Below are 131,603 nucleotides of genomic sequence, written 5' to 3' on the forward strand. Positions count from 1 at the left end.
TGGTTCTCAAACTTCCCAGCCCATGAACCCCAAAATAAAGGTCACAGAGAGCAGGGACCCCCACTGTAGCTGAAGGTGTTTGAACACAGACATGAACATTGAAGAACAGTCATATAGAGACAGGGTCATCTATAAGGGGGAATAAAGGGGAGAGATTTTTGGGGTCCATCCATAAAGTCAGCAAAATTATGTTCCATTGTTCTATGAATCTGTGATAACCACATTTATTTATTCATCTGAATAATATCCACTGTTATCCAGGAAGTTTATTATTATTTGGGTCATAGTATATAGTCATCGTAAAGATGTAAATCCTTGTTTTAATCAGAAATAAAAATGGGTTAAAAGGGAACAAAAATGGTGTAAAAGGTGGTGAAATGGGTTTTTAAAAACCACAGAAATTGGTTAAAAAAAAAATGAACAGCAAAAGTGGTAAAAAGGCTCCAAAGTGTCAATGTTGGCTGAAAAAAGTAGGTACAATAATTTAAAACTGGCAAATAATGGAAATGACAAATTGTGAATGTGGCTAAATTGGCAAAAATAAGCATGAAATATGTTGAAAAGATGTTAAAAGTGACAATAATGGGTCAACATATGCAACATTAGGTGGTGGAAGGGGTTTATAACATGTCTTGAAAGTGGAAAAAATGTGCAGAAAATGCATTAATATTTGATGAAGTGGCAGTAATGTAACAAAAATGCATTAAAAGGAGCAAAAATATGGCAAGAAAAAGTGACAAAACAGGGTAAAAATAAACAAAAATGGGCTGAAATTGTTCAAAAAAAATTCTTAGTTTAGTGAAGGTTGAGAACCCCTGTGTTAGAGAATCTTTACTCAGGCTGTCCATGTGTGTGTTTTTATTGGTTCATTGATCTCTGTGTAAGAAAACATTGACATGAAAAATTCAAAAATGAAAATCCTGTTTTCTTTTTACTTCGGGACTTTTTCAAAATGTATTCCTCTTTTATTTTTATCAAAAATAAATATTGCACTCATGTCAAACTTACATCATTCATAGAGTAAAGGCAATTTAAAAAAGAAAGAAAGAAAAAAGAAAGAAAGAAAGAAAAAAGAAGAAGAACAACAACAACAATTGGTACCATTTCTTTCTTTTCCCTCTCTCGTTCCATTTCTACAAGAACATCAAGAACTTTTTCACCAACACATGACCAGCGATCACATCCTGTAATCTGAAACATTTATATTTATTTTCTGAATGATGCAATAAAATAAAACCCAAATAAAAACCATTTAGTTTGTGATGTTTGCTCATCTTTTACCTTCTTTATGGCTGCCCGTGCTTCACCTGAGCTAGAGGAAATATGAAAAACTTTCCTGTATAAGACGCTGACGTCCTCAGGAGAAAACTCTGCTCCTGATGACTTTCCTAGAGCTTGGGAAAGACCAGCCACAACTTCCTGGAAGAAGTAGGAGGAAATATCCTGTAGTTTCCTTTTTATTACACACACACACACACACACACACACACACACACACACACACACACACACACACACACGTAAACATGTAAACATCTTACCTGTTCCATGTTTTGGTCAGAATGAGCTGATGAATCATTCACAATGTTACTCTAGCACCAGCAGCTGGATCAGTTTACCAGGAAAGAACAGAGAGTGAAGGACAGTCATGTGATACGTTACCATGTGACGCTTTACACACAGAAACAAAATAAAGAGATAGTGAAGGTGAATTTGCCAATAGTTACAGCATCAAACCAACAATCGCTCATTGAACTATACCAGAGATAAGAGAAAAATGCATTGTAGCATCATAGTTAGCACAGTGAGCATACATGGACCTTACTGTGAGGAGTTTGCATGTTCTCCCTTGCCAGTGTGGGTTTTGTCCAGGTGAACGGAAAGCCTTGTGATATCAGTGATATCGATAGTTGAGTTCTACTAGTTACTCACATCTAGAGGACTGTACTCAACTTAGGTTTACTAGTGCACATACGTTGACTTTACTAGTCAAGGCAAAAGTGTCACTACTAAGCATCATATGCTTATAAAGGGGCGTAAAACATTTGTTTTATTAGTAAAGGTTTTTACTAGTAAGGTCTATATTTTTGGTTCACTAGTACTACTACTACTACACCAAGCTCTCACTAGTAGTACTATTAAACCAGTAAAAGCAGTTTACTAGTACTGCTAGTGAATCTATTGACTTTACCTAAAGTACTAGTAGACCTAATGCAAATGAAGTAAGAGGGATTAGAACCAAATCCAGCTCTCTGATTGGTTGGAATATAATTGAATTTCCAATAACAAGCCTCACTTTGCTTTTCCTTGCCCCCTTATTAGCATATAATTAGTTATATTTTTTGCGTCACTAAGACTAATAAGTCTTCCACTAATAAACCTAAGTTGAGGTCATCTATCTATAGCAACAAAGGTCTGTGTGTGTGTGTCTGTTGAGTGAATATTTCCCCCACGCAGTGTCTGATCGACCTGAAACATTGTCAACGGCTTGTGCATACCCCGAGTGTGTGCATCCGTTATTTTGGAGTCATTTGGACAGAACTGAGAGGGTATGGGGGTGGGCTCTCCAGTGATTGGATAACATTGGAACACAGGGATGACATCATTGGAACAAATGGATGACATCATCACTGAAGCGGTAGGACTGATGACATCATCACTGGAGAGGTAGGACCAATGTTCTAATGTTTTAATGTTCTAATATTCCAAAATGGGTGAGGTGTAGGGGTGGTCTCTCCAGTGATTGGCTCTGGCCCGCACGTGGCCATGGTGTGCAGAGAATGTTCTAATGTTCTAAATCAGTGGTTCTCAACTGGTCTCACCCTGCGACCCATTTTTGCCACCGTCATTAACAATTCAACCAACTGAATTTATTCTTATTAATTCATAGAATCTCTCTTTTTTTTTTAAACATAAATCTATATATTTGCCTGTGCAACAAGCATTTCACAACAGGCCTGTCAAAATAAAAGTTTATTTCAAAATAAAAGTCCAACCCAACCTGAGAGACTTTAAGTATTTATTTATGTTTGACCAGCTGTCCGTGACCCACTCAATACAGGTCCACGACCCACTTTTGGTACCCGACCCACCAGTTGAGAATCACTGTTCTAAATGATGATGTTGTCAGTGTCTGGTGATGGCGTGCCCTTCACCATGAAGAAGATTAACTTGTCTATTATTTTGTTTGTGGTGTTGGAACCTCTCCTGCCTCGTATATTGAGCAGTTGTACATTTTTGTACAAGAAAAGGAGCCATTCAGCACTCGTCAAATAACATTAGCTTTGAAATTACATTTTTTTTATCTCAACATGTCGGAAGTAGAAAAAAGCTAAGCGGAAGTAGCATAAATTCATTTTCTGGTAGAGCACATGCTCATAACGATCTCAGACCGATGTGAAAGACCGTGACACCGGTCTCCAGTCCATCTCTTCTGTGGGTTCTCTTACATACAGCATTCTTTAAACAAACATGTGATGTATATTTCATTTGAGTTCAAAATGTATTCCAATTGAGCCCATTTCAAACTAAAAATAATAATGGTTTGTGGTCTTACCTTTACTTGAAAGTCCAGATTTGCAAATGTTCTCAGCTTGGAAATGTAATTTTGTTCCATTTTGAGGAGTCGGATTGTAAAAAATACACAGAAATACAGGAATACACCTCATTCTTATTCCAGATTATGGAAAGACAGATTATATATAATCTGAGTGTTTGAAAGCTTTTTACTTGTGATATACAGAGGGACATTATTTGCATTGCATACCAGCAGTTTGTGAGGAATTACACAATCCAATGAGGTGCACAGCAAAGTTCTGCTCTCTCTATTTAAACAGGACATGCGGAAAGTCTGCTATTCTTAATTGAAAAAAAATTATTTTAATATTGGATTCAATTGAAAAGTGTTTATAATTACCAGCTGACAAATATTTGCATTTATTATATTTTATAATATACTGTATATATATATATATCTTTTTAAGATTGACAGGTGAGGCTCTGCCTGCATGAATCCCTGTCACTGATGTATTTCTGTGTTGGCCCTGCAACAAAAGGCTGACCTGAAGGCTTCAGCAAACTATGAAATGATGAACTAAATGATCAGAGGAATGTTAACTAACTACCACAGACACCAATACTGAAGTAATAACAGCTTTCTTTATTTTATTTCAGTTTCAAACTCAAACCAAGAGCACCTGAGAGTATGTAAATTACCGTGTCTACAGTCAGACATGGACCAGTGCAGAGATACAACAATGTGAAACGTATATAATACTGTGAACACTACTTTCAAAGTGGGTCAGTCAAAAAAACACATGAAAGGTCTTTAAGCACCAACTGACATTGACTAATCTGAATGAACATCAGACACATCAGTTAAAATAGGTTACATGTAAATATTAACAACAATTAATGTGATGCTGCAGACAGAAATCCTGAAATAATTCACAACAGGACAATATTTGGCAGCTGCTTTTAAAGTCACGACTGATTGATTATTAAACTCCTGTGTTGTGTAGCATAAATATTCAGTGCTATTGTTTAAACCAGGAACGGGCAGCAGTTATCACGGCGGGGCCACAAAAATGTAACTGTATCTGATCAATTTTCATGTTATTTAGAAAAACAACCATTCAGAGCATTAACACAGGAAACAATAAAGATGTAGTAGTCGTGGTAGTCTATTTTTGTTGTCATTGTGTTTGTTTGTGGAGTAATTTCATGTAATTTAATTGTAATTTTGTGCACTTTTAGTATGATAATGTTTGTTTTTGGAGTATATTTCTGTATTTTTGTTGTGATAATGTGTGTTGTGAAGTAATTTTGTGAATTTTTGTTGCCATTTTGTGTGTTTTTAGAATCATTTTTTATATTTTTGTTGTCAATTTTTTTTGTTTTTGGAGTAATTTTGTGTATTTTTGTTGTCAAAATGTGTCATTTTGAAGTAATTTTGTTGTCATTTAATTCATTTTGTATATTTTCCTTGTCATAATGTGTGTTGTTGGAATAATTTTGTGTATTTTTTTTGTCATAATGTGTTGTTGGAGTAATTTTGTGTTTTTTCATTCATTTTGTATATTTGCCTTGTCATAATGTGATTTATGAAGTAATTTTGTGTATTTTGATTGTCAATATTTGTTGTTGGAGTAATTTTGTGAATTTTTCATTCATTTTGTGTGTTGTGGAGTCTTTTTTTGCTTTACGTTGGGTGGACCACATGTGGCCCCAGGGCCGTCAGCTGTTCACATCTGGTTTAACCATACAAACAATAAAAACCCTAGATGTCCATTATTAGTGATGCAGTGAGAGCATGGACGTGTCCTGTTCAGTTAGGACTTGTCATGGATGATCTTGGGACATTTCTCAGGCTGAATGCAGTAGTTGTTGTGTAGCACCAGGCCGGCGGGGCACTGACAGCCTGGCACACATGGTTTAAAGCAGTGACTTTCTATCACACCCAGAGGAACGTCCATGTTGAAGCAGGTGACGGGACAAGGAGGACCACACTCGTCAAACACAAAGCCTCTCTCCACTGGGCAGCCAACAGCTGAGACACACAAGAGCAGAGGAGGAGCCATTAATGGATATATATATCTATATATATATATATATATAGATATAGATATGTGATCAGAATCAGAAGAGCTTTATTGACCAGGTACAGTTTAGAACAATACAAGGAATTTGACTTGGTAGTTGCAGTGAAAGAAGACACATCAACACACCGGAGCAGCCATTTGCGGTGCCCACATATTTAGGTGAAAAAGGGATCAACAACAGGAGGAGAGGAGGGGTGAGGGGAAAAAAAACCTGCCAGTTTGAAACTGATTTCCCTAAACAGAGAAAGCAGTGTGAAACCAGGAAAGAAACCGCCTCCGCAAACATAAATGAAAGCATGACACAGTCAAACAACTCGAGACAAGGCATGTGGGAAGGGTTGGGTGGGAGGTTGGCTGGGGGAGGGGGTCAGGTGGGAAGAACAGCAGGATTCCAGCCGTTTGGGGACATGGGCGTGCTGCCAATGGGCGCTGCAACCACGCCTCCATGCAGCTGCGGATGGGAGGTGGGGAAAGATGGCCAACGAGGCATTTGAAGTTGAAGACCTGTCGCTGCGTTACTGACAGCCAGATGACGTGTGGAAAAGTTCAGCATGAACAGTTCCAGGTGGGAATGTAGGGAAGGGGCGGGGGGAGGGAGTGGGGGTAAGAGCCGCCGTCTGCAGAAATGTCCTGGTGATAAGAGTTGAGACAACCTTGGCTTTAGCCTTGGCTGGCTGGGGAGCCGAAAGGGAGATAAGCAATGTGATTTGATACAGGCTATGTCAATTTCCAATAGCCTTCTGTCCTGGGTCTCTCTGATGTAATCCAATGAGTGGCCTAGTTTCCACTTCCAAGCCAGGTCTCCAACTTCTGCAAGTTGTTATCCATAACGCGTAGACGATCCAAAAGCAGGTCTTGCTTGTTTTTGATATCGATCAACACATGAGTCTGAGTGTTCAGAGCCATGCTACATCCTTCAGAAATCACTGGCAGCTTTTCCAAAACAGTCGCCAGCGTAGTGCAGACTTTTCGATAGATTAGGAAGCCACCAGCTACGATCAGCAGCATGCCTACTATCATTATTCCAATCATGTAGATGTCCTCCACGTCTTCCACGGAAAGGATGGACAGACACACAACTCGCCACTTGTTCCAAGGGTCAAGTGCGTATCCAGCCGCATACGTCCCGCTTGGACATGCGGGTTCACCACCCCCGGTTCTTTTCGTCGAAAAAATCTGATCGATAGCACGGAGAGACCAACTAATTAGTTCCATTATTTCGGTTTTGGATGAGTTACAGAGAGAGGCTCTTGTTAGGCTCACAAGACCAGACAAAGCAGCAGCTGGGAGAGAGATAAGAATGGAAGGGAGGGAGAAAGAGAGAGTGCGACTGTCCTTGAAGAGAGAAGCAATGCATGCAGAAGCCTTTTAGGATTGAATAAAACTTAAAGACGTAGATAACATAAATGTGATTTTTAACCAGTAAAGACACAAGATTCACTAGCACTAGCAGACCTAATGCACATGAAGTAGGAGGGATTAGAACCAAATCCAGCTCCCTGATTGGTTGGAATGTTTTCAAAAGCCAATGGCAAGCCCCACCCCTTTATCAGCTTATAATGCCAACTAGTAATGCTAACTAGTAGTACGATTGAAGTCTACTCACATACGAGTAAATCAAAGTTGCCTACATGTACTAGTAGAGCTGAACTAAGGTTATTAAGTTTATGCTCAAACAGTTTTCCACCACAGCATGGTTGCTCCTGATAGAACACTTTACACCAATTTTTTCTCAGGTATTTTGAAGTGAACGTTGACGTGAAGTTGTAGCGAGCGGCGTAATCTATAATCCGTGCTGTACTCACCGCACAGCGCAGCGCTCCTCCACTGCAGCCTGACGCCGGCCGCCCTGCACTGGCTGGCGTAGGCCTCCAACGTGTCACACAGACACTCATCACTGTTGGCGCCACACGCACACAAGTCGTACACGCACGCTGCGTACCAAGACTCAGGAGGGACCACGCGGTGACACGGCCTGAAGACGGACGACTTCAGCACTTTACAGCGAGCATTGGCGCCCTTCTTGGCCTGGTAACCGGCGTCTTTACACGGGTCCACATCTTCACCGGGACGACAGGAAGTCACTGAGTGGCTGCTGTTTGAGACCTCGATGATAAATGATTAGATTGTTCATAAGTATGAGGAGAGATTTGTCTCAAAAATATTCACAAATATATCCACAATTTTTGATATCTATTTTTCAGATTTCTGAAAAACACACATGAAAATCTGAAAAACACATGAAAATGTAAAAAAAAGTGAAAATCTGAAAAACATGAGTAAATCCCCCCAAAAAAGATGTGAAAATCTAAAATCTACATGTGAAAATTAAAAAAAAAAAGAAAAAAATGAGTGAAATTCTAAAAATCATGTGAAAATCTGAAAAATTTGATATGTCTAAAAAATTTAGATTTGTCTGAAAAATATTCACTAATATATACACAATTTTCATGTGTTTTTTTAGATTTTCACGTATTTCTTACATTTTGACGTGTTTTATAATGTGTTTTTTTAGATTTTCTTGTGTTTTTCAGATTTTCAAGTTTTTTAAGATTCATACATGTGGTTTTTTTCCCCACATTTTTTAGATTTTCATTTGTTTTTTCAGAAATGTCATCGGCACACAATTTACGCAAGTGAAAAATCTGAAAAATACATTGAAAATTGTGGATATATATTGTGAATATTTTTTAGATAAATCTCTCCCCATAAAAAAAACATGTAAAAATCTAAAAAAACACGTGAAAAAAAAAAGCACGTGAAAATCTGAAAAACACTAGAAAATCTATAAAAAAAACGCGTGAAAATCGGAAAAACATGGAAATTGACGATATATTTGTAAATATTTTTTAAACAAATCTCTCCCCATACATAAGCAGGGATTCACTTTGGTTTCACAGTATTTCATCTTCACCTTCCAGCTGTTGCCAAACTCTGCCTCTGAGATGCTGATTCTCCCATTGCGCGTCCGGAGGTCGTCCTGGTGGAAACCGTTGAAGTTCCCACACAGACCACAGGTGTTGCCTTTGTAAGAACCAGGTACGCTCACCTCCAGGTGTGAGCGAAGACTCCACAGCACCTGGTGTCAGTCGCAGGATGTTTAAAGGAACATTAAAACCTTAAAAAGAATCATCAGCTTACCTTCAAACCAATGTTGGTGTTGAGCAGGATGGTGTTGGTTTGTCGCTCTATGTAGATATACGGCTCTCTGAGGAATGGCAGAGTCACCACTTCATCGTTCACCTGAGGAGCGAAAAGCATCGTGAAGTGGTTCGAATAATGACACAAGTCTGAGTGTGAGAAAATAAATAAAAGCTGTCCAACCTTCACCACCCAGGCCTGGAGAAGCTGCACAGTGACGTCTCCTAAAAGCACCGTCACCTCTTTGGTCCACGACACTCCCTGACGTCCACGATCTTCGTTTGTCACATAAATACTACACACAAGGCAAGACATAAAGAGCAAATCGTTTACATGTCATTTCAACTAATTTTTAGGACATCCCATACACTTCAGTCTTTACCAATTATTCTGTGATTATTCAATTGTCACAATGTAATTTTTTGTTTTGAGATATGGACAATTTTGTGAGGGGGGTATGTGTCGATTTTTGCTCGTCCTTGATTTTGTTCCATATTCAGCTTCCAATATCTCAGGAACTACACCACATAGGAAACTGAAATTAGGTAATGTAATACGGCTAAATCTAAATGTTAAATATGAACTCTTGATCTAAATGTTAAATCTGAATATAAATCTTAAACGTTAAATCTAAACCCAAATGTGAAATCGAAATATAAATGTTAAATTGAAATTTTACATTTAAATATAAATGTTAAATATAAATGTTAAATCTGAATATAAATCTTAAATGTTAAATCTAAACCCAAATGTTAAATCTAAACCTGTAATGTCTGTAGACTCGGCTTACAGGCATAAAAATAACACACACCAACTCCGTGACTCGTAGCTGTGCCTTTTACTGAACCGTCATGTAACATGTCCAAAGCAGAATCAACAATGCCCTCCCCGCTTCCTGACTACGTAACTGTTACCCACAATACCCACTGGTATCAAAGATAGGCAAGCATCAAGATGCATCACTCTTAACATTCATTCATTACATCTCCCTTTTTTAGATAATTTGCTCAAAGTTTCCTCGAACTACTGCAGAAGGTAACAGAAGCTTTCAGCTTAAAACCAGACTGTACTCAACAATCTCTAATTATACAAAATACACCAATAACATTTCTTTGTATACACTATTATCAGGTGTGCAACATAAGCAAACATTTCTCTCGCAGTTAACATTATAACTGAACAATGCTATTTCTTCTGTTCACCTCACATATCCCCCATTCAGTTTTTTCTTTCATAATGAAACAAACACAAGATGGTGGAGGGAAAAAATCTCACATAGTCCACAGTCCTTACAAATCCAGTCTGACCACTGGTTTACTCAATCTGCCAGAACGAGTAACATGACCAGTCTCTGGTGTGGCAGTGACCTGTGTCTCTGTGGCCTGGGTCACAGCGGTGCTTTGACCCTGTGCTGTTATAGTCTCGTCATCACTTTGGTTGACAGATGTGGGCAATGGCTTAGGCATGGCCAACAGGTGGCGCCTGTTCCTCCTGTAGCGCTCACCCTGGGCTGTCTCCACTATGTAGGATCTGGGCGTGGAGTCAGGGCTATGGACAACAGCTGGCATTGTCCATTGTTTCTGTCCATCCAGTTTCGTGAGAACAGCGTCTCCCGGGTTCAGTGGAGGGAGAGTCCTCACGCCATTCCTGCGGTTGTAGAAGTACGCCTGCCTCTGTTTGGCGTTGGCATCAACCCGCTTGATGACATCCTGGTTGGCCCAGTTTGGGTTGAGGTTATCCTGCAATGTGGGTAGTGTGGTCCTAAGTTTCCTACCCATCAAAAGTTCTGCTGGGCTGACTCCCGTGGAAGCGGTAGGTGTGGCTCTGTACGACATCAGAGCGAGGAGGGGGTCTTCCTGTCGAAGTATCCCTTTTGCAACCTGAACAGCCCTCTCGGCGTGTCCGTTGCTCTGAGGGTGATGTGGGCTTGTTGTAATATGTTTAAAATCGTATGTTTTGCTAAACTCTCTCATCTCTGCTGAAACTAACTGTGGTCCGTTATCACTGACGAGCACGTCTGGAATGCCATGGCGTGCAAATGTAGTCTTAAGCCTGCTCACTACCTGACTGCTCGTGGTTGTTGGCAGATGTAGTATTTCTAAATATCTCGAGTAATAGTCAGACACTATCAAATAGTTTTGCTTTTTAAATTCACACAGATCTATGGCAACCTTTTGCCATGGCCTGGACGGGAGCTCACTTGGCATCAGCGGCTCTCTCCTCTGTGTGTGCCTGTTCTGTGTACAGAACATGCACTGTTGAACTTTCCTAGTGATATGATCTGACATTTTGGGCCACCAAACAGACTGATTAGCCCTTTCTCTACTCTTAACTAGGCCCTGGTGCCCATCGTGAATTCTCTCCAAAATCAGCTCTCTCATGGCTACTGGAATGACTATACGGCTCCCTCTAGTGACTAAGCCCTCTATCTCAGATAACTCACCTCTCACCTGATAGAAGTCTCTGACTGACTCAGGCACCGTCTCTGCATATTCAGGCCAGCCGTACCTGATGAAGCTCAAGATGGTCTGGAGCTGTGGATCCTCTCTTGTCTTCTGTCGAATCTCCTCCATTCTCCGAGGTGTGGCTGGAACGTGCCTCATGACAGCATCGATGTGTGCCACTACGTCCTCATGAGAAGCTCCACCCGCGAAGTGTTGCTCTGGACCTCTGGAGAGAGCATCTGCCACTGCTAGAGTTTTACCTGGAGCATACTCAGCAACAGCATTAAAACGCATAAGCCTCATCAGCAGTCTCTGACATCTGATAGGAACACTGTCTAGGTCTTTGCAGTTCATAAGGGGAACTAGAGGCTTATGATCAGTTATAAGCCTGAAGCTATCAAGTCCGTAAAGGTACTTCTCAAAACGTTCACACGCCCAAACACTGGCCAAACACTCTTTTTCAATTTGAGCGTACCTGGTCTCAGCGTCGCTCAGGCGTCTAGAACAGTATGCTATGGGCTTCCAGTGATCCCCGTGTTGCTGGAGTAAGACGCCTCCCAGCCCGTAACTGCTGGCGTCTGCTGATACCGCCGTTGACTTGGTGACATCATAGAAGGTGAGTACAGGAGCAGAGGCAAGCGCAGCTTTAAGTTTCTGGAACGCTTCCAGTTGTGCTGGCCCCCAGAACCACTCCATCTTTGTCTTTAGCAGATCATAAAGTGGCTTACCCACAGTCGAAAGCTCTGGCACATACCTCGCCAGATAGTTGACCATCCCCAGGAATCTTTTGAGTTCTGTCACATTCTGGGGCTGAGGAAAGTTCTGTATCCCTGTCACCTTGTCTGGATCGGGCCTGATTCCCGTCTCATCAATGAGATGACCAAGGAAGCGGACCTGTGTCTGACTGAACTTACATTTTGCCTTGTTCAGTTTCAGGCCTGCTGCTTTAATGACTCTCAAAGCTTCCTTCAGACGCTTGTCATGGATTTCTTGTGTTGGACCATGAACGAGTATATCATCCATGTAGACCTCTGTCCCTTCCAGTCCTGCTAGCATGTCTGCCATTTTCCGTTGGAAGATTTCAGGAGCGCTCGTTATTCCAAAAGGAAGACGACGGAAAGCGTATCTCCCAACTGGGGTTATGAACGTTGTGAGCCTCATGCTGTCCTCTTGTAGGGGGATTTGGTAAAACCCACTCGCAGCATCCAGCGTGGTAAACACCTTTGACCCTACTAGACGTGGCATTATCTCTTCCATAGTAGGCAGCACATATTTCTCACGTTTCACTGCTCGGTTGAGTCGTCTCAGGTCAGCGCAGCACCTGACCTCCTTCCTGTTGGGCTTGAGGACTGGCACCATAGCAGCGCACCACTCTGTAGGTTCAGTTACCTTTTCGATGATGCCTTCCTTTTCCATTCGCTGCAGCTCTTTCTTCACTAGGGGTACGAGCGGCAGGGGTATCCGTCTGGCTGTATGCACTGCATAAGGCTGAACACCCTCTTGTAGTGTTATCTTAACCGGCTCGGTTTTCAGCAAACCCCCTGAATCAAAGACACCCCCGACTTCGTCCACCCGCTTCACTAAGCCCATTTCAACGGCCTCAGGGCGGCTCAATAAGCAGTTGCATTTCCCTCGTATCACGTACACTGGGAAGGTGTACTGCTTCTCTTTGTAGCTGGTGGTAGCCCGAAACTGTCCCATGCAATTAAGCCTTCCCCCTGGGCTTGTGAACGGAGTGTCGGGTGGTTCTAGTTTGAATTCAGGCTTCATTTTGCTAAATGTCCACTGATCGATAACAGTAGCGTCGGCTCCTGTATCGATTTTAAAGGTTATAGGCTTGTCACATATAGTTAGCTTAACAGTCCACTCGTCCTGGTCGTCCCTACTGCCGACTTCGCCTAGGAAGTGGAACTTATTAATGTCTTCTGCAACCTCCCTTACAGCTTTAGAATGGCAGGCCCGTTCCCAATGTCCTTTTCTCTGACACTTGTTGCACTTACTTTTCAGTGCGGGGCATCTCCTCTCATCGGAATGTTTAGGCTTGCCGCATCTCCCGCATTCCTCCATTTTGTTGGTCGCTTGGTTGCTGTTGCCTTGCCGCGCCACATCCTTCCTCCTGAATCGGCCGACATGGCGTTGAACGGCGTTTACACAAGCCAGTTGTGCCTCGAGCTGGTTGGACTGGAGATTAACCTGCCGTGAAATCTCCTCTGCTTGGCGCACCTGTTCGACGACCTGTGCTAGCGTCAAGTCGGCCATTAGCTGGAACCGCCGGGAGAGCTCTTTGTCTTTAATGCCCACCACGAGGCGATCTCGGATGTGCTCGTCCCTCTTAGCGCCAAAGTCGCAGTGTTCTGCTAGTTCGTACAAAGTCCGTATGTATAACTCCGCCGATTCACCTGGCTGCTGGCTCCGCTGGTAGAAACATGCACGTTCATGAATTACATTGCGGCGAGGTACAAAATAGTCATTAAACTTCTGCATGACGGCTTCGTAGTCCTTTTTCTCATCCTCCGATGCAAACTCGAATGAACTGAATATTTTTTCAGCTTCTGCTCCCATTGCATATATTAGCGAACTCACTTGAATCTCCCCGTCGTCTTTGTTTAGCTTCGTAGCTAGCCTGAAACGCGAAAATCTCTGTTTCCACTCCGGCCATTCTGCGGGGCAGTCAAACTTGAATTCCGTCGGAGGATTAAACTTCGGCATTTTCTACAGGTAGTCCGGATACATAAGCACTCTGACACCATGTAATGTCTGTAGACTCGGCTTACAGGCATAAAAATAACACACACCAACTCCGTGACTCGTAGCTGTGCCTTTTACTGAACCGTCATGTAACATGTCCAAAGCAGAATCAACAATGCCCTCCCCGCTTCCTGACTACGTAACTGTTACCCACAATACCCACTGGTATCAAAGATAGGCAAGCATCAAGATGCATCACTCTTAACATTCATTCATTACAAAACCCAAATGTGAAATCGAAATATAAATGTTAAATTGAAATTTTACATTTAAATATAAATGTTAAATATAAATGTTAAATATGAATGTGAAATGCAAATCATAAATCTAAATTTAAAGGTTAACTGTTAAATCTAAATATCACGGGTGAAACTAAATATCTAGCTATTTGTTGAAATGACATGGAATGACTATTATATTTAGCAAAATGATCATTTACACACACACCCAAGCTTTTAAAAGTTGAGGGATTACATTTTAACACAATAAAAAGTTAAAACACTAAAAAATAAATGAAAATACTAATAAAGTAAGAAAGTGTTATTGCTCCTTCAGCCATGACTTCAGTTAAAGGAGTAAATCCCATTAACATACATTGGTTTGCAAATTGTTCCAAGCAGCACAAAAAATATGATGAAATCTTGTTGCCGCGCATGAAAAGTAACATCAAGTTATTTCCGTGACAGTTTCACGATCCCTGTGGGATTGGCTTCAAACCAATAGGCCAAAAGGTTGCCCTGCTGACCAATTACAATGCTGACTCTCACCTGAAGTCTCCGCCCCCACAATCCTGAGCCAGGACGTACGTGCACGTTCCCTGGAAGTGCAACATGCGGCCGTCGAAGGTGCGATAATGAGGGTCACCGAAGGCGATGCACGTCGCAGGACGAGGAAGACAGTGAGGACAACACAAGCCTGGGATGACGGCTGGCATTTCATCCTGACACACACACACACACACACACACACACAGGTTGAAGAAGCTTTAATCCCAACAGTGAAACCTGCTCTAGGAGCGTTTCCCACTGACTGTTGCACAGGTGAGGGCAGGACAGCGTTCACTATGACAGTGAACGTCTCCAGAAACACACGTGCAGCTCGTGCACTGATCCACCTCCCACTGCTCGTTGGAGTGATAAACAGCTCCTTGGTGTAAACACAATGATGCATTTGAGTCTGTAACACAGAGAGAACACACACGTCCTCAGAGCCACACAGACACAGCTGTGTGAAGGTAGATTTATGTCTTTATTATTTAATAAAAAAAACATTTTCAATAAAAGAAATCACTTCAATCACAAAAGAAAAGAAAGAAAAAAGTGTTCAAATGCAATTATTTGAGACCCAAATAATTGCATTTGAACACTTTTTTTCTTTGATTGAAATTTATTTATTTTTGTGCCGGATTATGTGTAGTACAGTAAAAAGATTGCAATAATAATAAAAAAAAACATTTTCAATCGAAAAAAGTTTACTTCAATAACAAAAAAAAACATTATCAATCAAAGAAGAAAGTCTTTAAATGCAAATATTTGGGTCTCAAATATTTTATTTTGCGTTTAAACACTTTTTTTTTTGATTGAAAAAATTAATTTTTTAATGTGTTTTCTTATTGAATAATAAAGATACAAATCTACCTCTGTAGTCTCACACTTACCTTCACATTCAAAGCAACATTTCCCAGGAATCTTCACCTGCTTTTGGCCCCGCAGACAAACCACAGGGGGGCACTCTTCAATGCTGCACTCAACAGAGCCCAGCTAAACACACAGGAAACAAAAACAACCTCTTTGACCATCACTATGCATTCATATTAATGTAAATCAATATCAAATGTATTTTCTAAGATATTTGGATTATTTCAAATGTTAAACTATATTCATTTTATGTATTTTTTTTATTTCCTTCATCGATCTTTGATCTAGAAGAGATGACTTTAATGCATTTTATCTGTGTAAAAAATACAGGCCTATATAGTTTGGTTCATTGTGCACTAAATTATTATTACACTAAACTATTGGACTTACGTTACAGGTACATTTGACACAGTCATCGTCACTGTCGGTCCAGCTGGTGCCGTTAATGACGTGTCTGTTCTGACCCTCAATCACACAATCTGTAAGAACAAGCACAGTTACAGGATTGTGTGTGTGTGTGTGTGTGTGTGTGTGTGTGTGTGTGTGTGTGTGTGTGTGTGTGTGTGTGTGTGTGTGTGTGTGTGTGTGTGTGTGTGTGTGTGTGTGTGTGTGTGTGTGTGTGTGTGTGTGTGGGAGAGAGCTCACCTTTACACACAGGACAGCATGAGTCTGCAGGGCTGACCTGCTGAGAGGGGGGGCAGGTGAGAGGAGGGCAGCTCTGGTGGAGACATGTCCACGTCAGGTCCTAAATGAGAGGCATGGATAGAGAACAGAAGGCCAGGAACAACACACAGTTACACACAAAGAAAGATGAACACACACATCTGTATTCCTACAGTCAGAGTCCAGTACATCTATACCAGACAATATCAACAACTGGCAGCCTTCAAAGTAAATGCTCGAAATGAGTCCAAAAATACACAAAAATACCCCCCAAACTGTGAAAACACACAAATTTACTAAAAAAAACACACAAGACCACGACAAAATATACAAAATGAGTCCAAAAACACACAATATGACAGAGAATTACACAAAAAATAGTCAAAATACACGTATGTACTAAAACACTCTCAAGGCAAGGACAAACGTACAAAAAAATGTGAAAATATACAAAATTACACAAAATAAGTTCAAAAACACACAATATGACAGAAAAACACCGCAAAACAGTAAAAATACACACATTTACTAAAAACAAAAAAAATGCAACACAATGACAAATATACAGAAATGTCTGAAAATATACAAAATTAGACAGATGCAGTAAAAATACACACATTTACTGAAAACACACAAGACAATGACAAATATACAGAACAGCAAAATTACACAAAATACCTAAAAACACACAAAACAGTAAAAATACACAAATGAACTCCAAAGACACACAAGATGATGAGAAATGTTCACATCACTGAAAAATATACAAAATTGCATCAAACATACACAGAATGACCCAAAAAATACACATAATACACAAAACAACAGTAACAATACACAAATTTACTCCAAAAACACACAAAATGGCAACAAATAAAAAATAACAACAAAACACCACCAAAACTACACAGAATCAAAATCAGAATTAGAATCAACTTTATTGGCCATGTAATGTTATACAACTCTCTAACAATGTAAACATTAAATAATAACAATCACCTAGAAAAAAATATAAAAAGTATAGTTAAAGACTAATATGTACAAAACTAAAATAAAATAATATAACAAGATAATAAAATGATAATAATTACTCTAAAAAATCATTACTCTTAATGAAAATTTTACAAAATGACTCCAAAAATACACACAATTAGAGAAAATGCTCTGATTGGTTATTATTCCAATGTGAACATGAATATTGATCATGTGACCCTCAGATCAGAAACTAATGTCGCTGAGATAAAAGTTATGTTTTTTTGGACACAGCTTTAAAATTAATTAATCATTCCATCCATCCATCCATCCATCCATCCATCCATCCATCCATCCATCCATCTATCCATCACCTTGCAGTGGCAGGTGAAACAGGGGTCGTCCGTTGCTAGAATCTCGTTGCCGATCAGTGCAGCTGTGCAGTTACTGAGAGGCTCTGAAGACACACAAATGTAAGACAAAAGCATATAAAGGGCTGTGAGATACTGTGGTGTGCAAGCAGCGGTTCAGCACTGACGTGCACAGACGGGACAGCAGGAGTCGGGTCCAGAGAACAGGATGTTGCTCTTAGGACAGTCGACCAGACTGGGACACTGTTTACGGTAACAGCGCAGGTGCTGCTCTCCATCCGGCATCACCTGGGGACACAAAGAACTGGTTTACGCGTCTTTAAACAAATAAATAAATCAACAGTAGTTATATATTAAAGTCCGTGTAAAGCAGAAATACATTTATGTGATGAGTTTGTTACACCACAGAAACATGTGTCATTGACCACTGAGTCAAATTTGAAAGATGAAAAAAGTACATCAAATTTAGTCTTAAAATCATGGAAAAACATGCACTTCTCTCTGCTCTGAGACGCTGGGGGCGTGGAGGTGCTGGAACCACGCCCACGTGCGGGAAGGGTGCTGCCTCCATGTACTGTGTCTATGGGAGAGAGCAGTGTGAAAGTGGCTACAGCGTTGATGGTGCTTCTCCCATTGGTTTTCCAAAAGTGCTCGAATCTGGCCAAACAAGGTGTCAGTGCAAAGGTCTGCTCCGCCCAAGTCCTAATATGTGGTCTGTTTTCAACTAGGGGCCGAATAGCACCCGCTGGAAGCTTGGTGAGCTTCAGCAGCAGGGTCAGGATTATGCTAATGATGACTCCGTTACATAGTGCGGCCCTGATTTCTGACCCGCCCATTAAATCTTGTACACAGAAATTTCTAACACAGTTTGTGAAGCCTGGCTCCACAATTACATTATAAATGGTTTAGAAGAAAATGGCTGAATTTGCTTTACATGGACTTTAAAGTTAAGAAGATTCCATTAAGTCAGAAAAGTATCCGTAGAATGAAAGATTCATTCTACAAGTTTGTCTTGTGTGTGTGCGCATGTGCGTGCATGCGTGTGTGTGTGTGTGTTACCTCACAAGTGCATATTTGACAGGGATCATCAGCTTGATAGAAACTCTCTCCTGGGCTGTAAACTCTGCCTTCAAATATACAATCTGTGAAAAAAAAGTAACGTATCAAACTAAAAAATAACATCTCTCACTGATGGAGAAAACTGTGGCTCAACACAATAAAAAGGCCTGGTGTAAAGGTTTGTGCTCTCCAGCTCTGTGGAATATTCCAGCACATCTTCACCATGAGCCTGAGTCTGCAGAGGATCCCAGACAACCTGCCTGGTTCCTGTTCTAAAGACGCCACTTCTTAGCGGCTCCAAGGACTATAGACCGGTTGCATTGACCTCCCACATCATGAGGACGCTGGAGAGACTCATCCTGGTGCAGGTCCGACATCTATCAGATGTGGTCTGATAGATGTCGGACCCACTACAGTTTGCCTACCAGCACAAGGTTGGAGTTGAGGACGCCATCACCTTCCTGCTCAACCGTGTCTACTCTCACCTGGACAAGCCGGCAAGCACTGAGAGTCATGTTCTTTGACTTTTCCATTGCTTTTAACACCATCCGTCCAGATCTACAGGGTGAGAAGCTGACAGAGATGCAGGTTGACTCCTCCATTGTGTCCTGGATTGTGGACTACTTAACTGGCAGACCACAGTATGTACGCCTGAGACACTGTGTGTCTGACAAAGTGGTCAGCAACACTGGGGCCCCTCAAGGGACGGTACTCTCTCCTTTCCTCTTCACCACCTACACCACGGTCTTCAACCACTGCACTGAGACCTGTCATCAGCAGAAGTTCTCTGATGACTCTGCAGTGGTTAGATGTATCAGGGAGGGGGACGGGGTGGAGTGCAGGGCTGCTGTGGACAGCTTTGTCACATGGAGTGGGCGGAACCATCTACAGCTCAATGTGACAAAGACCAAAGAGGTGATAGTGGACCTGAGGAGAACCAAGAGGCCAGTCAGCCCTGTCTCCATCTAGGGGGTCAGTGTGGACATTGTGGAGGAGAACAAATACCTGAGAGTGGTGATTAACAATAAACTGGACTGGGGGAAGAACAAATACTCCCTCTACAGGAAGGACCAAAGCTGCCTCTATTTTCTGAGACGGTTGAGGTCCTTCAACATCTGCAGAAAAATGTTGAGGATGTTTTATGAGTCTGTGGTGGTGAATGGGATCCTCTACGCTGTTGTTTGCTGGGGGAGCAGATTGAGGGTCTCAGACGCCAACAGACGTTGTGGGGATTAAACTGGACTCTCTGAGAGTGGTGACAGAGAGGAGGAGCCTGTCCTCTCTTTATTTATTCTTATATTACTTTTTACTACTGTAATGTGTGTGTACTTAATCCTTATTTAATTAACAGTTTTTACTTAATTATGTAAGTTTTTTTTTCTTCTTTCCTTAACGTTTATTCTTTTTATTTGTAATATTTCTTGAGTGACTGTAACCCAAGTCATTTCTCCCTGGGATAAATAAAGGACTTCTGATTGTGATTCTGATTAGATGTCAGAAGTAATGGAAGGTCACACTGAACGCCATTCGATCTAAATAAAAAGGGGCGTTTAAAGACACAACGCAAGTTTGATTATTTTCTCAGGTGGTTAAAAAAAACTGTCAAAAGTTGGTTTAAAGCAGTGTTTTCCATGTGTTCTGAGCCCACAACCAGAGCTGATGGTGCAGCCTTCATCACAAGGTGGCAGAAAACTGAACATTACCATTTAACAACAGGTCTCATTCATTAATTCATTCATTCACTCCTAATAACTTTGGAAAGAGTCAAATTATTATGGAAGACAAAGTCTTGGCGGTCACTCCCTCCAGCTCCAATCACAGGGTTTAGAGAACGGAGGGGTGAGCAGAGCCCACGAAGGAGCTTGTTTTCCTTCTAATGTTGATCTAATGTTCCATTTTCCTATATTTTGTGTGCATCCTTTTGTGTGGCAACGTGTTTTACCGGTAGTGCACGTTCAACTCTTGTGCGCAATTTTGTGCACTTCCGTGAGAGGAGGAGAATGGGAGGGATTATCAAAGTGGGGGGCGGGATTTACGGTTCAAATTCAGCCATGCCCCTCTGTCATTGTTCAAGAATCAAGTAGTGCAGCTTTAAGCTCTACTAATACTCACATTACGAGTTAAGCAAAAGGTCTCACTAGTACTACTAGTTAGCATCATATGCTAATAATTGGGCAGAGAAAAGCAAAATCAGGCTCCCTATTGGCTCTTAAAATCATTCCAACCCATCAGGGACTTGGATTTAGTTGTAATCCCTCCTTCTACTCTTGCATTAGGTCTACTAGTACTAATAGTGAGATATTTTGAGTGAACTAGTATTACTAGTTAACAAAAATGTAGTTTTACTAGTGAAGGTTTTTGGTACTAGTAGACCTAATGCAAATGAAGTAGGAGGGATTAGAACCAAATCCAGCTCCCTGATTGGTTGTAATAATTTTGAAAGCCAATGGCAAGCCTGAATTTGCTTCCTTATTAGCATATGACGTTTAGCCTACTAGTGACACTTTTTGTCGCGCACTAGTAAACCAACATTTATTCAAACAAAGTATACGACAGGTTACTTTTGACAATGTTTTTTTTTACCTTATACTAATCGATAAAAATGTCATATATGTGCTCTCTGCTTCCTTTACTCTGTTTTCTCTCACTTGTCACCAATAATAGTTGAATAGTTGATGTCAATGGTTACCGGCACACACTGGGCAGCACTCCCCGGGCACAGTGATGACGTTCACACACGGAGAAAGGCATTGCACTTCAGAGCAGGTGGTGACTCCGCCCACACACATGCAGCTCATGCAGGGGGTGGAGTCTGCAAACCAGCTACTGCCCTCTGGGTACTCCTCCTCTCCATACCGACAACCTAGCACAGGAAAAAAGTCTGTCTAAAAAGCTGTTTCCTCTGCCAATAACGTGCGTGGACTGACCTCGACAGCGAGGGCAACAGGACCCAGGATCAGTCACTGTGTGCCAACACGACAGCTTTGGACACTGGGGCGATGAGCACTGGACCTCACCTGTCTGAGGGATGAGCAGAGACAGCTGGATAACAAAATAGAAAGTGTCTATTTGTACGGTTGCCGTACAGACAACCCCTGGTGCTATTGGTATGGTTACCGAAGTAGGTTAGGGTTAGGTTTAGTCTTTAGCCATGCTACCTAAACTGCCCAATGACTTGACCTATCACGAGTTCCTAAACTGGCCAAATAGGGCAAGGGTGTAACTAGTCATCCATTAGATCAACGAATTGATTAATGAGTGAAATGAAACAGTATTCAGTGCCTCCTGAATAGATTTATTGTAGTTTTTCTCCTTTCCGATCATCTCCCTCCTGATGCAGGACCAAGTCTGATCCTTGTATTTTCAGCTAAAGGTAGGGTAGTCGATTTTCAAAAGCTAGCATGATTTTGAAGGTAGCCTCCCTGACGGCTCCACCTTTACCCTCCTCCCCTCTCCCCTCCGTCTCACTCACATGCAAGCGCACAGCTGCTGCAGAAGAGAAGCTCAGCTCATCGCTTGTATTGTGTAGAAACTTCATTGTCTCATGTCTCATTCAGCAGTAAGTAAACAATAAACTTTACCATTATATATGTTAAAAACGTGATCAAAAACTCTGTTTTAACTATATCAGTGGTGATGCGCTTTCAGTGTGAGCTCGTGCATGCGAGGGATCGAGACAGAGAGACGTGATTGGTTAAAAAAAGAAACGGTTTGTTTTTTTCCATTGGTAGAAGTTATTACAGGTTTACAGCTGTTACAGTTGATGGATTTTCTTCATTCCTTTTTCAGAGCACATAAGATCTTAATTTCTGTCAGGACATAAAGACAATTTCAACCAAACCTTAAAAAGTGTATCTGGAGAAAATCGCCAACCCCAGCTTTAATGTTCTAATCATTTTAATTTTGTGTTTTTTGCTGTTTTTTTTTTGTGTGTTGTTGGTGTTATTTAAACTATTCTCTCAGTGTGTGTGTTTTTGGTGTCGTTTGGTTGTTTCTTATGTCATGTTGTATGTTTCTCTGTTATTTTTCTGTATTTTGTAGTGATCTTGTGTATTTCTCTCTCATTTAATGTATCTTTGTTGCCATTTTGTCTGTTGCTGGTGGGTGTTTTTTGTGTCATTTTGTTAATTTTGTTGTTGTTTGTTCTTTCTATTATTCAGTATATTTCTCTTTTGTTTTGTGTGTTTTTCTTGTCATTTTGTGAGTTTCTGATAATATTTAGTATAATTATCATTTTTGACTAAAAATAAACATCATAAAACCCCATATTTTAATGCTTTCATTTGTTAATTTTCCTCTCTCTCTCAAGTACCCCCTGTAGTGCCATCACGTACCCCAATTTGAGAAGCACTGCTGTCCAGTATCCAGGGATTTATTTCACTCACACTGGTTACATTATTATTTTAGATAAAAAGTTACTGAATCGATTTCAAGTCACTGCATCGTTTCTGATTGAATCGTTCTAAATCAACCAATATCATTCATGAGTCGAATTGGCAACAACGAATCATGATTCAACTCGAATCGTTGCTAAAACGAATCGTTACACCCCTACAAGATAACCAACCAAATGTGGATGCAGCTGGATGTTAGGGTCAGACCTGGCAGATGCAGGTGGAGCAGGGGTTGGATCTCATCGGCCATGTTTGTCCGTCTGTGAACGCCTGACCCTCCAACAGACACGCTGCCACTGAGGACAAGAGACACAAGAAACATGGAGGCTCCAACAATATTTACACTAATTCAATTATTCAAAACAAAAAATATCAATAATTTTTAATTACATTAAAGCACACGTCTAACTTAAGGCCCCGGGGTCAAATCCACCCTTTGGCACATCTAATTCGGTCAGCAGGAAAAGTAAAAATTGCAACAAAAACATAAATAATTGTGTAAAATACCAACTTAATTCAGTGGTAGATATATCAGCACTTACTAAATATATAAAGTCAATGAAACTCTACAATATTTGCAGGACTTAAAGTTTTTAGATGCTCATAACACGATGGCAGTGATTTGAATCTCAAATTGTTAAAAGATCCCTCAATTTTCCAAAATCCTGCTCGATCCTCAAATTATTCCACAATTTCCACAAATTAAATAAAAATTGGTCACAATATCAAGGAAAGAAGTGCTGGCATTATGAAAGGTGTTTATAAGTTGATTTTCCGATTAGAATTGCTGTTGTTAATAAATATTTACTGTGATGGACTGGCACCCTTTCCAGGGTGTACTCCCGCCTAATGCCCATTGAGAGCTGGAGATGGGCACCAGCAGACCCCCACGACCCTGAGAGAAGGAGCAAGTGGGTCAGAAAATGGATGGATGGATAGAGTAAATATTTAAACAGAACGTCTCTTGCTGGGTTTTTTCAGTTTAGTTTTTATCTTTTCAATCAATCTTCTATTCCCCTTAATTACTTTTATTATATAGAATAATTAAAAAAAAATTGTAAATTTAGTGCATGTAAACTTTTGCGTGTCATAGTCAGCTTTATTTATATTAAACATAATTATCCAACAACAAACTTATGGATAGTGAAAATGCGGTGGTTAGTAACTCTGAGAAAGCACTAGCAACAGAGGCCGCTGAGCAAAAAAGTGAACGTCAAGCCCTGGTGATAATCACCTGGTGATAGTGTTTTACGGTTTAAAAAATAAATAAATAAATTAATTAATTAATTTAAAAAAATTCTTCACTTGATAAAATGGCCAGATTGCTCATGCAACTGATTCATGGTAAAAAGTACATAACTTAAAAATAAAACTACTAATGATGTTTGGAGTTTATATAAACCAAAGCTATACATAGGAAATGTTTATGCATCTTAATGATTTATATATATTTTCAACAGCTATTCATGTTTTATTACTGCAATGAAACTAATACATTTATTTTATTGATTGTGACCATCAGCAGCCCTCCCTAAGGAAGGGTAAGAAAAACTTTATTAGAAGAGAAGGCAGTGTTACACCTTGGTGAAGGGTAAGGGAACAGAGAAAAGGGAGTCAGGGTAGGACAATTGTTGGGGTGGGTAAGAGTCAATTATTTTGGTTGTACTGAAAGTGTAATGTGATGCTACAATTGTGCATATTGTGTTGTGGGTGTAATCTATTGAACCAGTACAGTGACATGAAGAGGGTGAGGAGACATCCAGTTTGAGTATAATGATGGTGGGCGTGAACAGAGGGGGAGAGGGAGTGCTTACACCTACAACTCAACATATCTAAGGTTAAGCCCACCATCCCAAAAGGTAAAGAACTGTTCACTTTATTTTGAAAAACCCTTTGAAGTCCCTCCTCCCTCTGAGCTCTCCTCATACCTGGACACTCAGGGCAGCACTGTCCAGGTCTGGACACAGGCTGAGCGCAGTGCGTCGGAGGGCAAACCAAACGCTCGCAGGTAACGCTGCCTCTGACGCACGTGCAGCGCTCGCACGGCGACGACGGACGAGTGAACATCTGCCCGTGGAACGTGACCACGCCCTCATAAAGACACGAGTCACAAAGTGGACAGCAGACATCTGAAGGGACGGGATGGGAGCACTGGACTGGACAAGGACGTCTCTGACAGTTCACCACGCCGTTCTGACACCACAACACAAGAGGCGTGTTAGTCAGCTTTGAATTCATGTGAGTCAGGGTTGGGCTCAATTATAATTCTACTAATTGTGTAATTGATAATTAATTACAATTATGATGCAATTAGAACTGTAAATGAAAGAAAAACAGCTGTTGTAATCAAACTTGAATTGTAATCAAGTTCAGATAATTGACTTTATAGTTTTAATTGGTATGGAAATTCTATAAAAACAGTTAATCACAATTTTTCCATTGATTAGGAATTCTAATAAGGTAACCAAGAGAAAAGAAACTATATAGATGATCATTTGTAATATTTTTAGTGTATTTTACAGCTGATTTAAGTCATGGGTCAAACTGACCCGTTATCATAAGAAATGCTAACAGAAAGCTAACACAAGATGAAGGTTACATTTTATGGGCTTATTTATTAAAGGCTCAGTAATTGTGATTAACTGTAATTGAACTTTAGTAATTTAGAATGTAATTCTACTTTGACTTTCAGGGGAAAATTAATAATTGCAATTGTAATTGTAACTGGAAACAATGCTGGTCAACGTAACCATAATTGAGTCGTAATTGACCCCAACAGTGATGAGAGTTATCAGACAAACCAGGCAGGAGCAGGAGGAGCAGGGATCGGACGCTGACACGAAGGTGGAGCCTGACTGGTGTTCTCTGCCATGATGGAAACACGTCCCAGTGCAGACTGGGCAGCACTCACCAGGAGGGGTCACTGGGTGTCGACAGGAGACACTCAGACAAGAGTTACGCTGGCACACCACACCCCCATTCTGTATATACACACAGTGACACACAACAACACACAATAACAGCTCAACCAACCCAGTAAAAAGAATGACACTCACCATAACATACTGTACATAGACCGTGACCCCAATTTGATGTCACTAATTTCTGGCGACTCCAAACCCTTAGTTTTTGATCATGTTTGTTATGAATATTTCAAGATTAAAGTCAGAATATTTCTACAATAAAGTGGTAATTTATGTCGTAAATTATGGAGAATATGGAACATTTAGTGAGATTATATTTCTCTTTAGGTTTAACACATGGTGAAATACTGAGCCTTTTGGCCCATCACACTGTTATCACTTTAAGGACTTTAACGACACTTTGCAGATGTTTGTGTTTGTTCCGACCAGAGAATCAGGCTGATTTAGAGCAACAGTAACAGCCTCTTTTATTGTGGAGGAGGAAGTGGATGGAAGTGGCTGTGTTCAGGGCTATCACTGTTAGTTGTGTTTTAACATTACCAGTTTTTATTCTCATAAAATTATGACTATTCTCAAAATATTGCAACTTTAATCTTAAAATATTACTTACTACAAACTATAATTTCTATGACCAGATTTTTTGTTTTATTCTAATGTGGCCCTAATACGCCGTTGTACAAAGAGAATACCAACCTAAAATTTTAAAATACATTTTTAATCTTTTTTTTTTTTGAATGAATTACTATACACTTCCGGCGACCCCACATTGGGTCACGACCACAAGGTTGAAAAGCATATCCAACGATGTGATTAAAGCACTGGTTTTCAAACAGGAACACACAGTGTGTTGTGTTGCTAATAGTTTGTGTGTAAATGTTGTGTAAGTGTTCTTACAAAGCAGGAGCAGTGCTGACAGCGATCTGTGGGGTGAGAGAATCTTTCTCCATTGTAAAAGTTCCGACCCTCAAAGTTACATCCGTCACACACGGCACATGAACACACGTCGAGAGCTGGGTGGGTGCACGACACGTCAGGGCAGCTTCTGGGGGTGCACACCACATCCCCTCTCTGTGTGAGACATGTAAGCAGCAGTTCATTCAGAGCAACTGTTATTACAGCAAGGCCACAAACATGTGACTTTCGATCCATTTTTGTTTTCATTTGGTAAAAGTTGTGTATTTGTGTTGTCATTTTGTGTTTCTGGAATCATATTGTAAATTTTTTTTCTCATTTTGGGTATTTCTTTTTGTCATTTTGTATATTTTTATCAGATTTTGTGTGTTTTCATTGTCATTTTTTATAATTTTCTCTTACTTTGTCTGTATTTGTTCTCATTTACTACATTTTTAACTTATTTTATGTATTTGTGTTGTCATTTTGTGTGTTTTTGCATGCATTTTCTGTATTTTTTTTCTTCCTTTTCTGTATTTTTAATCATCCTTTTGTGTATTTTTCTATACTTACATGCTTATTCAAAGTAATTGTTTTGCATTTTTGTTCTTATCATCCATCTTTTTGGAGTCACTTTGTGTATTTCTGTAGCCAATAGCATTTTCTCTTATTTTGTTTATTTTTGTCGTCATTATGATAGTCTTTTTTTTGCTTTTCTGTAGTTGTATCACCCTTTTGTGTATTTGTCTGTGATTTCATGTTCATTCAGAGTATTTTTGTGGGGGGGGGGTTGCATTTTTGGTCTCATTGTTCTTTTTTTTCCCCTTACTTTTCTAAATTTTTGGTCTTAATGTTCTTTTTTCCCCTTGTTTTTCTGTATTTATTGTATTTTTCTGTAATTCTATTTTACTCAAAGATTTTTGCTGTTGTTTTGTGTATTTCTCTATCACATTATGTGGATGCCAATTGCCCATGTCAGATTTGGAGCATTTCTCTCACGGAGCATCTGCAGTCCTGGCAGCTTTGATCTCCTCGTAGTGTCTGTCCGTCAGCGAAGGTGACGTCCTGGAAGTAACAACCTGAAAACAAAGAGCGGAGCATCAATCAGCTGCACACTGTGAACAACGTTACAATCTACTGTGGATACCGTCACAAACGGGGCAGCCGCATTGGTCAAAGGCTGGATGGGGACAGCGGACGGGGGGGCACGACCTCTTCTCACATCGCACTGAGCCTCTCTGGAAACAGAATGTTCCTGATGTGAGTGTGAAGGAATGGGACCAACATGGAGTGTGTGTGCACTGATAATACCTGACAAACACAGTCTGTGCAGAGGGACCCTGGCTCTGGGACGGACTCTCCATCCAGTAGAAGTTTGTTATCATAGAAGCAGCCTTCAAAAGAAATGAAACAAATAACCCACACCATTTTTTAATGGTGCCACTCAGAGGAAATAGCCCAGAAAATATGTAGAAATATTAGGATAAGACGTTAACTTCTGGAAGAAAGCATTAACATTTGTACATGGGGGTATTCGAGTATGCTGAATCCATTTTAATGGGATCCACGCTCAAAATCAAGAAATCCAAAATGACCACCATATCGCAATTTCACCCTTTCCATGTGTAAAGTGTTGTGGTGACCATCTTATAACTTGCTCTGAATGTAAATTACACTACTAAATTAAGTACAATCCTTTTCCCCCAAAAACCTACATTCCCTGACCCTAAAAACCTAGAATTCACCACTGAGCTCATGCTTCTATGTCAAATAGAACCAAAGTTATGACAAAATATCCAAATTGGCAATACGGATGGTGGCCATATTGGATTTGTTGATTTTGAGTGGAAACCATTGGTTTGCCAGTGTGGTCCCCATTAAAATGGATTCAGTATACTCAAAAAGGCCTTTGTGTCAGGGTTGGGGTCAATTATAATTGTAGTCGTCTTTTTTCTTCCGTTGGTCATTAACTCCTCTGACACTGTTTGTCTTTGTTTTTAACAAATAAGCTCTCAAAATGTTCAGAATGTTCCTGAGATTTATGCTTCTACTGTCATAATTTGTAAGTTTTAACTTTTTGAGTTATTCAATTTTTTGTGAAACTTTTCAGCTCTGATCCCATTTTTAGAGTGGACATCTGGTTAAGTTAGAGTGGAGCGGCTCCACTTTTTACCTTAAAATCTATGCAAACAAATTACAAACCATTCAACCTTTCTCAACCTTTTCAACTCATTTCAACCTCATTGCTAATGTCAAGCTATTGCTAGGTTAATGCTATTGTGAGGGCCATATGGTCATCAGGCACTTCCGATAATATCGGCCATCCCTAACGTTGGATATATATATGGTGATGGATGTGTTAGGGCCATATTATTATCAGGCACCCCCCAGTTGTATTTTTCAATATTATTCTGATATTTTATTTGTCTCACATATTATTTTGTTTGATATTTTTGACATTTTAATTTATCATTCTCGTTAGATATTTCTGTGTAGCCATGTGTAGCTCAGTCGACCCAGATGTCCGAGAGTGTGCAGCCACGCTGAGTTTATGTGCTTGTGTCTCTGTGTTTCAGACGAAGTAAAACGGGATAATTAAAACCCATGCACGCTTGGTTTATTGTGTACAAGTGTGCAACACTATTGCTTGGCTAATACTAAATTAGTGTTAATGCTAGGTTAGTGCTAATGCTAGGTTAGTGTTAATGCCCAATCTTTTCACGGACCGGACCCTTTCAGATCCTTTAAACGTGTGCGCGCAACGCGTCAACACTCTGGCCTGATTGTTTCAGATCCTTCCAAAGGATGTGCAAAACGCGTCTCCATCCGGTCGACCTATTTTACGGCAGTTTGTGTACTATTTAAAAGATTGAAACCCTGCTATTTATAAAGAATTAGAAATGTATGTTTTATGTGAATTCCAATTTATTTTGGTTTTTATCCCATTTTCTGTTTGGTTTTTGTTTTGTATTGAGTTTTTATCATTTATTTATTTTCTTTTATTAACAATTAAAAACACCACAAAACAGTCACATATTTAAATGTGTACTATTAAAATATTTAACAAATGTCGTATGGTTGGTTTACATTCAAATATCACGTCCCAGCAGTTCTGTTGTAAGGATTGATGTAGTCTACACGCATGTGTTGAAAGGATCTAAAAGGATCCGACCCGTCAAAGTATTGGGCACTGACAGTTAGTGTTAATCCTTTGGCTAAACTAATGTTATTGCTAGGCTAATGCTAACCTTAATGCTAGGTTAGTGGTAATGCTAAAATAATGCTATAGTTAGGCTAATACTATTGTTAGGCTAAGGCTAATGCTAGGTTAATGTTAATGTTAGGTTAGTGTTAATGCTAGGCTAATGCTAACATTAGGTTAGTGCTAATGCTAGGTTAATGTTAATGTTTGGTTAGTGTTAATGCTAGGCTAATGCTAACATTAGGTTAGTGCTAATGCTAGGTTAATGTTAATGTTAGGTTAGTGTTAATGCTAGGCTAATGCTAATATTAGGTTAGTGTTAATGCTAGGTTAATGTTAATGCTAGGTTAGTGTTAATTCTAGGCTAATGCTAACATTAGGTTCGTGCTAATGCTAACATTAGGTTAGTGCTAATGCTAGGTTAATGTTAATGTTTGGTTAGTGTTAATGCTAGGCTAATGCTAACATTAGGTTAGTGCTAATGCTAGGTTAATGTTAATGTTAGGTTAGTGTTAATGCTAGGCTAATGCTAATATTAGGTTAGTGTTAATGCTAGGTTAATGTTAATGCTAGGTTAGTGTTAATTCTAGGCTAATGCTAACATTAGGTTCGTGCTAATGCTAACATTAGGTTAGTGCTAATGCTAGGTTAATGTTAATGCTAGGCTAGGTTAGTGTTAATGCTAGGCTAATACTATATTCTAGTTGGTTGATTAAATAATTGTAATTATGACTGTCAAGTGGATCTTAATGTTGTGCTGTTCTTGACTTAAAATAACTTCTTTCTACTGGATGTGTTTAACTGGACTTCACTCAAATAACTTGACCTTCAATTACATCTTTCACTTTATTAAAAGTAATGTTTGTGGGTAGGTACTCAGCGTAGCGTAGGTGAAAAACCTCAAAAGGAAAATACACAAAAGAACAATTAGACAACCAATCGTTCCTTGAAATCAACTTTTTCTCATCAACTTTTTAACCTTTTTAAAGTATTACATTTTATTTTACAATTTTAAATCAGTACCACTTTTTTTTCTAAACAAGGTTTTCCACTTTCAATCTTAATCAATTATATAAAATTATTGGCATTTTTCTTGCATTTTAACAACCACATTTTAACAGTATTTAGCATGTGTCTAGTGTATTTATATGTGAAGTCCTAAAAAAAACAAATCAAATATTCATAATCATTGTCCTTTTTAACCACAGGTTTTTAACAAAATCAGAATGTTAAAAGTAAGGTAACTTAATATACTTTAACCCAGGTATTTTTAAACAGTTTTAAACCACATCATTATCAAGCAATAATAAGCTTAACTTATTTGTATTTCACATTTATTTAAATCTAGTTTCAACTACACAGTTAACAAGGCACCTGATTTACAGTAAGCTTAATTGTAATTGGCATGAACATTTTATAAAAACTGTCAATTACAATTTAATTCAATGCTAAACTGGGGAACCATGTTAGTTCTTTCTTACACATATGAAGTTAATGTTAACAGTTATTTAAATATATTTCATATCAAGTTTTCCCACTACCTGTCAGTTATCTTGAGAATCATTTTACCTACAGTAGGTACTCAACATTTTCTTGAATCTATCTCGTAATCACAAAATACAATATAGTAAATAAATGTGTATTGTCCATAAGGTTTAAAAATGAACGTCTCTCTTAATGACAAAGACTTTATTATCTGAGTTTTATTATTTATTATTACAGTAAGAACTCATATTGGCTATAAAGAACAAGTCATTAGCTTTCAGAAACTGGTGAAATGTCTTCGATAGAGCAAGTATTAGAGGAATTTTGGTCTTTTAAATTAACGTGTTCCCAAAATGCATTCAGAGTCCCTGGGAAATCTGGACAAATCCATAAATTTATAAAATATCCTTGGACAGCCCGGACGAGATGTGAAAAAAGGACATGTCCATGTAAATCCGGACGTATGATCATGAAATCAAGGGGTATACTGACACAAAAAAGGCTCAGAGGCCCACACCAAAAACAAAAATAGATCATAAATAATGTGTCAAACTGACCAACTACTGCAACTACCAAGTCAAATTCCTTGTATTGTTCTAAACTGTACCTGGCCAATAAAACTGAATGTGATTTATTAAAGGCTCAGTAATTGTGATTATGTAAATTTGACCTTTAGTAATTGAGAACGTAATTGTAATTGACTTTCAGGGAAAAAATTATAATCGTAATTTAAATTGTAATTGGAAAAAATGCTGGTTACCATAGTCATAATTTAGTTGTAATTGAACATGGATTATTGAAGAAACAATTGTAATCGAAAAATGTAATTGAGCCCAACCCTGGCTTGTGTTATTGATTGTGTTGTTGTTGTGTGTGTTTGTTTGCATCTTCTCACCGTCACAGGACAAGCAGCACTCCCTCTGCACTGGATGTTTACAGTTGGCCGGAGGACATCGTCTGCGCTCACATGAAACCGAACCCTCACGACAAACACACACAGAACAAGAGTCTGACGGGTCCTCCCAGGACTCCCCATTAGCTCGCTCTCCACCTTCATACAAGCAACCTGAGGGGTATTCCATAAAGGAGCGTTAACAAACTCTTGAGTCTTTCCATAAACTCTGGGTCATCAACATCCCCCCCCCCACGGGAAACTCTGGGTATCTGATTCCATTACAGCTGGTATGAAGTGGGTCAATCAACCCTGAGTATGTAAACCTTGGGTTACTTATGTGCACGCGCGTGATAAAAAGCCATCATCAATGGATCGACGGTTCCACAAACTACCATGGTAACCACCCGGAAGAGAGTGATTTATTCACCCTGATGGGTGAAAAAAGCTGGTGTTTGAGGAATATGAGCCTGTGCTAAAGGTGCGTTCACACTAGAACGCCACTTCAGTGACTATAGTGGCTTAAATCACCAGTGATTAGTCAAGCTTTTTGGTCCCTTCATCACTTTATTGCTTCAGTGACGTGACGAGCGATGAATAATATGAATAAAATGTATCTGAGGAGACGTGGCAGCAGCATAGGATGTCTGTATAGAGAGCCCTCCTGTTACACTGGATATAAAGACAGCGACTACCGCTTGATATCGAATCAATTATATAGATTTTTACTGTAATATTGATGCCAAACTCATCTCAACGTCCAAAAAATGTCATAAAAAAATGAAGTGGGATGCGAACCCACGACCCATTATTTCCATGAGCGGTGTCATAATTCACTGCACCATCATGACTTCAAAGCCTAATGATCTATAGATCAAACTGTATTACAATATAAAACAACAATCGAGCCTCAAAAGTGGATTCATTTAAATAATCATCTCCTCCTTTACATTCTTCACAGGTTTGTATTTAGGGAACTTTACTACAGACGTCAGTAGATGTTTTAATCCAGATTCACCTCTCAGTGTCACTAAATGATCTGTATCCACAATGTTAGAAAATTACCGTTTGCACAAAAAAAAAAAAAAAAAAAAACCCAAAAAATTTAAAGCAACACAAGATTAATGATGTGAGCATGTATGTGTCGTGTTACTAATGTGTGTCAGAGAAAAGTGTTAAGGTTCATTAAAGTGTTAAGAAACAGTGTTCAGGTGGGCGGAGCCAGGTAGAAACCCAGGGTTTCTTTGATAAAACCTGCCAGCGACCAGGTTTAGTTCACGGACAATGTTGCCATGGTAACATACTCAGAGAAGAACATACCTCGTGTTTAGGAATGAGATACTCAGAGTTTCCCTCATTTGAGCCTGAACATACTCAGAGTTTGAACATAACCCACTTTATGGAATACCCCTCAGGAGGAAGAACAGGAAAAACATTGAGTGTAAAGCCACACACAGTAACACAACTGCACCTATGTACGTTTGGTTTGGTGTTATTTCTTTTCTTTTTTTTTCTCTCAACATTTTTCGTTTTGATTTAATGCAAAATAGGCAGATCCTATTGATCTACTATTGATCTGAGGTAATACAGCAACACAGTCTGTCAATCAGTCTGCATTCTTTGAAGATGATCTACTGACCACACACACACACACACACACAAGCCTTTTGTTAATCTCTGCACCTCTGTCTCAGTTGTACTATTTTTCCGTAGTAAAACTATCACTCGCACTGTGGGTGGAGAAGCCCTGAAATGTGGGTGTTCCCATTCAAATCTGCGGGTGTGGGTAAGTTATTCTCCTCTTATTCGCTTCTAACCCTGGAATAAGTGCAATGCCCCGATAAAGCCAATCATTATATTACACTAGAAATATGGACTTGGTTACATTTGAAGTCACACGCATGTGTGCGTTGCGCAGCAGCAGCTGTGATCACTCAGCTGCTCCTGCACGATTAATTAAAACTCTGACAGACGCAGACTTCTGTCCACGTTGGTCACAGTGATTCAACTATTTTCATACTATGTCCAACGTAAAGTCACAGTTTGATGCACTACAGAGTGAAAAGCTGTCATATGTGGACAAGGATGAACCACAAACTGTTCCTACACATATTTTAATGAGGCTCAGCTCAGGTCGTTTTAAAGAATTTATATTTAAAACTACATATTATGGAAACCAATAGTTCTGTTTCACTGCAAACATCCCTCTGTAATAAAGCAGGACCCTCTGCGGCCATGTTATTTCCTCATTTCTCCAACGCATCTAACTCTGTCACGCTTTACAGTGATGGTGATGATGATCAAGGAGAGAGATTTTAACTGTGACTTGGACAGAATGCTGCCGATCCTCAGTCACACTGCAACAACCTGATCAATGATTTGATCAAATCAACCCGTTACATTGTTTATCAACGAAGTCGTTTCAAATTAAAAGTTAATTTTATAATTTTCATGGATCTCAATGACATTTACAACTGTTGGGAAAACTCCATGTTAGGCATTTCTAGACATCACCGCCTCCTTTCCTTCAGGAGCCTGGACCGGAGAATACGCAAAGGAGAAAAGCGCGTAACTGCAGGCGCGCAAAAAAGCACTTACGTCCAGACGGAAGAATAGACCCCTAAATGAATTGAGGGCACATGGAGAAGCCCAGCTCGCCCACTGCTGATTCCCTGCCCTTTGTACTCCTTATTATTGCATGGAGTGACGTTTGCACATGTTTTAATACCACTAAACATTTAGTGAATCTACCCTTAAGTAGCTCCCAGTGGCAGCTCAGTTGCAGTGGTGTGTGAATGAGTTGATATTGTAAAGCGCTTTGGGGCTACTTCAGTGCAGGCAGAAAAGCGCTCTATAAATCCAGTAAATTTACCATTATCTTTCATTTTTTGTATTTTTGTTGTTTTTTTGTGTTTTACTCGTATTTTGTAACATGTATCTGTACCGTCACAGGTTCTGCAGCAGTCTCGTGTGACAGGGTGTAAACATGAAGCAAAGGGGCAGGGCTTGCGCTGACAGTGAACTGCCCCATTGTTGCAGGTGCACGATCGACAGCCGTCCGTCGGGTGGAGGAAACGCTCTGTGTTGCGATAAGTCCTTTGTTCATAAACGCAGTCTGACGGTGGTGCTGCAGGAACAAAAAATGCTGTTAGCGACATAAACTTTATCTTATGGAAGTTTCTTTGTGATTTCCCATCATCCACTCCTTTCTAGCTGAAAGGTGTGCTGGTCTTACTGGGACATTGGGGGCAGCATTCTCCCAGGACAACAGTGGGACTGGAGCAGGATAAAGGAGGACACCTTCTCATCAGACACTGGACGTTCCCATTCTGGAGCAAAAACAACACATTGAGAAGAGAAGAGCTGTTGAAGGAGGAGAGCGGACAATCAATGGTCCTCACAGGACTCACCAAGCAGGTGCATGTCCTGCACGGGTCGGTTGGATGAGGAAACTCCTCCCCATTATGGTACTCCTTCCCTGTATGGCTGCAGCCTGCAGAACATAGGTTAAGTAAATAAATCTCCATGTTTAATACTGAGTACAGGTCAATGCACACAACAATCAGAGGTAAAAACTCACACAGTCTAATCAGTTTTGGTGCTGTAGAAGGTCAACAGTGACTAAAAACACTGATGTATTCTAGATAGAGTAATTAAAGCCCCAAAAAACAAATGTATCACATATGAAGTAGTATTGTTGATTGATTCTGGTCCAACTCTTCACATTTTAGTCAAACTATTTCATTTTAGCGTATTTGTGGGCCAGGGGCAAAGTGTGGATTCTAAGCTTTCCAATGGTATCACATATATAGAAGTCACACGAGGGAGAAACACATTTTGTTGTAAAAATGTAAGAGTGACTGCCCTCTATGGGTTGAAACCCTGCAATTACGATCAGACTTTGCTATCGGCTGAAATTGAGGCAGCTTTTTGTCACAAACCGCCATTGTTACTTTTAAAAGTAGTACCTGGTGAGTGGCGAGTAGGTTGGATTAAGAGAATTGCAATATGGGCTACATTCGAGCCTTGTTAGGTGAGTCATTCCATGTCATTTTAACAAATTTTCAGGATATTGCATGTACCATCTCAAAAAGTTTTCATCCAATTAAAAACATCAAAATGTAGTGACCATTGAATACTCACGAAACAATTGGCAAACATTTCAGAATTTTTGGAGATCAAAGTGCATGGGGTGTCCTGAAAATTTGTTGAATTGACATTGAATAGACGCTGAAGTCGTGTTCAGTGTAGCTAGTAGGCAGCTGTTAACAAGTGAGTGGGCATGTCTTAACTGCTCCAGGAGCCCCGCCCATATTCAAAGCATTTTCTTGAGTTTCGAGCCGAGAACCATGTCAGTTAAAACTCCAGAGGTTAGTTACTCTTTAAATGACCAGATGCTGCAATGCTAAACTAGTTAAAAAGTCCTCACCGTTGCAGTTGTTGTGACAACACGTTCCAGGCCGCGGGGCGTTGCAGCGAGGGGGGGGACACTGAGTTTGATGGCAGTCAATCCTGCCACTCACACAGTTACACTCCTCACACACGTTGGCAGGGTTAGGAAACGCATCTCCATCCACCAGAACCCGGTTTTCATAAGAGCAATCTAAACAAAACAAAAAACCAACAACAGATGTGTCAGAAAGAAGGAGGAGAAGCTGCATTTAAGTGAAGCAGTGAGTGTTTGAACCTGGACACTTTGGACAGCAGTCTCCAGGTGGGGTGTGGGGGTCAGTGCAGGGGACGGGGGGACAAGCTCGTCTCTCACATTCTACAGTGCCGCTCTGAGAGATGATAAAGCTGGGTCAGTGTCAGGCTTTAAAAGGAGAGCAAAGGTGAGAACAGAGAAACTCACACACCAGACACGTGCAGCTGTGGCACGGCTGCTCGGCTACGCTGAACGACTGGCCGTGGCTGTAGATCCTGTCGTTGTAGGTGCAGCGGTCACATGACGCACAGCAGGAGCCTGCAGCAGGGACCAGAGATCAGAACCAGAACCACAACCACAACCAGTGCAACAGGTCTCAGCAGGGTGGAAACTCACAGACTTACCATCAGAGGTGTAAAGAATGCAGTTATATCCTACTTAAGTAAGGTGCATTTCATATACAAGACAACTCAATGTGCTTTACATGATAAAACATTCAACAGCTTAAAATCAATAAGAACATTTAAAATCATCAGTAAAATCAATTAAAATCATCAACAAACACATTACATCAACATCATGACCAAAAATACTCTCTCTCAATCATAAGCGGTAGAGAAAAAAATGCCTTCAACTTTGATTTAAAAATGTTCACATTGGATGCTGACTTCAGCTCTGGCAGTTTGTTCTACAGGTAGAAGTAGAAGTACTGTTGCTTGATTGAAATTGTACTCAAGTACAAGTACGGTACAAGTAAGTCATACATAAAATACTCAAGTTCAAGTAAAAAGCAGCTCAATTAAATAGTACTCAAAGTAAGTAAAAGTTACTTGTTACTTGTTAATAAATATTGCCATGGTTCCCTTGCATACAGTAAACATCTCATGTCGAAACTTAAAAAGGAAGAGACCACATCTTGCACAATTGGAATTTTAATTTTTTTTTTCCAAACAAATTAAAGGTATGTCAAAATGTACAATTATTTTTTTTAAATAAAATAACAAATAAAATAAATTCTCAGGCTCTAAGTATAGATACATTTATGAACTCTGTAATGCGCGGTGCATTACGTTTAATCTGATTGGTCGGCTAAAATGTGATGTGATTGTTGTCTGGTCATTTCAACTTTTCCAGTTTCACAATGTCCGTTGATCATTTTAAAACAAAAAATAATAATTTACTCAGTAGCGGTTGGGTGTAGAAATGTACAGAATTACTTTACTTATTTTAAAACGTAGGAAGTGCAAGTAAAATAAAATTGCTGATTTAGAAATATACCAAAAGAAAAGTACAAGTACCCATAAAAGCAACTCAGTTACAGTAACGTGAGTACTTGTAATCCATTACTTTCACTCCTGCTTACTGGGACTCTTGGTGGGATGCAAACAGCTGTTGGGTGGGCAGCGTGTGTGTGTGCACACGACTTCTCCGTTCACACACGTGCAGCTGGAACACGGACCGTCAGGACGCCACGTGGAGCCCTCGTCATATTCACGCCCATTGGATACGCATGCTGCAGCAGGAAGGATAAGGTCATCGTGTATGTGTGTGTGTGTGTGTGTGTGTGTGTGTGTGTGTGTGTGTGTACTGTACCTCTGCAGGTTGGACAGCATTGATGTGGTTCTCTGATGGGGTTTGAACACACAACAGGAGGACACTTCTCCTCATGGCACATGACATTCCCAGCCTGAGATACAACACAATGCTGTGTTATATTCAGAGCATCCATCCATCCATCTATCCATCCATCCATCCTTCCATCCATCCATCTATCCATCCATCCATCCTTCCATCCATCCATCTATCCATCCATCCATCCTTCCATCCATCCATCTATCCATCCACGGAACCTTTCTTATTTTACTCAGGGAACACTTTAGATAAGAACAACAAACTTAAGCAAAACACTCAAAACAAAAACTAACTAAATACTAAATACTTAATACTAAATACTGACAAATGTGAGGGTTATTAAATTAGATATTTGTAAAAATAATTTACAGGTGTTTTTTTTTTTCTAGGATTTTATCATTTGTAGGAGATTTGCATTTGAAGTTAAACAAAGTTGCCTCACACTTGATTATTAAGGGATTTATTCAGTGTGTACTGTAATACAACGTTGGCATCATCCACATCTACACCTTATCCACATCATAACGTGGTCGTGACCAGGTTATGATGTGGATAAAATCTAAATTAAAGCTCCACCTGACCAATCAGTTCTCTTAGAAAAGGACCTGCTCAGGAAAAGCTGGATTATTCTGTGTGGATCTGAGAATATTTAGGCATCAATGCAATCTTTTCATTTACCCATGACATCCTATAGGAAACATATATTTATATCTGATGGACTGACCTACATTAGTCAGATGATAAAGCCTGCGAGCATCAGGTGCTTCAGACCCACACATTCATTCATTCATGGTAACACAGAGATCTTCAGTACTTTAAGATAATATAAAACACAAATATTGTCCACCTTATGATGTAGGCTGAGCTGTATGAAAGCAGCATCAGAGCCACGGACAAAATGATCAGAGTCTGTTTGTTCTTCCATGAATGAATGTTGTAAATTTAATTTAACCATTAACACTCATCATTCCTTCCTTCCTGCTTTTTCTGCAGCAACAGTGTTGTTTTTGGTCTGAATTATGGATTTTAATTCTTCATATTTTGAAAGATTTATTGCTCAATTGTGACGTAAGTTGCTCTACAGTTTTTCTGTGATTGTGATTGGTCTGATGCTGTAATCTCTACCTCTGTCACAAGAGCGTGCACTGGCTGAAATCACCTGGGTTAGTGAACGTGTTTATATCCTGTTTTGTAGGACAGCTGCTCTCTGATGGAGAATGTTTGGTTAGGTGAAGGTAACAGAGAGATATCAGGATATACTGATCCAGCTTCAGAGTACAGGCCCAAATATTACTTTTCTAGACTCACGTTCATTCCTTTTTTTTCCCGATACAGTGATAATGAAGTGATTTTAATTATTTGGATTGAAAACGTCCTCCATCTTTTTGCACAAAGCAAGGAAGTAAATCCTCTGTTCCATTAGAGTTCCCATCACTATCATGGGGAAACAAACCTGTTTGTATGTGAATTATTGTTATTACTCTAACATTAGCGCACTGCTATGAACTTGCCTTACACCTGCACTGCAGGCAGGGTCCACTCCCAGCAGGTCGGAAAGATTTTCCATCAGGATACACACTCCTGTCATACTCACACTCTGCAGGAACAAACAGGAAAAACAATATTCATTAATTATCACTTATTATTCCAAATGTGAAACTTTTCTATTCCTACCGCTACATGTAGGGCAGCATTCTCCTTTACGGCGAGCTGGGTGACTGCAGCGCGGCGTGGGACATGATGAATCCGTTCTCTCACAGGACACTTCACCGTCCTTTAGGAACAAATTCATAAAATGAACGATAGAGTTTGTTCAAAGCAGACTCGAGGCTTTGGAATGAACTCACAGTGCAGCGGCATTGGACACAAGGGTCAGTGTTGGATGAGAACTTCTGTCCATTTACGTACGCTTGGGACTCATATTCACAGTGGTCACATCTATGGATCAGACGACAAAACACACACACACACACACACACACACACACAAAGCATTTTTTTAAACTATTTTCACATTTGGAAGAAGACACACAGATCCTTATTCTAGGAAATAACTTACTTTTTTGATTATATATATTTTTTAGAAATATTACCAAAGTCTGCACTTGTTTGTTTTTGCAACATAACGTCCATCACTTTGTCTGACCATCATTCACACAGATTAAAGCCAAACAAGAAAGGCTGTTGAACAGGTTGAAGATAGAAGTCCTGCTGACAGAGATCCAAACTGAACTGTTTAATGATCTACCTGTTACCTTTATAGCCTAATCTGTATAAAGAAAACTGTTAGAGAGCTGGATTTGGTTCTAATCCCCCCTACTTCATTTGCTATTAGAACTACTAGTTAATCTTTTGGCTTTACTTACTAGTACTACTAGTGACATTTGTAAAGTAAAGAAAGTAAAGAAAACATTTGTTCTAATAGCAAAGGTTGTGTGAGTTACTAATAAAGCTTTAGTAAAGCTTTGAATTTTTATGAGTAACATATTTTAGGTCTTCTTGAGTGACACTTCTTCAGTGACACGTTTTGCTTCACATGGAAAGTTTGAGCATAAATGTGATATCAGTGACAACCATTATTCAGCTCTGCTAGTACATGTACTCGATTTAGGTTTACTAGTGCATGAGTAGACTTTACTGCTGGAGCAAAAAGTGTCACTAGTTAGCATCATATGCTAATAAGGGGGCAGGGAAAAATAAATTCAGGCTTCCATTAACTTTCGAAAGTATTCCAACCAATCACGGAGCTGAATTTGGTTCTAATCCCTCCTACTTCACTTGCATTAGATCTAGCAGTACTACTTGAGAATCTTTTGGCTTTACTAGTACCACGAGAAGACTAAAAACATTACTAGTACTATTAGTGAGTAACCCAGACGTACACGTGCACTAGTGGCCCAGACGTACACGTGCACTAGTAACCCAGACGTACACGTGCACTAGTAGCCCAGACGTACACGTGCACTAGTAACCCAGACGTACACGTGCACTAGTGGCCCAGACGTACACGTGCACTAGTAACCCAGACGTACACGTGCACTAGTAACCCAGACGTATACGTGCACTAGTGGCCCAGACGTACACGTGCACTAGTAACCCAGACGTACACGTGCACTAGTAGCCCAGACGTACACGTGCACTAGTAACCCAGACGTACACGTGCACTAGTGGCCCAGACGTACACGTGCACTAGTAACCCAGACGTACACGTGCACTAGTAACCCAGACGTACACGTGCACTAGTGGCCCAGACGTACACGTGCACTAGTAACCCAGACGTACACGTGCACTAGTGGCCCAGACGTACACGTGCACTAGTAACCCAGACGTACACGTGCACTAGTAACCCAGACGTATACGTGCACTAGTGGCCCAGACGTACACGTGCACTAGTAACCCAGACGTACACGTGCACTAGTAACCCAGACGTACACGTGCACTAGTAACCCAGACGTACACGTGCACTAGTAACCCAGACGTGTTGACGTGGTGAGTCGTTGCGTTTACCGTGGACAACAGTCTCCTGGATGGTGGACAGGGTTGCGACACAGCACAGCAGGGCAACGAACACCTGAACACTCCACCTTTCCATTCTGAGAGAGAAGAGCATGAACTCCATCATGGTGTGAGACATGCAGGACTGCCACCCTCCAGGACTGACTCAGAGACGTACCACACATGCACACTCCTGACACTGGTCTGATGTGGGAACACGAGCTCCATCAGGGTAGTCGAGTCCATTGACGACACATCCTGAAAAGGAAATTAGGTTTATCATCTGCTCAATGCATCACTTTCAGTTGAAATCGTAATTTAATTGTAATTGAGCTCAGATAATTCACTTTGTAATTGTAATTGTTATGTAAAAACTATCATTTACAATTTAATTAATTAATAATTAATAAAATATGTTTCAGATCAAAGTTTCCCACTACCATCTACAAAAATACATAAATATAAGGCTATACTGACAGAAAAAAGGCTCAGACAACTACACCAAAAATATTAATGCTAATATTTTCATTGATAAGGAAGCCTAACAAGATAACCAAGGAGATGAAAAACAATTTAGGTGATAGATAATATTTTTAGTGTATTTTACAGCTGGTTTAAGACGTGGATCAAAACTGACCTATTATCATTAGAGATGCTAACAGAACGCTAACACAAAAGGAAGGATACATTTTATGGATTTATTTCTCAAAGGCTTAGTAATTGTGATTAATTGTAATTGAACTTTAGTAATTGAGAATGTAATTGTAGTTGACAATAATTGTAATTTTAATTGTAATTCTAAAAAAATTCTGGTCATCGTAATCGTCATTAAGTTGTAATTGAACATGGATAATTGAAGATGTAATTGTAATTTAAAAATGTAGGTGACCCCAACCCTGATTCAGACTGAACACACACACACACACACACACACACACACACACACACCTGAACACGCAGAGCAGCAGGCGTCGGCTGGAGCAGCAGGTGATGGGTTCTTCTTACACGGGGTGTCACACTGCTCCCTCTGACAGTGCACGTGACCCTCCTGCACAGAAGGAAAGACATTGACCTGCAACCCTGATGACAAACCAGATCACATGCAGCTGGTCAGTGAACGCACCACGCAGTAGCAGATGTCACAGGGATTTTCCGCTGACCTCCACTGGGCTCCGTTGTTGTACTGGATGCCGTTGTGAGTGCAGTCTGTGAGTGAAAAACCTCCAATGACTCACATTTTCTGCTGCTTCCAGCAGGTGTTCAGCTTTTAAAGCTTCAATAAAAACCAGGAGTCAGTGAGTGCAGCTCTGAGTGTGCTGTCATCTTACTTTCTCACCTTCATCAATGTTAAACTGAACTGCTGACACCGACAAAAAATATTAAGTAAGAAAACAAACAAACAAAACAAAAAACATATTACATAATTTTGAGCCAATCATTATGTATAGTCTCAGTGTGGGAAAACACCAGTAATGTAATTTATTCAAAGTAGAAGCAAATTTATTTAACAAAATCTCTAAAACATTCAGTTGAATGAAAATATTCATTTATTTATTCATTTATTTATCTATTCATTTATTCATTTATCCATTTATTCATTTATTTGTTCATTTGTTTATTTATATGCTTATTATTAATTATCTAATTAATAAATTCAGTCATTTATTTATTCATTCATTTATTCATCTGTTTATTTGTTTGGTTATTTATTCAATTATTCATTAATTCAAGTGTTTATTTGTTTATGTATTATTTGTTTATTTATTCATTTATTTATTTATATATTTATTATTCTTTTATTTATTGATCGAGTGATTGATTGATTCAACTGTTTGTTTATTTATTAATTTGTTTATTTATTTATTAATTGATGCATGTATTTATTATTTATTTATTATTTTATTTATAAAAGGGACAATGCATATATTCATGAACATTTAGTAAATATGTTAATATTGTATTGTAGCTTATGGCTAATATTCATCTCTACTCCTTTAGCAGGTTAATGTAAAACTGTTGAGGACAAATATTCACAACATTAATGCAGTCATACAAATGCCAATAAAAAAAAAATAATCTAGTCAACAGAAAGCAGACAAAAACTAAAAACATTTGGGTGACTAAAAATATGACTTACACTAAACTAAAATATTGTCATAAAACCAAAATTAGGATAAAATTAATGGAATGTTGAGGATAAAATCAGTTATTCATATATTTGAAATCAACAAACATGTCTATATTTACTAAATGTAAATATTTACTGCAACATTGAACAGCCAAATAACATTTGCGTCCTTACGTGCACACTCATTGGCTGTGGGTTCATCAGGTTTGCAGTCCTGGGGGTGACATGGTGCAGGAGAGCAGTCCTCATTACTGGCCTTTTAAAAAAGAGCAAAATGATAATACCTACATGTATCAACTCATACGTTTAAGTTAGAGGATTTCTGATGACCACTTACACTATTTTACACTTTTCACAGTTATTTTTACAGTAATAATCACCTTGCATGGAGTTTTTTGTGCGCAGTCTTGGGGATGACATGGTGTAGGAGAGCAATTATTATCCTATTCACCATAAGAAAGAGGAGTTAATGTGAGCTAACGAACAGATCTGGGTTTGTTTTAAACAATTTGCACGCATGCTAACTCCTCACCTTGCACTCGTATGTTTGACAGCCATCGACTGTAGTATAGGAAACGTTATGAACTCTACCATCCGGCTCACACCCTAAAAAGACACAACATAGAGTGTATAACTTCTTTTTGAACACAATACACGTTTGTTAGTTCAACTTCCATAGTTTGAGGGATTCAGTTTCCTCAGATAAATTGAGTAGCTGCAACAACCTTGGGTGTAGTTGACTCAACCACTACGTATGAACTTGTTTTAACTAAAGGACACTCAGTGAACTCAACTTTAACTGATAAATTCTCATTTAAAAATGCATATAAATTGGTCTTACTTAATTCAAAAATGAGTTTAATGTAAGTAAATGGAATTTGTAAAAAGTAACTTAAACTTAAATTAAATATATAATTGAGTGGTGTTTACGTGAACAATTAATGCATAATAATAAGATCTCATTTGAGTTAAAAAAAAACTCATATACTTAAACTTATTGTGTTTTACCAACTTTCCGGGTTTGTGCGTTCATTTATTCATCCTTTTTTGAATGCACGGTGATGTGTGAGTAAAAGTGATTAAAGGTCCTTTCTAACTGTCTTTCCACTTTGTCTTTAACTTTTTCTCTGAGTCACTGAAGAACATCTGGCTCAGCTCGTTTTTTCCACTAATGACAGAACAGCACGACTCTGATGTAAGTGTAACGCACACACACGTTTGCTTTCACACCCACAGTCTGTGGACTGGTATTATATCATTGGAGCGTTTTTTTTCAGACTTAAAGGTGAGAGGCCCTGAAAACGTCAAACACTTTGTGATTATTCTTAACTTAAAGGTATGTTAGCGGTTATTAAAGAGGTTAATTTATCAATTTGATGACTCATCAATTGCCCTTTTTAGCCATCTCATTAGGGTTTTAGAGAAACATAATTGTTTGCATGAGAAAGAGACAGATTAGTTTGGTTTCCCGCTGTGTCAGCACTTCGCAGGCGTTTCCTGTTGTAAGCAGAAGCGTACACAAGATCAAAGTTTGTAGGAAAGGAAGTCGGAGTTTGATCGCCTTCCGATCTATACGTAGAAAAGTAATCAAGGAATGATGGTTGGAACAGATTGGATGATGAGGGAGAGAATCCCTGAGGGGGCTTTCCCAGGAGTACACTGTAAAAAACTATGAGTTGACTTTAGGGTCATTCCATGTCATTTCAACAAATGATCCACGCTCTTCAGTCTCAAAAAATATGAAATTTGTACCAATTATTCCATGATTATTCAGTAGTCACACTGTACATTTTGAGTTTGATTGGATTAATATTTTTTGAGATATGGCAAATTTAGTGACAGGAGTATGTGTTGATTTTTGCATATCCTTATTATTATATTAATCTTCCATTTTCAGCCTCCAACTCAGGAACTACACCACATGGGAAACTGATATTTGGTACAGTAATACAGCTCTAACTAATCTCTCATAATATTCAAAAATATCTGCTATACATTCTCTCTGGTGGACATGCCACAGCCTCAAAATAGTAAAAAAGTTAGTGTTTGTTTGGGTCTGGAACATGTTTGGTCCTTCAGTAAATAACTTAGCATATGCATCAGCTCCCTGTGATTTAATCAGATTTGAGCTATGTACATAGACTGTTCACATCACTAATGATTAGTCATACATATGTGCTGGTTCTTGGGTGACAGTTTCTTGAAAATGTTTACTATTTTTATTGGCCCATAACTGCAAATCAAACTAAAAATGTACAGTAATAATCACAACAACAATTGTTAAAAATGTTATATTTTTTTGAGACCAAAATGCGTGGGATGTCCTGAAAATGTGTTGGAATGACATGGAATGAACATTTACCACAAAAACATATGCAAACTTGTTGGTTCGGATCAAATCTAATTGATAATAATAAAGTCAACATAAGCAAATGTTTTCAGAATAAAAACATCACTTGTATTTTTTACTCCTAATAAAGAGCACAACATAATACACATTATAAATGAAAACATTAATTAAATCTACATAATTATGAGGAACATTGAAAAACTTTGTGTTCCCATCATTAGCTTGGAAATCTGGGAATGTGGTGATATTATATTGATCTAAATGTATCAATTAGTTGTTGTTTTTATGCTAAAATCTTTGAATGTTCCTGGAAGCATTAAAGAGAGAACGTGTTTACAGCTGTTGTCTGTTCAGAAGAGGAAGTGGTCCCAGTGGACAGAGAGAATGATTAAAGGCTCTGTAGTGGTGACGTGATCTCATTATTTTAACTGTTGTTCCAGTCGCCCACAGGCCTAAACTGTATGTGAGGAGGAGGGGGAGGACAAGAAATACTGCAGACTAGAACTGACACAGAACTTCATGAAATTGGTTGGTTTTGGGCTTCTAATAAACTGCATAGCTCACAGTAAAAACAAGTATTTATAATGAACTGAAATTAAGGCAGAACTTTATCTAGAACCCAAACTTGCCAATTTGCTATAAACTATTTTATTTTTTTGTCTTGAGGTCCAGAGATAAAGCCTTACTACTGTATGTTCTATTCCAGTGTTTCTCAAATGGGGGTATGTGTAATCTAGGGGTACGAGATGGCACTACAGGGGGTACTTGAGAGAGAAAGAGAGGAACATTCAATCTTGGACCGGAAATGATAAAAAACTATAGAAATAAATGTATTCCGGAGCCACTAAATAAGTGTTTTTCAACTTTGGGGTCGTGACTCCATGTGGGGTCACCTGGAGTTTAAATGGGGTCAGTGGACGTTTCCAAAAAATAAAAATACATTTTTTAAATTATTAAATTATTATTCTTTTTTAAATTAAAACAACACACAATCTTTCAGTTTGTGAATGTAGTTCAACTAAATTGCAGTAAAAATAAACCTCTGAGCTCAAACCTGATCAAAAACTAATTTGAAAAAAACAAAAAAAAATGTCGCCAGAAATTCTTGAAATCAAAATGAGGTCACGATCCAAAAAATGTTGGGAACCACTGCTTTAAATACTGTTTCTTTCTACTGATTTGTTCAAATGTGTGTAATCACTCGTTCATTCCATCATTATGTTCTATAATTGTTTTTAAATAATTTTCTAAGAAAGATGTTATAGTCGGACAAAGGGGTACTTGGGTTCAAAAATAGAACCACTGTTCTATTCTAACCAAACCAAAAATCACACAGATTTACAGTTTTTCCAATAAATAAATAATGAATGAATAAATAATTAATTTAAATTTAAGTTTATTTTCATACGTAATTGTGTTGGCTTAAAGTTTTGTCTAAATATTCGTCTTTAGAAAAAAAAAAATTTAAAAAAAGGACGGATCCTGCTAACAATTAAAATGTAATCGATATAAATCAAATGAGGTCAAAGGTCAACTCCAGACATGGCCAACAAGTGGTCCAGGGCCCATACGGCCATCTATCTAATTTAGTGCTGCCCCAATTCTAAACAAAAAAATGACTCAAAGAAAAAAGTAAAATAAATATACACAAAACAACAACAAAAACATTAGAAACATGTATAAAACCACGACAAAATACACACAATTAGAACATAAATACAAAAAATAACTTCAAAAACACACAAAAGAAAAAAAGAACAACAAAAGTAAATAAAACCACAATACAAATGCAAAAAAATAACTCAACAAAGCAACAACAAAAACCCCAAAAGCCTTTGTTCTTTCCTGTGTTAATGCTCAGAGTTGGGTCGGACGATGCTATCTGTAGCAGCGCTTCTATCCCCGCCCACAAATCTCTACCACCGAGAGTGGTTGACTGTCCACTACAATCATTTATCCACTGACTTTGTTTATTTGTCACTCATGGATTTATTCATTTTGGGTCTGAACCCTGTCTGAGTGTCCAGTGACGATTGGTCTGTTCAGAGCTTCGAGGTGCTAGCTGCTACATGTTTAGCATTGAGGTGCTAGCTGCTACATGTTTAGCATTGAGGTGTTAGCTGCTACATGTTTAGCATTGAGGTGCTAGCTGCTACATGTTTAGCATTGAGGTGCTAGCTGCTACATGTTTAGCATTGAGATGTTAGCTGCTACATGTTTAGCATTGAGGTGCTAGCTGCTACATGTTTAGCATTGAGGTATTAGCTGCTACATGTTTAGCATTGCGATGCTAGCTGCTACATGTTTAGCATTGAGGTACTAGCTGCTACATGTTTAGCATTGAGGTACTAGCTGCTACATATTTAGCATTGAGGTGTTAGCTGCTACATGTTTAGCATTGAGGTGCTAGCTGCTACATGTTTAGCATTGAGATGTTAACTGCTACATGTTTAGCATTGAGGTGCTAGCTGCTACATGTTTAGCATTGAGGTATTAGCTGCTACATGTTTAGCATTGCGATGCTAGCTGCTACATGTTTAGCATTGAGGTGCTAGCTGCTACATGTTTAGCATTGAGGTACTAGCTGCTACATGTTTAACATTGAGGTGCTAGCTGCTACATGTTTAGCATTGAGGTGCTAGCTGCTCCATGTTTAGCTTTGAGGTGCTAGCTGCTACGTGTTTAGCATTGAGGTGCTAGCTGCTACATGTTTAGCTTTGAGGTGCTAGCTGATACATGTTTAGCATTGAGGTACTAGCTGCTACATGTTTAGCAATGAGGTGCAAGCTGCTACATGTTTAGCAGTGAGGTGCTAGCTGCTATATGTTTAGCATTGAGGTACTAGCTGTTACATGTTTAGCATTGAGGTGCTAGCTGCTACATGTTTACCATTGAGGTACTAGCTGCTACATGTTTAGCAATGAGGTGTTAGCTGCTACATGTTTAGCAGTGAGGTGCTAGCTGCTACATGTTTATCACTGAGGTGCTAGCTGCTACATGTTTAGCATTGAGGTGCCAGCTGCTACATGTTTAGCATTGAGGTACTAGCTGCTGCGTGTTTAGCAATGAGGTGCTAGCTGCTACATGTTTAACAGTGAGGTGCTAGCTACTACATGTTTAGCATTGAGGTGCTAGCTGCTACATATTTAGCAGTGATGTACTAACTGCTACATGTTTAGCATTGAGGATGCTCTGCTGATCAACAAACTCTTTCGCCAAACGCAGAGTTTGGGAGGGAGCATTGCCCCCCTAGTGGTCAAAAGTTTGAATTACAGTTTTCCCAAATTCATTTGAAAAAATAAAATTCTTAAAGCTGCTATCCAAAGTTTCTGAGAAACGTCTCGATGTCCCATCCTAAACAGCTCCACTTCCTCTCACTGCCTCTCCCAATCTACCAGATGCCACGCCTCTACTTTTCTGCACGTGCATCGCGGATCATAACAAGGTCCCATTGGGTCGCATTGATATAGGTCTATGGGTCAGGTTTAGGAATGTAACGATTAATCGTAAGGCAGTTAAAAATCGATTCATAGGTATCACGGTTGATATCGATTTTCTGAAAATTTAATTGCAGTACTTTTTTTAACCAGCAGAGGGCGCTATCCACAAGTGTAGGCGGCGGGCGGATTCTGCTGCCGCCTACTTTCTTTCTGGCCGCTTTCTACTCTTAAATATGTTAATAAATGATTCATTGCAGTGGCGGATGCTTTAAGACTACAAGGGAACCTCAGCATCCCCTAAAATCAGTGGTCAAATATGTAGTGTTGTGTGTACATTTCATTGACTAAATATATGACAGAACACATGTATGTTTAGTTCAGAATCAGCTTCTTATAACAGGAAACTGACAGTGACAGCGTGACGTTCTTCATTCATTACCGCAGCGTCACAGTGTTAATAAACAGTGGTGAAGTTCAGCTTCAATTGACTTCAATGGGAGAGGATTTAGTGGTTGATCCACTGCAGTCAAACTAGACGCTCATTGGATAAATGCTCGGTTATGACGCACTTAGTACCGCCCATCGGACGCCGGGATTCACAGGAGGTCTATGGAGCAGTGGGCTGGATCTGTCTGTTCCGGACGCTGGAATAATGGATGATGATTGGATTTGATTGACAGCGAAATGAGCCAATCAAAGAGTATGACGTTGTAAGCACACAGGCGGGTTTTTCAAATATTTCAGTCCGTTGCTCTGTGTTGACACGGAGACTTTGCTGATCCTCTCATAGCGAATTAACTTCTGACAAACCTAGTGTCTGTTTTTGGTGTTTGTGGAGACTGTTACTGCTTGTGTTGTGAGACTTTTGACCAAACACTCACACTCCAGCGCGCAGCAGCTGCGCGCGTGCGTGCGTGTGCGCGCGCGTGTGTGTGATAATCTACAAATAGTTGTTGACAACAAAATGTGAATTCTACTAGAATTCACATTTAAATAAACAGATACATTTTCTGAAGTAGGCAGAAAATGAGCTTCCCCTGCATGAAAGACCAGCAGCCGCCACTGATTCATTACCCCTTTAGCACCGAAAGAATATCTGTAATATTACTTGAATATCTGTAAAAGTCACGTTTTTCTATTAGCTCTGTCTGCTAGCATAGCTTCTCTTCTTCACTGCTAGAATATCTGCATGCCAACCGACCACTGTGTTACCAGCGCCCTCTGCTGGTCCAAACAAATATGACGTAAATCAGTGCAATCATGGTTTTTTTTTTTTTAAGTCCAATTGTTAAGGCACAAAATACATTTTCAGTTGCACTTTTAAAAAGAAAAAGAACTATTATGCAGTTTTGCATTGTTTATTATAGAACCAGAATTTAAATTAATAGGCTTCTTAATTTGTATTATTCCTTTATTTATTTCATTCAAGATTTATTTTTAGTTAAATTGCATTGTTTTGAATAGTTTATCAAGGAATTCTTTTGACAATAAAAAAAATAAAAGGAAAATAATACAGTATTTTCTATTTTTTTTCCCAAAAAAAATAAAGGAATATTTTTCAGTCATCATTTGTCTACAGTCACATTTTGTAAAATAAATCGTGAGAGAATCGTATCGTGAACCCAGTATCGTGAATCAAATCGTATCGGGAGTTAAGTGAATCGTTACATCCCTAGTCAGGTTAAAGACAAAATCATATTTACCTGTTTGCTGTTGTGACGCGGAGCCTTGTTTTGCACTCACTTTGATTGACAGTCTCAAAAACAGGAAGTTGAAGCCTATTGGCTGGGGGCAGTCGGTGATCGTTTTCATTTGTATAGGGGTCTGTAGGACGAAGGACGGACTTATATACATTAATGTATATGAATGACCACCAGCAGTAAAATCATACAATACCATAGATTTCTCAGAAACTCCGGATAGCTTTAACATAATGTACATAATGTACAAATATTTCAAGTACCATAAAACAGTGACTACAATATATATACGAATTCATTTGTTGTTATTTTAAAAATACAAGTTATTTTTTGGCACTCAAGTCATGTGACTTGGTTCTTCTTGACATGGTTGCCTTCACAGAGCTAAAAAAAGTAAGAAGTCAGGGCAGGGCTGCTTTCTTCTTGTAAATAGGACTTTACATTGTGCATTTTGGACTAAATACTGAGATTCATTGGATTTTTGAATGTCATAGGAATATTTTGAGACTACTTTTGATGAAATATATGGATTCAGCAAGACATGGCATCGCTTTAAAAGTGAGGAGTGATGGCTTGTTTATGTTGCCATTTTTTTTCCATTTGACAAAATAGTTAATTGTCTCTGCTGTGAGGGTTGTGTCTTAAAATGGTTTATATGGTTAAAAATGGAAGATTTTAAGATTTCAAATGATATGTAAGACTATTGATATGCTGCTGTATTAGAGAAGCAATTAATCCCTTAATGGCGTGAATGAGTGAGATTATCCATTTCTATTCGCGACGGTGGACGTTACAACGCGTCAACATAATTTTTTGTCGTCAACATGCTCAATTATGTTACTAATCATTTTTGCATTATTGTATATATTGTGGTTGGCGTGAATCTCGAGACAGTCGATATATTTAATTCCATTTTTTCTTTTGCCTGTGTATCAGTATTATGGGTATACCAAAGGTACCGCGCTGTTTATCAATGTAGAGTATGACAAAGACGACTCACTTGATGTTTGGGTGATGCGCTGACAGACGACTTCTCCAGAAGTGCAGGAACACACGGTGTCAATGTCAGTCTGCCAGCGATGACCTTCAGGAACTTCACGTCCCTCCGTCACACATCCCCTCCTCACACACTCACATCCCTCCAGGTACTTCAGACGTGATTCGAGTTCTGTATTCTGTCATTTCAAAGCACAAAGGGCCTTTTTCAACATTTTTGTGATTTTAAAAACAGATTCTGCTGTTCGTTCCTTACCTGAGCTTTGACTACATCCATCATACGAACCAACTCCTCCAGCTTCTGTTCCAGCATCCTCAGCTGATCTTCCCTCAGGGCCTGAGCAGCAGGTTTCTCCCCCTGAGGAGAACCTGAGGACCCAAAAGCCCAACCCCTGTGCTGCTGATCGCTCTGGATGCCCAGGGCCTGCTGGCGGTTTTGCTCGTGCAGTCTGAGGTTTGTTTGAAGTCCACTCGATGAAGTCTCCCTACTGTTATCAGTCTGGGAATCATGGCTGCGTGCCTGTGAGTGCTGAGGCTGAGATCCAGTATCTGGAAACAGAGGAAACAGGCAGGGGGAGGAGATGGCAGCCAGAGATTTCTAAGATAAGAATCCCAATGAAGAAAAGACGAAAGTTTGGAGTCTAAACAAACATCCTAAAGAATTGGAGACGCACACTCAGTCTCCCTTAGCGACTTAACATCAGCTCCTCTTAATGTTTGACTGTAAAACTACATATGGAATGTAATGCAGTATCAGGGCCATCAAAGTAAGATAAGATAAATAATGCAAGTCTTACCACGAGTCAGGACATGCTTTCATATAGCACAAAGAAGTCAATGTTATCTAACTTTTCCTTAGGAAACCAATCTGAAGTTTCTCTAGATGTCTGCACTCGTCTGCACATGTGTTGCAATCCCTTTGTTTTTTAGTTTATTTATCTTTGAACTACATTTACAGTTTGATTGATAGACATAAATAATATTTCATTTCGAGCATTTTTTGTCTTATTTTTATCAGTTATTTTGTGTATTTTTGTTTGGCTTCTGTCTATTTTGGAGTCATTTTGTATATATCTGTGTCTTATTTTGTTTATTTTTCTCTTATTTTGTATATTTCCCAAGTTATTTGTGTGTTTTTGTTGTATTTATTTATTTTTTTGAGTCATTTTGGATGTGTTTGGTTATTTTATACATTTTATAAATTTTTGCTCAACATCAGCTCCTCGTACTGTTTGACTGTAAAACTATATGAAACGTAAGGCAGTATCAGGGTCATCAAAGTAAGTACCATGAGTCAGGAAAAGCCTTCATATAGCACAGATAAATGTTTTTCAAGTCTTTGAATTACATTGTATATATGAAAAGTTCTCTATAAATAAATGTTGATTGATTGATTGATTGATTAAAGTCTAACTTTTTCTTATGAAACCAATCTAAAGTTTCTATGCCTGCACTCGTCTGCACATGTGTTGCAATCCCTTTGTCCTTTTGTTTCTCCATCTTTTGAACTACATTCACAGTTTAATTGCTAGACATAAATAATATCTCACTGACACATCTCCTGTTTTTGGTTAAATGAATGAATAAATAAAAAAAATAAAAAAGGAAGATAGGGTCATTCCATGTAATTTCAACAAATGGCACACGTTTTTATATTTTTTATGTTATTAGTGAAATCTAATAAATAATAAATTATTATAAGACACAAAGCCAACCTGCAATGGCCTCATGTAAAAGCTTTTCAATATCTGCAAGTGGTGAAATAACCCAAAGTTGGGGTCCAAAATAATGTCCATATCTCAAAAAGTATTCATCATTCAAATTAAACATTTACAGCGTACCAATTGAATATTCACAGAGCAATTTGGTAAAAATTTCAGAATTTTTGGAGACTGAAGTGTTGAAATGAAATGTAATGAACCAATAACCAACTCTTTGAATTAGCTGCAGCTCTCATTTTCTTTCTTTTATTTTTATTTATACGCAGATCTCACATCATCAACTAATGTTTTTTTTTTCTTGTATATAAACACAAAAGAAAAGGAAAATACATAACATCAATGGGAAAATGTCTTCTTCATTTCCACACAGTTTTTGTTACATTTTCCGACTCATGTTTTTAAGTAAACCAAATAAAAGTTTACCTTGCATATTGCTGCATGTCCACGGGCGCTGTTGGTAAATTTTCAGTGAAATTTCTGCCTGCTTCAAATAACCCTGTGTAATAAAAAAAAAGACACATATTCATTCATTTTAGTATTTTGGACATTCACAATGTTTAGTTATTGTTCACAATGCTATTGCTATCAATAAAAGGATGTGTTGTCATTTATACGAATAGCAGGATTAGCAAAAAAAAAAAATCCAAACATATCACTGTAGACGTTCCTCATGTCCCCGGCAGAGCTAAGAGTTTTCATTATTATTATTATCATTTTTTTTTAATTATTTATTTTATTGTTTTTTATCTTTTAGGGGTCTTTTCTCCCGTCTAGACTTACGCACTTTTTTGCACGCCTGCAGTTACGCGCTTCTTTCCTACGCGTATTCTCCGGTCCAGGCTCCTGACACGCCCACCGCGCGTAAGAAGCCAAAAATGTGTACGTGTGAATAAAGGCGGGCTGAAGGAAAGGTGATGTCATTTTACAGTTACAGTACGTAACTGGGATGGAGGCATGCAGTGACTGACTTAAGTACAGGGGAAGAATAGCACTCAGCCAAAAACAGCGCAGCTTTTTGGACTTACGCACATGGGAGAATAGAGCCCTAAGTGTTTTACTAGTGATGTCTTATTGTGGTTTAATGTCTTTTGTTTTATGGTGTTATATATGTATTCTCTTCACTGTAAAGCACTTGGTATGCTGCTGGCTGTTTTTATGTGCTATATAAATAAAGCTGACATTGACATTGATTGTGGTAACAACAATGAACAAACTCTAACACACAACCATTAGCATTAAACACACAAGTCATTTTGTTTATTTTTGTTCACCTTTTGTATTTTTCTTCATCAATTTGTATATTTTTGTCTTATTTTGAACATTTTCTGATTTATTTTGTGTTTTGGTTTCATTTTCTGTATTTTTTTTTTTTTTTTTTTAATTTTGGATGTGTTTTTCTCATTTTATTCATTTGTTGTCACATGTTTGTTATGTGTTTTTGTTCATCTTTTGTATTTTTGGAATCATTTTGTGTATTTTGGTAGATGTTTTGTGTGTCTCTTGAGTACAGTGTGGGACTTTTGTGTGTTTCTGGTGTCACTTTGTACATTTCCTTTAGAGGCTGCTCAAAATAGGGCAGAGGGCTCCATTTGGCCCCCGGGCTGTCAGTTGCTGACGTGTGACTTTGTGGTGAGTGAATTACAAACAATTAACTTAAATTCTTATTGTGAATATTTACAGCATTTTCTTCATTCATGAAGATAAATTCACTTCTAAGTGAACAAAAGTGAAAAAACTCCTTAAAGCATCAAAGCAACACACAGATGAAAATGATCACATGATGAACTCACATTGAACTTGCTGTCCTTCCTTCCTGGAGTGCTTGCTAACGTGATGCTAACATCCCGAGGCAGAAACAAGTTGGTCTTGTTGTTGCTTTTTGTTGCTAAAACTGCAGGATCTTCACATTCTACGTAAAGTGTCACATGTTCACGTTGCAGGCACACTGCCAGCCTCACCCACCCCCCCTCAGAGAAGGGGTTCCTCTTTGGGAAATAAGAGCTGACGGAGCCCTGAAGGCCTTTATCTCCAGCCAGGTAGTCCAAACGCAGAGTGTTATTGACAGTGGAGGAGATCACTTGGAGAAAAGGAGTTGATGCAGAGGAGATAGAGAACAAACTTCCATTGGTTCCTGACGTCTGCTGAGCTTCCACACGCACACAGAAACCAGCCTGAGGGTCGGAGGTGAGAACGTGGGAATATTTCTGAGGCAGGGTCATGTAAGGCGCCCGTGGACGTATTTTGTAGACCACGGTGCTGGAGGTCTGCACTCTGGATATGCCAGGTGTTGGATGAGTGATGTTCAGAGCAGCCAGGAGATCAATCACTGCAGGGACATCCAACACAGAAAATGAAGATTCTCTCTTACAAAGTGAGCTCCCACAAAATACAAACAATATACAAACACTGTTATAAAGTAAGTCTGCATTGCTCAGAAAAGACCAAAACAATGAAAACGAACATAATAACACCGACAGTGATCAGCCAAAACTTTAAGACCAATAAGACTGCCTTTAATGCAAAAAAGATCAATTTAATATAATGACTTATTATCAAACATTAATTTTAGTAGTGGGACTAGATTAAAAACTATATCTAATTGATTAGAGATAACAATAATAATAAAAAATAATTTATTTTATTTTTATTTTGTATTCAGCACACATTAAAGCTGCAAGGAGAAAACAAAGCCCAAAGAGCTTGTATAGGAGTTCCAACCCTTTCAATAAACACAAACAATTTAATGTAAAAGTTTAAATTTGAAATGTATTCGTGGATAGCACCTTGAGATGCTACATCTCATTTTTGAGGGGGACCCAAAATAATAACACGTAGAAAATTAGGAGACAAAATACACAATTAAATTTTGATAAATGAGGGAAAATAATATATAAACAAAGTAGACAAAAAGCAATAATAAAAGACAATGAAAATATTGAACAAAATATGAATTGAAAATCAAAAAAGAAATACATAATTAAAACAGATATACTGTACATAAACATACGTATATACATACACCCATATACACATGCAAATACAAATATACATATTACACGTGGATTGTAATGATGGTAATCTAATCTAAATCAATGGCCTAATAATATTTGATACGAGAAGTAACGTTTTTCTAATTTAAATTGGTTTTGGTATGTGACTGAATCATTGAAAACAATAAATGAGCTCAAACAACAAAATAGTATTATTTCCATCAATGAGTGCTAAAATAATGGGCCTGTACTATGAACTAGATAAGGATATTCTGATATCTCTCTGTAAGCTTCACCTAATCTAACATTCTCTGTCAGAGAGCAGCTGTACTACGAAGCAGGATATCAACACGTTCACTTAGGACAGGTGATTTCAGTCAGAATTGTGCGCTCTCTTGTGACATTTGGAGATTGCAGCGTCAGACCAATCACAATCACAGAGAAACTGTGGAGCAACTTACGACACAATTGAGGAATACTACTTTAAAAATATGAAGAATTAAAATCCATAATTCAGACCAAAAACAACACTGTTGCGGGAAGAAAAGAACACAGGCAGGAAGTTGCTGACACTGTTAAAGCGTAAAAGCGTGTGATTATCCAATATTAATCCATGGGATGATAAACGGACAGCGCTTTGATCAGTTTCACTTTATTATATCACAGACTTGTTTCTATTCAAGTAGACCTCAATTTATCACACACACTGGGATGAGAGCACATTGTTTCACTGTAGTATGTTCCTGCTGATGCTGATAGCGTCATTACAGCATATGTATTAATGAATGAGATGATCCGTCCATTCATATGAAGAGTGTCTGACATCAGCTGACTGTAGATCAGTCCATCAGATATAAATCTATATTTTTTATATTTCTTTCCTAAACACAGCTGTCAGATCACACCAACCAGGATGTTCTAACAATGGGCAGGTCATTTTACAAGAGAATTGATTGGTCAGGAGAAGAGACTTTAGTACTTGCTCAGATCTTATCCACTTCATAACCTGGTGCCGACCAGGTTAGGTGTTCAGCCTAAGTTACCATGGCAATTTAGCCTAGTAAGAAGTTAGCCAGCGTCATAGTACAGCACACATTGATTAAATACTGGAAGTTAGCGCGATAAGAAGGAATCCAGTTTCGTAGTACAGGCCCAAAACGTCTGCACCAACAATTATGAAGGTGTTCATGTAGAGAGATACTGTAACTACAGTCTGATATCACATCTGATATGGTAGACTTCACTGATCCCATTGAAGTCATTTGTCAAAGACAGAGTTAATTCTTAAAGGTGAGACGATATATTGCAATATTAGAACGTCACATAAATGTATCATACGAGTGTTATCGCAAGAGGGGGAGGAGCCAGATTAAAATATTTTCACAAAATCACATTTTATCATTTTTTAATATTCCTATTGAGTTGAAAAGGTCATACCGAAAGTAAATATGTACGTATGTCCAGAGTTAAAGTCAAATAAAAACATGATTATTTTTCCAACTGGCTTTTTCATGTAATGTATTTTTTTTTCTAAATTTGTTTTGTATTAAATCGCTATTGCGTGAAACCACTATCATTGATCGTCATTTATTTATTCATTTTACATGATATGCAACTGCATGTTCTGCTTAAGTGTAAAAAAATGTATTTCTTTAAAATAAAGATTTCCAATGTTTTTACTTGTTTTGAGTGAATACATGAACAAAAAGAAGAGAAAACTTCTCCAACAGCTGAGTCCACACTGACAGTTCATCCAGACTAATCTAAATAAGGAATACTGCAGAACACATAAGACATGCAGATGTTGTGTCTCACCGCGCTCGTGTACCACAGCCTCTCCGTGCGTAAAAAGCGCACAGACACAAAGCAGAGAGACAGTGAGTCTCAGTCCACAGCAGCTCTCCATTCCTCGGGAAACGCTTCACAAACACTTCACACGAAAAGCATGTTTCTCCTTGTGTGTGAACAGATTCTGTCCGTGCGCGCTTAGGGAAAAACGTGAAACATCTGGATGCTGGCGGGGCGTCTCTGCTGCAGCCACACGCACACGCACTTACATCCCCCTCTGGGTCCGTGCACGGAGTCTCCAGTGCAACGGATACAAAGATCTGTGACAGTCCAGAGTCTGAGTGGAGAAGGAGAGAGAGAAACTGGAGACGTGCGCGTAAAGTGCGCGTCACCGACTCTGCTCCGCGTTTCAGTTCAGAAACAAACTCTCTCCACCCAACTTTACTTTACTGAGACCCCCTCACCCCCCCTGCTATGGAACTCAGATAAAACCTGGTCTGGAAGCTGGAGTGGAGAGGAGTTCATCTGTGTGTGTGTGTGTGTTCATTTAATGCATGTTTACAAATGTTTACATTATACACAGATTCACACGCATCTGTATTTCTCTGTTTCACTTATCAATCAATTCTGAGTTCTGCTCTCCTTTTATTTATTTATTTATTTATTTATTTATTTATTTATTTATTTATTTATTTATTTATTTATTTATTTATTTGTTTAATAGATTAAATACATACTTACAGATATATGCCGTAAATAAAAAATAAATGCTATTTATTTATTGCATTTTTATTTAGTCCTTCATTTACTTCAATTATTTATTTCACATAAATAAAAGAATATACAAATAAATAAACAAAAAAACAATACATAAAAATTTAAAAAATATAAATACATAAATAAATAACAATGAAAATAAACAAATACATACCATTTAAGGCATTTATTTAGGTATTGGGTAATTATTTTTTAAATGTATTCATGTATTATGTCATATACAGTGTCTGTATTTATTTATTTATTGAAAGGACTCAGATAGAGATGAGGATTTATCGCTGACGGGCTTTGGGGCTCCGTTCAGACTGGATCGTAAGAAGGAAAGAACTGGGAAGTCCTGTGGAGGAGGAGTGTGTTGCTATGTGAATGAAAGGTACTGTAATACCGTTGTGGTGCATGAGAAAATCTGTACTCCTGATGTGGAACTATTGTCTCTTCGACCTTTTCACTTCTTATCTGAATTTCTGGAATGTGTATCTGCTATCAAACACTGGTTGACGTCAAATGATCTGCAGATAAATTCTGGAAAAACGGAAAACCTGATCATTGTTCCTGATAAAACGTTCACTCAGATTAAGAACTTCCTTGGTGCTCTGGGTGCATCTGTTAAAACCAGCCCCAGAAACCTTGGGGTTGTTTTTGAAGTCAATGTCTTTGGAGGATCACTGTTGTCAATTGATCAAAAACTGTTTTTATCATCTGAGAAATATCTCCAAAGTGAGGAATTTGTTGTCCAAATCAGATATGAAAATTATCATCCACGCGTTCATCTCGTCACGCATTGACTACTGTAATTCAGTTTTCACCTGATTTATCAAGTCGACTCTAAAGAGACTTCAGACTGTTCAGAATGCTGCTGCCAGACTTTTGACTGGTGCACCCAGAACAGCCCACATTACCCCCATTCTTTCTGGTCTTCATTGGCTTCCAGTCAATTTTCGTATTGAGTTCAAAATTTTAGTCCTGACTTTCCGTGTGCTGCATGGTCAGGCCCCTCAATACATCACTAACTTGTTGTGCCCCTACACTTCAGGGTGCACCCTTTGGTCGTCAGGCAAGGGTCTCCTTATGATCCCATAAACTCATTTTAAAACTCGGGGTGACCTGACGTGTTGGCGATAGCACCAAGACTCTGAAATAGCCTAAACCAGTCCCTCCATGAGCTTGACTGTGTGGACTCTTAATATTATCTGAAGACCGAAAGGCTTTTGGTTAAATTGTTTTTAACTTTTATTATCTTTTTTATGATGTTCCTCTTGTTGTTTTTAATTCTCCTGTGTTTTATTATTCTTTTGGGATGTTGCTGTTGTTGTTTTAGTTTCACCTTTGTTTGTACAGCACTTTGTAATTTAATCTGTGAAAAGCGCTACATAAGTACAATTGACTTACTTACTGTATACTTGCCCCGCAAGTTCCAACAGCTGTTTTTTTACGATTGTATATGTTCATCCCCACGCAGGCACTGCTGCTGCTGTGCAGCTGATTGATGACATCACGTATAGGCTTGACACAATTTGTCCTGATGCCCCAAAGTTTATTTTAGGGGACTTTAATCACTGTCGCCTGGGTGACTCTCTTAAAACATAAGAACAGTATGTTTCATGCAGCACAACCCAGAGGAATGCGACCCTACACTTGTGCTATGGTACTGTGAGTAGGGAGTACAAGTCAATGCCTCTTCCTCCTCTGGGATCTTCGTATTGCGTGTACCAGATGCCGCAGTACATTCCTGTTTTCAGGCGTCTGCCGCGTGAGGAAAAAACTGTGAAGTGCTGGTCAGAGGACAGCATTTCTACTCTTCAAGCCTCATTTGAATCATATGTAACTTTCTGCGTAGATTACATTGTCCTGTCAAAAAAGGTGATTATTTATCCAAATGATAAACCTTGGGTAAACAAAGAGCTTAAATCAACTATAAATAAAAAAATAAAGTAGAAAAAGTGGTAAAAAGTGACATAAGGAAGGCCAGATTAAAATATAAACACAAGGTTAAAGCCCAGTACAGTAGTGGTGACATTAGAGCAGCCTGGCGGGGCATTAAGAACATGGCCTCTGCCAGTCACCAGAAGGAGGACAGGAAACCTGTGGTTGATGTAAAAGAGGTGCCTGATGTTGACTTGCCAAATGCTTTTAATGCCTTTTTCTTTCGTTTTGAAAGGACTGATGTTTTAGAAAATGTGTCCGACTGCAGGAATTCACTTAACACCTCAAAGGAAATTGTGATTTCACAAAACCAGGTCGAGGCTTTATTTAAGAAAATAAGGGTGGGGAAAGCCTAGGGCCCGGATACCATTTGTGGGTCGCACTGTGTCACCCAGCTCAGCGCTTGTACATTGTTTCAAAATTGTGTTGATCTCTGTCAGATTCCGACCCTGTGGAAGACTTCTACAGTTATACCTCTTCCCAAAACAAAAAGCTCAAAGGAACTGAGCGACTTCAGACCAGTGGCTTTAACCTTGCTTGTTGTGAAATGTTTTGAACTGATTTTAAAGACCCACCTTCTGTTTTTAACTGAAGGAAAACTGGATCCATTGCAATTTGCATAAAAACAAAAAGGAAATTGAACTCTTTCAATGTAAACAAAATAATTCTTAATAACTTTAATTGTTCTTTTATTGAAAGCCTCCTCACTTTTTCTTTCATTTGTTGGTTCCAAGGCTTGTCAGTGAAAGGCCAAAATAAGCTTTAGAGCATTGTTAAAATATGCTCCAAAAACACTGGGGTTAGAATGAGGGACCTCCATTCTTAGTGGGAGGTGCTGAAAAAAGCCAAATGCATCCTGGGTCAGCCCTCTTGTTGCCTTCAGGGCACCGTTTTAACGCCTCGGCACGGAAAACTAAGTTTTATAATTATTTTGTGCCCTCCACGGATAAATTGTTAAATTCAAAGGGTGTAGTTTGAAGTAATATTGTATTCTGATGTTTTTTATTTTTTATTTTATTGTATATGGTATCCTGATGCTGCTCCATAGACTGTGAATGTAATGTATTGACCACTGTGTGTGTTGTATGTATGTGACTATTCTGCTGCTATGAGAATTGCTACAAATTAATTGCCTTATGGGATCAATAAAGTTTTCTGAATCTGAATTATTGCATAGCTAAAATAATAAACAATTAAATAATAATTTCCTAATGCTCCGATATAATACTGCCTGGCACCGACTCTGTGTACAAATGATAGAAATTGTCTCTGGTCATTGTTTTTCACATATTATTGGTTTAATTTACATAATGATTGACTTTTATGTAGGCATACCTTGTGTGTTTTCAATTGTTTTACTTAAACCTTGTCATAATTCTATTTATTAATTGCTTAATATTGCTTGTACTAATTTCATACCTTTTGTTAGCAGACCACCTGTATTTGCCTCAGATTACTGAGTACCTAGTTACCAGATAGCCAATAACCTCTGTTACAAGAAAAAAGAACAAAAACTTTCAACAGTGACTTTATTTTTTTTCCACCACGTTGCATTGTTATGATTTTCCATCAGCCATTCTGCTGCTCTTTTGGAGTCCTCAATGTCTCAGCTCACTGCTGAGGTCTAAAGAAAATAAATAAATAAATAAAAGAAGTTCTGAAGAACATGAAATTTATTCTCACAAAAATGTGAGAACATGGAACTGGAGATCATGCCTACCTCTTCTTCAGTTACTCATGCCTCCAGCACAACTTAAAAAGCAGTTTTCTGCTGTTTGCACTACTTGTCTTGAGTTTCCTAAACACATTGTATTTTGAATTAAATACAAGCCAGGTCACAAAGTCAAATTCTCAAACTATGTCCTGGGAGGGGGAACTGCGAATTAAATTGGTATAGTATTTACTGAAAACGACTAATAAAGATTGAGAAAATAAATGGCTGCTAACTGACCTCGGTCATGTATTCAGACTTTCTTTTCTCCAGTAAAAACTGGTGGTACGTAACCTGCCAAAAGGGCTTTTGACTCTTTGGTCCAGTGAGCAAAGACTTTTCCATAGCTATAATAAATTGTAAAAATAAATAAATAAATAAAAGTCCTGGCTGATGCTTCCTAGACCCTAACTACATGTACAGAAAAAGTGGCTTGTCAACATCTAAAAGTCAATCAAATTATATAATCCTACCTTCCAAGATTAAAATGTTCAATGAGCATGACACACCACCATGTTCACATTGTTTTCAGGTCAGTCTACAAAACAAATAGACAAATGGATTTCATAAAGGATCATACAATAACATCCATCCATTCATTTTCAGACCCACTTATTCCTGTTTGACAGGGTCGCGGTGGTCTGCCAGTGCCAATCTCTGGCTCTCATTGGGCGCTGGGCAGGGGTACATCCTGGACAGGGTGCCAGTCCATCGCAGGGCAACACAGACAGACAACCCCTCACTTTCATTCATACGATAACAATTTACTGTATTTCTGTGAATAAGCAGGTGAACTAACTATGGTGAAATCATAGGAGGGGTCATACTATAAACAACAGAATAGTAAGTAAGTAATCTTTATTTATAGAATGTTTTTCACAGGTAGAAACCACAAAGGAGTCGTGAAGCTGATGATGGCAGTTCCTGATCTGTGGTTCACAGCTCAACTAGTCTGGGACACTGATGTTTTATCTCTTTATCCTGTTCTGTTGGTCCTTCTGTCCACAAACCCCAACCAGTTGAAGCAGATGGCTGCCATCTCTGAACCTGGTTCTGCTGGAGATTTATTCCTGTTAAAGTCGAGTACGTGGTAACAAAAGATCACAAACATCAAAACACTTTTTTGTGTCTGAAGACAAGAAAATAACCAACACATCATACTTTTTTTTTTAAACACACAAAGTGAAAAGTGTTTCATATTATCAAGTACATGATTTACTTTGAAGCCAGTAAGGTATGACATTCTTACAGGTAAACTTAAGAGAGGGTCACATGTTGTTGTAAACCGCCATGTCGTAACAACACAAAAACGGTATTTCCCTGCGGAATATAATGAAGTCATGAGCTCAGATTAGAAAATACAATAATAATTAGTATTGACTAAATATAATTTTTACCTTTGACTGAGAAATGTTTTCAATGAGTTGGATACTCATGCATTTTTATATCTGAAAACTCTTCTCAATACAGTTTTACTGCATCCAGGACAAAGATAGCGTCACTCATCTCTGCAGTTCAACATACATCTGCAAATTATGGAAGCCCAAAAGAGTCATAATTAAATAAAACTAGTACAGTGCCCGTCGGAAGTATGCATTCATGTGGGACCATAAGGGGTATAATTGCGGGTGCAAAATGTGGGTGCAATTTTCCTGGTTTAAATGTGTTTGTTGTTTGTTTTTTTACTCACTTTTATATTTTTTTGTTTGGTGTATTTTTCTGTAATGTACAGTATGTTTTTTGGAGTCATGTGTATTTTTGTATCTTTCTGTTGTGTTTTTGTGCATTTTTGCATAATTGTTTTTGTTGCCATTGTAGTGTGATTCAGGAGTCATTTTGTGTATTTTTTTGTGTAAATATTTAGTTTTGTGTATTTTTTGTATAAATATTTAGTTTTGTGTATTTTGAGCCATTTTCATATTTTTGTTGGATTTTTCTGTAATGTATGTTTTTGAAGTCATCATTATGTGTATTTTTTATCTTTCAGTTGTCTTTTTGTATAATTATTGTTTTTTGTTGCCATTGTAGTGTTATTCATTTTGTGTATAAATATTGTTTAGTTTTTTGTTTTATTTTACTCATTTAGTATATTTGTATTATAAATACTGTGTGTGTGTGTGTGTGGGGGGGGGGGTCTACATCCATCTCGTACAGTGCCCGTTGGAAGTATGCATTCATGTGGGAGCATAAGTGCAGTTGTCAATTATGGCCAAATGACAATATATTTGAAGGTTGGATGTACAAAGAGGTGTACATACTCTGCACTCTGTTATAAAGGGGTTTATTTGCGAGTGCAAAGTAAAATAGCATGTGCGATTTCCCTGGTTAAATTTCATGGGACATGTGCATGATAAATGTTTTTGTTGGGTTTTTTTTTATACTCATTTTTATTCATTTTTTGGAGTATTTTTGTATCTTTCTGTTGTCTTTTTGTACATTTTGTGTATAATTATTGTTTTTTGGTGCCATTGTAGTGTGACTCTGGAATCATTTTCTGTATTTTTGTATCTTTTTTTGTGTGGTTTTGTGCATTTCTATTGTCATGTTGTGTATTTTTGTATAAATATTTAGTTTTGTGTATTTTGAGTCATTTTCATATGTTTGTTGTTGTTTGGTGTATTTTTCTCTAATGTATGCTTTTTGGAGCATTTTTGTATATTTTAATGCATTTCTGTTGTAATTTTGTGTACTTTTTGTATAAATATTGTTTAGTTTTTTGTTTTATTTTACTCATGTAGTATATTTTATTATAAATACTGTGTGTGTGTGTGTGTGTGTGTGTGTGTCTACATCCATCTCCTCCATGCGTTATCTTCACACACGCGCGCATTTTGCTAAGAGAGACACGGAAGTACCACAAAAAATAAACGTTTTGTAACACCTTACCCTTGCGCAGAGCAAACAATAATCCACCCATCCGCTCACAAAAATGTTACATTCCTCTGTCTGAATAACCAGATAGTTTGTGATAAGGTCGACTAATAACCGTCAGCACAGCCACCGCCCACAGTCATGAGACGAAGGAGGAAGTGAAGTCCGTGACCGGAGGTTCAAAGGAAGTTTGGAATCACGGGAATAATTTTAAATAACCATGAAATATTAACTTAAATGACTTTTAGTGGTACAAAAACGTTTTTAATATTTACCTTTTTTTTTTTTAAACCCAAACAAACTGCGACACAGTGATGTCATGAACCCGGAACCTCTTACCGAGGGAGCCGTAATTATAAAATTAATGTTTTGACCGTTTTGCTTCACCAAATTACTCCACAATAACAGATACACACACTTGGGGTATTTGGAACCCGTTGACTAAGTTTCAGGTCAAACTCACCGCGTCGGGGAGATATTCGCTCCACACACACGTTTTGAAATAAATACCATTTTGATAAATAACAGACAAATATATAATATGGCCATTAAATTGTAAGATAAGGTTATATTATTATTAACTGTGTTTTATTATTCTTTAACATCTAATTATTATTATTTTATTATAATTAAATATTTCATAATGATTATTTTAACAATGTCATACTTTTTAAAAATAATCACTCATTATTTATTTTCCAAGATTTTGTAAAATAAACGTTTTTCACAAAGTCAATTTTTATTTCATAATGTTTTTTTCCACAATGGCCTTTTTATGTCATAATGTCGTTTTTCAGCAGAATAACTTGGTCTGTCAATCAAAGCACAAAAGGCGGAGCCAGTTAAGTGATTGCCTGATCCTTTACACAGACATGAGCAACAATATATGCCATATTTCAACCTATTTCCATCACTTTTTCTTGCCATATATATCCACCTTTTAACGCATTTTTGCTACATTAATCTCATTTTTGCCACTTCTCCATCAAATTTCAACGCCTTTTATGCACATTTTTTTTTTTTACCACTTTCAAGATGCAAAAGTTAGTTTAAACTGGCAAATAATGGGCAAGAAAAATAGTGAATGTGGTTAAATTGGTTAAAAAAAATAATAAGTATGGAATATGGTGAAAAGAGGTTAAAATGACAATATGGGTCAACATAAATGACTTTATGTGGGAAAAGTGGTGGAAAGGGTTTATAAGTGCCGAAAATGTCTTGAAATTGGGAAAAAATGAAATAAAAAATGTGCAGAAAAGGCAATGGAATTTGAAGGAGAAGTGGCAGAAATGAAAGTAATGTAGCAAAAATGCATCAAAAGGAGCAAAAAAAAGTGATGAGAAAAAAAGTTCAAATTTGTGGGCTGATAAATGTCTTTTCAGTCCATTTAAGCTGCTCCATAATAAAAACAAAACACATTTTGAATTTAATGATCAAAAAAAGGAATATCCAAAATAAAATGAACTTTCTCCTTTACATTTTCCAAACTCATTGTGTCTGAGTTTGAGAAGCTCTGACTTCAAGGGTTGAAAACAGCAGCTCAATGACTTCAAACAACACAACACTACTATTAAGAGACACGCGCACGCACTAACACGCACACGATCATGAGCGAACAGATGTTCTGAATCTCCCACTGTTCTCAGTTCTATCCGTAGCTATGCTGCCACCCAGTGGTTGATTAAATCACGGCAGGCACGATAACGACGATGATGCTTCTCATTCTCACGCACGCACGCACGCACACGCATGCACAGGGCAATAAAGTTGCCATGCCAGTCACTAATCCTTCCTTCTTCTTCAGTGGTTTGCCCAAAGGCACAGAGGATGGGACGCCGATTGTAAAGGTGCACATGTTAAAATAAACAGCAACTTCTTGCAACATTTAGCAACAAACCAATTTTTAAAAATGTATGAATTTCTTTTATGTTACTTTTGACCAGATTTACAGCAATATTTGTGGAATTTTTAATATTTACTTCTTTTTTTAGCTTTAATTTTGGTACTTTCGGTGAATTTACATATCAACTAAATATTAAGTTTCACCCGTGATATTTAGAATTAACATTTAGATTTAGCTTTCACATTTAGACATTTAGATTTAACATTGACATTATATTGCTATGAGAAAAGTAAATATCACACATTTCACAAATATTGCTGTAAATCTGGTCAAATGTAACATGAAATTTCACAAAACTTTTTTAAATGTGGTTTGTTGCTTAATGCTGCCAAAAGTTGCTGTTTATTTTAGCACAAGCAACTTTACAAATGGCGCCCCATAACAGAGGCATCACAGAGACATGTTGAATCAGTCCAACCCCGCCCCCCCCCATTGTGGATCTCCCCCATGCAAACATGCAAACACCTGCCTGTGCATTAGTCAGACCTGGAGGACAAGCTCAGGCAGGTGAACAGGACTTCTTTGTGTGAACCTGAGCCTGGAGGGGTACCTCCAACCTCTGCCGACCCTCGGCCGACGATAGAAGCTCCTCACACAAACATCTCTGATGGAGTCAGACGACAGACAGGCTTTCATCACTGGGGGGGGGTGCTGCAGATATACGTGCACTCACTCTGACTCTGACACTGTGCATGCTGGGACAAGTGGAAAAGGATGTGGGTTAATCTCCTGAGGACAAGCTGTGGTTTGATAGCTAATCCTTGTCAGGCCTCATTACACGTCACACGCTGCTAATGGTGGAATTCCAGCAGGTGAAGGACTGGGTGGCCAACGCTAATACTGGGACCATTCTGCACCAAACACCCCCCATGGCCTACATTAAAAATAAAAAGACACATGGTTGAAACCATGAGAGACACTAGATAACAATGACTGGATAAAATAATGAGAAAAAGTACATTCTGGGCTGGAGCGGCCGACCCTGGGCCTGTTGGTTCAGAATAATGTCTTTGCACATTTAGAATGGGTGTTTACTCCAGACCACAGCTGTGTTAGATCAGTACTTGGTTTCCTTTGATTGTTTGTAAACATTGTGACGTGTTTTGTTGGGCGGAGCTTGGCCTGAAGGCAAAACCACAATTGTCTTCATTTTTCTGAGCACGAGTGTCCACTGGAATCCTTTAAATCTTCAATTTACGTCCACTAACGTTATTCCTCCTATTCTGGCACCCAAACACACAACAAGATGACAGTCTAAAAACTCAAAGTAAAAGTTATGCACCCCCCCGCCCCCCCCCTCCATTTTGTTGGTAATAAATCTAGCCACGGTTCCCTTGCATACAGTAAACATCTGATGTAGAAACTCTACAAGTCTATAGGATGAAAGAGGGACATATATACATGAATGTATATGAATGATCACCAGCAGTAGACCATAGTAAAAGACTAGTTAGACTAGGTATTTTTTTCGCATTTCAAAAGGATGATACATAAACATAGATTTCTCAGAAACTCTGAATATCAGCTTTAAGTACAAGTAAAAATATTGATTTTCTAAATTTTCTTTCCATAAAAGCAAATCAATTACAGTAACGTGAGTACTTGTAATCTGTTACTTTCACCTCTGCAAACAGAGACAAATAAATTCCTTCAATTCACCTGAACTCGACCTTTGACCTCTGTCTCTCTCTCTCTCTCTCTCAGGTTCTTTACATATCTAATCTGATCCCAGTCCCTGAACAGGTGAGCCCCGCCCCTCTGAGCGGTTTATCCTGGACGTGCACCCTAAGCTTCTGTCTGCTCTAACCGTAGAGGACGGACAGGAGGGGTGGGGGGCATCCATCCATCCACGTGGGAGCATGTTGTTCTCTCCGTACAGGAATGTATCCGACCAATGTGGAGACGTCTGATCACAGGAATTAAAGATTGGATATGGAAGGTTTGGAGACTGAGAGTCACTCTGCAGACGATCTAAACAGGTTAGTCACTTTAGCTTCTATTCTCTAATCTGAACACCATCCAATCATAGATCATCTATTAAAGGAGTCCCATCTGTTTTTATTGAATTACAAAAGCAGCAGTAGTGCTTTGGTAAGTAGAAATAATTAAAAAAAAAGAAATGAGAAAATAAAGTCAAACTCTGGAACTCCAACAAACACCTGAAGGGATTTAAAGGATTTATAATTAGGGAACCAGCTAACGATTGTGTAAATGTCTCAGTCCATCACGTTTAAGCTCATTTTAGAAAAATATATTACTTTTATTGAATTATAACTTAAATAATAGATCCATATCAATAATTATTTTCTAGATTAAAATGTAAGGTTTATTCCCAGGCTAAAGCTTAAAGAAGTCACAGAAGCACCTGAGTCAGCGTGTTTGACTGTGAAAGTGTCTCTAACTATTGATTTCTCACCTACAGACAGAAACAGGTCCTCAGGTCGCTCTAAATCCATCCATGGCCCAGTTTGAAGAGCGTCCCTGGACTGTGTTGAGCTCCCTGCTGCTCGTCCTCAGTCTGCACGCAGTCACAGGTTCACATATCATTTTTACAGTTTAGCTCAGCATTAATGCAACTGCAAAACTGCCATTACTGTGTCAGATCCAAACATAAATATAGCCTCTATGCAAAATAATACAATTAATTAAAAAAAAAAATTTCAGCACATTTAATAGTAAGATCTTTACAATTATTCAAGTTTTTTTAGTACATGCAGAAAGTAATACAATCTTAAACATCAAAAGTGTGATTTCAACTTAATACCTTTATAACTGAAAATCTCAGTGGCATAAAACAAAAACAGCTGCACTGATACAAAAAACAATCAGAGCAGAGTTTATTTTAAATGATTAAATTATAATTAATATAACAATGAATTCTTAACAATTATTTGAAAATTAAAAAAATAGAATTGCATTAAGGTAGTGCCTTTCAACCTTGGGATCGTGATCTCATGAGGGGTTCTCAGGAATTAAATGGAGTCGCCTGAAATGTCTAATAATAATAATAATAATAATAATAATAATAATAAAACTGGATAAAATTATAATTTAGTTTTTTAAATCATTAATAAATTATTATTGTTATTCCTTACCACACACCATCTCAAACAAAATGATTCTATACTTTCACTTTTCAAATATAAATCTAGTTAAAAAAAATTGTTAGATAGTATAAAAATATCTGAGCTGGGGTCTCTGGGGTCACCAGAAAATTGTGACATAAAAATGAGGTCACGACCAAAAAAATGTTGGGAACCACTGAGTTAAGGTTAGGGTATTCAGGGGGCGTGGCCTCAATACAGTCAACAGTGAGCCATGTGCATGACACTGAGGAATTGCAGAAATATTCTCAAATATCTTTGCATGAAATCTGATTGTTTAAGTCAAGATGGTACTAAAAATATATTTCCCCAACTATATTTAACATCCCTGTTAGGGACCAACCATCAATTTATTCATTTTAATTCCCATTAATTTCCATAGAAAGCTTCCTGTAATTTACTCCAAAGCTCTCTCTGTCTCTCTCTCTCTGTATATTACCACAGGCTCATCAGGCTGGGCTGGGTGCTTCCATGGACAGGATGTGTTTGCAACAATACGAGAAAACAGTCCCTCAGGTGAACGCGTGGCTGATGTGAAGGTGGACACAGAAGTAGACGGTGTTCACTGGAGCCTGAATGGGAAAGATGCTGACTGGTTGTACTTAGAGGATGGAACGATTCGACTGAACACATCAGCTGACAAGATCTTCGACAGAGAGGTGACGACTCAGCATATCCAGCCTTAACTGGATGAAAAACATACAATTTATTTAGGTGAAAGAATCATAGAGTTTTGCTAAGTCAACATTGTGAAAGTTTAAAGTTCTGATGCTTTGCTTTGCTCGTTTTCCCCGAGCAGCTGTCTTACATCATGGAAGGAGCTTGTAAAGGAGGAGTTAAGCTTACTTCCTCTTTATTTCTCCTGGCTGGCTCGCCAACTTGGTGTGTCAGAAGTGGGATCACTAACCCTAACCCTAACCCTTTAAATCCAGGGTCCCAGTTACTGAGCTGGGACAGATATTGGGGAACAGGAAACAATTTAAGTGATTATTTGATAGATTTATTACTCAGTTTAAAAAACAACTAAAAAACTTTAGAAACAAAACTATTTTTCTTCTTTTTTGACACAATTTACAATTCAAACCAACAAACACTCACATAATAAAAAAGTATAACTATTAGTATACTACTAATAATAATGGTAAGCTCCATACACATAACCAAACAGGAGCAGTAGTGCATTATGGGTAAGGGTTTTAAAAGAAGGAGTCTTGACTTTGGCTTGAGTGCTGCAGTAGTTATTTATATCTTTTTTAAACCAAAGCACACGTCTCGTAGTTAAAGCCTCGTCTTTGAAACAAAGCATCAAACTGTACATCTTTCAAACGTTTCAAGGATTTTTAATTGTCATTACGTGCATGAACATGTTCTCAATGAAATCTTGTCCCCAAGTTCCCCGTTAAGCCTTTAAAGAATAAATAGAGTCAAAGAATAACAATACAGTATAAAATAATATAAATAGGAGAACAAATCAAATAGAAAAACACCAGTAATATAAATAGAATATATACAAAAAAGAATCCAGATATACAATAATGGTACAAAATAATATACAAAACAATAGATACTGGAGCTTTGTTCTCGTGTTCTTTCTCTGAATTTCCTTTGAGTTTGCTCGTTTCCTTGAGTGTGTGTTTGCTGGCTCATAAAATAAACCTCCCTCTCTCTTTTCAAACTTCACAGACCTTTTTCACAACTTCTGTATTTTGTACCAGAAATACGTAATCGCTGTGGAAACCTACTTCCTGTTGCTGTCAGGGCGACGAGTAAACAATAGTAGCGTACCGGGCTATTCTTGTAATGCCCAAAAGCAGCCTTATCTATTGTTCCACACCTTCCCCGTTGGACCAACTTTTGCTATCAAAAAGGGGAGTACTTATGTCTGCAGCAGACACTTCACACCAAAAGACTACGTCTTAGGTATCACTGTTCGCCACTTGAAACCCGAGTCTGTCCCTAGCTTTTTCCTTTGAACAATTACACCTCTAATACATTAAAAAAAACATTTAAAAGTGAGTCAAGAAGAGACAGCAGTGGTCAGAGGAAGAGAACATTGTTCCCTGGTACTGTGGGTGGCCGAAGAGATTCAGAGGAAGTGTACGGAGCCCCACGGACCGAACAGAACTTCAGCCACGGAGGAGCTCGTCCTGTAGAAATCCATTACTGGTAAGTTTGATTTCACCCTGTTGCCTGTTGCCTGTTATCAATATTATGAACTTTACGTCTAACATGGTGCAGGCTAGCCAGTTAGCGGCTGATTAGCGAGGAAACAATAACAATGCTTTAATATTCCTGAAAGCAGCAGCAATATTTCATTGACTTGTATTCAGAACTTTCTTTGTTTTTACACAATGGCCATGTAATAATATTACTGAACTATATGGTAACAACGTTATTGCTCAGAGTTGTTGACGTGGATTTAGAGCCAATGTTTCATCTGTAGCTCAGCTCATCTTCATCTCAGAACAAATCCAGTAAGATCTATTAATTCATTCTATGCAAACATCAACATGAACAATATTATCTGTTGGTCCATCCTGAAATATCATTATACACTATTTACTTGAATTTGTATTTGTTTATGAATAAATTATATATTATTAACAACTAATATTATTTCATGCAGGAAAAAAGGAGGAAGATGTTAACACAGATGTTCTTCCATGGAGCAGTCAGACACAAGGTTCATGGACCAGAACTAGCAGGACCAGGACCACATCCATGGTCCATAACCTCCAGCTCATGATGAACTCCACAGCACTCGTTAGACTGGTGTTGATTCTGGAGCAGGCAAAGAGGCAGGCTTTGGCCCTTTGTAATAGAAAACACAGAATCCTTTTTAAGTTTATGTTTATATATAATGAGTTGGTTTGTAAATGGATTTTTACTTTGTGTAAATAAAGTTATTTACTCTGTATTCTAGAAGGACTTTGTTCATTGTTTAATGCCTACTTGTAAGCACACATGGTTATTTTTTCCAGATAATTTAATTGCTCTTTACATCCACACATTCTGAGTTTCAAACATCAACATGTGTTATTTTTTTGCCCCAAGATAGAAACATAACCTGCCCTGCTGCAGCACACACTATTAGGTTTGTATTTTTTATTTTGATATATTTATGGGAATGTAAAGTTCATGCAATACTCAACTAAGGAGTGGGACATTTAAAAAGAATAATGCAATTGAGATTTCCTCAAATCAAACAATTTATTGAAACAAATCAAACATCAGCAATAGGTATAAAACAAATGTGGGTCAATAAGGGGTCATCAATCAATCAATCAATCAATCAATCAATCAATCTTTTATTTGTGTAGTGCCAAATCATAACCAATGGTATCTCAAGACACTTTACAATAGAGCAGTCTTAAGGACGGACTCTTCATTTTATGGATACACACATATGCATATATACGTATATGCACATACAGTACATATGTATCCCACACCAAACATGAATTCATCATGGCGGCAAGGAAAACCTTCTGTTAAGCAGCAGGAACCTTGTGTGGATCCCATTCCTATGATGAACAGCCATCCACGTTATGCTGTGTTGGGTGTGTGCAGAGGAAAGGGTGGAGACAGAGTTGTTTAGACTCTGTAACTCCACACTGAGGATCCCACGGACCTGCAAGACAAAAGCCAGAAGGAGTACAGGAGCAAATACACAAGGGAAAAAGCAGACATAGAGGGAGTGTTTGAGAGAGGAATGGGACCCTCTCCGGTCCCTCTCTAACCTAAATGACCTCTCTCTTAACGCCCTCTCCAACCTCTCTCCAACCGAGCATGCCAGACCCCCCCACCGGCAGTCTTTGCCTATTGCATCTTAACTATGAGCTATGAGTTGGTTCCTAACTAAAAGCTTTACCAAAGAGGAATGTTTTGAGCTTAACCTTAAAGGTAGAGAGGGTGTCTGCCCCCCAAACCGTGGTTGGTAGATGGTTCCAGAGAAGTGTGGCCTGGTAACTGAAAGCTCTTCCTCATATACTACTTTTAGAGACAAATGGAACAACGAGTAGTCCAGCATTTTGAGAGCGTAGTGTTCTGGGGGGATTGTATGGCACTACAAGCTCCTTGAGATAGACTGGTGCCTGTCCATTTAGGGCTTTATAAGTGAGAAGAAGAATCTTGAATTCTATTCTATATTTTATGGGAAGCCAATGCAGAGAGGCTAATACAGGAGTAATGTGATCTCTTCTCCTAGTTTTAGTCAGTACACGTGCTGCAGCATTTTGAACCAGCTGAAGTGTCTTAAGCGACTTGCTCGGGCAGCCTACTAAAAGAGAATTACAATAATCCAGTCGAGAGGTAACAAAAGCATGGACTAGCTTTTCGGCGTCGCCCTGAGACAGGATAGGTCTGATTTTAGCAATGTTACGGAGATGAAAGAAGGCAGTTCTTGAAGTTTGTTTTATGTGAGAGTTGAAGGATAATGGTCATGTGTCCATGATCATTAATAACAGCACCAACTCAAGCTGAACAGCATGATGAAGAGGACAACCAAAACATATGTTTATTTAAATACAACAGCATTCCTCCAGTCACACACACAATAAGTCCTCGGTCAAAACACAGATGAATGGAATGACATCAGGACACGTAAGTTTGACACAAACTAACGCTGATATTCTGGTCGTACTGAGTTCCACCAGCAGCGTGATCACGGATGTGCACAGACAGTCAGCATTAAGAGCATCTATAATGATAAACAAACATATCAAAATCAACATATTGCCTTTATCTGCTGTACTTATGCGAGCGTAGTCGAAACAATTATCTGTGTTCCCAAACGTTGTCGCAGATTCCTGTGACTCCAATGAAGACGTGTAGAGTTGTTTGGCTGAATCTTTACGTAGGATAGGCAAATCCGTGAGAGAAGTTGTGCAGACACTCTGGTCCATTTTAAATTGCCCGGCTTTCTACTGGAAGCGGAAGTCCACATACACTACAATTGCGTAATTCTGATTATTGTGAACAAGGTCTAATTGTTCCTTGAAGGTCAAAAAGAAACTTGTCAAGGTGAAATCTGATGTGATAAATCCAATAAACACACTCACAGGGTCAAGAAGTCTTTTTGCATTCAGACATTAGATGCTTTTGAAAACTGTTCATAATGTTACTCTTTAGATGATCTTCATCGTTATAATGCTTTTTGTTTTGTTTTGTTATGTCTTCTCTGGCTTTCTCTCACTCAGACTCTTGGTCCTGTCCTGATGGCACAACTGTCGTGTTATGAGGAAGACGTACCTCAGGTATTCTTCACCTCAGTAATCCACCCTACATTTATCTGTGTACCAGATCACATTTACAACAGGACATGTTTTGTGTTGCTTCAGAGTGTTTACAGAATTGTGGTGGAGATTATCGATGAAAATGACAACAAACCCGTCTTTGCTGAAGACACAGTACAGTATTTTACCATCAGTGAGGTACGATGCGTTCACGTGCACGTTGTTACAACTGTTACTGTCCTGTTTGAAGATCTAAAGGTGTTTGTTTTCCAGTTGACAGCAGTGAATACTGTAGCATTCAAAGTTCAGGCCACGGATGCAGACAATGACAAGATCCTTTATTCCATCGACCGTACATCAGTAAGACTCACGTTTCCTTCTTAAAATGGATAAAATAACACATTGGAGAACGCCGATTTCTGTTGCTGACCTTGTGTTTCTATCACAGCCTGATGCAGAGCACTTCAGAATTGATCTACCAAACAGTGGTGAAGTGATCCTCGCCAAAGCTCTGGATTATGAAACCAAAACACAGCTGACCGTCACCATCTACGCCTCAGTATGAGCACATCATTTGTTTCCAGGAGAAAGAAAAAGAAACGTCATTTATCAACTTTTCTCTTCCAGGAAATGAACACGGCCGAGCACTTCAACATCAGCACCAACATCTCCATCGATGTCCTGGATGGAGACGACCAGTACCCTCAGTTTGTTCCCTGCACATTACTTTACCAGGACGAGAACAATCGAGTCTGTATCAACCCTGTCTACATGGCCAACGTCACAGAAGGGGAGGAGGTCAGAATGACCAAAGAATGACTGAACAAACTCTTCTAATGGCTAGCTTGATTTTTAGTCATTTCAACAAATGGCCCACGTACTTCAGTCTAAAAAAATTCTGAATTTTTTTACCAATTTTTTCGTGATTATTGAATAGGTACACTTTTGGTTTGATTGGATATCACCAATTTAGTGAGGGGGGTTGTGTCGATTTTCTGCAGTTATCGCTCGTTCCTATTCTTCTTCCATTTTCAGCTTCCAATATCTCAGGAACTACACCACATAGGAAACTGAAATTTAGTATAGCAATACAGCTCCACCGACTCTCTGAGAATATGCAGAAAGATCTGCTATACAATCCTATCTGGTGGACATGCCAGCCCCTCAAATTTGGAATAAAAGGTAGTGTGTGTTTGGTCCTTCAGTAAATAACTTAGCATATGCCTCAGCTCCCTGTAATTTGATCAGCTTTGAGCTATGTACATAGACTGTTCACACCACTAATGATTAGTCACATATATGCATTGGTTCTTGGATGACAGTCTCTTGAAATCCGGAAAAAGTACTTTTTTTTAAACTAATTTGATTGGCCCATAAGGGGAATGTAAGCAAAAATCTGATCTGTGTTTTAATTTATAGTAAAAAGATTATTCTTTCTTGGGATATAAAACAATTTTTCTTTACGCAACTTCATTTTTATTTTGGACCCAAACTTTGTGATATTTCACCACTTGTGAATATTAAAAATAGTTCACATGACACCATTGTAGCTAGTAATATAAAAACCATTGCAACAGAAAAACAATTATTTTTGAAATTTATTAATATTAATTATAAACACATTTTTTATCTTCTACATTTTCTCTTTTTTTACGGGTGTTTCTTCTTCCAAATACATTAAATGCTGCATCAGATATGCATCGGAAACCAGTTTGATAAAATGTTCGTAATTATACTGATCATTATTCTCAAAATATGAGAATTTTTTAAAGCAAAAATATTTTAAGAAATAAATTTCAATCACAAAACTGTACGTCTGCTATTTCACTATTTTTTAGACCAAAATCCGTGGTATGTCCTGAAAATTTGTTGAAATGACATTGAATAACCAAGAATACTAAATCTATAGTCGTTTGATTTTAGGATTTGATCAAGCAAAATTTGAGTCAATCGAAGAGACATTTTTCTGGTGCAAGACCACTGAAACACAACGTCATTACATCATCAAACAAGATCATTCAAAGTGGTACCGCGATCATTCACACTTTAAAGGCTTGGAGAAACTTTCTATTCATTATTAACCATACAGTAGGTCACAAAGTATGGATGAAATGTGCAATACAGATCTGATACTGATGAAATTTGGTGGGATAATTGATGGACCGATCCGACATAATTGAGTCAAATTTACTAAAAATCAGTGAATTATGAACCAAGATATACATTTTAAAGATTTCATCAATGATGACAGATAGGGATTTTTTGAGTTACAAAAACACTAGTGCTATTCATTCATTTATTTTATTTATTTTTTCTTGATTAATTTGTTGTTTTTTTATGTTAATTTTATGAATGACGCACTGATGGGGTGGCATTTTATTTTGGTTGTAAATATTAAACAAGGCTGGCGGTTGATCCTTGTGTTGCAGGATGTAGTTTTAGACTTTTCTCCTGGTTTCATTCATGCTGTGGATGGGGACAGAGGCCTAAGATCTCCAGTTAAATACAGAATCATCTCAGGTACCAGAAGCAGCCATCGGTTGGAAAGTAATTCATTGGTTGTACAACTTCTATATGTGAAAACGTTTTGTATCTTGTGATAGGAGATGACGATGGACGTTTTAAAATGGATGCAGAGACTGGAGAGGTGAGACTAACTCACGCTGTAACAGACAGGATCATCACCCCGAGTCTGCAACTCACGATCATGGTAAGACTCAGATTATCAACACAAGTCTTTATTCCCTCATACTAAGTTTCCAATCTGGCTGTTCAATCCTTCCCGCAGGCATATCAGCAAGACGACCCCAGGAAGTATTCTGTGGCCACGGCAGAGGTCCGAGTTCTAAGTGTGAACCAGTTCCACCCCGAGTTTGATGCGGCTGAATATTACGGCTTCGTGGCTGCTGGAAACAGTCCGGCCTCTTTGGTCAAAACATACGGTGGCAAAGCTTTGATTCTACGCGTCGACGACCAAGACTTCGAATACGTACGCAGAGCCACGTGCACACAGCACAGTATTACTCAGATGTTAGCCTATCATTAGCATTAGCCTAGCACTGGATTAGCATAAGCATTAGCCTAACATTAGTTTAGCATTAACCGAGCATTAACTTTGCATTAACTTAGCATTAGTCTAGCATTAACTTAGCATTAGCACTGACCTAGCATTAGCTTACCGAGGAGGTAACGTTATACCCGGAGAAATCCCATAGAAAGGAGAGAGGATGCCTCCTGTATTCTCACCAATTACAGTACATTCTCAATTACTAAAGTTCAATTACAATTAATCACATTTACTAGCCTAGCATTACTAGCACTAGCCTGACAATAACCTAGCATTAAGTTAGCATTAGCCTAGCATTTGCTTAGCACAAACCTAGCATTAACTTAGCATTAGCACTGACCTAGTATTGTACCAGGAGAAATCACGGGTATAAGCACAGGGGAGAACATGCAAACTCTAGAAAGGAGTTAGAATGCCTCCTGCACCCTCACTAATTATGTTCTCAATTACTTAAGTTTGATTAAAATAATTACAATTACTAGCCTAGCATTAGCTTAGCACCAACCTAGTATTAGTTTGGCATTAGTCTGGCATTAGTCTAGCATTAACAATAGCCTAGCACTGGATTAGCATAAGCATTGTTTTAGCATTAGTTTAGCATTAACTTAGCATTAGCTAGTCCTGGATGGAGATGACCAGTACCCTTCGTTTTTTTCCCTGCACGTTACTTTTCCAGGACGAGAACAATCGAGTTGATAATGCTGATAAAAGTGAATTATTATTATTATTTCTGCAGGGCTTCAATCCAATGATCTACTTCTCCTTCAGTCCTTTGTCCAATCACAGCGACCTTTACAGAGTCACTGAGGAGGGACTCGTGATCGCAAAACTACGTCAGATCAAAGCCAAACAGATTCACGTGCTGGAGGTGAGCCTCAGCTGCTTCCTCTCGTTTATTATCACATGGTGATGATGATGATGATGATGGTTATTATGATTATTTTCAGGTAATGGCTGTTGATAAAGAGACGAGTGAAACCACCTTTGCCACTGTGGTGGTGGAGGTATTATTTTACGGTCAATCAGGTGAGACATGTCGTATCCCAGCATGCATCACAGATGGTTAATTAAACAGCTGTGTTGTAAATGTCACACTAATGTACTACCCACCACAAACTCATTGAGGACATACTGTCTACTACATACTATAAATATCATTAGGATATTGAGCGTTCCCACTGAAGTACACTTCCAAGTTTCCCAAGATGCTTTGGGAAGCTACAAGGACAAAAACCTGAATCACACTGATCTGTTGATTCTCCACCTTTGAAAGTTCTGAAAGCATTTTAAGAGAGAAAGTGACCAAGTAGAACACATGTCAAACTCAAGGCCTAGGGGGCCAAATCCGGCCTTTTGGAGCATCCAATTCGGCCCGCAGGAGAAAGTAAAAATGAGAGAGAAAACATGAATCATTGTGAAAATGAAACTCAACAATATTTGAAGGGTCTCACAGATTTTTCCAGTGCTTTTATTGCTTGATTGCAGTGATTTTTAATGTTAAACTGTTCGAAAAAACTCCAAATTATTTAATTTTCACAAAATCTAGAAAATTTAAAGTTAAGATCCTGTTGGGACTGATATTTGTCACTAATTGCTTGGATATTGTTAGTTTCTTACATAATTTAGTATTTTGTGTATAAGTAGAAGTACAAACTAGGGCACAATAATGTGAAATTACTATGAAATCTGTGGCCTACTTGAGATCAAACTGCTTTGTTTTTGGCCCCTGAACTAAAATGAGTTTGACACTCCTGATGTAGAATATCAACGTGTGCCCTATTTACAAGAGTTAAAAAAAAAAAAAATGAAAAAAATAATGGAAGACAAAAAGAGATGCTTTTATTTTGATTTTTAGCTTGAAGCGCACTAAATACTTTTTCATTCCACTAATTTACAATGAGATAATTTAAAATGTGTGTTATCACTCATTCATTTGATCATTATGTTCTATATTCATTTTTTTCATAGTATTCTGAGCAAAATGTTCACGTCGGACAAAGGCAGTACTTGGAATCAGAAATAAGAGGAAGGGGGTACTTGGGCTGAAAAAGTTTGAGAACCACTGCTCTGAAGGGCCGCATTTGGTCCCCGGGCCTTGAGTTTGACACGTGCCATATACAAACTTATTATGAACAGTACGTTAGGATGACATTTACAGCATGGCCAATGTGTGTTTATCTTTACACCATGACAGCCCCTCACAGTCCCCGGACAGACGAGCAGGTGATCGGGTGCACAGTGGGAAAAGCCTTAGTCCTCGCCACTGTCTTCACCAGCGCACTGGGCGGCGTGCTGTGGACCGCCATGTGGTTGAAGAGGAAACATAAAGGGAGCAGGGGTCCGTTAGAGAGGGGCTGCGTGGCTCAGGGGAAACATCCTAACGTGGTAACATCATTTATCATGAGCTGAGCAGCAGCGTGGTTTCAGCTGTGTCTTTATCATCATACCATGTTTCTTATGTTTCCTTAGAGCTTACGTTGGTTCCAGCTGGTAAGTTTAGCTTCACTTTATATTTCATATCATGTTATTTCTACTTTCTTACACCCTGACAAACACAACTGGCCCAATTAGAACATTGATTATTACTTTTCTATGGTGAAAAAAAAACCTAAATATCAGGTTTGAGGTCAATTACAATTTTCATTTACAGTTACATCTTCATGTTTAATTACAACTTAATTACGATTGCAGTGACAGGTATTTTTCCAATTACAATTATAATTTTTCCTATGAAAGTCAATTACAACTCAAATATTTGCTTTCCTGTAGAAAATGCAAGTGAGGATGTATAGCTGATATGCTACACTATTTGGTTGCTAGGAAAAAAAAGAGAACCTGATGTCATCCACAAATCAGGAGCCAGAACACTCCCACTCTAGCCCTACCTCCCAAATCCAACGCATTAACATAGCATTAGCCTAACATTAACCTAGTACTGATAGCCTGGCATTAACTTAGCACTAGCCAAGAATTAGGTTACCATTATTTTATCATTAGCATTAACCTAGGGTAGCATTAACATTAGATTAGCTTTGGGCTAAGATTAGCATTAGCCTAACTCCAGATTAGCATAAACATTAGCCTAACATTAGCTTAGCATTAACTTAGCATTAGCCTAGCAAAAGCTTAGCATTAACCTAACATTAACCTAGCATTACAATAGCATTCGTTGGCATTAACACTAGCTTAGCATTAAGTTACCTAGGAGATAACGATTTCACTCATTTCAGTTCATTTTGTCTTTTTTTTTTTTTTTAGCATGTTAAAGTTTCATTTATTAAGACAATTTTTTTTGAGGAAATTTGAACAGTTCAAATAGATCAAATTTCCTGAAAAAAAGTTGTCTGAATAAATGAAACCTTAAAGGTATAGAGGAGGATTTTCCCAAAGTTTAGAAAAGAAAGGCCCTCTCCACTTTTTGAAAAAATGTACATTCACAACACTCTACCTGCTCCCAAGAGGGAACGCCTATTAAACGTGTGCGAGAGAGCGTGCACGAGCCCAGTTTTCCTCGTGCACAGCTCTGTTTACGAGTTGGTGTCGTCATCACTCATACAAGCTTACTTTCCAAAAGAAGATTTTCACTTTTCCAACTATGTCAGACTCGCCACAGGTAGGTGAAAAATGTGCATGGGTAGCAAACGAAAACTAGCTGGTGACGAGCACGCACGACAGTCTTACATAAACATATCACCAGAATGATTGACAATTAGGAGGACCAATAGTCTTATTGATACACCCGAAATTTGAAGCAAAATAACATCCTCCACAATACCTTTAACATATCAGAGGTAACATATCCATGCAAGCACGGGGGAGAACATGCAAACTCCACACAGAAAAGTGTAAGGATACCCCTGCATCCTCACTAATTCCGTTCTCAATTACTAAAGTTCAATTATAATTAATCACAATTACTCAGCCTTTAATAAACAACCCCATAAAACCTATCCTTCCTCTTGCGTTAGCTTTCTGTTAGCGTCTCTTTTAATAACAAGTCAGTTTGACCCATGTCTTAAATAAGCTGTAAAATACACAAAAAATATTATCCATCATCTAATTTGTTTCTCATCTCTTGGTTACCTCGTTAGACTTCCTAATCAATGAAAATATTGGTATTAATATTTTTGGTGTGGGTGTCTGAGCCTTTTTTTCTTTCAGTATAGATTTATATTATTTTTTAAATAGTAAAATGATCCTTAAGAGAAGGAAGATGTAGTGAGAAAAGTTTATATGAAACATATTTTAATAATTGTTAACTATGTATGTGTGTGACATAGAACTATAACATGCTTAACCAGGTTTGCATTTTTTTTTTGTTTTAGAATTTCTGTCAATTACAATTACAAAATCAATTGTCTGAACTTTTTGAAGATTTTTTGCAATTGTACTGTCAATTATAATTTACGTCATAATTGTAATGATCAATTACGCTTTTACAAGTATAAGTGACCCTAACAGGGTAACAGGGTAGTGTTACCGTACTGATGATGTGTTGTTGCTATAGTAATCCTGCTCTGAAGGTTTAAATCCTTTTGGCCACAGTTCTCTTTGTGGATTTAACGTTAGCTCTTAAAGGATTACTCAGAGATTTCCCTTTTCATGTTGTGTTGGTTAACGTTTCCGTTTGGATAGTTTTCTCCTCCTCAGGGTTTGCATGGGTTGAGTTTTCCTCTGACCAAACCATGTTTGGTTGTTTTGTTTTTTTGGTAATCTATGTTTTTGTTCTACAAAATATGAAACAATAATGATGAAGCAACTTTAGTAAACATTTGATGCTTTTTAAGTGGACTGTATCTTTCTGGAGTTTCTAAATCAAGGATTAATGAACCTATTTTTGGACTGTAATAGGAAGCTAAAGCTCCTGTGGAGAACCAGCATATTCTCGCCCTGGGTTTAGATCCTTGTTCTAACTAACAGGGAGGGTTAATAACTTCCTGAGTTTTAATCATACATTTTATTTGTATAGCATTTATACAGTACTCAAAGACACTTTACAGGGATAAACAATAACTAAAAATACAGAGGTATAGACTTAGGTAAAAACACAATGTAATAAACAATAGATAGACTACAGGATACAATGGCTATACATTAAAAGCAGTCCAGAATAAGTGGGTTTTGAGGTGTTTTTTGAAGGTCAGAAGGTCCGTGCAGTCTGAGATTTTGAAGGAGATTTTGAGGGAGTGATCATATTTGCACAGTAATCATTTCTTAGTTGTTTTCAAATGATTTTAAATCAACACAACATGAAAGTTATCTCGGACAACTTCAATTTCAAAATAAGTTTAAGGTAGGACTTGTAAGGTAGTATTCTACTTTCACACTATCACACTATCTAAGACAGAGACTAGACAAGGCTGTGTTTTAAATGTCACACTCAGTACTACACACTACAAACTCAATGAGTATATACTGTATACTGTCTACTATATATGAAAAGTATCATTAGGATTATGAGCATTCCCACTGAAGTATACTTTCAAGTTTCCCAAGATGCATTTGGAACCTTCAAGGACAAAAACCTGAATCACACTGAGGTTAAATATCTTTGTTGATTCTCAACCTTTGAAAGTTCTGAAAACATTTTAAGTGAGAAAGTGACCAAGTAGAATATCAACATGAGCTCATTTGATCCATAAAACAGACGTAGACACATTTCATTCACACATTTCACACATTTTAGACCCTCCATTGTGCTACTGACTAAACTTCCTGTTAACTTCAAAATAAGAGCCCTATTAACAAAAGAGTTTTAAAAAAAAAAACTAATGGAAGACACGAAGAGATGTGTTTATTTTGAAGCCGGTCACAGGACCATTTTTCTCCCAATGCATCATGGGACGGTTGAGTATGACTAGTGTGCCCACACTTAAAAAATGTCCCCATATATTATAGATCTGGGTATTTCTCACCTACTTAATCTTTTCATACTATCTAATGTAAACCCATACATACTCATTTAGACGTCACACTTAGTATGAGTAGTACGTTAATGTGACATTTACAACGCAGCCCAAGACTGGATTCGCGTAACGTAAGGTGAATTTATAATCCTTACACTCTTTCCGATTACTTCTTTAATCTTTTTGACTGAACTTGATGTTTAACCAAACGTCTTACTCTGTCGTTGCATTTGCTTCTGAAATTCTGAGGTGAGTCACCGATGTGCGATGCCCCACATGGATGAAGTCTCCCACAAAAACGAAGAGTACGGGACCTACAACCCGTCATTCAGCTTCTGCTCTCAGGATGAGGTTTTGAGCAGCAGGAACGTCGTCTCCACCAGGACCAGCTTTGTCTGCACTGAAATGCTACGTGGCTCTGTTAGCTTCAATAACAGCCAATCAACACCAAATAAAGTCGCTTTCAGCTCATTGGACAGGGATGGAAGCCACACCCATGGGGCCCAGGAAGAAAAGTTTGCATCTCCACCTCCGAGCCCTTCCATTCACGACACCTCAGTGACTCCGCCCCTCTTCTGTCCAGGAATGGAAGAAACATCTAATGATGACGTCACAAGCCCCTCCTCCCAGGCTAGTGTCTCGTGTTGCAATAGTCGACTCGCCTCTGCAGAAATAGACAAACCCTTTAGCGTGCCCAGGGCCAGGACACCTGTAGGCACACCTCTGCTGTCCCCGCCCTTTCTGATGGTGGTCAACACCCCAAGCTCCACCCCCGAGCACGCTCCTCTCAAAGCCACTCTGGTAACCATATATACGACTCCTCCAGACACGCCCCCGATAACGCCCACGGACACTCAGAGCATTGATGCTAACCAACCATCCACATCGCTTGACCACATCGATGACCCAGAGTGCAGCGACGACGCGTCCTTGGACAGGAGAGCGTCAACCATGTCTGAAAACGACCACGAGGTGGCAGAAGAGGAAGAGGAGGGTATTTTAGGAGATGAAGATGCGAACAAGAACAGCGAGAGTGAGTTAGAATCAGACGAAGAAGAGTTGCTGAGAGTAATGGCTCGATGTAACCCCATTTTTATCACCTTTAGTAAATGATGTCACTGTGATGTCACTGGAGCAGGCGTAAGGGATGGAGTCACTGTTAGACTAACCCCAAATTTCTGTATCTGCTCCGTATCTGCTGTGAAACTACAAGCTGATTGGTTCCTATTAAAGTCCATGTGACAAATTCTACTGCATGCGAATCTCCAGCACCGCTGTGTATCTGCTGTAGATGCTGATCCTCTGCAGCAAATACACAGCCCTTCTCTTTACGCCAGACGCTGGAGCTGTTCTGCAGCAATTCAACAAAGATAAGCCCGTGTGGGACAGGAAGTAGTGCTCAGACACAGAATTAAATATCTGTTTATTTTCCAAATAAAATACTCAATGTTCAAGGCGGATCATAATTCCAAGCAGGTCTGCAAATGGCCGATCCGTAGATGTTTCGCCTGATCCGAGCACTTTTGCAAAACCGATGGGAGAAGCAGTATCAAAGCCTGAGCCCTGCCTCGCTTCCACTCACCTTCTGCCATTGACCAAGGTTACCCCTGGTAGAGGAAAACACCAACCTTCTGGGGCCTCCAGCGGGCACATTTCGGCCTCTAACCAAAAACGGGCACATATTCGGACTCAAGGAGAAAGAACCTGTTCGCTGATACCACATTTTTGACACAATGAGCACTTTCTAGGGCCCAAAAATTGTGTGTTTCGGCTGTAGCGGGCGCAATTCGGACCTTACCTAAAAACCAAGCACATATTTGGACTTGGGGGGGACCAGATCTTTCCGCACTTTTAAAAAAATCAATGGGAGAAGCAGTATCAAAGTTGGGGCCCTGCCTTGCCTCCACACTCCTTCTCCCATTGACCTCCAACTTTCTTCAGGCACTAGGCAGGATTGGATCATATTTCACTTATAATTATTGATCTTATCCATGGTTGAATCACAATATTCTCCTCAAAAGCTGAAGATCTAGAGGACAGGAGCGAGTGGATTTCCTTCTGCTCCAAGAACACAAACAACAGTTTGTATGGCTTTGTGCTTCTCTTTAGATTCACTACAACTCACTATATTGCATGATTACATGTGAATTAGTGAGATCTCCTGAGTCCTTATTGCAACAGTTACGCATCACAGATGGAGATTGACGCTGCATGACTGCAGATTACGCTGCAGTTATGCATCTGAGACATTTCGGAGCAGATACGCATCCAGTTGAAATACGGTGTAATGCGCCACGCAGCCTCAACCAAACATGAAAGACTGTCGGTGGCGAAAACGTGCACTGCACACATAAAGTGACACGTTAGAAAAGGTGTGCACGTCCACCCCCTTTACTTCCTGTTTATTGGTGCAACTTCCTGTGTGATAGATAAACTGAAACTATAGAAGTACCATTCATTTGGTTAAACTCAACCTTTTTTTTTTTGGTGTACTTGTTGTGAACTTCCGCCTCTAGTTTTTCACAATAAGAGCTTAAGGCATGAGCTGTTGTGAACTTCCGCCTCTAGCTTTTCACAATAAGAGCTTAGGGCATGAGCTGCCCTATGTGATCAAAAGGGTATTATGTTAGAAAGAGCCATCGACTATACTGATTATTAGCCATTTTGCTATCTGCTAGCTTTAATGTTACAAAATAAGTTTTACTCACAATCATATATCAACAGTGACAATACATCTTTACATAAAACACACAGAATGTGAGTTAATGCTCAGACTGGTCTTTATTCTAATGCTGACCTGGACATTGATCATGTGACCTTCAGATCAATCACGCATTTGTGGCCCAGCTGTGATAAAAGTTGCTGTGTTTGTTTTAAAGGATGCATCCCTGAAACTACAGTGATCTGATGTATGTGAGCCATTTATGAACAAAGATGTGTTCATTAAAAAAGGTGTGAAAGCTGCTGCGAAGCTTGAGCTGCATGTTGTTATTTACATTTCAAACCTTTTATTTTGTTGAGTTTTTAAATATGTTTTCCTGATTGTCAGCTATAAAACAATCATGATCATTTTTTTTTTACAACATAAACACAGAAACTTGAGTTTGATGGGGGTTTTTTATTTATTTATTGAGACATTGTTCTCCAACACAAACATTTGGACTGATTGTAAAGGAACGCTCACTGAGCACAGCAACGTTATTTACAGTCTGCAGTGAAAGGCTTGTTGCTGTAGTGAGCCTGTAAAAAACTTTTACTGTAGATTATAGTACACCGTAACAAAGATCGACAGTGGTTATAAAGTGGGTTAGTAATAAGTACACAGGGGTCTCGTTTAGCCCAAAACCGCTAAAAAAACAAAACAAAAAGAGGACGATTCTTTTTGCATGACACATATTGAACAGATTATAATTAATATGTGAAGGCCTCATTTATCTAGACATCTTTTTACAGGAAATTTTACTTTGATCTCTTGACATGTTTTGACAGCCAACTGTCAGTCTTCCTCAGAGGCGTCTACTGATTGCTTTCATGTGTCATAAGTTTTTCTGGGCGTGGCCAACTTGACAGTTCTCTCAGGTTGGCCACACCCCCCGTCGCCCAATGGTCTTTGGAGAAAGAATTAACTCATGAGGACACATGAAAGCAATCAGCAAACGCATCTGAGGAAGACTGACAATTGGCGGTCAAAACATGTCAGGAGATCAAAGTAAATTTCAAAATAAATTTCAAAGTTAATTTCCTAAAAAAAGTTAATAGATGAAAAATAAATGAAACCTAAACATGTAATTTAAAAAAAAAGAAGAAATTAACTTACTGGGATTAGATAATAATTAAATTGAAATATAAAGGATCACAAACCAAAAAAAAAAAGCAAGGCAGTCATTGACGATACAAATAACATATGTACACAGATTTACATGCACACACACACACACACTATAAAGGTGAAGAGCAAGTAAGAGAGGCAGCAATTGATCAGTTTTTAAATCTGAAATCCTTCAACTTGACACAAACCGGTGTTTTTCTCGTTCACACGGTTGGTGCGACTGGATGGTTTCTCTGAGATCAGGAGGACAAACGCAGCACGTGATGCTGCTGTATTGCACGAGGCCAAATTGTCTTCGTTCACACTGAAACGGGCCGCTACCACGTCACAGCAAATAACAAAAAACAAAACAATTCAATCAGTGATTTTAGTTTACAAGAGGAGCAGTGGAGCGGTGAGCGTTATTGGATCCTAAACCCAGGGCGTGTTGTTCTTTAAATGGCTTTGTAACAGTAGGTGACCACTACTCACACACACTGATCCTTTCAATAAAAGCAATGATTAGGTCTGATTTAAATGGCGTCGCGTGAGGAAGCAAAAGGCAGCAGTTTCCCAAAGTGACCACCAGGCTAAAAAAACAGACACATTCGTTCAAAGAAATGAAATAAATTACTCCGTGGCGTCAGCTTCAGCTAAACGTGATGTGCTCGTGTCGTACGCACAGTCTTTGGAGGCGGACGACGGCAGACGTTAGAACTCGTCGTGTCGGGTCAGAGCTTCTCCAAAGTCGGTGGCCTGGGAGCCAACGAAAAGGTCGTACTTATCCACAATCTCGGCTTTGGTCAGACGGCCGTCCTGAAAGAAGCAGCAAGAAGACACGAGATCAACATGAGGACGCAGAACAGGGTTGGAGGCAATTATAATTGTAATCACGTAATTGACAATTACAATTATGATTTCATTATAATTGTAAATTTAAAAATCTGTTGCTGTCATAATCATAATTTCATTGTAATTGAGTTCAGATAATTGACTTTGTAATTGTTATCAGGGCTGGGTGATATGGACCAAAACTCAAAATAGCGATATACGATATAAAGATATGAAATCTGACCAGAAAGACAATTCAGCATTAAATTTGCTGATGCAAAATGCCACACAGACACATTTATTATCAAACAGTCGCACAATATGTGCCACTTTGGCTTTTTCTCCTCTAAGAGACAGCATGTGTGAGTGAGTTCTGTAGTGTGTCTTGTTTAGGGAAAGGTTTGGATTAGAACGCACTCAGAAATCCATCAAACTGTGTTTTCATGCTGTTCTGAGAAGTATAGAAAGCAACGACTCCTAAAACAAGTATTTTAAAACAAAACAAGCAAAAACAGAAAAAAAAAAAATATATATATATATATGTGATATTGTATCAATTATAATTTAACGCAAAACAGTTCCATGTACACTTCTACACATATGTAGTTCATTATTAAATCATGTTTCAGATCAAGCTTTGCCACATTTTACCATTTAAGTAAAATTTAAATCAAGGGCAATAGTGACAGAAAAAAGGCTCAGATGCCCACACCAAAACTAACCTGTTGGGGTCAATTACAATTGTAACCTCGTAATTGATTATTACAATTATGACGCATTTATAATTGAAATTGTAATTGCAAAAAATCTTCACAAAGTTCAGACAATTTATTTTGTAATTGTAATTGACATGGAAATTCTAAAAGAAAAAACCCCACAAAACTGAGGAACCATGTTACACTTCTGTGTCTTACACATACATAATTAACAGATATCAAAATATATTTTCATTGATTAGGAAGCCTAACAAGGTAACAAAGATATTTCTTTCCTTGTATTGTTTTTAAACTACACCTGGCGAATAAAATCCTTTCTGATTCTGATTTAGTGTATTTACAGCTGATTTATGACCCGTTATCATAAGAGATGCTAACAGAAAGCTAACACAAGAGGAAGATTCACTTTTATTAGGTTATTTATTTCAGAGAGCATAACTGTAATTGACTTTCTGGGGATAAAAAAAATTATTGTAACTTAATTGGAATGGAAAAATTGCTAGTAAATTACTGTAATTGTAATTAAATATGGGTAATTGAAAATGTAATGTAACTGAAAAATGTAACTGACGCCAAATGTGTCATTAAAACGAGCAGAGAAAGGAGAAACAGACGCACTTTGTCAGCGTCAGACTCATAGACCAGGTGCTTGGCCTCAGCATCAGCGTGGTCGTAGTCCGTGGGCAGGATCCAGTCCCTTGTCTCCTCTCGGTCCATCTTCCCATCTTTGTTTTTGTCTCTGAACTCTGTGAACTGTTCTCTCTCTGTCTTCACCCACTCGGGTTCCTGAGCATCGCCCTCCTGGTTGTACATGTCACCTGGAGAAAAAGAAAGTAGGAGGACTTTAAACAGATCAAAGCAAACCCTACAGCAGCTACTTATTTAAAGGCACACCGCGGAATTTTTGACCTAAGGAGTTGACCATTATGAGTTATTTTAAATGATTCTTCAGGCCAATATACGGCACTTGACAGTATCAATGCTCAGAGCGGGACTTCCATCTTGAAATACCGCTCATGTCAGTTTGGAGAGACGGACCGTCTTTAGCCAGGTCATGTGACCTGGAGAATGCCTGGAGAACGTATAACTTTACGGCAGTCACATGACCACAGGCTCAGATATACTCATTGAGCTAAGGCTTTTGCTACTATTTTTATGTCTGTTTGACTCCTGGTCATGGCCTAGACAAGCAAAAAGTTTAAAACTGTTACTGAGGAAGCCCATCCACCACGCCGACCCCCGGTGAAGGGGGGCGATGACGGCGACAAGGTCAAGGAGTAGGGGAGAGCGCCAATGACGCGGCAAGGAGGGCCGAGCGCCGGGCCTTTGGCGGTGGAAGCGGCAGCTGCTCCTCCAGCCGCGGCACGAGCCCCGCTTCGCACCACAGCCCTTAGAGCCAATCCTTATCCCAAAGTTACAGGTCAACTACTGTCTGCATACACAACTAAAAGACAAGGGAGGTTGGCCCGACTGTTTGTTGATTTTTGCGACAGTCCTGCGGCGCTTGTGGCCACAACGGGAAACGTGTAAGTTACAGGTCTAGCGCCCCTAGTGGCCAAACGTTACACAGTGTGCCTTTAATAAATAACTGAGCATTAACACACAAAAGGGTATCAAACAACATATTTCACCATCATTTTAGTTTTAGTTTTTTGTTTTTGTTATTAGTTTTTGAAGTTATTCTGTGCAGGGTTTCTTCCAATTTGTGTGGTTTTGTGTGTCTATGATTTTGTTATGTGTGTTTATGTTATGTTTTTGCGTATTTTTTTGTGATTTTTAACTTTTTTGTCATTTTGTGTTATTTTTTTGTTATTTTGTATGCTTTTGCAGTCAATATGTCTTTTTGGGATCATTTTGTGTATTTTTGTTATTTTGTTTATTTTACTGTCAATTTGTGTGGGTTTTTGGTTTCATTTTGTGTGCATAGAGTTTTAGTTGATGCACATTTTGTTCATTGCTTCATCTGAGTCTGTGTTAAAATCTGTGAAGTGTTCTAATCCAGTGGTTCTCAACCTTTTCAGGCTGCGACCCCCAAATAATTCAGCTGTAGATATCTCACTCCCTCTAAATATACAAATTTAATCAAATCAATATTTTCCACAGTTTGCAAGTTTTCAGTTGCTTTATATCATATGATGGTAGCCATTTTAATCTCAAATTGTTCAAATAACTTCATTATTCGAGAATTATGCATTTTGTTACAAAATTCCAATAAAACAATAATATTGGATACATTTGGGTCATTGATGTGATCCATAAATATTCTGTCCAACTACATTTCTTTTAGTTAGAAAAATGTTTAAATGCATAAAAAAAAAATCAAATCTATTAAATTAGTGTATATGACCTCACTTTTTAATTGTTACTAACTAAATTACTTATCTGTAATTTATTCTGTTATCTAAAGTGTCCAAATATTATGTGGTGCGACTGTCTGGCCATGACTGCCGTTTTGAAAAAATCTATAAAATGACTAATTCATTTCATTTCTGACCTATTTTTCTTCTAGTATAGTACTGTATCAGTATTTCTGTTTTTATTCCCATCATAATATTCATGCAAACATTGTCCGATGATGCACTTTATATGAAATATCATGCGTTGAAATCCTTATACGTCATTGACCAGTTTATCATTTACATATAAGAGTGCAAAATACAACAGAAAAATCTATAACCATCTATATTTTGCAGCATACTTGAAATCTAACTGGACTTTATTTGGCCTGTTAACAAAGGTTTGACACCCCTGTTCTTCAGGCTTTTATTTTGAAACAGAAAACATGCTCCAATGCAAATTATGCTAAGGATTAATGTATTAAACAAAGCTTCTTATATTGAAAAGTGTTGCTTTACACATCCATAAAACGTTTCCCCGGCGTTCCTTCCTCTGCTGCTCTGAGGACTCACCTATGTACTCGTCCAGTTCTATTAAACCGTCTCCATTTTTGTCGATGTCTTCCATTGTTTCCTGTTCAAACCAGAGAGAGAGGAAGTGAGTGAAAGATAAAAGAGTGAGAGAAGCCTGAGTTTCCCACAGAGCAGGTCCCTCACCAGCACCACGACGTCCTTCATGTGGTCGTACTCCTCGGGGTGAAGGAATGCGGTGAACTCTTCTTTGTTTGCCTTCATGTCGTTGTCCTGGTCGGCCATTTTGAACCTCCTCTCGTCGCGGTCCATCATCTGCCTGTAGCTGAAGCCATCGTTGGGGTCCGGGTCGTCTAAGGGTGAGAAGTCAGAGGATGATGAGTGTCCAACACGATTGGGGTCAACTACATCTTTCAATTACCATTCTGTCTTCAATTACAACTCAATTACGATTAAGGTGACTGGCATTTTTCCCAATTACAAATCAAATTATAAGTATAGTTTCCTCCCTTAACGCTGCAATATGTAACTTTATTTTGGCATCATTTGGTCAAAAATCCATAATCATCTTTGAGCATATTGTAATCAAAGTGTTCTGAGTGGACAGTGAATCTATTCTCCTTCTCCTGGTTCTGCAAATGACATTTAGAAATCCAGAAGCATGATGCTGGATGTCAGCCAATCAGAGATCTTTCTACAAACATATGTGCTCCATGAGCTGTTTTTGGCGTTACTATTGGCTGCTCGACTGAAGTCAGACACGTTCAGGCACACTTGGTAGTAAAAGTGTAATGACGGACGTCCAGCAGAAGTCTCCATAACAGCGTTAGACACAACAGATACACAGCAAATCAGGAGAAAAAAGGGAGACTGAGGTGGAGAAGCAACAGTTTAAAGCCACAAACACTGAGGAGGAACAGATCGCTTTGTGTCCGCAGGACCGTCCATGCCTGTGGCGGTCCGCCCCACACACACACACTGGTGTCAGAGAGAAAGTGAGAACAGATGCTCGTGTAAATCAAGAGAAGCTTATTCAAAGTGAATTAATTTTATAGTCTGGATTCGGTGATGGCTATCAGTTCGCTCAGAGCGGCAGGCAGCTGAGATCACAGCCCCCTCTGTGTGAGATTGTGGCGGGGACGAGTCGATGGCAGCAGTCTCTGCTCTGGACAATAACTACAGAGATACCTGTATTCATGTTAGAGTCTTTAAAATACCAGAAAAATCTCCAATAACAAAAGATAAAGTCCATACATTTGTCACTAGTCTATATTGAGGAAAAAGTGGCGCATTCAAAGTGAATGTGGAACTGTGCACAGAAACAAGGCCGCGTGTCACAACAGCAAACAGGTAAATATGATTGTGGCTGTTACCTGACTCATACACCTAAATCAATGCGACCTGATGTAACCTCGTTATGTTCCGCGATACGTATGCAGAAAAGTAGAGGCGTGGCTTCTGGTAAATTGGGAGAGTCAGTGGGAGGAAGTGAGGCGGTTTAAGGCGGGACATCAAGACGTTACTCAGAAAATCTGGATAGCAGTTTTAAGTAAATTACAATTAAAGGTATAGAGGAGGATTTACCTCAAGTTTAGAAAAGAAAGGCCCTCTCCACTTTTTAAAAAAATGCACATGCACAACACTCTACCTGCTCCCAAGAGGGAAACGTGTGCGAGAGAGCGTGTACAAGCCCAGCTTTCCTCGTGCACAGCTCTGTTGGTGTCGTCATCACTCATACAAGCTTACTTTCCAAAAGAAGATTTTCACTTTTCCCACTATGTCAGACTCGCCACAGGTAGGTGAAAAATGTGCATGGGCAGCAAACGAAAACTAGCTGGTGACGAGCACGTACGACAGTCTTACGTAAACATATCACCAGAATGATTGACAATTAGGAGGACCAATAGTCTTATTGAAACACCCGAAATTTGAAGCAAAAAAACATCCTCCACAGTACTTTTAAGTTCTCAACGACTAAAGTTCCTTTAATAAACAACCCCATAAAACCTATCCTTCCTCTTGTGTTAGCTTTCTGTTAGCATCTCTTATGATAAAGAGTCAGTTTGACCCATGTCTTAAATCAGCTGTAAAATACACAAAAAAATATTACCTATCATCCACCTTGTTGCTCATCTCTTGGTTACCTTGTTAGGCTTCGTAATCACTGAAAATATTGGTATTACTATTTTTGGGTCAGCATACCCCTAGATATTATTTTATTATATTTTTTAACGGTAGGATGATCCTCTAGACCAAGGAAGGCAAATTAATTTTACTTCAGGGGCCAAATACAGAGCAGTTTGATCTCAAGTGGGTCACAGATATATTGCAGGAAAACAAGTAATTTCAACATTATTGTTCACTAGTTTGCACTTCTACTTATACACAAAATACAAATTATGTAAGAAACAGACAATATCTAAGCAATAACTGACAGATATCAGTCCCAACAGGATCTTAACTTTAAATGTCCTAGATTTTGTGACCAGTTTCTATTTAATTAAAGGAAAAATTATCTAATAATTTGAGAAAAATTGAAAGATTTTGTAAGAATTTAGTTTCACATTAAAAATCACTGCAATAATGTGATAAAAGCACTGGGAAAACTGTGAGCCCCTTCAAATATTGATGAGTTTCATTTACACAATGACTGATGTTTTCTCTATTGTTTTTACTTTCTCCTGCGGGCCAAATTGGATGCTCCAAAGGGCGGGATTTGGCCCCCAGGCCTTGAGGTAGTGGGAAAAGTTGAAATAAAATATATTTTAAAAATTGCTAACTATGCATTTGTAAACCATAGAACTGTAACATGGTTTTCCAAATTTGAGTTTAATTAAAATGTAATGACAGTTTTTATAGAATTTCCATAACAATTCTGAACTCAATTACAACAGTTAAACATTTTCCCAATTGTAATCAGTAATAACGTCATAATTGTAATTATCAATCACATGGTTACAATTATAATTGATCACAACCCATGGGGGTATTTCATCAAGCCCAGCTCAGGGTTAAGTCCAGGTTAAACCTGAAAGTCCAGCTCCGTTAAGCCAGGTTCTAACTGGAACGGCCGTTTCATCAACGAGAAAACACATTGGTTAACACAGTCCGTGGGTCAAACCTGCTCTAGACCAGGTTTAAGCAGCAGGCTTGGCTTAAGCTGCAGATGCACTCGCATGAAACCACGTCATCATTATTAAAGAAGTCATTTAGTGATGCTTTAAAACACCCAACATAGATCTACAATAGGAAAAATTAGTCAAAAAGAATTCTGTTCACTTTATTTTAAATACCGCTTTAATACGGTATTTTAAAAGAAAATTAAACAGAATATCATGTTATATTTTACATACATTATATGCTATATGATTTTAAATCCATACAAATGATGATAGAATCATTGTCTTATCACATGTTTAATGTGTACTGTATTTTTAATGAGATGTCAGTCTCCATGTGTTTAAACCATCAGTAATAATATATAAGAATACGTGCCTAACCATCGTCTCCGTTTACCGCACAGTATAAATGTGTCCATTGATCAGATTAATAATGAGAAAGCTGTGGATATACAGAGGGGGAGGGGCTTCAGGAACAGTCACAGGACAGAGCATTAAGGTTAAATAAGGTTCCCAATGACAAAGATACACTATCGCTTTTCGGGATAGTGCACAGCTCACCTGCACCTGCAGCGTCTACAGTGTTGGATGTAACATCCAACAGCATCCAACAGCATTGCTGCTTCTCCCGCTGTTCATTTAGAACTGAGTTCAACAAACTATTAATCAAACACTCACAAGTCTCATAAATTACATATTATTTAATTGTGAGTTACATCATCTCTTTTATTAAACGCTGACAGGTGTTAAAAAACTTATCAAATGCACACGATCAGTGTGAGATCACATGATCAGATGTTTGCTATGATAAATTGACTAAATAACACCTTCTTTAACCCTTTACTACTTTTAAAATGTTCAACCCACAGCCGGTCCTTTTTTTTTTTATTTTTAACGTGTCTGTCATTTATTTTCACTGCTCAGTAACAGATGATGTCACATCCTGTTGGTCTCAGCATTGGTTTCTATTGGCTTCTCATTCATCGTAAAAGCTGCAGCGCATGTGCCGTCACTCTCTAATCATTAAATATGTGATCAATCTCGTGGGTCTTATGAGGACGTTCACTTAAGCTAAACACTGTTAGCTGATTGGCTCAGCCAGCGTGGTCACAGATGACTTAGCTGAACCAGGTTTAAACTACAGGCCCGGCTCTACTGAGAACACTTTGATGAAATACCCCCTGGTGTCCAACATGGTGAGCGGTTAACTCTATGATAAACCTACCAAGAATGTATCCATAGGTGGCGTTCTTATACTCCTCCCAGGTGACCGCGCCGTCTCCGTTCAGGTCGTGACTTTTCCATTGACGGTCCACGTCGTCATAAATCCACCTCTTCTGAGCGTGTTTGATCCACCTCTTCATCTCCTCCACCGTCACAAAGCCGTCTTTGTCCTCATCGATGCGCTCGACCAGCATGCTGCGCGCGCACACACACACACACAAACACGTTGAAGAAGCTTTAATACCAACAGTGAAGCCTGTTCTAGGAGCGTTTCCCACTGACTGTTGCACAGGTGAGGGCAGGACAGCGTTCACTATGACATTTCACAAATGATTATGAAGTAAACAATGTGCTCTTCTTACCAGGGTTGGGTCAACTCTAATTGTAAAGGCATAATTGATCATTAATCACAATTAAGACAATTATAACTGTAATTGTAATAATTGGTTTGTAATTCTGTTCAGATAACTTCTTTTGTAATTGTATTTAGCATGGAAAATATATGAAAACTGCAAATTACAATTTAATTAAACACAAACCTGGTGAACATGTTACAGTTCTATGTCTTACACATCTGTAGTTAATAATTATTCAAATATGTTTCAGATCAACTTTTCTCACTATCTGTCACTTTTCATCAGGATCATTTTACCATTTAAAAAAAATATAAATCTAGGGTTATAGTGGTCAACAAAATGCTCAGAAGCCCACATCAAAAATATTAATACCAATATTTTCATTGATTTGGAAGTCTAATAAGGTAACCAAGAGATTAGAAACAAATTAGATCATACATTTTTTTTGTGTGTATTTTACAGCTGATTTAAGACATGGGTCAAACTGACCCGTTAGCATAAGAGATGCTAACAGAAAGCTAACAGGGTGTTATGTTGTTATTTATTTCAGACTCAGTAATTGTGATTGGACTTTAGTAATTGAGAAAGTAATTACCCCACGGGGATGAATAAAGTTTTTCTGATTCTGAATCTAATTGACTTTCAGGGAGAAAATATTAATTGTAATTTTAGTTGTAATTGGAAAAATCACTGGTTACCGTAATACTGTAGATAGACAGATAGATAAATACAATATTGATTGCTAAAGAAATTGTGCAGCAGTCTGTTGCTCACATTCACACAAACAGCAGGATCTACAGGATTTAGGAAGTTAAAAACACATTAGAAAAAAGTAATAAATACATTAAATCACAATTGAGTCATTAAACATGGATAATTGAAGACGTAACTGTCATTAAAAAATGTAAGGGACCCAAATCCTGCTTCTTACCCAAGTCTCTCCTTGCTCTCCTCTGGCGTGAGCTGGTCGAACGTTTTGGCCTCCTCTTGTCCCAGAAAAGCTTCATGGTCGTAGTCGAAGTTGTCGGCGTCGTCGTGCTCTTTATTGCTGAGCGGGTCGTCATGGTGAACGCGGTCCTTCTTCTCCGTGGGTTTGCTGGTGGCATAAACCACACAGAGGGCAAAGCACATGAGCAGCGGCCGGAGCTCCATCGTGCCTACGAACCAGGGGTTGGAAACGTCAGGAGAGATTGTGTGAGCCAAAGCAATGAGTCGGCTCCAACATTACATCCTAGCTCAGGACTGTTTGACACACACACACAAAACCACACTAATAGAGAAGTAGCAGGTCATTTCATGTCATTTCCACTTTTTCAGGACATCCCACGTACAGTCATGGCCAAAAATATTGGCACCCCTGCACCTCTGTCAGATAATGCACCACTTCACTGTGCCATGGGCTGTAAACATCTTGATGAGGATGCACACAGTGAACACAGGAACACTCTGGAGATGGACTTGTAGCCAAATCCTCTGACAATTCTTTACTCTTCTTTCTCTTATCCATGCTCAGTGTGGTACACACAGATACAACACAAAGGTTGAGTCAACTTTTCTCCATTTTAACTGGCTGCAAGTGTGGTTACTATATTGCCAGCACCTGTTACTTGCCACAAGTGAGTTTAACTGCAAATTAAAGCAGCATCACATGCTTGAAATACAATTATTTCTTACAATTTTGAAAGGGTGCCAATAATTTTTTCTCTGATTTTCTGTGTTGTTCCAATGCAAACAAAGGAAATAAACATGTGAATACTAATGCATTTTTAATTTCAACAATGTTCTGGGAGAAGTGGTGCATTATCTGACAGAAGTGCAGGGGTGCCAATATTTTAGGCCATGACTGTACTTTGGTCTCAAACAATTCTGAAATGTTTACCAATTGTTCCTTAATTATCCAATAGACACACTGTACAATTTAAGTTTGATCAGATGAATACTTTTTGAGATTCTTTCACATTCAGCTTCCAAGAACTCAGGAACTACATCAGATAAGAAACTAAAATTTGGTATAGAAATACAGCTCTACCGACTCTCTCAGATTATAAAAACAGATCTGCTATACATCCTAGCTAAAACATGTTCCAGTCCCAAAAAACACACTAACATTTTTCCAATTTTAAGGGGCTAGCATGTCCACCAGATAGGATGTATTTTATATATTCTGAGAGAGTAGGTGGAGCTGTATTACTATACCAAACTTCAGTTTCCTATGTGGTGTAGTTCCTGAGAAATTGGAAGCTGAAAATTGAGGAAAAAAGTGACGCTCAAAAATCGACATCACTAAAATGTCCATATTAGGGCTGGGCAAAAAAATCAATTTATGGAATTTATAGATCAAAACAATTTTTATTTTGAAAATTTGAGTTTTTTTAATTTTTGATTTGTTTTTCACACCACATTTTTTTCGGACTTTTCCACATTCCGTCCTTGTGGGTTACCGTAGCAGGATGTGAGCCAGCCCCCTCTTTGTTCACATGTGTTTACCCTTTGAGTAGGCTACATGTGTGCCACAGGCATGTTTCATCTTTTATGATGAGATGCTAAGGGAAGAGTTCATTGTAATGTTATAGAATATGTAGTTATCTGATTTCTTAATCTGAAAATTTAAGCTACTGTGAAGTTGCTGTTGCACTTTTGCTTAAATCTTGGTTAAAGCTTGAAATAGTTGAATGACAGAGCCTCATTTACTTTTTATTTAGGGATTATTCATTGCATTTTAACTCTTGAGAACAATCACAGCAATAAAGTTGCACTTTTGACAATATATCTGATGTCCGCAGTCATTTTTAAGTGCAATGAAAAAATCAAATCGAAACTCAAATTTTTCTTAAAAAAAAAAAAACATTTTTTTTCAGGCAAAATCGCCCAGCCCTAGTCCATATCCCAAAAAGTATTTATCCAATCAAACTAAACATGTACTGTGTGAAAATTGAATACTTACAAAACAATTGGTAAAAAAAAATATCTGAATTTCTTTAGACCAAAATGCGCAGGATGTCCTGAAAATTAGTTGAAATGACTCAGCATTAGATTTTCCGAAGCTGTTATTTTTGGGTGAATAGAAGGGTTTTTATTTTTATTTTAACGAACTGTTTCACTTTGCTCCGCACTTATGTTTCACATTCTGAATATGAAAAGTGCCATGTAGACATTAATAGAACACAATAGAAAGCCTTTTCTGGCCGTGGCGCTCTGCGTGATAAGATAAGTCGGCTGCTAAAGGAAAGAAGACGGAGGCTTTTTCTGGGATTGTTAGAAAGGAACGCCACAAACCAACTAAAGTCTGACTTATTACCACTCCCTCATAAACAAAGACCAACAATATTTTATGGACACAACATTTTTCAGGTAGATTAACAGCTTCTGTATCGAGTATGAACAACTCAATCATCCAGAAATAATAACATTCACATATACAAATGCATGCTTTTCTAAACAAACAGAAACTGTGTGTACGTACGCCTCGTTTTTGACTGTGTGCAATATTTAAGCATCTAATAAAAGTTTCCTACCCAGACGAAGGTTCATAAATAAGACATTTGTGGGTCATTGAAACATAAGGATTTTAATTTCACTGCAAAATATTTCATAAAATGGGCATCATGGGACAAAGTTAGACAAAGTTTCTGTTACTGTGAAATAACCACGGAACTAAACATAACAACCCTGGATCAACCTGTCACTGAGAATGTTCATGGACATAATATTTTCATTTAAATGTTCACCTGCACTACTCATCAATGCACTACTGCACTATTATCTTATTATTATTATTGTATTTTATTTCATTTTATTATTATTATTATTACTATTATTATTATTATCTTGTTATTTTATTTAGTTTGCACATATTAGTCTAACTACTCTTTATATTTATGTTTATACTTCTTTTTTATTTATTTTTCTTTTTTCTAGTTGATTGTTATTATTAGTCTAACTACTCTTTATATTTATGTTATACTTCTTTTTATTTATTCTAGTTGATTGTTATTATTTAATGTTTACACTATCAGAGAGAGCACAGTTCACCAAGACAAATTCCTCATGTGTAATCAATACATTACTTGGTCAATAAAGTTGATTCTGATTCTGATTTTTTTATATGATGGAAATAAAAATATAGATATAAATTCTAAACAAAACTAAAAAATGTTGGGGAAAATCAATTTAGAAATAAATTTAGAGTCATTTTAAGAATGTTTTTGAAGTAGCGATCATGTCAAGACAGTCACACCACGTGCTAATTTGAAAATGTAAAATAAATAACAGAATAAATAACACCATTGTTTTTTTGTTTTTTTTTGGAAAATTCAAAGTGAGTGGACTGCATATATGTGGACAATAACAAGGATTTCACCACATGATATTTTATAATATGTGCTTCATCGGGCAAGGTTTGCATGAATATTATGATGGAAATAAAAAAAATAGAAATTTGAACTCTTCTACAAGATTATAATAGAGCTAAAATAGGGCAGAAAATAAATGTGAATAGATTAAGAGAATTAGAATTTGAAAGATTATTTTCAAATCAGCAGTCATGACACTTTGAATAACACAATAAATTAAAGACTCAATTTAGTAAGTAAGATTTTTAAATGACTACTTGGTATACTTGGTATTTTTTATGCATTTAAACTTCTTTTTTTTTTTTTTAAACTAGAAGAAATGCAGTTAGACAAAACAATTTGGATGCATATTTGATAAAATATTCTGAATTACGCTATACAATGTTAAAATAAAAAAATATTTAGTCTGATAAATTTAAGGATAGGAATAAGGATGCAGTTGATTCCGAAAAACGTGGCTAAGATAAGATAATCCTTTATTGATCTCACAATGGAGAAATTCACTTGTTACATTTGGCAAAAGATCACTCAGGGTGTGCAGAATATACAAGAAATGTGCAGACAGTTAAATAGTAAAAAAAAAAAATAGGTATCTTATGTACAGTAGGTAAAAGCAAACATCACGAGGGGATGTAGTTAAAACAATTGGGAAATGAGAATAAATACAAATGGAATAAAACAGTCTATACAAACTAGAGTATCTCGGTGCAAAGTTTAGAGTTCTAGTGCAGGTTGTCAGTAAGTGACGCTTACCAATTAGAAAACAACTGCGTGGAAAATTAAAGTTTAGTTTCTCTTTCATAAAGAAAAACTAATAACCAGCATTTCATCACCTTTTAAAAGTACAAATCCCATCAACAGTTTACTTATATGCCTCGAAAATAAATTCATTAGCTGTCGATTATTTCCTATTAGTTTTATTCTAATAGGATGAACTGCGTTACCTGTAATATGTCTATAATCTCTGTTGAGACCGTTATTTGTATCAGTCTTACCATGAATGCCCAAACCCAGCATCACAAACAGACGAGCTAAACAAGCTAATTTTAACATCTAGCTGGAAAATTCAACGATAATTTGTGCAACACGAACAAATCCTCCTCAATACAATGTTTTTGAGTGTTACTCCAACAGGATAAAAGTAAGAACTAATAAGTAATTATCAGTATTTATGAGCATCACTTACCAGAAAACAGACCGGTGTGTGTTTGTGAGTGTGTGTTATTCGGCAATGGTCGCTGTAGCTTTGCCCCTCCCCCCGGAAACACACCCAGAGTTTTCCTGTGCTGAAACCACAGGCGACCAATCACAGCGCGACATGCCGAATGCCATGTCGCACGCTCATTGGTCCACTTCATGGCAGCACACGTTGATTGGATTGGCCGAGAACCGCCACGTCCTCAAAGTCAACCAGACGATTTCATTCATGAAAGTCCTAAAAGAACCGCTCCACGATTAAAGGTATTAGAAATAAGAAAGCTGTCCAAACACACATTATAATAGAGACGTTTGGTGTGATTTAAATCATCTGTAAAGTCTTTTATTGGCTGTTACTTTGTTGATGTTGTACTGTAACGGTACCCTTTGATGCTTGTAATGTATGTATTGGTTTGTGTCTGTATGCACAATCGCGCAATTTAAAAAAAAATAAATGAGTAAATATTCATATAAGTCCAATTACAACTCCCAACTTTAAATTTTGCATCATTATTATGCAAGTAAGAAGACAAAAGGTCTTTAATCAGACATATTTATATTTTTGTGCAAGAGTTTTAACTAATTTACAGTGAACAAGTCACACTGTGACCTACAGACTAATTTAAAGTTTTGTTACATGCATATCTGTCAAGTTTTGAATTTGAAAATAAGGGAAATTTTCTCGCGCCCACCCGCTCAACCAAGCAGTATCCCTTATATTTTAAGATAGCTGTACAATAAATCTAAAATAACTACTTATCAACCACTTACTAAATACAATTATGTGATTATAATCTGGTAGTTCGACCTTTGTTAACATTAAAATGCTATGAACATTCCTACTAGGGCTGGACAATATGAACCAAAACTCATATCTCAATATATTTTCTCAAAATGGTGATATATGATATAAATCTAGATAATTTTATTAAATAAAGTCTGACCAGAAAAACAATTCTGGGTTAAATTTTCTGATGCAAAATGCTACATAGGCTCATTTATTAACAAACAGCTGATCAATATGTGACACTCATTAATCATCTAACTGAGCTTTACATGTTGTTCTGAGAAGTAAAAGCAGTGACTCCTAAAACTAGTATTTTATTCATAATAAGCTATAATATATATATGTGAAATAATATAGTTTTCTATATTGCCAAAATAGAAAACTTGATACATCTTGAATCTTGATACATCTTGAATCTCGATAAATGTGTATATGAAGCACATGTGTTTATTTAATATACTTACAGTTTATATACAAATCAACACATTGCATATTTATTATTAATTTCACATTGTTTGTCTTTAAGTTCGAAATTAACATTTTATTTTATTATATATTTTATTATAATTTCTCATGCTCACTCATGTGGTTCTCTGGTATTCACTAATGACTTATTAGACACATTTATTACAGATTTTACATTCTTTAACACTTTATAAAGCAGTGTATATTTGTGGAGCTTGTGATTGGCTGATTTTTCATGGTGACTTCTGCTGTGGTAGACGTTAAAATCTCAGTTATTAATCTAACAGAACGTGTAACTGTGTCACATCCTGATGGTCTTTATGAAGATAAACTCTCTTTCCCATTTCACAACATATTTACACCAGTTCTTTGGTTTTTTTTGCTGGAAAATCTTCATTCATTCATTCTCTTCTGAGTTGTTTCCGGGTTTGTTGCCGCTGTCAGCACTAATCTCGCGAGAACTGCCACCAAGCCAGGCCATTTCAGGTGACAGTTCTCGCGAGGCTAGTGAGGGCGTTCAGTTTAGTAAGGCATCTTTTAATTATTATTACATTAAAATATGGGATATTTACGGGAAAATAATAATACGGGAAGATGGCGGGAAAGAGGGGTAAAATACGGGAGTTTCCCAGCCAAAACGGGATACTTGACAGGTATGGTTACATGCTTCTGTTGGACAGTAGCGGCGCATTGCCATGAATCTGACGATATGATACGATTCACGATTTGCATCTCACAATACAATATATCCCGATACTTAACAATACGATAAACATCACAATAAATCGCAACATCAATAATTACAAATGTTACGTTTACAAGTGCAAAATGGTATGAAATACAATTTAGTTATTTTTTTTCTCAAACTTATTGCGAGAACAATGGTAACAATAACTGTGTAATTCAAGTACAAATATCCAAAACAAGTGGTATTGTTATGTTCACTGTGGGCAATGTTATGTTTATTGCTTGGTAAAATGCGCCATCTAGTGGTTGTTTTAAGTCCGTTTTATTTGAGACAGTAGAAGAAGAACTCAAACAGGAAGTTGTTCAGAACGATCTCACTGCTGTACATGGCAGCTCCACTTTCCTGGTTTTTCCTATGTTTTTTGTTTGTTTAAGCATTGTCTGTAAGTATTGCCGAATGAGAAGGATTAGACACTAAATTTATTGACCTTTAGTTGCACATTTGAGAGTCAGGATGTTTTTTGATGTGCTTTTAAATGTGTTTAAATGTATGCTAATGTTAATGCTAATCACTATGCTAACGGAAGCAATTTGGTTCTTTTACGTGTAAATATGCTAGTTATAGCCTTCAATTGTTATTTTAGCACAAGACTTACATGTACCTTTCTTGTTTTTCTTTATTGTTACAGTTTCACAAAAAAAGATATCTTCAGTAAACGACATTGCTCATCTTCGGGAGTCTGTGGAGTTTCTGGATCTTTGTTTAGCTGTTTGGATAGCTCGATCTGCTTCTAGCAAGGCCTTTACAGTGAAAAGACAGCACCACGACTGAAGCGCCAAAGTCCTTTAACTAGGTTCACTTCTGGAGGTGCAGGGATAGTTGTTCTGACGGGTACTTCTTGGTAAAGAATATGAAAAATAGCCCATTGGTGTTTTGACTCTTTAATCTTGCAAATAAACAGGGATCGTGAATACAAAAAATGTGCCTCTTAAATGTCCAGTATAACAAAGAAAAACCATTCACAAGAGCCCGGGAATACCTTGATTACCCTTGAGTACCGTCCAAAAACTGTTTGCTTCCCCTGATTGATCACACGTGTGCGATCACCATGGCAACCTAAATAACTGCATGCCCCGCCCATCTACAGGTCAGGTAAATGCTACACATATTAAACAGAGGTATTTTAACAAATAAATTATGGCTCCTACACACCGGCCCCTAATTGCGACTGGCAGAAGACAAAGCAATTACCAAACTGAATATCAATGGAGCCATATCCAAGTAAACGAACAAAAACATCAATATGTAAAATAAACATGTTTGCACACAAAATACAGTACCTTAAAATGTAGTTTCACATAACAAACATAATTTTGTTACAGGTCTTTTGATCACACTGGTTTTGGTTTGAAGACGCACCACACGTACCGGACCGTTCTTATCTGGAAAGGTTTCTAATACTCTTCCAAGTATCCATGACCCACGTGGTGCTTCATGCCTGGAGAACATCTCCAGGCATGAAATTCCTTTTTTTTTTGTTTGCCCACTTCTGACGTTCTTGCAATAGTGGCAAATATTCTCTGATCCACCGCTTCCAAAAGAGGTCAGCAATGTATTGAATTTGTTTCCATCTTCTTTTGATGTGAAGATCCTTTTGCAGTCTTTGGCTTTCTTTTCTTCTTTTTCCTTTGATGCTGCAGGGCCGCTCTTGTCCTTGCTTCTGCTGTGGGATCTGCAATCGTCTTTCATAGTGGCCTTTTCCTTTTCTTTACTTTTTGATTATGCCCTCGTCGTCTCTCCATTTTTTCTTTTTGTGTCTTCTTTAGGTTTTTTATCCGAATCCTGACCCTTACTTTTGTCTTTATGATCAGCATCTGTCTCCTTCAGCTTTTTACTCACATCTTTGTCTTTGCTTCTTGAGCGCCCTCTTTTCCTGCCACTTCTGTGTTTGTGACCTTTGTCTCTACTTTTTGATCGTTTGTTCTTTTCTCGGCTTTTACTGAGACTATGAGATTTATCCTTTTTCTTTGTCTTGTGGTTCCCTTGCTTCTCACCCTTTTCAACGTTGTTGTCCTCTTTACTTTTAGATCGATGAGACCGTCTCTTCTCTTTTTTACCGTCAGCTGCTTTATCATTCTTTCCGTCCGTGGCGGTCCTCTGCTTTCTAGGAGCTTTGTTCTCCCCATCTTTGGCCTCATTCATTTCTTCTTGTTGTGTGGCTGACTTTTCAATTAAGTCATAATTGTATTGACTCGTCAACAGCTCCTCTATTCTGTCAACTACAGTTCTGTTGGCATATACTGGAGGATACACAGGTTCCTTGTCGCCACGTCCATGCACTGACCCATTTATAACCCACCCCAATAGAGTTTTTATTGCGTAAGGCCCCTCACCCATGCTGTTGATAACCTCCCAAGGTTCCATCAACTGGGCTGCATTGGTGCCTATTAACAGGTCAATGTCTGCATTTATGTACGGAATTTTAAGATCTTTCAGATAAGGCCATTTGCTCTTCTCTCTTTCACTTATGATGTTGTCTGTAGAAGCAGGCAACTCTTTCTGTGAAAACACACAAGGAAGCTGATAAAATTGCTTTCCTGCTAATTCAGCAATCTCCAGGCCATTAACGATCGAAGTTGTAACTGTCCTGTTATGGCCCATCGTGCGGAGATGAATCTTTGCTTTGCGTCCTTGAGTGTTCAGTTTTTGAAGGTTTTCCGAGCAGAAGGTGCCTGTACTTCCTGGGTCCAGAAATGCATATGTTTTAATGATTTTATCTCCTTTAGAATTCTTCACTTTAATAGGTAGGATGGGAAGAATGTCATTATGGTGGCCAGCCCCTGTATGACCACAGGTGGAAGAAGTTGTGCAGTGTTGAGAGGAATTCTTTGTCTGCTCTTTGTACTTTTGATCAATCTCTCTTTGTCTTATGTGCAAAATAGTGGGATGCAATTTCTTACAGTGCATGCAAATGCTTCGCCTGTCGCAGCTTTTACTTAAATGCCCTGTTTTTAGACAGCCAAAACATAGACCCTTCTCCTTCAAAAACTCTAACTTTTCTCGATGTGAAATTTTACACAGTTGGTGACATTGCTCCAATGAATGTCCATCATGCAGGGATTAAAGTTTTCCGTCAGGGTGACGGAATTCCGTCAAATTAAAATTATGAGACGGAAAAATTATTATTGTAATGACGAGCCTCCAGCCGTAATCCAAGTTTTGTAGTCTTTAATGACGTACATTGAAACCCGACCACTGTGGGCCGTAGTCGACGCCAACAAACAACAGAGCGCAGGTACCGTCTTACTTCCTCCAAACTCACCCCGACTCTCCCCAGCCTCCCAGCCAATCACCACTTAGAACTCCCGTAAACAAAGATACACATTGGTAGGGAAAGCTGTACGTAACGATGGTGCATTCAAAGCCATGGGACATCTCAACATTAGTGAATCATTGAATACACAACAAGTAGAACAACATAAACATAGGACCCAGTCCGTTACATTATTATTATTATTACAACAATATTATTATTACGATTACACCGCATAAGAAGAGGAAGAAGACTCTTCTTCCTCTTCTTATGCGGTGTAATCGTTATTATTGTCCGGCCGGAAACGACGCTCAGTGAAGGACGGTCAAATCGGGAGAAAATCGGGAGAATGGTGGCCCCGGGAGATTTTCGGGAGGTACACTGAAATTCGGGAGTCTCCCGGGAAAATCGGGAGGGTTGGCAAGTATGTATGGATATGGTTGGGCCATGGATAAAGATCAGTTTATAAGGTAAGTTAAAAAATGTTCTGCTTTTCATGTTGGCATTTTGTCGTTCTGCAGTAAGCTAGCCTAGGCTAGCGGCAGTATAACCAGTTGAATGTATAATCTTCAGTGTAGCAGTAGACATTTCGCTATTCTACCTTATGGTTTACGGTAGATTATTGCGGGGCACGTTTCTCTTTGTTGTTTGGATTCAGCATGCTTAGTTCGTAAAACCTTCCCAGGTAACTTGACTGAGCCTAATGACAGCATGGAGTCGTTGTTTGCTGAAGAGGGTACTGACACTGGTCAAATTGACGGGAAGATAAAAAACAAATGGAGATGGGCTTGGTTAGACGAAGCGGGGGATGATGGAAAGCTGTTTCGCACATGGTGCAAAAAGATGACATTGTCAGGTGTGTGTATGTGCGTTATTTGTCATAAAAAAATCCCGTATGGCGGCAATGGCAAGAAAGTGTTAGCACGCCATGCTGCAGATGCTAAACACAAGGCTGCTGTTCGGGCGCTGAAACATACCTCCTCTCTGCCTGGTGCCGTTACAGTAACAGCCGAGGCCCCCATTTCCATGGCTGATCGTGTGTGCAACCAAAAAGTGCGCGTATGTGCTTTCATAGCTGAACACGATCTTTCGTTTACTCTAGCCCAGCCCCTAGTAAAACTAGTTACTGCCATGGCCGAGGATCGAAGTGCTCTTCAGTGGCCCCTGCTGCCTCCTCCAGGGCCCCTGGGCCGTCCACTGCCTCTACTTCCAATAGAAAGTCAAGCCAAAAAAAACGAGGGTCAGGTGTAGCCATGCTTGAGACATTTGGCTTTGTGGCTAAAAAGAAAAAGTGACTTCTGAAGTTTTGCCATGTTTGCAGCTGTTTGGGGTCCAAAATAAAATGTTTACTGTAGTCTGTTTTTGTGAGGTTTAAATAAAATGTGCACTGGAATCTTATGTGGACAATTATTTCTTAAATAAGCTAGGTAAAACCTTTCTTGAAATTATTGAAATCTAAATGGTTTGACCATATTCTTAAGGGCCTTTTTGAGACCAATTTAAATTAGTACGATAAAACTATGATGATTGTTGATGATTGTCATTCTGTTTTATAGGTGTGTGCAGGTGCCTATGTGGCAGCCGCTTGAGTCGGAAAAGCACTTTGGATGTAGTGGGCTACTGTTAAATCACTATATAATGCATACCATGTGGGTTGGGCTTGCCAATTTCTTTTCAGTCAAATCATTTTTTTTCACTTTAATCCCTGATCATGTGCACAATACAAACAAGAAAAGCACGTCTCAGCAGCGGAAACATCATTTTTCCAAGTGTCCTGCTGTTTATTACCAATCCCCTTGTAATTATCTTTAACTAAAACATTAGTTGCAAAGCTATTTCTTTTTAGTTGAGATTTCATTTGGGATTTATTTGATCTTAATGTGCTTTGCACAGGATGTGTGTCCTGTATGTCACCAAAAACTGGATCTGAAGTGATTCTATTTTGCAACTCAATAAAGTTAACGATATCTCTGAACTGTGCCCTATCACCAGTTCTTCCAAAAATTTCATTTGCCTTAGTCCTCCATTTCTCTCTAAGTTTGTAGGGTAATTTTTGAATCAAAAGTTTCATATTAGCAGACATGCTTAACTCATCTAAATAGCGTAACTCTTCCATTGCATTGCAACATTCACGTAGGAAGAGCCCAAAGGCTGTCAGTGCTTTTGTGTCCTCAGACTTAATACTTGGCCAGCTGATTATCTTTTCTATATAGGCTGCTGTTACATGTAACTCATTTCCAAAGTGAACTTTTAATAGTTCTTTGGCAACATCATAACCTCTTTCAGGATTCATGTGAAGACAGCTCCGTACAATGTCTCTTGGTTGTCCAGTGGTGTACTGCTCCAGGTAGTACAAACAGTCTCCTTTACAGCTAGTCTTTCTCTCTACACAGTGCTCAAAGGCTTTTATAAATGAATTGAATTGTAAAGGATCTCCATTGTAAGTTGGAATCTCTCGGTGTGGCAACAAATGGGAATTTTGCATTTTGACCAGAAGAGTTGTAATCTTATTTTGTTGTTGTAGTACACTGTACAGATCTCCTGTTGATTGATTTTGAACTGTCGATGATTGATTGCTTTGAGACACTGTAGGGTTTAGGTTAGTCTGAACTTGACTGGATGTGGGCTCCAACTGCTGACTGTAGTGATCTGCATTTAAATTGATTGCAACCTCCTTATTTGACAAAGGTTCCGAATTCTTTTGCAGTGAAAGATGAGGCACGTATTGAGAAGCAAGTGGCTTTAAAGAAGTGGGCTTAGTCTTTGATTCTTTAAGAAAATATGACTCCATCTCATCAGAGTGTTTTGAAGCCACACTTCCTTTACAGCTGACTGTTGGGTTCAGTACTGCTAACTTAGCACTAGCGGCTGCTATTTCTGTGTCCAACTCAAGCTGCTCCCTTTTTCTTTTTAAAACCTGTTCCTGCTCTTCCAAGGCATGCATACTCTTTAAAGCAGCGGCACGTGCTAAGAGTGCAGCCCTTTCTGCCTCTGCTCTTAAATGTTCAGAAGCTGTGCGAATACTGGTGGAGGATGAACAGGTCCTTGCGGAACCCTTACAGCATGAATCCTTCCTCGAAGATTTTGAAGCAACATTCGAAATGCTATCATGTGGTTCAATGTTGATCTCTTCTAGTTGAGCCAGCTTTGCTGTATTTTGTTCATTTATATTCTGCACAACATAACTTAACACAGCAGTTGGGCAATTTTGAACTTCATTGATCCACTTTGTTGTAACAGCAATAAAATTATTGACATTCAACATTTTAGCTTGGAACCAAATATCATGCTTTTCTGCTTCCTCTTGAGGCAGCAAACCCAACAAAATGTTATGAACTTTACTTATTTCTTCAAACAAACCCACATATTTGTTAAATTCACTTTTGACCTCATTTATATTGTCTTTATCGCCCATTAGTACATTGATAGCTTGTTTCTCTTTGGAGAGTTTATTTATTTTAACCTTTCTTTCTTTTTCTAAATTGCTTATTTTTTCTAGTAAAGCTTTGGGTGTTAATTTCACTTCGCGCTTGTTCTTTTTCTCAACTTGCAGCATCTCATCCACACACTGTTCATCTTCAGCCATGTCAGCTCTTAGTCGATGCTTTATTTACAATAGTTTATATTTTACGCCAATGTTAATGAGCGCACGTCTTGACGCGCAGTTTCCTAAAGCAGGTGCCTATCTCCCATCAATGCATTGAGCTTCTTTACTGCTGTGAGCGGACACACATTGTCATTGACGTACCTCCAATCCAAACCACATACCACAATGGTGCGTTGGCTGGGCTTTGATGCTCTGCCTTCAGAGTCCTATTCTGGAGCTGTGGCTCCAGCCAGCCGCTTCCGTGGCTCCAATAGCCGAAGCCCGATGCAGCAGTGGCTTCAGCTGGCACCGGCGCCGCTCCACAACCGATGCGCGTCGCTGCAACCCCGATGTGCTGGCTTCGCTCCTCACCGCCCCTCTGCAGCCGCCCCGCGTGAGCCCGATCGCTGCGGCGAGACCCTGTCTCCCAGCCTCCCTGTGTGAGCCCGATCGCTGCGGCGAGACCCTGTCTCCCAGTTGCTGTGTGATTCCGCCACGTGGAGCCACTGCCATCTCAAAGAGCTAAGTAAAGTGCAAACAGCTATCAGAAGCCCGCACATTAACTTTACTCCTCTACATATTAAGTTAATAACTCAAAATGACTGATTACAAATCCCAAAAAGGTGACATTCGATCAATCCTCTCACGGAAGCCTTCATCTCATGCAAGCTCAAAAGCTAGTATTGAACTGCTAAGGGCAAAAGCAAAAGCAGAAGCTGCTCAAACAAGAGCCTCCTATGCACATAAAGAAATTGAAATTAAAGTCGAACAAGCACGTTTACAAGCCACTCTTGATGCTCTTAGGGCTGAGCAAGAGAAAGAAGCTGCTATAGCAGAAGCTAATACTTTAGAGGCTGGACTAATGAGCCTTGAAACACGCAGTGAAACTTATGGGTCATCTCTCGCTGAAAACCAAAAAGAGCGCACTGCTCAATATGTTTTAGAACAAGCAGCTGTCACAGCAGCGCAGCAGGCCATTCCACCAAAGACGGAGAGTGTTACTCCAGCGCCTCCCCCTCAATCTGTCGTTGTAAAGCTAGAAACCAAACCAAACGACATATCAAACTACGCTGTGTCTGACGATAGTTCACCGTCCGCCAGCTTAAAACCACTCGCACCTGTGATCCGAACTATTCCTAAAACATACAATACACACAGTGATTATGTGCCAACTCAACCAACCAACGATCTTGCCAAATACCTAGCACGCAGTCAACTCATGACTACGGGCCTTTCCACCTTTGATGACCAGCCTATGAGCTACTGGGCATGGAAGTCATCCTTCAAAAGCGCCATAGCAGGTTTAGACCTATCTGCTGGAGAAGAGCCAAACAAATGAAAGCCGTCAACATAAGGTGCCCTGAAGCTGGTTTAATGATGGCCTGGGAGAGACTTGAGGAAACATACGGCTCCACAGAGGCCATAGAGAAAGCCCTGTTTCATAAAGTAGAAAGCTTCCCCAAAATCACAACAAGAGAACCTCTCAAACTCTGCGACCTCGCTGACCTACTGTTAGAGCTTGAGGCTGCCAAGCTTGATGGCTATTTACTTGGCTTGTCTTACTTGGACACATCCAGAGGGATCCAACCAATCGTTGACAAACTACCTTACAACATACAGGAGAAATGGATGGCTTACGGCTCAAAGTACCAACGCGACCATGGTTTCAGCTTTCCCCCCTTCACTGTTTTTGCCAACTTCATACGCACTGAAGCCAAAATGCAAACTGACCCTAGCTTCAACCTGCACAGCTTTAACAACCTCCATCTTAGAGAGAACAGGGTCAAGAAAGATTTTCCAAAGTGCTTATATCTGTTCACAAAACTCAAGTATCTTCAGCAGTCAGATCAGAGGAAGAAAGAATGAAAATCTCAGTTAGCCCAAACAAGCAATGTCCGGTACACAATAAACCCCATCCTCTAAAACGGGGCAGGAGATTCAGAGAGAAAGCTCTGGAAGAACGCAAACAGATTCTTAAGAAGTATAACATCTGCTTTCGTTGCTGCTCGTCCACTGATCACCTGGCAAAGAACTGCACCACAGAGATTGTATATACAGAATGTGACAGCAATACTCACATTTCTGCTCTCCATCCAGGCGCAGCCCACTGGGAGTCCAAAGCGTCCTCTCCCCTCGCACAGCAAGGCGGGGAGAATGACAAAGCAGACACCCAAGAAGTTGCGGCAAGCGGCACTGAAGTTTGTGGAGAGGGAGTAAGCCCCAGGGAATGCTCAAAGATAATGCTAGTGAACGTATACCCCGCTGGTCACAAAGAGCAAACAAAGAGAATGTATGCAATCTTAGATGAACAGAGTAACCGCTCACTTGCTCGCTCCCAGTTCTTTGACCTGTTTCAGATCCAAGGAACAAGTCACCCCTACACGCTAAAAACATGTGCTGGACTCACATCAGTAGCAGGAAAAAGAGCCTGCGGATTTATGGTGGAATCAGTGAACAAAAAGCTAAGCCTTCCTCTGCCAACACTCATCGAATGTAATGACATTCCCAATAACCGCTCAGAAATCCCTACCCCAGAAGCTGCCTGTCACCACGTCCATCTGCAACAGATCGCTGACATGATCCCGTCACTAGATCCCATGGCTGACATATTACTTCTTCTCGGCAGAGACCAAATAAATGGCCCTGGCAACTCCCCATTTGCTCAAAGACTCGATCTAGGATGGGTGGTGGTAGGTGACGTCTGTCTGGACGGGGTACACAGACCCCCACAAGTGAACACCTACAAAACCTTTATTCTGGAGAATGGCCGCACAAGTTATTTTCAGCCATGCAACGGCCAAATCAAAGTCAAAGAGACATTCACAAAGCTTTCAGAATACTGTCACAACTCAGGTCAAAGCTCCACAAGCATTCATGAGTCAGGATGTAACATGGACAGCATTGGCCAACAGATTTTTGAGTGCACAGCGGATGATCATAAACTTGCCCCTTCAGTCGAGGACACAGTTTCTCCAAATAATGGACGCTGAGTTTTATCAGGACAATGACAATAGTTGGGTGGGTCCTCTGCCTTTCAAGTCACCACGGCAATGGCTACCCAACAACAGACAACTAGCTTATGACCGCCTCACGTCACTCAGACGCACTCTGGGAAAAATGAAAGCACATTTTCTGGAGTTTATGGAAAACATGCTCAGCAAAGGACATGCAGAGGTTGCGCCCCCTCTTGGTGAGAATCAAGAATGCTGGTACTTGCCTCTGTTCGAGGTTTACCACCCAAAGAAACCTAATAAAATCAGGGTTGTGTTCGACTCAAGTGCTCCATACAAGGGAGTCTCACTCAATGATGTGTTGCTTACAGGCCCCGACCTCAACAATAGCTTATTAGGCATGCTAATGAGGTTCAGAAAGGAGAAAAAACTGCTGATATCGAACACGTTTCACTGTTTTGTCGTCAAAGCAAGCCACAGAGACTTTCTCCGCTTCTTATGGTACAAAGATAATGATATGTCCCCCGAAGATGTTGAGTACTGTATGCATGTGCACATTTTTGGGAATAGTCCCTCACCTTCCGTCGCCATGTATGGTTTGAAAAGAGCTGCAACCAGTGGTGAAGTGCATTTTGGAAGCAATGTGCGCCAATTTATCGGGCGAGAATTTTACATTGATGATGCTCTAAAGTCGTTTGCTACGGAAGAAGAAGCAGTACACATTTTCAGACAAGCCTAACACGCTCTTGCATCTTCAAAACTCAGATTACACAAAGTCACCTCCAACCGTTCTGCTGTCCTAAAGGCCTTTCCCCCAGAGGACCGAGCTAAAGACATCAAGAACTTGGACTTGTGTGCTCAAGATTTACCAGTACAACGCAGTCTAGGATTATTATGGAATATCAGCAAAGACTTTTTCACATTCAAAGTCGATGATGAACAAAAGCCCTTCACACGTAGAGGTGTTGTCTCTACAGTTAATAGCCTCTACGACCCTCTTGGGTTTCTTGCCCCTATCACAGTCCAAGGCAGAGTCATCCTGAGAGAACTCAACACCGCTACTGCCGACTGGGATGCACTTCTTCCCAACAGCATGAAAGCAGAGTGGAGTAAATGGAAAGATTCACTCCAAGATTTACAAAATCTCCAAATACCACGACCATATACATCCCTCTCTACAACAAGTGCTCAAACAAAAGAACTGTGTGTATTTGCCGATGCATCAGTGAAGGCCATCGCTGCTGCCGCCTACATTAAAGTATCCACTCCAGATAACTCAGAAGTGGGTTTTGTATTTGGAAAAGCAAAGTTAGCTCCACAACCGAGTCTTGCAATTCCAAGATTAGAGCTATGCGCCGCAGTACTCGCAGTTGAAATTGCAGAGCTGGCTGTAGCAGAAATGGACATTACATTTGACAACATTGAGTGTTACACGGACAGTAAAGTTGTACTAGGGTACATATACAACCAGTCTCGATGGTTCTACATGTACGTACATAACAGACTCCAACGCATCCTTCAGTCAGCATGTCCCAACCAGTGGAAATACGTTCTATCCGAGCTCAACCCAGCAGACCATGGGTCAAGATCTGTAACAGCAGCACAACTGAGCAGCACAACATGGTTAGAAGGACCAGCCTTCCTTGTCAACTCATCTGTACGGTTTTCATCTCCAGATGCATATGACCTTATCGACAACGTTTCTCACTCTTGTGATAAAACGCTCAATACGTCCCACGCGATTTGAAAGATTCTCCAACTACAGTACTCTCATCAAAGCATTAGCTTGTTTGATTCATGTTGCCAGTTCTTTTGTCCACTCCAACCAAACCTCTAGGTGTCATGGCTGGCACCTTTGTTGACCTACAGAAGGGGACCTGATAAAGGCCAAGGTTTGTGCTGTAAAGAGTGTTCAAAGTGAGTACTACAAAGAAGAATTGAAATGTATACAAGAAAAGACCAAGATACCCCCCTCAAGCAGCCTCTGGAAGCTGCACCCTATACTCGACAAAGATGGACTCTTAAGAGTAGGAGGCCGTATCACACAGTCTGAACTAGGCATCGACACCACCAATCCCCTCATCATTCCTGCTCGACACCACCATGAGGCTGTGAAACATCAAGGGAGACAATTCACAGAAGCGCAATTCTGGCTAGTAGGAGCAAAAAGAAGCATCAGCTCAGTTCTTTACAAATGTGTCACCTGTAGAAAGTTTAGAGGAAAAGCAGAATGTCAACAAATGGGAAACTTACCACCAGAGCAAATGCAAGTAGCACCCCCTTTCACATATGTGGGTGTGTGGGCCATGGGAAGTGGTAACACGTCGCACAAGAGGAGGACAGGGTAACTCTAAAAGGTGGGCAGTAATGTTCTCTTTGTTTAGCTGTTTGGATAGCTAGATCTGCTTCTAGCAAGGCCTTTACAGGTATGTTTAACAAACTGTCAAACTACATTTTTAGGCTGGTGTCACGGTTTGCGTTTACCTCGTACTGAGATCGATTATGAGCATGTGCACTACCGGAAAATGAATTTTTGCTAGTTCCGTTGTGAGTTTTGCTACTTCCGCCATGCTGAGATTGAAAATTCAATTTAAAAGCAATGTGTTTGTGTATATATATATATATATATATATATATATATATATATATATATATATATATATATATATATATATATATACATACATACATATATTTTCGTGTTTTATCATTTATTCTATGCAGTTTTTATTATTATTATATGTATTGTGTTTGGATAAAAATAAACCACATGTTGGAATATACTTTTTAAGAATGTATTCTTCCTTTCACTGATTTCTAATGGCAAGCTTGTATGGCGATCTGAGTGACAATTTCAGTCAACAACTTGAGTAAAGTAATAGTGTCTCATGCAGCAATCAATACGAATAGGAAAAGTTTATTCTACAAAAAAAAATGATTATAATATACTTTGCAATAATTAATATTCAGAATTACATTATTCCGCCAGACGCACCTGAGACCAAACGGGGCCGATAGTTAGGGGTGGTCGTTATCAACTTGTGATGGTCCAAAGACAGTATATGATAACAGGATATAATGTTGAAAAAAAAGGTCGCTAAAAACATCCCGAGGAGTGACCTTGGCCCCCAGCTTATAACCACATACAGTACATCTGAAAATGCCCAGTATGTTTTATGAAAAAGTGCAATTAACTGAGGAGTGAGGTAGTTTAACAAGGTCTGATGTGGTTCACTGACACTAGTGATCAGGAGTTTATGTGCTATGCATATGTTAGCACAATTAAATGTTTTTTTTCATTACAAAGAACATGATTTAAAAAATCGATTAATAAATTTTTTTGAATCGATACGATAATTGCACAGTGAAATATTGCGATTTATCGCTGAATTTCTTACACCCTTATTGGACAGTCATTAATTATTTAGAGTTGTGTAAAATTATGTAAACAATGCACACTTACATAAAATTTTTAAAATCCAACTCTCCTTTAAAAGGACTACTGAATTATAAATTTTAAAGCCAAGCATCTGATTACAGTAACTTTTACCATTGACTTCCCAAAACGTATTTATTCACACTAACTTTAAAAGTATTTGATTTTTATTTGACTGCTTTTTCTTTTGGAACTGTCTGTGTTTCTTACTTTTTGACTGAATAAAGATGCCTGCTTCAAATATTACTAATGCTACATTTTCAATAGAAACAAAGACACACGCAACATATAACAATGTGTTTTATATTTATTTATGTTTTGACACTTTTGTGCCAATTAATAACTAAGCTAATGCCAAGTACACAGTGAATGGAATTAACACAAGAAATAAAAATGCTCAAAAAAACAAGTCATTTTTGTTCTGATTATGAAGTTCTCATTGATTTTTTTTGTCCAGTTTATTTAGTAAAAGCCAGTATTGTTAAAATAATATTTCTATCGACAAGCAGTTATAAATATGTAAAAAAGTTTTTTTTGTTTTTGTTACTGCTACATGGTTTTTCTTTTTTTCACCTAGTTTGAGACATATTATGCACATTTTTCACCTTTTAGAACAGTTTCCAGTGGTCTAAATGACTTATCTGTGCTACTGTTTGGTCAAAACAAAACATGGATTAAGCAACAGAAGAGATGTAATACTACCCTGTAAAAACGAGTTCTGTGAGAGTGCTCTGTTTTGGGGGGGTGTCCCTGGATTTGCATAGACCTCCCCCTTCCCCACCCTTGTCTTCCACGGGGTGGCACACACCCTATGTTCACACTGCAAGCCTTAATGCTCAATTCCAATTTTTTGTTTGTCCATTCACATTACCATTTAAAATGTGAAGGAGGACTGAGATAATGCAGAATTTGAAATCTGACTGTAGAAGTGCTGAGCGTAAATGGAGATCAACAAAACTCCAAATTCATCTAGAACTATACAAAATAAGTCTGCGAAAATTCATTGATGGCTTGTTCAAAGCAAGGCAGCAATACTTTTCTGAAATTATTGCCAAAAATGTCAACAACTCCCGCATGTTTTTTTCTGTAATTGAAAAGCTCACAACCCCCCCAGATCAAATAGCCCCTGAATTACTGTCAGCTGGAAAATGCAATGAATTTGCTGTAAATGTCAATGAAAAAATACAATCAATAAGGTCAAACATCAGAACAAACCAGCAAAATAACAAAAAGCTTGAACAGCTTCAGCCACTGAGGGATGAGTCAACTACAATGTTAGAGTTTATTACAGTGAACCCAAAAACAATAGAGGAAACTGTTCAGCAGCTGAATTCATCAACGTGTTGCCTTGACACAATACCCTCAAACCTGTTTAAAACTGTTGTAAAGTCAATTGTCACCGATTTGTGTCAGATAATTAACTGCTCATTCCAATTAGGCACAGTACCAAAATCCCTGAAAGTAGCTGCTGTGAAACCAATGTTAAAAAAGAGAACACTGGATGCCTCTATACTGGCTAACTATAGACCAATCAGAAACCTTCCATTCATAGCCAAGATCATTGAGAAGGTGGTCTTCAACCAACTGAGTCAATTCTTAACATTCAACAAAATATTTGATCAATTTCAGTCAGGTTTTCATTCTCATCACAGCACAGAAACTGCTCTTATCAAAGGGATCAATGACATAAGGTTGAACGCTGATTCCGGAAAAGTATCTGTTCTCATTCTATTGGATCTAAGTGCTGCATTTGACACTATAGATCATACAATTTTGTTGCACAGATTGCAAACATGCGTTGGGCTAAATGGAAACGTAATGCAATGGTTTAAGTCCTACATGGAGGAGCGAAGTTATTTTGTAAGCATTGGAAACTTTGAATCTGACAGATTACTAATGTCCTGTGGGGTTCCTCAGGGCTCTGTTCTTGGACCCCTTCTGTTTAGCTTTTATGTGCTTCCTTTAGGACAACTTTTACAGAACTGTAAGATTGATTATCAGAGCTATGCTGATGACACACAACTATATCGATCACTGAACCCAGATGACTATGGTCCCATTGAGGTGTTGTGTGACTGCTTAGAAAAAGTAAACTGCTAGATGAGTGAAAACTTCCTTCAACTAAACCACGATAAGATGGAGGTGATTGTCTTTGGTAACAAGGAAAAGAGGACTGCTGTTAGCAAGTATCTTGAGTCTCGATCTTTAAAAGCTAAAGACCAAGTCAAAAACCTTGGCATTCTGATTGTCTAAGATCCTAAAGAACATCTCCAGAGCGAAAGGTTTAATGACTCAGAAAGATCAGGAGAAACTGGTTAATGCTTTTATCTCCAGCAGACTGGACTATTGTAATGGCGACCGTGGCTCAGGTGGTAGAGGGTTGTCTTCTGATCGAGAGGTTGGGGGTTCGATCCCAGTACCTGACTATGTGTTGAAGTGTGCTTGGGCAAGACACTGAACCCAAAGTTGCTCCCAGTGGTCGACTAGTGCCTTGCATGGCAGTCCTGTCCCACTGGTGTGTGAATGTGAGAGTCATTGGGTGAATGAGCTGATATGTAAAGCCCTTTGAGACAGCTTCAGTGTGGTGATAAAGCGCTATATAAATCTAGTCCATTCTTCTGAGAGGAATCCCCCAAAAGAGCATCAAACATCTCAAACAGCTGGTTCAGAACGCTGCAGCTCGGGTATTAACTAGAAGAGGTCAGAGCACATTACTCCAGTTTTAAAGTCTTTACACTAGCTCCCAGTCAGCCTCAGAATAGACTTTAATGTTCTGCTGCTGGTGTATAAATCTGTGAATGGGTTTGGTCGAGAATACATCAGTGAGATGTTAGTCAGGTATGAACCCAGTAGGTCTCTCAGATCTATGGACACAGGTCAGATAGTGGAGACCAGAGCTCACAGTAAATATGGTGATGCTGCTTTTAGTTGTTATGCTGCAAAGAAGTGGAATAAACTGCCAGCAGAGCTGAAGTCAGCATCCAATGTGAACATTTTTAAATCAAAGTTAAAGGCACTTTTTTTCTCTACTGCGTATGATTGAGAGTGAGATTATTGGTCATGTTGTTGATGTCATGTGTTTGTTGATGATTTTGATTGATTTTACTGATGATTTTAAATGTTCTCATTGATTTTAAACAATTGAATGTTTTATCATGTAAAACACATTGAGTTGCCTTGTGTATGAAATGCGCTATCCAAATAAATTTGCCTTGCCTATATCAGACTCCAATGAGAATGATTTGCAGCGTCAATTTGACCTGCATGCGCATTGTCGGGTTTTGCAGTGGAGCCAAAGAATGAATGAGCAGGTGGAGGACGAGGACAAAGAAAAAGGGAGCCAAATAATGTTTTGGCTTTTTGTGGTGCCGAGCCTGACAGAGCAAAACTGAAACCGAGTTTTCATCAGGTTGGGGGTGGAGTCTATGGGTGGAGATCCCAGCGGAGGGGGGGTATTTTCTTTCCCGATTTCACTTGTGACGTCAAATTTGAAATGGAGCAATTTTCTCTTTGTTATAAGACTTATACAGACCACAAACAACTTAATTCATATTTTGTGTGCCGGTGGACACTCAAGTTACCTCATATGTGATCAAAAAAACTGCAAAAGTGGATTTTTCATAATATTTCCCCTTTAATCAAATATACAAGAATGATAGTTAAAGTTGTCTGAGCTCAGTCTGTGTTCTCCATGTCTGCAGATGGTTCTTCTGCTCGGTTTGCATTTGTTTCCTCACTCGAGGAACACACCGCCTTTTCCTGTTCACTGTGGTTGCTGCTACCTGCACAGACAACATCAAGAAAACATGTGTATGATGAAAATTTTTTTATGATAATTCATTAAAATCATCAACATTAAACAAAACAATGCAAATTAAATACAAACAAAAATAACTTGTTGGACTCATTAATATTAATGACAAATAAATAAAATATAATTACATTAGAATTGTATAATATATATAACATTAAATATAAAATTTATTATAAATAAAACAAAATATTCTTTATTTATAATTGAAAACCCTTGGGTGTCTCGATCCAATATTGATATTGATCAGATATCAGCAACAAAAACAAGTATCGGATTATATCGGCCTGCATCTAAATTCTCCGATATAAACACTGCGACAACATTTTTTATATAGGATTTATTGGTGTTTTATTTTACAGTCTTTTAATTTATTTTATTTAAAGTGTAGATATATTCTTCAGCTTGAGGTTAAAACGTGTAAAACCCAATGGTTAATAATAAATGGGTCAGTTTTTCTCATACATGTTACTATTATTCTCTGAGTTAAATCACTTAATCAAACCATTTATAACATTACACACAACAAAATAAGTCATAAAAGTATGCATGACTCATGCCAATATTGTATCAAATATCAGTATTGGCCAATAATCAAGACTGTTATAAAGTTTGGATTTTATATGCTTCAGAGCCTGAAATCACGTGATATTACACCTCAAGAATGTTTGCGACACTTACAGACACTCAGACACCCTTTTTATGGGACAAATGCAATGTAAATGTGTGATTTGGTCACAAAACATGAAAGTGAAGGTTTAGTTTGTGTCATTCAGATATTAACATTTCATTTTGCATGAAATCCTGCACAGCCGTGTGATTAGGTAGTGTGAGCAATATTTGACATATTTGTCTGTTTGTTACACTTGCAAGACATTTAATTACCCGTTTTCCAGGTAAAAACGAGACAAAATGTGTGGTATTGTCCCAAAAAATCTATGTGAGGCTTTTCTGTGTCATATTGGAGCCTAAATTTAAATAAAGATAGCAAAAAACCCTAAACTTTAAGAGTGCTTTATATGTTTCAGAACGTGAATTCCAATCCAATCCCATGAAATCCATACCTAAATTTTCCCACAGAACTAAAACCAACCTGTGTCGCTTTCAGTGGTTTTTTTTTCAGTGAGAAAGACTCGTTGCATCACCAGTTTCTTTGCGGTGTGGCACATGTACTTCAGATTTGGACTGCTGTTGGGTTTTCCTGCAGAGATTTGTCAAAGGGAACAAAAAAAAAAAACAATAGATAGTGAAAAAAGATGTATTCACTAATAGATATAAATACATAAAGAAATGAAAAAAGAAAAAAAAAACAAACAAACCCTTTTTTGGTATTTCTTCAAAGAGCACACAGGTTCCTAAAGTATCTTTGAAGAGAAAAAAATAAACAATAAGTGGTCAAAAATATTGTCTTTCATCAATATTTGATTTGGTGCCAACTTTCCCTTTCCTACACATCTATGACGTACACTCAAATAATTTAAAAGCATTAGCTATGGCAAGTATATTTGTAAGATTAATTTCACATTTTTGTATCACATGGTTTAAGGTTTAATCTTACCTTCATATTCCCCAGCAAACACATACTGACCAACTTGCATCATGGGCTTTTCGCTGTCTATGTCCTTAAACACAAAAAAAAAAATTAGGTGTAACTCATTAGTCATTTCATTCTACATTTTTAAAAGTTTCAAACTGAAATATTTGTAAACTAACCAATATCTTGCATGTGTTAAAATACTTTGATGAAAAGTCATTGTTGATGATGCCAGCGAGCTCCACCACAACAAGCTGCTCCTTAAACACAGAGAAGAACAAATTAGAAGAGTTTAAAAAAGTACATCACATCTAAATTCTAATGGCTGAAGTAGAGATTAACCTGTTAAATACAAAGATGTGGGAAACATAATAATAAAAACATAAAACACAAAAATAGTTTGCAATTGGGTCATTATATGTCATTTCAACAGGTGACCCACTTTGGTTTCTTGGGATATAAAACGTTTTTTCTTAAGGCAGTGTCTATCAGTACGTAATGCGTATCAATAGACAGGTCAGTCTATTCATACTCAGCGCCCCTCATTGGCCAGTTTAGGTCACGTGATAGGTGCACCTCATGACTTAAAGTTCCGTCAGTTTTTATTTTAGCTCATATTTATTTTTAGCTACCCTGCTAACCCTTTTATTTTAGCCCTAACCCTAACCCAGGAAATACCCGAATATTTTTATTTTTTTGTATATGTATTTCTGAGTGGAATTTGCCATGTTAAATATGTTAAAATGAAAAAAATATATATATATATGTCAAATGTGGGATTTGAATCCACAGCAGCGAAAGGAAGAATCCTTGAGTCAGGAGACCACACGGCCACAATCCTGACACAGTGATAACAGGCACATTACGCTTATGTAAAAAAGGTCCCACAAATTCATCTTCCGTACGAATAGACTGCCGATATATAGATACGTATTATGTACTAGGAGACACTTCATTTTCTTTATGCAACCTTCTTCATTTTTATTTTGGACCCCAACTTTGGGTTATATCACCGCACGCAAATATTGCAAATCCTTTACATGAGCCCATTGTAGCTTGGCTGAGTCTTATAATGATTTATTGTTTATTACTTTTTCCACTAGTAATAAAAAATATAATAACCATTGCATCAAAAAATTATTTATTTTTAAAAACATAATATTAATTACAGACAGACTTCTACATTTTCTCTTTCTTTGGTGTGTTTTTGGGGTGTTTTTCCCTTCAAAATACATTAATATATATCATCATTATGTCCTGAAAATGTGTTGAAATAACATGAAACAAATCGTGTTACAATTTATTTTCTCCCTCACTGCCAAACCACCACTTCAGTGTTGGTTTGGCAGTTTTAAGTAACTTATAAGGAAGTGTCTCCTAGTACGTAATGCATATCTATATACCGGCAGTCTATCCGTACGAAAGATGACGTTATCACCTGACTCAAAGATTCTTCCTTCCGCTGCTGTGGGTTTGAATCCCACCGTTGACATATATGTTTTTTCATTTTAACATATTTACCACGGCAAATTCCTCCTTTAAAAATACATATACGACAAAAATAATAATTTTCAGGTATTTCCTGGGTTAGGGCTAAAATAAAAGGGTTAGCGGGGTAGCTAAAGATAAATATGAGCAAAAATAAAACTAACGGAAGTTTAAATTACGTGGTGCATCTATCACGTGACCTAAACTGGCCAATGAGGGGCGCTACGTAAGGATAGCCTGCAGGTTAATTGACACGTTTTACGTACAGATAGCCACTGCCAAAATATAAAGTTAACACGTGAAAAACAGAATCCATAATATCACAAAAATATCCTAAATAAATCCTTCATAAACTTAAACGCTTCAGATTAGCACCTATAATAGATTAGCTGATCTATGCCACAGCTTTGGGCATACATTGTTTTATATATGTCTGTATTTTTCAGATTTTTACAGAAATCTATGGAATATTCTCATTTATGCATCATAAATGGAGAGCTATCGATAACAAAACTATCACCTCTGAACAAGAAAGAACATCAGAATAAATAAAATAACTGTTGAATAATAGTCCATGAAGTTAATTCAATTGGAAATGTTTATATTGAAACTATTGCCTTACTAACACATGGCAAACAATTCTACAAAAACCGGGATTAACTCGTTACAACTGTGTCATACCTCCTCTTCCCATTCATCGTCCATGTCTTAAACTCCAGGGTCTGAAAACATAATATAGTTAACTAGAAACTCAACTTGTCGAAAAAATTGTGAATCCTGTTGTTGTTGTTCTGCGAATTTCCGACAGACTAGACACTTGATCAAAAGCGTGTTTCTAATCCTGTTTACGATGCGCCATATGTTTAATACAACTTCCGTATACGTACTACGGAATCCGAAATGGCACAAATGAGTCCGCCTTCTCCTCCGCCGTTTACCTTCAGTTACAGGAACTTCCATTGGGGGGCGCTGTGGCTCAGAATTACAATAAAGCAGAACCTGCAATGAAATCATTAATCTATGGAAAAATAACATTCTGCTATATCTTTATGTGTCTGTGTGGCCTTTGGGTTTAGTGACACCATATTTACGTGATTATCTGTGAATTTGATCATGATGTTTGGGCATTGTGACTGCTTTTTATATGTATTTGTTCCTGTTTTACGTTTCTGAATGTGGATTTTGTTGTTGAATCTCTAATGCTGCTTTCTTATAAATGAGTCTCTTTCTACCTGGGTTGATGTCGGACACAATCATGTAATTTAGCTTGTTTAAGAAGCTGTATTGATAGAAAAATCAAAGTATTTATTTTGTGTTGTCATTTAATGTGTTCTTGTTTTGTTTTGCTACGTTTTTTTAATATATTTTTTTTCCCATTTTGCGCTTTTTGTTGTTGTCTTGTGTTGTTACTGTATTTTTATGCGTGTTTTTACAGTCAATTTGCACTTCTCCCCCTCTTATTTTGTTCGTTTTTTGTTTGTTGTCTTGTGTGTTATGAGCCAATTTGTGTATTTTTGTTGCCACTTTGTGATTCTGGAGACATTTTTTGTGTATTCGTTTCCTGTGTTTTTGTTGTTGCTTTGTAATTTTATAATTTTTCTCTAAATTGCTGTTATTATTTATTTTAGTTAGTTATTCATTTTTTGGCCATGTGTTTCTGGAGTCATTTTGTGTATTTACTTCAGGGGCCACTCAAAATTAGAGCGAGGGCCACATGTGCCCTCGCTCTAATTTTGAGGGGGCCGTAAGGCCATGTCTGCCTTATGGATATATATGATTATTTATGTGATAATCAATGCTAAATGGGGAAATTTTAAACATTGATTTATATCTTTTTGAATCTTCAAGAATAAGTGTTGCACTGTTGGTACTTTCTTTGCATGCTGTCTTTATATATATTGTAGAAATGTAAGAATCCATCCATGCATCCATCCATATTTATCACATCCGACCTTCTGTCTGTCCAACAGTACAATCTGAATATTAACTACCTGTTGGCAGACTCATCTACATTTACCAATAATGTTCCTAGTGTCCTCACCCAGACAGACAGAGCTTTGGTGATGAGATAAAAAATCAGAACAGATGAAATGACACGATGCACTTTATTCATCCCCGAGGGAATATTCATCTATCAAAGGCAAAAGGCTACGTTAGTAAAGCTTCAGATATCAAACAGGCGCAAGACAATAAAAGAAATACTGTAATGCAAACTAGGAACAAAAGCAAGATCAGAAAAAGACAAATGAGAAACAACTGGAAAAGAATATCAAAAGTTGTAAGAAATCCCTTTGGTTTGATGACATAACATTTGTTCAGACTTACATTTTCCAGTGACTTCAGAACATTGAAAGTGGAAAGTAGCTATAAAATAAAACGCTTTTAGAAAAACATTTAGATTTGGTGGAAAAATATTATAGCTGGTCAATAACCAAATGCACTGATCTGTAAAGGTTAAATCTTCTCCCCTTGTCCTCCACACAGGAGGAGCTGTTGTAGCAGGTCCAGCATTTCACACTGAAGAGGAATCTTCTTCTTGGAAGTTTTTTAAAAAATCCATTGGCCATTGGTGCAGGGTCATCTATAAGGGGGAATAAAGGGCAGAGATTTTTAGGGTCCATCCATAAAGTCAGCAAAATGATGGTCTATTGTTCTATGAATCTGTGATAATAACATTTATTCATTCATCTGAATAATATCCACTGTTTTCTAGGAAGTTTATTATTATCTGGGCCATAGTATATAGTTATCTTAAAGATGTAAATCCTTGTTTTAATCAGAAATAAAGTGGGTAAAAAGTGACCAAAAATGGTGGAAAAGGTGGTGAAATGGGATTTTAAAAACCACAGAAATTGGTTGAAAGTTGAAAATTATAAAGTGGGTAAAATCAGACAGAAAAAGAGGTAAAGAGGGGTTAAAGTGTCAATATTGGCTTAAAAGTGGAAGAAATGGGGGTTAAAAAGTAGGACCAATTAGTTTAAACTGGCACATAATGGCCATGACAAATAATGAATGTGGTTACATTCTTGAAGATTGATGTGCAAAATGTGAAGAAAAAGCATTGAAATTTGATGAAGTGGCAGAAATTGGAGTAATGTAGCAAAAATGCTCTGAAAGAAGCAAAATTATGGCAAGAAAAAATTATGAAAATAGGTTAAATTATGGCAAGTTTGGTGGATTTGCAGAAAAAGGGTAAAAAAATAAGCAAAAATAATAATACACATTTTATCATATTACATATAATTATTATATAATAATAAAATGAATGAATAAAGGAAAACACATTCACACAACAATTGACAAAGACAAATATTGCACTCTAGATTTAAAGGTGAAAAGGTGCACATTGTCCAAAACCAACCCCTGGTATTCTAACTTTTGACTGTGGTGAGAACTCATGGACAAATATATCAGAGAAAAACCCACAAAAGAAACCAGAGACATGGTTCTAATCTAATGCAATCACACACCCATCTGCTAGCTTAGCCTTAGCACCACTAACCTCCGCTCCATAACCCAGTGACCTCAGAGGGTTCCAATAGGAGGAGCATTTTATTGATTGTTGATTATACACTAAGATTCAATACAATAAGTTTAGACAAATCTGTCCACACATTGCAGTGTCACATTAGAACTGATACTGGTCAAAATAATATTATTCATGTCTTTATGCACTTCATATGCTTATATTAATATCTTTGAAGGATGATTTTATTCATTTATTTGCAGACTGCATGGTTTTTAAAACACTACATTTTATTAATATATATGTTTACTTCCATTTTTTTGATGCAGCTAGCTATCCCAAATGTGTGAAAATAACACAAAACATCACTTTAACGCAGTGGTTCCAAACCTTTTTTGGATCGTGACCACATTTTGATATCACAAATTTATGGTGACCCTTTAAGACTTTTTATTTATTTATTTATTCATGTTTGTTACAACTGTGTAACAAATACAGAGTTGTTATGGATTAGTGCACTAAGTGACAAGATGCGCCAGCTCAGATACTTTTATACACATATTTTATTTATTTAATCTTTCATTTAATTTTCTCTAAACTGCTTATAATTTGAACTCTAGATTTATATTTGAGAAAGTGAAAGTATAGAAAATAGCTGTTAAAGACTGTGTGGTGATTTGAAAAAAAAAAAAACATTTTTAATCAGAAATGTAATTTTTATTTTTTTCAATTTTTTCAATTACTAAACACTTCAGGCGATGAAATGATGACACCGTTTATGGGGTGCTGAATGTAAAAACATAGCTGACATATTTTTAACATTTAGTTCACTTTCCTCACATTTAGTTCATTTTTCTTTCATTTGAAACAGAAATTCATGTAAAACAGCATGTTCTATATCATTGTTAAAAAATGTGTACTCATAAAAAATAATCCTAAATGTAAATGTTAAATCTAAATATAGATGTTGAATCTAAATCTAAATGTTGAATCTAAATCTAAATGTTAAATCTAAATGTTGAATCTAAATCTAAATGTTAAATCTAAATTTTAAATCTAAATGTTAAATCTAAATGTTAAATCCAAATGTTAAATATAAATGTTAAATCTAAATGTTAAATCCAAATGTTAAATCTAAATGTTAAATCGGTCGCTGGGCAGGCCACGCCTGTCGATCACAAGGCCCTGCCCACACTCCACACACTCGGCCCTCCAAGTAACGTTTAGATTTACATTTAGCATTTAAATTCACATTTAACATTTAGATTGTTTTGAACTGTTATATTTAGCATTTACATTTAGATGTATTTTTCACGTTTACACATTTTCAAACAGTGATATAGGACATGCTGTTTTACATAAAGTTGTCTCAAATGAAAGGAAAATTATCTAATTGTGAGGAAAGGGAGATAAATGTTCAAAATATGTTGGCTATAAAATAGTGACAAAGTTTTTTAATTTGGCACCTGATAAGAAGGAGAAGAAGAAGAAGAAGAAGAAGAAGAAGAAGAAGAAGAAGAAGAAGAAGAAGAAGAAGAAGAAGAAGAAGAAGAAGAAGAAGAAGAAGAAGAAGAAGAAGAAGAAGAAGAAGAAGAAGAAGAATACATTTTGAATGTAAATCAGGCAAACTAAATTAAAGGTGGTTCACACCCCCACCCCCCATGTGCTCTTTCTCCCTCCCCTTTTTCTGGCCTAACATCTATCTCTGGACCATGGTGGGGTTGTCATGTCGACCAGCCCATGAGTTACCATGACAACGGCTCAAGGGGGAAGCACTTGCTGAGGAGGTTATTGCCTCCTTGGGG

At 38.3% G+C, this 131,603-nt stretch overlaps 5 protein-coding genes across 9 annotated transcripts in view; 1 reads left to right on the plus strand and 4 right to left on the minus strand.

The window, feature by feature from the left end:
* LOC114465503 (uncharacterized) overlaps window positions 1-1,658 on the minus strand; it is a 10,804-nt gene extending 9,146 nt beyond the window's left edge. The window contains exons 1-3 of the mRNA XM_028450567.1: window positions 1,542-1,658; window positions 1,282-1,419; window positions 1,102-1,191 (exon numbers count right to left, since the gene is read on the minus strand). Of these exons, the coding sequence (XP_028306368.1) occupies window positions 1,102-1,191; window positions 1,282-1,419; window positions 1,542-1,550 (237 nt within the window). The 5' untranslated portion in view covers window positions 1,551-1,658. The remainder of the gene's footprint in view (window positions 1-1,101; window positions 1,192-1,281; window positions 1,420-1,541) is intronic.
* Window positions 1,659-5,006: 3,348 nt separating this feature from the next.
* On the minus strand, window positions 5,007-59,703 carry kcp (kielin cysteine rich BMP regulator). 4 transcript variants are annotated; one of them, XM_028449354.1, is made up of 46 exons: window positions 59,335-59,703; window positions 56,320-56,855; window positions 54,953-55,025; window positions 53,065-53,357; window positions 52,813-52,987; window positions 44,855-44,928; window positions 44,703-44,765; window positions 44,497-44,578; window positions 43,318-43,400; window positions 43,143-43,242; window positions 42,373-42,452; window positions 42,207-42,292; window positions 40,548-40,638; window positions 40,375-40,474; window positions 40,212-40,297; window positions 38,662-38,755; window positions 38,432-38,581; window positions 37,280-37,386; window positions 37,111-37,204; window positions 36,853-37,026; window positions 35,834-35,916; window positions 35,659-35,752; window positions 35,368-35,550; window positions 32,427-32,597; window positions 28,156-28,238; window positions 27,992-28,082; window positions 27,844-27,923; window positions 26,848-27,021; window positions 25,831-26,010; window positions 24,958-25,222; window positions 23,237-23,325; window positions 21,563-21,656; window positions 21,325-21,498; window positions 18,636-18,718; window positions 17,744-17,864; window positions 17,580-17,662; window positions 16,216-16,315; window positions 15,961-16,049; window positions 15,591-15,693; window positions 14,964-15,109; window positions 14,701-14,873; window positions 8,925-9,036; window positions 8,742-8,843; window positions 8,515-8,679; window positions 7,406-7,706; window positions 5,007-5,548 (listed from the first exon to the last, which is right to left on the minus strand). In XM_028449354.1, exons 1-46 carry the CDS (start codon window positions 59,423-59,425, stop codon window positions 5,331-5,333), a joined length of 6,189 nt encoding a protein of 2,062 aa, XP_028305155.1. In that variant the 5' UTR covers window positions 59,426-59,703; the 3' UTR covers window positions 5,007-5,330. The 4 variants fall into 4 exon arrangements, with proteins under 4 accessions (XP_028305155.1, XP_028305154.1, XP_028305156.1 ...); XM_028449353.1 differs by having other exon boundaries at window positions 21,563-21,677; XM_028449355.1 differs by lacking the exon at window positions 32,427-32,597 and having other exon boundaries at window positions 21,563-21,677.
* A 10,609-nt stretch (window positions 59,704-70,312) lies between these two features.
* On the plus strand, window positions 70,313-88,715 carry LOC114465598 (uncharacterized). Its single transcript, XM_028450712.1, has 16 exons — window positions 70,313-70,471; window positions 70,915-71,026; window positions 72,041-72,255; window positions 76,795-76,851; window positions 76,936-77,028; window positions 77,104-77,190; window positions 77,279-77,389; window positions 77,458-77,628; window positions 79,260-79,350; window positions 79,434-79,540; window positions 79,619-79,819; window positions 80,634-80,765; window positions 80,845-80,923; window positions 82,092-82,282; window positions 82,367-82,387; window positions 86,053-88,715. The coding sequence occupies exons 2-16, from the start codon at window positions 70,951-70,953 to the stop codon at window positions 86,914-86,916; spliced, it is 2,496 nt and encodes an 831-aa protein (XP_028306513.1). The 5' UTR covers window positions 70,313-70,471; window positions 70,915-70,950; the 3' UTR covers window positions 86,917-88,715.
* A 191-nt stretch (window positions 88,716-88,906) lies between these two features.
* Window positions 88,907-104,378, minus strand: calub (calumenin b). The gene is made up of 7 exons (XM_028450713.1): window positions 104,263-104,378; window positions 99,656-99,881; window positions 98,370-98,563; window positions 94,212-94,378; window positions 94,068-94,128; window positions 91,777-91,976; window positions 88,907-90,427 (listed from the first exon to the last, which is right to left on the minus strand). The coding sequence occupies exons 2-7, from the start codon at window positions 99,874-99,876 to the stop codon at window positions 90,323-90,325; spliced, it is 948 nt and encodes a 315-aa protein (XP_028306514.1). The 5' UTR covers window positions 99,877-99,881; window positions 104,263-104,378; the 3' UTR covers window positions 88,907-90,322.
* An 18,733-nt stretch (window positions 104,379-123,111) lies between these two features.
* gtf3c6 (general transcription factor IIIC, polypeptide 6, alpha) lies at window positions 123,112-127,214 on the minus strand. Of its 2 annotated transcripts, none has more exons than XM_028451422.1 (6): window positions 127,014-127,214; window positions 125,024-125,098; window positions 124,869-124,932; window positions 124,630-124,674; window positions 124,404-124,511; window positions 123,112-123,281 (listed from the first exon to the last, which is right to left on the minus strand). In XM_028451422.1, the coding sequence occupies exons 1-6, from the start codon at window positions 127,035-127,037 to the stop codon at window positions 123,175-123,177; spliced, it is 423 nt and encodes a 140-aa protein (XP_028307223.1). In that variant the 5' UTR covers window positions 127,038-127,214; the 3' UTR covers window positions 123,112-123,174. The 2 variants fall into 2 exon arrangements, with proteins under 2 accessions (XP_028307223.1, XP_028307222.1); XM_028451421.1 differs by having other exon boundaries at window positions 125,024-125,104.
* Between the last annotated feature and the right edge of the window lie 4,389 nt (window positions 127,215-131,603).

Source organism: Gouania willdenowi, chromosome 6, assembly GCF_900634775.1.
Source record: "Gouania willdenowi chromosome 6, fGouWil2.1, whole genome shotgun sequence".
Taxonomy (NCBI): domain Eukaryota; kingdom Metazoa; phylum Chordata; class Actinopteri; order Blenniiformes; family Gobiesocidae; genus Gouania; species Gouania willdenowi.

Coding starts and splice junctions, on each gene's coding strand:
- kcp (XM_028449353.1), bottom strand. CDS start 59,425: ATGGAGAGCTGCTGTGGACTGAGACTCACTGTCTCTCTGCTTTGTGTC. Junction 21,678..23,236: donor GCTCCACCTGCATCTGCCAG/GTCTGACCCTAA, acceptor TTTGTTATCCAG/CTGTCTCTGCTCATCCCTCA. Junction 17,663..17,743: donor CTGCTGTCCCGTCTGTGCAC/GTCAGTGCTGAA, acceptor GTGTGTCTTCAG/AGCCTCTCAGTAACTGCACA.
- LOC114465598 (XM_028450712.1), top strand. CDS start 70,951: ATGGCCCAGTTTGAAGAGCGTCCCTGGACTGTGTTGAGCTCCCTGCTG. Junction 77,191..77,278: donor ATTCCATCGACCGTACATCA/GTAAGACTCACG, acceptor TTTCTATCACAG/CCTGATGCAGAGCACTTCAG. Junction 80,924..82,091: donor ATTATTTTACGGTCAATCAG/GTGAGACATGTC, acceptor ACACCATGACAG/CCCCTCACAGTCCCCGGACA.
- calub (XM_028450713.1), bottom strand. CDS start 99,876: ATGGAGCTCCGGCCGCTGCTCATGTGCTTTGCCCTCTGTGTGGTTTAT. Junction 98,564..99,655: donor GAGAGCAAGGAGAGACTTGG/GTAAGAAGCAGG, acceptor GTGCGCGCGCAG/CATGCTGGTCGAGCGCATCG. Junction 94,379..98,369: donor CACCTATGGATACATTCTTG/GTAGGTTTATCA, acceptor TCTCACCCTTAG/ACGACCCGGACCCCAACGAT.
- gtf3c6 (XM_028451421.1), bottom strand. CDS start 127,037: ATGGACGATGAATGGGAAGAGGAG. Junction 125,105..127,013: donor ACGATGAATGGGAAGAGGAG/GTATGACACAGT, acceptor TCTGTGTTTAAG/GAGCAGCTTGTTGTGGTGGA. Junction 124,512..124,629: donor TGAAGAAATACCAAAAAAGG/GTTTGTTTGTTT, acceptor AAATCTCTGCAG/GAAAACCCAACAGCAGTCCA.